Below are 139,876 nucleotides of genomic sequence, written 5' to 3' on the forward strand. Positions count from 1 at the left end.
CAGGAAACACACTTTGAAAAGTTGCGTGTCAAAACAAAACCGGGGACTGCTATCAATCCTCCTACAGTGTTTTTAAAAGGCTTCACTGGACGTGTAGGCTTCACTGGATGCCGAGGGGAAGTAAAAGTCTCTGAGCCATTAAGGAGTATGTGAAACCAGTCTTATGTGTATAATGTGTAAGCTTTTAACCGCGACAATTGGGATAAAAGGACAGACAGGCAGACATAAAGACTCATCAGGGTTATTATAACTGACATAGTTCACAGCAGTAAATAAATTGCTCTGTGTCAATGTTTCTGAAATGATGTTTTATACTAGCCACAGTTAAGTTTGAGGGCCTTTTGTGTCCCTCAGTCACTCAATTGGAGTCCAGAGGAGAACAAAATTGTTTAAAGGTACAATAGGTAAGAGAAAAAAAAATACAAGTTTTGTCCCCTATCAACATGTTGTGTAAGCTAACAAGGCCCTCTGAGAGTTGTTTAGCTTAACGGACAGTTCAGTGCTAGAGGTAGGTCAACTTCACATTTTTGGAGCGGCTCACTACTATTGGGCGGATTATGTTCCAACAATCCTGTTCCAGCCAATCGCCTTTGGGGAGGCAGGCTTTTCTCCTTGGCTTTGTTTGTGAAACATCTGTCAATCAAGCTCAAGCTGGAGGAAAAGCATGGAAGTTCAGACAATAATTGGGGGGCGCTGTTTCTCATGTTTGAATTCATTTGATAATTTGACCTCATGCAGCTTTAAGATGGGGATAGGTTATGCATGAATGCATGGATGGAAGGTGACACTTGACCGGTACCCATGGTGACGCCGACACCAAGGTCACAATAACAGAGAGAACATGGTAAGGACAAACACTCATACACACACATTAAGTCTGAAACCAGAGAGGTCAGGCAGGCTGTGTTTCAGTTTCCCTGAGAACGTCTCTCCGATCTCCTATCCATCAACATCACTCTTTGTTAGAGAGCGTGTTTTGAAGGGGCGTGTGTATGCGTATAAGCCTGTGCCTCTGTGTAACTGTGCGTCCGAGTCTTTCAATCATCATTTCTGAGAACAAATACATAAACACTTGAGCTTGCCTTTTAGGCTGATAAACAAAGCTTTTTTTCAGCTCAATGAAAACCTAGGGCTCTGACTGGTTATCTCGACTTACATGTGCTTTCAAAGAACGTCAGATAAAGCTCTGTGGTGGATGGGTGAAATCGTCAGAGAGATAGTGAGGAACCACCATAGACGCTGAGAAGAGCCCAGTAATAATTAAGCCCTTGCCATGGCAGGGAGAATGCTATCATACATTCCTTAAGAGTCAGACACCAAGTCATAAGACTGTCGCAAATAGTGAGTCTACCAAACAAATCAAGCTCAAATGTGAGCTGTGTACTATCTGAAGAAGGTGGACAGGATGTACACACGCACACACACACATACACATACACACACACGCGTATACAGCTCTGGGTAGAAAAAATAAGAGACCACTGCACCTTTTTCTTTCCTTTAAAAAAAAGTGAGGAACAAAAAGGTAAAATTAGCTGTGGCCTCTTAAATTTGACCTTTCTGTTCCTCCCTCAAAATTGTCCTTTTCAACTCTTTTAAAAAGGAAAGAAAAAGGTGCAGTGGTCTCTTATTTTTTTCCAGAGCTGAATACAGTAGATAGATATTTAGCCTAATCCCCCCACTACTCCTCCACCTTAACCACCACCACCAACCCATTCAAAGAAGAAAAAAAAGAAGAAAAAAATAAAAAGAAATTGGAAATGTCTCATCATTCAGTCGATCCAGATTCAATAAAGCAATGTCTATTGAAAATTTTCTGGCCCATTTGTGGAACAGGATTAAGTCAAACGTAACATATTTTGGCCAGTATTAGAACTACATGTTGCTTTAACGAATGAATGCAATAATACGTGGCCTGTGACACATCTTATCATCATTCTACAGCAACAACAATAATATATTCAATATATCAATATATATATTCTTACATTAAAATGGCATAGGCCAGACAGAAAAATCTAAAGGAGATTAAGATCCCGTGTAAACATAAAAATAAATAGGTGTTTCACACCTAATTGGTGTTGACCAAGACTCCAGTATGTCAAGTACACACTGGTCCGTATGGTATATCCAAAAGCCCTTCTGATGGTCCAACTAGGAAAGATATTCTCCAGTCACTTATTGCAGCTTTGAAAAGGCTATTTTAAAATGGGCGGAGCACAGACAGATGGGAGGAGATTGGCAAATAAAAACAAGGCTGGATGACGAAGGACTCTAACGTCACTGATGCTGTTATCGGTCCACCCTACTGGACTAAATAGGAAAAAAGGAAAGGAACAGGAGAGAGAAAAATAGATTCTTTGACATAAATAAATATTTCAACCTCTGAACGCATCTCCTTTGGTATTTTATATAACATTGGCTGCATATTCTTAATGGTTTAGTTTTCATTTAAGCTATTTAAACAGCTAGATGTCGATGGAAAACCCTACTACTGTACAACGAAGGAGATAAGCCATGTTTACATTTGTGATGAATCCTGAAGCTATTTCTACATTTTTACACGACACATTGCATTGATACAGGGGAGCAAAAGGACAAGGAACACGTCCTTGTCAATAGCGGTCATGTTCAACATGAATTATCCTTCTAAGCTGCGAGTCCTTTTGACAGCGCCAACTACGGATATCTGAAGGGTCAACCAATGACAGATTGGCTCAACAGTAGTAGACCAAAGCGAAGGAACCCATTTGTTATACAACTGTAATTATGCTTAATACGACGTTGATAGGACAGAGATGAATGTGACCAAATTTGGCTTGAAACGCAGGAAAAGCGTAGTGGCATTTACACGCAGCATAGCCTTTGTTGCTGTCAACAGGATGTTTTTTTATATTTATAAATAGGCCAAGATTAACCGAAACCCATTCATTGGTACAGAACTAAATCATTTCATGACCTATAAACCGATGTCCAGGTGCTCTATCGACTATCTTTTGCAGAATGCATAGTTTACCGTAGCAGACACTAGTTTTGCAAACAATCATGTCTTAATATGAACTGATCAGTTTTTGATGGATTCGAAATATGAATCATCAATCTGATTAGCATTTTGTAATGCAGATCTGAGGTATGCACCACCGGCAAGGACTGTTGTCGTTTGATACCCACTGACATCACAATTTTAGGCTACTGAGAGTAAAACAATCAAATAATATGAAATATAACAGCTTACCTGCCTTTGCAAGATAATTCAAGTTGTAAACGAGCACACAGTAGAAACGACAACAATTCTTAAAGCACAGCTTTAGGTAGTCTTTAGTGAGGTAGTTAAAACACCATAATACAAAATAAAAGGCTTTCTTCTTAGAAGAAGGGCTTCGTGTAAAACCTGAATTTACACCGATGTCAAGATAATAACATCTGCAGATTTTTTTCCTACTCTTGGTCTATTTTTTCCCCTGCAGTTTTTTCCCTCTGTTATTGCTGCCTCCAGCTGATCCGCGGATCAGAATGTAGAACGTACAAAACAGCTGATTGTGAGATCACAACACTCCCAGTGACGCCCATTTCCCCGCCCACTCAAGCCAAGGGCCAATCAGAATATTACACAAGAGCCAAGCTGGACCTTCTTGGTAACAGGGTGGGGGTTGGGTGAACTGAGCTGTCATCCTGGATGTCTGCATGGAGACGTCGAGGTGCATAGAGTCTGGTCTGAGGTCAGTTCAGCGTTCGCCAGATGAACGGGTGTGGTAGGGGTTGCAACTGATCTTGAGTGCGTTCTTATCCAAAATGACTCAACCTGTATTTGAAAGGCAGAGAGCAATAAACCTTCATGACAGCTGCGTGATAAAACACTGTCAACCTCGTCACTAATTACTGATGAGTATTTTTCTGATAAAGAGACAATGTACCAAATGAAAATACCTCTTATATAACCAACCTTCCCCTGTACATAAAGTAAAAATCCCAATGGCATTTGACAATACTAATGAATCCAGTAAGATGTTTAAGCATCTAACGATGCATGCAATCAACAGTATTGTATGATGCTGGGAAGGTGATCTTATTCAGATGTTAACACATTTTTCAAAAAGCACTTTGACATCAGTGGTGATAGATTACATTTAGCCAATAAACACATTTGCAAACAGGATAAAGAATTTGGAGTTGGTTTACTGGTCAATTCAAAGCCCGAACAAGTTGCTTGTTCAGTACAGTGCTCCATTGATAGGAGGACTATCCCTTTAAATTTCATTTGTAGAAAATCTACTTCTACCCTCCCCCTCACCATTTCACTCTCGCTTCACTGGGAGGGGCTGCAAATGCCACTCGACATGAGCCAGCCTATCAGACGGGCCTTAGTGTGAATGCAGCATTTGAGCAGCCAATAGGCCGCAGTGGTTTAGAAAGCCTTTGGATGGACTAGGAGGACTTTCGACTCAGAGGTCCCAGCATTGGTGTCGCCCACAGCCCTCCCCTGTTCTAGCCCACTCCTCTTGGGTCATGCAAGCTGGCGACCATGGCCCGTGACTGAGTGTTTGTGATGTGTGACTGTGTGTGTGCGTGTGTGTGCATGTGTGTGTGCGTGTGTGATGTGTGCCTGTGTGCCTGTGTGTGTGTGTGTGTGCGTTTTGTATTTGATGTTATGTATCAGGAACTCTCTGTGACATCTTACATTATGAATAGATCAAAGGTCGTGAGACGTCCAGTTGACCTCCCAGTATCTCTTCCCAAACATTACTAGGGCACAATAACACAACAGACTGAGTACCCAGTCCAGTTGTACCTGAGCTGACATTAGCAATAAGGATGATGCTGGGTTATAAAAGAAAGGAACCTGTCTAGCTTTCCAGTCAAAGACAGTCCCAGACAGGACCTAGCAGTCATAAATTCCTCTAAAGAGTCCAGGTATGTTTGTGTGTGTAAGCCCAGACCACACCTAAACAGACAAGTTGTGTGTTGTTAGGTTGGAACCTGTACAAACAAATTATTAATCTGCCTCTGGCAGTCTTCGTTGATACCTCATCAGGGAGAGACGACAGGACAGTCCGGCCAAGTGACTACCCCTGCGCAATGTGAGCACCCAGGGCAAGATGATAAGGCTTTAGCCTATTCAGTTACTAGGTGCTAGGTAACACACTCTCTCTTTCTCTCTCTGTCTCTCTCTCTCTCTCTCTGTTTCTCTCTCTCTTTCTCTCTCTCTCTCTCTCTCTGTCTCTCTCTTTCCCTCTCTGACCCTCCTGTGACATCCTGATCCACACACAACCGTAGTAACGCAATCAATACAACAGTGCTGCTTGAGCACTCTTTAAAGTTTTTTTTTAGTGTTGTTTTTTTTAAAGCTACTTCTCATTTTAAATGACATAACTGTGACCATGTAACTAAAGTGTCTTTGTGTGGTTTGGGTTCATGAAGGTCCTCTGCTCTCTAGATTGATCTTTTCAGATCAGAGCTTTTGCAGATAGGGTACAGATTCCTACAGTTCTCCCAGCATGCATCTGGGACAAGTTAGAGAACTAGGTGAGAGGTCAGAGAGCTCTGTGTGTTCTATTGTGTGTGCGTGCGTGTGTGTGTAAAGAAGGCACAGCTGATCGTTGTGTCACGCCTGCACTTGCCCTGACTGACCTAAGGTACACGTGAGGACAGCTTGTATACAAAGTGTACAGAATGTGTGTGTGGGTGTGGTGTGTGTGTGTGTGTGTGTGTGTGTGGTGTGTCTGGTATTTGGAGTCATGACCTAGGTGTATTATTGGACAGATCTACTGAGACTTTTCTTGAAGTTCCACCGAAAAACCAAAACATCAACAAAGTAAAATAGACCAAAGAATACTCTGAGAGGAGATTTAAGTGTGTGGCTGGAAATGAACTCGGTCCAAAAACTCCTTCATATCCCAGACCACCATTCACGGGAATGCAGAAATACAGTTCCCTGAAGCGAATTTGTCCTTTCAGACTGAACCTATTTGGAGGTGTTTCAGCCTCATGTCTATTCAAGCCTGCTTCGATGTCAAAGGTAAACAAAACAAAGCCTTACACAGCTGTAGCTAAGACAGCTAGCTGGCTGAATCATCCTTGTAACAACAGACCCGAGCAGGGCTTATGAAACAGTCCCATCCTGTGGAGTGTGATGACAGTGTTAAGGAGTGGGAGGAGCATTCATGGGAGCATTGCACCATTTGTTACTGAGTTTGCATTGGTGAGCAGGACTGTCCTGTGAAGTACATACTGTAAGTGCATCTATATTTTAAAAAGGGTTATGGAGTGGAGTTCGCAGTTAATGCATGCCAGTGACTGTAATTTGATTGCACTTCTTAGTAAAATAAGAACATATTTTTTAATGGAATGATATGATTAACGTGTTAAAGTGTGTTTCAGCGTGTTTATGTTTTGGTCCTATTCCTGTTCCTGGTCCTGGTCCTGGTCCTGGTCCTGGTTGTGGTCTTGGTCTAGAACGGCAGACGCGTTCCGCTCCACATTCTCAGTCCAACAAGTAAACCAGCAGCATTCAAGGACCTGAGGGGCTGGTCTTGTATCAGGAAGCACTGCGAGGGTACACATGATGATGTAACTCACTTCAAGACCAGATGTTCCAGTGAGGAGAAGAGAGGTGGGAGGGAGAGGGGACACACACGAGGGAAGTCTCACCATCATTCCATCAGAGTCTTCAACGGCTGGCCAACATTTATATGAACTGTAACTTATGGTTAGCATAGTAGTCGTACAGAAAAGAACGCTTCCCATTTGTTACCCTTGGAAGTGGCTTTGCTTCTCAGCTTGAAGTGTGTTGGTCACTTAAGTCGTCCCAAATCCGGATGAGAAAGGCCAAAGTGGATCAGTGGTGGTCAGTCAGTTCACACTAACAGCTTGATCGGCATGGACTACAGGTCTAGTTTTAACCTAACTTGGTCCTAACCAGACTCTCGTACATTTCATGTCTATAGAGAGTCTGGGATCGCTTCATTGACAAACGTTAACTTCCTTGAAGGCGGGTACTCTGTTGAAGTTTAAAACTATTGGATCTGCCCAGAGCCACTCTGGATAACCAATCGCTAGCGTTCGCCTTAGCCAACTCCTTCACCACTGATGGAGCTAGCTGGAAAAATCTAACTGTCCCCGAACCCCGTGGGGAGGAGAGCCACAACATCATGGCCACCAACAAAACTCTGCAAATGTTGTTCTTGCTCCGGCTTTAACTTTTGGATATTCGGCAGCGTTGCCACAATGGAACAAATGGTTTCGTTCACATCTTTCTCCGCCGCCATTACTGAACTACAACTCAAACTAGCGCACGACATCAAGGTCATCGTTCTCAGCCACTCCGTCTGTTTGCTGGTTGAACCTACAAAAAGTTGATTTGAAAAATCTGACTAATATGCCGAAATCCCAGACCTACTACAGAAGCAAAATGATCATTGAGCGGAAGTAAGTATGAAGGCAGAACCAGGCTAGTTTTGACCATCATGTCCTCAGAACTTTAACTCTCCTTATGTTCCCACTACAGGCCCATTGAGCCTCTCACTTCCCCTCCCTGCTGTCTTTCTGTGTGTCTCCTCGCTCTTGTCCTTCCCTGACCTCTTGTCCTTTCCTCCTACCCTTTCTCCTCTTTTTCCTTCCTCTTCATCTCTCATCTCTCATCTCCTCCTCTTCCTCCTCCATCTTTCTTTCCCACTCTCCCCCCTCTCCTCCACACCCTCTAGACTTCTGTTCCCCCTTCTCCCTCTCACCCCTTCCTCACATACCCCATTTCGACCTCCTTCCTCGCTTTATCTCGCTGCGTCGCCCCTTTCGCTTTACCCCCTGTCGTCAGAATGTGCTAACCCATGATAAGGGCTCCAGCAGCCCTAGATAGGTCGGTCTGTAGGCCCTGGCTTTCAGTATCATCTCATCCCAGCCTGGCTTGACACATACGACGAGACGAATGACCTGCCTACTGCATCGCACTGGGGCCCAGTCAAAAGAAAAATGCACGCTCGCACATATTCAAGTCGGATGCAGTTCCTCATTTTATAAATAACTTTTCCTGGATTATCTCACTCGGGCTTTGTCCCGTATAAATTCAGCTGTTTCCTGTGTGTCCAGACAGCGCCGATGAGGCGGCGTGTCCCTGGCTTTCTAATGCACAGTCTGAATAAACGTTCTGTTGCAATCCATCTGCTCCGACCACTCAACAAATCCTCCGGCCCTGACTCAGCCGTGACATGTCAAAGGTTGCTTTGACATCTTCACTACAACAAGGCAGGTCTGTAAAGGCAGCCAGGCACAGGCCTAGGAGGAAGTCAAAATGACCATTTAGCAGCAGGTGGATTCCACTGGAGAGAGGGAGGGAGGGAGGGAGAGAGAGAGAGAGAGAGAGAGAGAGAGAGAGAGAGAGAGAGAGAGAGAGAGAGAGAGAGAGAGAGAGAGAGAGAGAGAGAGAGAGAGAGAGAGAGAGAGAGAGAGAGAGAGAGAGAGAGAGAGAGAGAGAGAGAGAGAGAGAGAGAGAGAGAGAGAGAGAGGATGGAAATGGAAGTAACACGGACACCAAAAGAGTCGGGGGGCAGCTCTCTCGTTCCCATTTCCCCTCCCCCCCCCCCTTCAACCTTTATAAAGTCTTTCCCTACAAGGCTAACACAAACAGAGCTGGACGTGGTGTCCTTGGCAGGGCCTGCCTGGAGAGCACGGCTGGGGGACGGACTGTGATAGCGAGGGCAACAAGCTGGAGACGTTCGTGATAAGAAAAGTTTGCCTCCCGCTCCCAGCGTGTCACTTTCACTATCCTTGGCCAGTGTGTTCATATGTGAACATATTCGTATGTGCTCCAGGACCTACTGTTCATTCCCATTCGAAATGGTGTTGTCCCTAACCCTAGCCTTAACCCCTAATGTCAATCCAAACCCAAACCCTCAACCTAAAAGTCCTCTGTAAATAGCAGTTGATGTTGCGAGGACCAGAAAATGGACCAACGTTTCCTGAGTTGACCACACTTTTGGGGTTTCGGTTGTCACAAGAGTAGCAAAACCTGTACACCAACACACGCAAACACACACACACCCACACTGTCTCTTTTCCTCTATTCCTTTAGCGTGTTTGTTTTGGACCCTCCCCTCTCTCTTTCTGTCCCGTGCTCCTCCCCCCCCCCCCCCCTCTCCATCCAGCCCCTCTCTGCTGTGTGGGAAGATGATCTCTCTCTCAGCTGTGACTCCTCACATTGACCCACGACACGGCCTTCCGCTTAAAATAGCCAGGATTATATCAAAGAGAAATTGAACCATGAATAACCTGGTGTTGTTCCACTGACCATGACGTCAGTAAAGTCCCTGTATGTTGAATGAACAGTATGTTTAACACATCGGATGAGCTGTAGTCAAACTGGACGTTTTCGTTCTGTTGAGCCGTAACGGTTACTGGGCTCCCCTTGGGAGTGCCATCTAAACTTTCTTCCAAATGATTGACTTTGTTCAAATCAAGGACACGGGGGACACAACATTCACAACGGTTTAACCGTTCTCACAAACTGACCAGATTTTGACAGGTCAGCCCCACTGTCACAGGTGTCATCATACTCTCTGTCACTCACATTCACACACACACACACACACACACTCACATGCGTACACACACAACACACACATTGCTTCCCCGCACACACACAACTACACGAACACGCATAAAGTTGAATAGGTCAGACCGTGCAGTACTAAACGTCCAATTACACAACACTCAGCTGGTACAGAAGGACCCTGTCCTATCTCTTTCAGGTACAGCAAGGACTCTTGTCACCGTGCCATGAAAAGACATTGTATCCTAGTCCAGTAAAAACCACATAGGGGACAGTGGGGGGTGTAGCTCAGTGGTAGAGCGCATGCTTTGCATGTATGAAGCCCTGGGTTCAATCCCTGGCATCTCCAGTGGTAAAAATATTTTTCAAGACACTCAACAAGATCATCTTGAAACTGTAGATGCATCGCGCCAGACACTTTAAAAATACAGAACTAGTACAGCCTCTCCCTGCGTGTGCCCTAGCAGCCACTTCTGTGTATCTTGGCCCTTTGCTCCATGACCTCCCCTGGCCCTAGAGGAGGCCACCCCAGACGGAAGGCTCCCTGGCTCCCATGTCCCTCTCTGTTCAGCCGGTCCACCTCAGCACACTCCCCGCACCATGGAAGTGGACCATCCTGGAATGTCACATGGACAGATACACATGAACACACACACACACACACACATATATAAATGCTGTGGGCCTGTTTGGGACTGTCTGACCCTTTTTTGCCCTCAAAATTTGAATCAAAATCAGAATTTGGCAGGGGTTGCAAATTAGCCTAATTGGCTAGAAACCTTTTATGCAACACATATTACTACACATATTGTTATGGCTTTGACGGTGAAAATTATGTTTGTAATAATGTGCGCTGCATTGTCCCTGACAAATAAACGAATAAATAAAATACATTTAAAAAATGTGTTCATTCTATGTGTACACCGACAAGGAATTTACTTTGGTGGGCAAGTGCATACAGTAAACATAATAAACAAATTGGTAAAATGTAGAAATATGAACAACAAAACACTGGCAGAGCTATACAAAATAAAATATAAAATAATATAAAATTTAAATATGTGTAATAAGGCTAATTGTGGAAGGAAAGAAACTGTTCTTATGGTGTAAAGTTTGGGTCCTGATGGACCTTCTGCTGGAGGGGAGTGGCTGAAAGAAAGAAAGAAAGAAAGAAAGAAAGAAAGAAAGAAAGAAAGAAAGAAAGAAAGAAAGAAAGAAAGAAAGAAAGAAAGAAAGAGAGAGAGAAACCCTGTCATCATCATCATCATCATCATCATCACCATCATCATCAAGGTCTCATAATATCCTCCCTCTGAAAATGAAAATTGTTGACCTCATACTGACCCTGAGTGAAACTCACTGGCTGACACTCAACTTCCACAGTGTCCAGGCCTCGAGGTTGTGTACACGTTGCCCTCTGACACCATCCAGTGGTTGCTTGATATACAGTCTCTGAGGACTCTCCTATCAGTTCCTCAAAGTGACACCAGGTGGCGATGTATCACAGCCCATCTTTTCTTCTTACATGCCACAGATGCTTCATTTTTTTAAACAGAGGATTTATGAATGCGAAGGCCTGGCGTGACAGGTAACATTATGGTGTATCCATACAATTAGAATCCTTGCATGTCTTGTACTATCCTGGATGGATGTGGCTCAGTGGTAGAGCATTTGAATGCAGACCAAGATGTCCCATATTCAAATCCCCCCATACTGCTAAATGAACACATAGGCACATCGAGAAAGACATTTGGTAAGTAAAACATCCAGGCCTGTTCCCAAAGGATTCAATAAATCGACAAATCACAGAAAACAAGATCATCAATTGCTCGTGAAAAGAACTTGCCAGAACCTTAGACCATCAACGTGACATGAACCAGTCCTCTTATGCGACTGTAAAACAAAAAACATTGCTTTGGCTGTCTGGTGAAGCGGCCCTGTCAGTGGTCTTCAAAGCATGCAGAGCTGGTGGTGCAGGGCTGCTAATCTCCCCGGGGATGGGACATCCAGGCCTCAGCTCTACAGGCCCCAGCAGGGCAGTGATTAGGGCCCCTCGGTTTTACGACGGTCCAATTCACTGAATGAGCTCGAGACACTAGCCAGTTGTGGAGCCCCCATCACCCCTCATCTCTGCCGAGGATCAGGCTCCTTGAAGTGGCCACGTTTCTAAATTGCCGCCCTGATAACGCCAACGCACAGATGGATATGGGGTGACCCTCTCTCTCTTGGAATCTGGCCTTTGGTCATTCCTGCTATCTGTGCTTCTTAGAGATGGACCATGACGGAGAGCAGGGAGAGGATCTTCCAGGGCTGTGCAACTTACCCATGCGAGACAAGGTATGTGTCTCTGTTTGTGTGTGTGTTGGGTATGTGTGTGTGTGTGTGTGTGTGTGTGTGTGTGTGTGTGAGAGAGAGAGAGAGAGAGAGAGAGAGAGAGAGAGAGAGAGAGAGAGAGAGAGAGAGTGCATGTTCAAAAAGGGACAGGCAAACAGACAACAAGGGCAGAGAGTGTTAGAGTGAGTGAAAGGGAGTGATGGAGACAGAGTGCGTGGGAGAGATAGGGAGAGAGAGAGAGAGAGAGAGAGAGAGAGAGAGAGAGAGAGAGAGAGAGAGAGAGAGAGAGAGAGAGAGAGAGAGAGAGAGAACTTGTACAATTCACGGAATTTTCCATGATCTCTCGAAAGTGAGAGATCACTTTCGAACACACACAGACAAGATTGATTTTGAGACAATGTGACAATATACACCCCTGTTCTAGGCTTGTTTTTATTATTGTGAAAGTTACTTTCCAACAAGTTTTTTCAACATTTACTGACTGATAATTCTACTCTAAAGGCAAGATTACAAAATACAAAACCACATTTAAAGCCAGAACTGAACCAGTTAATGTACCTTTAGAATGAACCCTATGCTTAGACAGTGATAGATGCAGTGTAAATAAAAAACGACAAAAAATAATAGATGCAGGGGTATACACACACATCTACAAAGACAAAAGTATTTTAAATAACAGACAAAAAGAGAGAAAAAGATTGACAGAGACAAAAGAGAGAGTGAGAAAAAGAAAGAGAGTGATAGAAGTGACAGAGACCTGGATGGTGGAAAGTCTCCCTGTCTGAGAGAGACAGCAAGACAGAGCGAAGGCAGGCGAGAGAGCGCGAGAGAGAATGAATGCATTTTCAATTAGAGAGGACGAAAGAGAGAGAAAGAAAGAGAAGTAACTCCTGTTCAACAATCATCCTCTCACACCTCTTACACTTCTTTTGACTCGAAGGACACGGTCATTTTCAATTCAAGTCATCAACAGTTAGACCTTGTGATACCTTTGGTCACCGTAGCAACATTAATGAGTTGTTTTGGATCATCTGAATCTGCCTGGTGTTGAGGGACTGGGTGCCAGCAATGGTCCCTGTCTGGAGACCATGGTGATGCTACTCTCAGGCCGCTCAGAGCTCAGAGCCACGTGCAGTTCAGAGGTCAACCCATGTCCGGCCCCCCTCTGACAGCGCCCCGGGTGACCCGGAGTTGCCCTCAAGGTGGGGGTCCGACACGTACCGCTAACCCCCCCTGGAGGTGCCCCCCTGACTCCCCTGCCCCGCCTGCGCCCCAGGAACAACTCCCGAACCTTCAGCCAGAAGCGGCGGTCACGGGCGCTGTAGATCAGGACGTTCCAGGCGCTGCTGCAGGTCAGGATCCAGAAGGCACACAGGGAGAACCAGCACCAGTCCACTCCCCCTGCCACGCTCCCCACCACCAGCACCGCCACGGGGGCCACGGAGACGGACAGGAAGGCCGACAGGATGAGGATGGTCTTGGCCGCCTGCAGGTCAGAGAAGGCCGGGCCCCTGTGCGTGCCTTGAGCCTTGGTGAGAATGTTCTTCCGGGCACGACAAAACCTCCGCACGGCACAGAAGGTGATCAGGTTGACGAGGTAGGTCGCCCCCAGGAGAGAGAAGTCGAAGGCGGGGAAAAGGAGCATGACGCTCCACCCTCCTCCACCGGTGCTCTGGAGCGGATGAAGATGTGAGAGAGTTAGTGTCAAACTATTAACACCCACAATTACTCGATCGATGGTTGATCAGTAATCCTGGAAGGGAAATTTATTGTTTACCTGGTATAAACATGCAGTTTGTGTTTAATCAATAAGCTATGTACAATTTGCAAATGTCCAAACGCCAATGTTTGATGTGTGAATAACCATGTTTACTGTAATTAGGTCAACAGGAACTATGGTAGTACATCTTAGCTCTAAGGCAGGCTGTAATCATTTAAAACCAAAGGGACTGAACGTCGACTCAAGTCCCCTCTCTTACAGAAGACTTACAATCACTGACTTCATAAACAGACATCTATATGATAGTTCACTTCTCCCCTTTGCTGCAACAGTTATTAGTACATTGGTCTTCAACATGGATTGGCATACACTGTACTAGAATGTACTGGAAGAGAGATACAATATGGTGGGTCCGTTGATGACAGAGAGACAAAGAGACAGAGACACAGAGAGACAAACAGACAGAGAGACAGAGAAACAGAGAGACAGAGAGAGACACAGAAACAGAGACACAGAGAGACAGAGACAAAGAGAGACAGAGAGACAGAGAGACAGAGAGACAGAGAGACAGAGAGACAGAGAGACAGAGAGACAGAGACACAGAGACACAGAGACACAGAGACTGAGAGAGAATGAGATGTCATTGGCTGACCTGGTCGGGGGGGTGTTGTGGTGGCCCAGTGGAGGAGAGGGCATAGTTGCACATCTTGCTGCAGGCACTGTACTCCAGGATGATGTCTGCACTCAGCAGCAAGGGAGACACGGCCAGGGCGAAGCAGAAGAGCCAGGACACCCCGATGACAACCAGGGTGCGGTCTTTGGTCACCACCACGTTCTTGTGCAACGGCCTGAGAACCGTGATGCTTCGTTCCACCGAGAGCAGGAATATGGTAAAGACTGAGACAAAGGTGCACCCAGCGAAGACAGGCCCTATGAGGTAGCAGGGTCTGAAACCCCCTGGTCCTGGGTCCCGGGGGGGCGGCGGCGGCCCAGCGACGGGGCCTCCTCCACCCACCAGGAGCTTCTTTATCTCGGTGTGGACCGAGTAAGGGATGACCAGGACCCCCACGGCGAGGTCGGCTGTGGCCAGGGAGGCCTTGAGGTAACCCTGAGGGCTGCGGTAACGCCTGGAGCCCAGGAACACCGTCAGGCTGATGACGTTGCCCAACGTTATGGCAACAGACAGGACTAACATGAGAGAGATGTGGAGGACCTCAGCTTTCTCAGCAGGGAGCCATGAACAACTTTGGTTGTCGGTTGTCATGGTTTCCATATTATTAATGTTCAAATGTGATATACCGTATAGCTAAATGAATTAAATGGTGTTTGAGTGCAAATATCTGGCAGCTATGGTGTTCTTGACTTTGGATTTCCACCACCTGTCAAGGAAATAAATGCAATACAAAATAAATGCAAGTAGTTGCTATCATTAATTTACCTTTTGATTGCTGTTGAATAAGATGAATATGATTACAGAATAGAATGTAAAGCATACTTAGCCAATTAAATACTTAAAAAGTCCCTTTTATGCTTTAAACAATCTTGCAAATTTTGAACTCCTGAGCAAGCATCCATAAATGTCTACTTCTTAGAACAGCTTAATTTGGCTAAAACGATAAAGACAATGTTTATGGCAGAATTGCATTTATGATATAAAGAGAGATTAAAAAGTCTTAACCAGCCTACCCCATCATTTGAAATCAGCTGCTTCTGTTTCTTTTCTGTGCGGCTCCTTCGAAAGAACGTGTTTCTTGCCATGGAAAAGAACTGTCGCGTGAGCGCGCAATCATCAATGCTTTTCTCCGTCCTTGGCTCGACTCCGTGCCCGCGCTTACAGTTCCCGTTTTGTGCGAACCCATAATAGCATGAAGGGTTTTTCATTCCACTCTCGATATCAACCCACACATTGCACTCACTTGCTATTTGCCTATTCTGTAAGCTTTCCTTACAGAATTCAAAGCCAGCTTTTTAGAACGATACAATAACGTTTAGCTGCTTCCCCATTTGCCATTAAAACATTTTTGTGGGTGGCTTAAGACAGTAATATTATATAATGCACTTCCTGTCAAATAAGATGCAGATCCACTGGAAAACAAGTAGTGCAAAGAGTGCAAAATGTCCTGCAAGTGCGTCATACACACTCCCTCTCTCTTGAAGCCCTTCACCCAGCTGTGAACACTCAGGGCCAGCCCTGGGCCTCTGCCCTCCACCTGTGTAGGTTCAAAGACTTCTGCGACACAAGTGGAGGACGGTTTGATCCTGAAAGGGACGCCGCGCCAAGACTCCCCTTGTGTACCCAATGACACGCGAGCATTAACAAACGCATGACCAGCCTTGTAGTCTTGTAACACACACCTGAACAACGCACACCATCCCTTTTCAGGAATCGTAGGAAAAACGGGACAGCTTTCTGCATGGCACCTGCTCGTCTGACCTTTGAGTCTGCTTTGTAGTTCAGTTGAAATGGCTTGCAGTCCGCTGGCCACAAACATTGTTTTCACACTACTGTGGTCCAGTCCTACAAGCATCAGTACTCAAACACTTTGATGATAACATTTGAAACCGTTGAAACATCTTGAGTGTGCAATGCAGGTCTGTTACTGATCACTAAAGATGAACGACACGCTTTCATTCGGCAGATGCTTTTGTCTAAAGTGGTGTAGAAATGGTGCATCACAACTGCAACAGATTATCAAGACTAGAAGTGCACAGTTCTAACAGTACTTCAGTGGTCACTGACAAGGATTGGTCCGTTTTACAAGACACAGTGCAGCAATATCCCCCCAAACTTCTTGACTGACATGTTCATCTGAATGGCCTCTATTGGGGATTTCCTCTCCAAAAAGACTACATTTACAATCCCTCTTTGCTATAGGTTGATCTCCCAGCAGCTGTAGTCAGTGAGGATCTTCGGAGGAGCAGGGAGACGCAGCAGTTTGCAGTTGATGACATGTGAGTCAGGACAGGATATGAGGCGACAAGGGAGCTGTGAGACATCAGGGCTCCTGCTGTAGCCTCGGCCTTTCAAATGCAGATCTCCTCTCCTCATGCTAATACGCCTGGAGGATGGCTATTGTGTGTTTTGGCGACGCCTTCATACCAGGTATATCGGGACATCCATCTTTTGTTTGGAAAGAACACGAAAGACAAACAGGCACATGATTGCCAGATGCTGTGTACGCATCAGATGGAATCCCCCTTTAGGTTGCCATTGTTTTAATACCACAAGATGGTGAGGGTCTTCCAGAAAAAGAAAAAAATAATAATATGGCATGTGTTCAGAAACAGCACATTCACTTGGAATATTGCCATTGCTAGTATCTTACAATTCAGATTGTCCTCCATTTGTTCCAAACATTAATTTGAGTTTTTGCCATGTGTGTTATTAATCCTGACTTGATGGGTGTTGAGGTTCCTATGGTGTGAATGGTTAAAGGGTCTTGGTCATAACAGACAGAATGGCTGGAGGAAGCAACAAGACCACAGCACCTGACCTAAGCTCAGGTCACAAAAACAATGATAATAGGATGATGAATCAGGGCTGTTGTCAGAAGTGCATTTTTGCATGTGTGTTTCTGTGTGTGTGTGTGTGTGTGTGTGTGTGGGGGGGGGGGGGGGTCTCCATATGTTTTGTCTTGCATTCCTCAGGGACTCCTAATCTAACTCCCGCAGGTCTTCAGTGCCCCTCACCTCTCCCCTGTCTCTCTTTCTCTCTCTCTCTCTCTCTCTCTCTCTCTCTCTCTCTCTCTCTCTCTCTCTCTCTCTCTCTCTCTCTCTCTCTCTCTCTCTCTCTCTCTCTCTCTCTCTCTCTCTCTCTCTCTCTCTCTCTCTCTCTCTCTCTCTCTCAACAGTGGGAGGTCAGTCACAGCCATGATCAACACTCCATCGATCAACGGAAAACGCTGAAACGTGTCTCCAATTCTCCATCTGTAGACAAAACAACAAAAGCCTCGACACTTGCAAATTTCGCTTCGGGAGGTTCAATTCCAACTCCACAGACAGAGCATACCCCTCTAAGGAAGCAGGTGAAATGGTTCTCCGTCAGAGACAATACAGTGCGATGGAGACAGACGTGGGAATGAATGACAGGCACCCTCGGCGCTCTTTACCATCTTGATTGGTCACTTAACGCCCCAAACGCACACCCCACCCCCCACTCCTAAAAGCACCAGAACAACACACTGTGGAAGAGAGCTCTTTCAGCCTGGCTGGTCGCGGATCAAAAGCCCAACCTGTGAAAAGTGACCGTGAACAACAGCAGTACAGACCTGCTGAATATCTGGCTGCACCTTCCCCAGGGACCACATCTGCTTGGATATTTGAATATTTCAACTACTCCACAGGGACTTTGCTAAAACATCACAGGAAATCCTTGTATAGAACAACACTCACGTTTTTGGAAGGCTATGTTTGTTCAAAGGAGATGGACTCAGTGCTTGTAGTGAATGCTAACGCGTAATTGACACCTTTCTTTAACAGACACCTTTATCCACAACAACATACAGCGTGCGGGGCGAGGGGGTGAGGGGGGTGATCGAACCTGCGACCTCTCTCTGATCTGCGGTGTTCTATCCACTGAGCTACACCCTCCCCTTAGTACATCACACTCATTCAGTGTTTCTGTTCGTCTTCATCCATACTCCATGTATTCCTGCTCCGCTGCACTTGACACCAGGGTGAGGGCTGGTTTAGGAAAGTCTCCCTAATGGCCTTCCATGACCAGAGGGGGAAGAGTTGGTCCCTTAGGCAATGCGTGGAGAACATCTGTTCTGAATTGAGAATCACTCTCCTTTTCTTGTTGTGTGTCAGAAGGTCAACTCTGGGCCCGGTCAGTATGCCTGTGGTTACATACCAGCCATGCCACTCTCTTCTTCTCTGGGACTCTTGCAACTTGTGCAGAGGGAGAGGAAACTTTTGTATTGTGCATGTTATCGGCAGATTTCTACCTTTCATATTTTTTTCATGTGTACATGAAAGTATGAAAGGTATGTGTGTTTTGGATGTGTTTTGGGTTCAGACAGGTATTGGGATAGAAGTTTTTAAGCTCAATTAATTTTTACTTGCCAGCAACACTTCCGTACATTCTGTGAACAACATCAACGTGGTACAGAAAGGCCACATTTCTACGTCTGTTTTATGCGTGATGGTTCGTACCAGTCGCATATGTCTTTTCTATTTGCTTATTGTTTTTACAGCGGCCTTGCCTCGCTTGACCCCCAGTCTGCCCGGCGTCGGCGTCAACGAGCGCTCTAACGACGTGTGAACTTTCGGGCATGCCGTGACATTCCAACATGCCAGAACAATGGCGTCTTTAGACAGGTGCACACCCCTCATTCCCTCAACCGGTCACATAAGGGCATTTGACCCTTTTTCGCAATGCTAAATAGGGACACTTAAGGCCGTTACATTCCAGAGTAATGAGTGGTGGGCACCCAATGAACTGTCATCAAAACAACTTGCATGCTAATGGCGGTGGCATTGGTTTAAATTAAATTACTACTGGCAGACTTAATTAAAGTATCGAACTTAACCCTGCCTACAATGTTTTATCCTACCTACTCTTGACACCATTAAAAAGGCCACACTAGAGTCACTATGTGAACCTCAGGGGGGTCGACTCGGTTCGATGCATTTCACAGCACCTTGGGCACTTCGTTTTAGGACGTGGGGTTTACATCATCATATTGTTCCTGTCAGCTCCGTTACTTTCCCCGCTGCGGCCATATGCGGGAGAACAGCGCCCCTTTTCATCGGGACCGACTGGGTCCCCGCTGGGTCTCACCGTGGAGGGCATGAATAGAGAGCATGCTCCTTTGTACGTCAGGAGGGAAGAGAACGGTGCGCTTGTGCTCGGTACATTAATAAAACCTCCATCTCCTGCGGGTGTGTAAAATGCTGCTTTGTGCGTGTAAAACGCAACGCTAGTTGAGTCATTTAATAACAAAGTTCTACGTGCATACAGAGGCTCATTGTATGCCAACATCTCATCGTTCATGTCACGAATATACAGAACATTCATTGTCTTGTTATCGCCAATGAACTATTGGTTGTCTGGATGGGCCTCACTGACCTAGTTAATTACGTGTCTGCATTATGATTAATAATCCCGTATCAAAATCGAATTTAACCAGAACCCCGACAGAGGGCGCTATGGATTAATTTTAAAGTAGGCTTTGTCATGGCTGATTGGTTATAGGCTGGCTATTTCAAACACATGCTAATTAAAGTTAGTACATTTTTTGAAATTCTTCAGGTACCTGTCTAGAATTATTATCAATCCAACTTATATAATGAAAATAATATGAAAAGAGTATTTAGGTCACTTTGAAGCCTTGGCGGGTGGATTTAAACACATAGATAAATTATGGTCGACAATGTAAAGATGTGCAAAGAGGTGTCTTAGAATACACGCACAAGCTGCTTTGGAATGTGCTCTGACTGCCAGCCATCAACATGACTTGTATTCCTCTACTAATTAGGCCTACAGCATTTTTTGGCCTTGTTGCGACTGTTTCTAGTTGTGGGCGTCCTGCAGTGGGGTGTGTCCTGGGTGGAGATATCCCCGCCCACCCTGGCTCACTCGCGCTCCATCAGCCGCTATATGAGGAGTCAACTAGCCCATATTCCTAAATCGATGAAGCAAAAGGTGGAGAAGAACACCAGTTATCTGTGTCACGGGAGATAAACGTTAACTGTGGTCCTTGGAGTCCTGGACAACTGGATTCGTGGGTGTGCTGAAGTCTGACTACCCAAATTCCGTCTGTGCCCATCCCATACTTCGGCTCGATTTGGGATTCCACCCTGCCAGAGAGTCTACAGTATTCGTCATCTCTTAAACTATCACAGGATTTTCAACATGCCTCGTTCATTTCTTGTCAAAAAATATTTCACGAACAAGAAGCCAAATTACAGCGAACTGGAGAGTCAAGCTGGTAAGTTCACACCCGCAATTCCGAAGTTTATAACATCTGTACGCCACACATGTAAAGTTTTGAAGTCATGCAGCGGGACACGAATACATTTAGAATGTCTTTCAAAAGAATGCAGTGTTTGCGATAGAGGTTTGGCACAAATCCACGTAAAGCAGTTTAACTTTCATAGTCATGCCACACAAATGCAAGTTTATGCCAATGAGCAGCAATTAGGCGCTGTAGTCGGTTAACTTGTAGATAATGTGAGGGGATATAAATGTCCACCGGACAGTAAACCGCGGTAGGCTACATATCTGTATAAACATTTTCTCAGCGCCGTTTTGACCATGGGTCGACTGTTGGTCCCTCGGTGAAAAGAGTGTTTCCTTGGTAAATTGGAAAATGTGCTAATGGAATCAGCTGGCTGGGTCAGGGCCATGCTGAATGGGAAGCAACACATACTGACTGTAACTGGACACTGAGAATGAAAACAAGTTAACTGTGTAATTTGGTTATTCGACCATGGAAGGGAAAAAACACCTGACTATCTCCCTCTCTCTTTCCCTCTTAGCAGTGATTCCGGAGCGCTATCCCATTGCTGAACTTCCAACCAGGGACGACTGCTCTGCCATGACCTGCTTCTCCAATGGAATGGTCTTCAACATGGACGCCCTACCTTCACCCGTCTCCCCCATCAGCCCTGTCTCCCCCACCCTGTCCTCCTCGCCCCTGGGGCCCCTGGAGCTCAGCAGCTCCCCCAGCAGCAGCAGCAGCAGCAGCGGGGAGGAGGAGGACGAGGGGGGCCGCACCTCCGACCCCCCCAGCCCCGAAGCCCCTCATCAGATCCACCACTGCCCGCACTGCAGCAAGAGCTTCAACAACGCGCCGGCCCTGTCCAGACACCAGCTGTCCCACCGCCCCCGCGCCGGCCGGCTCCAGACTCTCTCTGCCGCCCTCCCCGGCCCCGACTCCCCTCGACCGGCCTTCCACTGCAAACACTGCCCCAAGGAGTACACCAGCCTGGGAGCCCTGAAGATGCACATCCGCTCCCACACCCTGCCCTGTGTGTGCACCACGTGTGGGAAGGCCTTCTCCAGGCCCTGGCTGCTCCGAGGACACATACGCACACACACTGGTGAGTGTCCTTAAACTACCTCTAGGTTCAGGTGCACTGGAGTTCTTGCTTAACATGAATAGCCACTTTAAATACACATAAAAGATCAAATGTGTATCTTCGCCTGGGTTTGTTTGCAATGCCCTAGTACCACAGTAAGACATTTTTCAACCCTCCTCCATCTATTGGAATGGACTATATGCTAATAACTCATTGTTTTTGTTGTTGAAGCTAGCAGATAGCCAGTGGTAACAGACGTAACTTCGTGCAATAGGCAGAGGGCAGTGATTGGGGTCATCATTGATATTCATGGGTGTCTCCTGAGGTGTAAACAAATGTTGTTGCTCTGCAGGGAGCCCATCTTATCTCTGGTCCTCTGTTTATGTGTGAAAAGGCCCATCATTAGAATCTGAATCAGCAGATCTCACAGTCACCTGTTTAGAAGGGGGGGGGGATAAGGGATAGATGAGATATTGTGACTGGAAGGCCTTTTCAAGTCCTGTGAGTTAGAATTCTTCCCTGCATATTGCTAACGGTCTCTCTCTCTCACCAGGCGAGCGTCCGTTCTCCTGCCACCACTGCGACCGGGCGTTCGCCGACCGCTCCAACCTCCGCGCCCACCTGCAGACCCACTCGGAGGTGAAGAAGTACCAGTGTGGCTCCTGCTCTCGGACCTTCAGCCGCATGTCTCTGCTGCACAAGCACAACGCCTCCGGATGCTGCCCTGCCTCGTAGCGCCGGCCCTGAGCTCGCCGGGGCTAGGACCCTGGGGTTGGGGGGTGGGGGGTCCAGGTACCTCTGTTAGGGTCCAGCAGCCCATTTGGCAGCCCCCCCCCCCCCAAAGAGGCCCTGGGTTGAATGTCTATGCATACGTTTCTGTAATGTGCACAGGGACTTGATGACAATGGCCCACCCAAAAGTTGTTAGTAGGGGCCTGCTCTTGACGCAGTCGAGCTCTGCAGCTTTGCTGACTGCACTGTTACAAACAGGAATGGACAGAGAAGATGTGGCTTCTGATCGAATTCTTATCCACTCCCTGAAGTGCCTTCCATTTTTTTTATTATACTGTTTTCATGCAAAACCCATTGCCATGTTTCTTATGTTTCATCCTCCATATTTCTGTGTGTAAGTGTAACCCAGGGGGTGTGTGGTGTAGGGTGTGTGTGGGGCAGCTGGACAGGGAGTTAATTCCCAGGAAACCCCTTGGTGCCGGCTGGTCCGGGACTGTGGCCGTGTTGCAGCTGCTGGTGTGTGTGTGTGTGTGTCGTGGATGTCGTCTCTCACCATACTCTAAATACACTGCATGCATGCATTGGAACAGCCTTGTGAGTGTTGGGACAGCTGCCTGCATGGTGCACTGTGGAGGCATGGTGTTGAGAGATGTTAGCTCTGACCACGACAGGTGACCCGGTCCTCCTCACCCTCCCCTGCTCGCCACTCCCCTCCTTGCCCCTCCCCTCCTCACCCCTCAACGCTTCACCCTCCTCACCCTTTAGCTCCTCACCTCTCGACCCCCTCATTTCTTCACCCTCTCACCAAAGTGCTTTCTCTCCAACTGCAAACACATCGGTCCTAAACCTGACACTACACCCGGGAATTCAGTGGAAAACAGATCATTTTGGACCAAAGACCCTTTCCCAAGTGAACATATGTTGAAAAAAAAGGGATTGGTTCTTTCATGTCCTACATTTCAAGATATTTTTTTATAGAAAAGACACATGACATTTGAACCAATTATTTTTTATAGTAGAGTTTAAGTGTATCTTCTAGCAAATGGCCCAAAAATGAGTGTATGTTTTTATATGAACCCCAAAAGCCAAAGATGTGCCTTTTGAACTGTATTACTATGTGTAAATAAAAGCTTTGTCTTAGAATGCAGTTCTTGTGTCTGTCGCTGACTGACAAGTATTATGGTCTGTCATAGTCCTCTATCAATGCATAATTACAGGTAACCATGAGCTACAAACTGCTCTCATTTGACCCCACAGCTGACTCAGAAAGCCTTGCACCGCTATTGTTCCAGACACAATAAGCCTTTGACGAGCTCATATACAGAGCGTGTGCCTCGTTGATGGCACATTTGTCTGAGCGAGCACAAAAGGGAAAAAACGCCATGACAGTTTCCCAAAGGCTACAGAAAGGTGCGCGCGCGCCGTGTCTGGACGTGCAGACAGGTCTGTGTTTCCTCTGTGCTGAGCGACGCGCGGAACACCTGCGCGCACCTGCCCCCCGCCCGTCCTCACCACCACGGCCTGTGCGGAGACTGTGTGTGTGCTGCCAACCGCACATGGGCAGCACATGTTGTTGAGTGTTGACAGCAGGGCTGAGGCAGAGATAGAGGCGGGAGAGACCCAGCTCTCCAGGAGGTTCCGGTTCTCAGTGTGGGGATCCCACTAGCCTAGACCACGGGGGTGGGATGTGGTGTCTGCAACCTGCCATGTGTGTGAGAGAGAGAGAGAGAGAGAGAGCGAGAGAGAGAGAGAGAGCAAAAATCTCAGGTTGGAGCCCTTGTAAACGACAAAGTGACTCGGGTTAGCTATCCTCAAGTCAAATCTGAAGCCTAGACGCTTATTGAATCAAAACAAATGTCAAGTCCTGCCTGAAGGCCCCTGAAAAGCCGGACTCGACTCTACCGTCAGAAACTAGAGCTCTGCTCTGTCTAAACCGAGCTGGCACACATATGGCTGCAATGTATCTGCTTCCTACCCTGCTACCCTGCTGCCCTTCTGACCCCAACACGCTGACGCCGGGCTGTCTTGCTGCTGTGGTAACGATGCGTTTCCTGTCAGAGCTGAAGGCTGATGTTGAGAGGGGTGTATGTGAGTGTGTGTGACTGTGTGTGTGTGTATGTGTGTGAGATATAGGGGTGTACTTAGCGCCAAAGCGAAGACTCCTGGTTGTCTTGGTTAGCGTGGGTAACTTAAACAGCACCCAGTCACAGGCACACACACACACAGACAGACACGCACACACAAGTTCCAGTTCTCCGTCAGACGACTGTGTATCTGGGAGTGAGAGAGAGAGATGTGGAGGGAGATGTGGAGGGCCTTCACAGAGGGTGAGTCAGAAACAGAAAAGGCCAGGGGGGACTGAACTCTGCTTGATCCCCCGACGGTGTCAGGTTTGGTGGGCACAGAGAGAGGGGAGAGTGGGTGGACGGATGGATGGAAAGGAATCGTAACATGCGCAAGACTTTAGGTGTGAGGCAAGTTGACAGCTCTTCACTTGACTGTTTCGCTTTGCTCGGCACAAGTTGAACTCTGCACATATGGTACATTGCAAAGTCAGGGACAAATTATCAGGGGAAATTCTGCTTCTTGAGAATCAAAGTTTCTCCACAAATGAAATTTAAGCCATGCCATCTAGCCAGGGGGGCATATTTGGGGTTTCGTCTGTGTAGGAGGTAGTCTATCACGGTGTAGCTCTGAGGCAATGAGATCACCAGTCACGGCGTTGTGTTTTTAAGAGTGTGTCTGTGTGTGTGAGTGGAAGATCATATTGGTCGTGTCAATGTGTGTTTTATGTCCATGTCACACATGCAGCCCCCCTGACTAATGTGACATTCCAAAGCCATTAGTGTCAGACACACAATACTGTCCTCCGACATGCTCTGTGTGCGTGCGTGTGCGCGTGTGTGAGAGCGTGCGTCGAGCGTAGGATATTTGTAGTCCTCTGGCAAAAGTCTTTAGTGAGATTGTTCTGGAATCCAGGGCTGGGATCACTGTTCTGCTGACCTAGATAACTAAGAGTGGAGTGGCTTTTTACTACCACCAGAACTCTCTCTTTCAAGTCTCCCTTTCTCCACCCCCCCCCCCCCCCTCCCTCTCTCGCTCTCTCTCTCTCTTTTCTTTCTTTCTTAATCTCTCTGTTTGGGACACAGGAAGTAGCCTGTCAGGCTCGTCTAAACAACAGCCATCCTACGGCACTGATAAAAAGCATCTGGGTGGGGTCACACCCGCTGTGTAAGTGCACTGTGGTGTGTGTGTGCACTGTGTGTGTGTGCGTGCGATGTGTGTGTGTGCGTGCGTGCACTGTGCGTGCACTGTGTGTGTGTGTGTGTCAGCGGGCATTTGACACTTTCACCTCTTCAGAAGGCTTTGCCACAGCGCCCAGGAGCAGAGGACTGAGAGGCCGGGCTGGAGAGCTGACTCAGAGGGGATCGGGTTCGAGCCAGGAGGGTTGTGTCACCGGGTTTCTGGTTACCCACCCTCTGACTGGGCCACAATGGGCCTCACACAATGGTGCTGTGGTGCCAGCCACACTCGGTGTCCCACCAGCCCCGAATGATCTTCAACGGGCCCCGCGCGTCACCAGAGGTCCTCTTCGACTAGGGCAGATCCTGTGTGATCCTGTGCACATCCAGAGTGTTTAGACCGGCAGCGTTGACCACGAGTCGTCACGGTTGGCTGCAGCGTGGAGTGTGTGGTGGGTAGCATCTGTGTGTCACCTGTGCAGTCTCCGGGGCAGGAGCAGGTGAGATGTCACAGTGCGCCGGCTGTGGTGAAGACCCCTGCCAGGGGGAACGGCGACCATCGCCTGGAAACGGAAGCGTGTGCCGTGTTTCTGTAGCTTGGCGACCTGCTGAGAGAGGGGGCAGGTACTACGTTGTGTCCTGCAATCACCTTCCATAGTGTGTGTGTGTGCGTCGGTGTGAACATTGGTGTGTGTGTGTGTACATGTGTGTGTCACCCCAAAAATACATGTTGCTGTCAGGAACACCATTAGTGACTGACAGCTCACACCTGAATGGTGCCAAACACAACACAGCACATTGGCTAAATGAACACATATTCAAAGCGGGGGTTGTGGAGAGCTGGAAGGAAGCGTGTTCAAAGCTGTGCAAAAGGGTCACTGACACCAAAACCATGCAACCATGCAAACCATGCAAACATGCACAAACACACGCATCCAGATATACGCAGGGCAGCAAGTCATGACATGAGAGTGGCTGCCAGTGAGAGAACACAAACAAGGGGAAAAGAAGCAATTAGACAGAGGATAGTGGAGGGAGGGGGGAGGGGGGAGGGGGCTACACATGCTGAAAGAGGTGTGAGGAGGAAACGGTGAGAGGGCAGGGAAAGCAGGGAAGGTGAGAGGGAGTCAGAGAGTGTTGTTTTGCCAAATGGACCAAAAGGAGTAAGATGAGTAGCTGTGGTTTCTGTGCTGCACCTGGCAGAAGGAGAGGATCACCTGTGCTCTCTCTCTCTCTCTCTCTCTCTCTCTCTCTCTCTCTCTCTCTCTCTCTCTCTCTCTCTCTCTCTCTCTCTCTCTCTCTCTCTCTCTGTCTCTCTCACTCTCACTCTCACTCCAACATCGCTCTCTCCTCCTTCTCTCTCCCTGGCCTCTTTGACTCCCCATATTCCACCCATCCATCTCCCTCCCTCCATACATCTCTCTCTCTCTCCGTCACTGTCTCTCTATCTGCCACAGGTATTCAGGTATTTCCCCTGGGGGGGGGCGTCAGTGTGGCTACTGAGAGGTGCAAGGTGCACTGTTGTCCTCCTGTCAGGGCCTGCATGGGCCTGGGGGGCCGAAGGGAGGGGCCAGGGGACCCATCTATTGTTCCGGTGCATTCCAGTCACTGAGGGACAGGGTCGGGGCCAGGGCTGAGGGGAGGCTGGCTACAAGACGGACGGATAGGGGGAAGGGGGTGGGGGGGCACCTTGCGAGTTGGATGGCGGCCCAGAATGTCTTTTGTCCTGTGCGCGCGCGTGCGTGTAAACGTTCGTGTGTGCGCGCGCGACCGCTGTGCCGGTGTGATATCAGGTGTCCTCTGCGCTCCGAGTGTCTTCATGTGTGTACGAGCTGAGTAAGAGCACAGATTGCCTGCCCCCCCCCCCCTCTCCTTTTTCCTTGCCTTGGGGGGCCGAGGGGCACACGAATGCACCTGCCTGAAATCCACACCCCCTGGGGCCAGATGCTCGTCTCCCCTCCTCCGAGGTTTTACAGCGTCGCCGCGGGCGCCGATGTGTGCCCACGTGTGCCCCCTCTCTGAGTCCTCAACGTGGTGGAGTGTTGGAACAGACGCAGGAGCAACACTGGCGAAGGGAGTCGCCGCGGCAAGCGAGTTGTCCGGATGGGTTCAGAACGCTACGTGTGTTTGTGGTGTGTTTATGGGTTCAGCATTTGTTCATAAATCATCAAGGAGTGCGTACAGAGTCTCTGCGCAGTGAATGGTTTTTCCGGTCACTTCCGTACTGGGTTCCCTTCACTCTCTCGCGTTCCTCAGCTGTTTGTCAACAAGCGAGAGGTGACTCTTTGCCTTGTTGAACGTAGCTCTAGAATTAAGAACCCAGGACAGACACACATATAGACACATTGACAGAACAAGAGAAGATCTAACACAATTTCAGTCATCACACCATAACCATTGAACAGGTAGCTTTTATTGAAGCAAGGCTGGTAGCAGAGCCGAGCCCGATGGTAGCAGAGCCAGGCCTGGGGTCATGGGAGGATGAGAGTGTGATTAGGGGATGTGGAGAATGCTGATGGAGGTGATGTGGATGGTGCACATATGGTTACCCGCGTCTGGACTCGGGGGGTGGCGGAGAGTCCTCATGGGTCACGGCCGAGCAGCAGCTTGATCGGATCCCCCGAGGAGTTTGGATAGATGACAGGGAGAAGCCAGAGAAGGCAGAGAAGAAAGGGAAGGGCGGGAGGGCGACAACAGTATGCTAGCACAAGGACCAGAGCAACGGAAAACCTCGTAATTGAAACGGGGCGTTTGGAGCGCATTCTTCCGTGCTTTCGCTAGGCTTATGCGAGTTAGTTGATTAGAGTGGAGGAGGAGTCTTTAGTTAGAACTTTAGTTAGTTCATCTAACTCCCATCATGGCATCTTCACCTGTCATCTTAATTGTGGGTTGTTGGAGGGTGCGTGTTTTCCATTGCAAAAGGTTTCTAGAGATAATTGTCATTGTTGAGGGGTTGAGTGACCGACAGGGAGCTGGTCCCATTGCATGTGTGAGCGGAGAGAGAGAGAGAGAGAGATAGTGTAACTGGAGTCTGTTGTGCAAGTAGGGACAGGTGTGTCACCACCTGACCACACCCCCAGGGCACATAGCACCTCCTGTCCCTAACACCTGTCCCCTCTGTCTGTGTGAGGACCCGTGTCTCTCTCTCTCTCTCTCTCTCTCTCTCTCTCTCTCTCTCTCTCTCTTTCTGTCTCTCTCTGTCTTTCTGTCTCTCTCTCTCTCTCTCTCTCTCTCTCTCTCTCTGTCTCTCTCTCCCCACCGGTGTGGCGGGCTGTGACAAAGCGAGGGTGACCTGTCTGTCGAGGCTCTGGCCCCCCTAAAGTGTCCCTCACAGCTGTCCTCCTGAAACCAGAACTCTCTTCCCCTCTCCACCCCCACCCTCCCAAAAACCTTTCCCTTCACTACCTCCCCCCCCCCCCCCCCCCCCCCCCCATGAGCCATATCTGTATCCAATCAACTTATGCCAGTCCACCTCTGCGCTTCTGGAGAGGACTGAACCTAATCCTGTGTCCATGTGTCTCTCTCAGGTATCCTTACGTTATGTTGCACCCCCACACCTCTTCCCCCAAACTGTCTGTCCATAACTCAGACACACAGACTTCCATCCAGACTAGACAGATGGGACTGTCTGAAGCTAGACAAGGACCCGTGTCTCTCTCTCTCTCTCTCTCTCTCTCTCTCTCTCTCTCTCTCTCTCTCTCTCTCTCTATAGAGACAATAGAGATAAAATGGTAAGGTAAATATGTGTGTGTGTGTATATATATATATATATATATATATATATATATATACACACACATATTTACCTTACCATTGTATCTCTATTGTTCAATCCTAACAACAACAACTACTTCTATACTGGGGATGTGTGTGTGTGTGTGTGTGTGAGAGAGAGTGAGACAGTTGGAAAAGTGAGAGTGTGCATGTGTTTGTGTGTGAGCAGAGTGTGTGCATGTGTGAAGCGTGTGTGTTTGAAGACTTTCTTGGACTTGTCCCCAGCTCAACCAAATACATTCTTTTGTACTTTTCTAATCTCAGTGCTCAGATTACCAGCTACAGGGCCCAGCCACACACACACACTGAAGGTGGTTGAATCTCACGACACAACGCACAGCACAACACACACACTAGTATGTAGTGTAATGCCAGCTGCCTGATGTAACTATTTTCTCCAATTTGCTTTCTGTACCAAACTGTCTCTCGCTCTCTTTCACACGCACACACACACACACACACACAAACACACACACACAAACACACACACTCACTCACTCACTCACTCACACACTGAAGTCATTACTTGACAGCTTGTTTTCTTGAACCCAAAAGAAAACAGCCCCCGTCAGTGCTAAGAAGATTCCCACACGACTGCATAGACAGCATGGTGCCACCAACTCTTCCACACACACACACACACACACACACACACACACACACACACACACACACACACACACAAAGGCCCCGTGTCTCCACATAAAGCCATTCCAGATGTAACAACATCCTTTCCAGTGCTGGGATGCCACCTAGAACCCATATGTTCAGATAATCTCCCTCCTCACCCCTCCACACCACAACAACTGAGGTTTACCCACCCAGTATTATTCATGTTTATTTATCCATGACAGACTTCCCCATACTAAACCTTCAGCACACATAATTACCATGTTGTCTGATTGCCTTTTTGACGCCAAAAAAATAGAAAATGTTCTCTTGTTTTTTGCTTGCTCTGTGGAAGCATCATGTTGCTGGTTTGATTGAACAGGAGAAGAGACCAGGGCCCTGGTACATGTGACAGCCTGTCAATAACATGGCATGAGAATCACTATCACCATGACGTTGTTACGTTTCATTAGGAAAATCAAAGGATAAGCTGAGCCATGCAAAAACGGTGCGAGAGAAGACACCAGATCATCAACTCGTTTTCTCCCTTCATCCTCCTCTCTCTCTCTCTTTCTCTCACTCTCTCTCTCTCTGTCTGTGCGAGGACCCGTGTCTCCTCTCCCCCCCCCCCCCTCTCTCTCTCTCTCTCTCTCTCTCCACCGCAGGTAGAGTGCTGTTCCTCCCAGGGACATCACATACACGGATCCCAAACAGCTGGGTAAATCTTGGTCCGCGTCATGATGACGGCAGGGAGGGGACTGAGAGCTTCCAGAAGACCGAATAAGGCTCTTCCTTCTGGAGGGCTGAACCCACCCCTGGCCCCCCGGGCCCTGGAGGTCTGGATTGTCACACACAGCATGGCTAGATTGCAAAGGCTGTGGAGGATCTTTTCACCTCACTGAGGATATTTAGAGGGAATCCCAATGGAGACTGTACTTTAAACATTTACTGTATATAACTTGTGTGTCCTATCATGTCGTGTTTCTGCATATTCTATGCCAAGCTTCCGGGAGTGGATACAGCTTCAGCGTATTGGGCTCCACCGCCCAGTCGCCAATTTATTCGGCACGTGTCTCTGACACAGAGGTGCTCTGAGTGTTTCACAACAACTCTCTAACAGACTCGGCCAAACGTTTCTCCCCGGGAACACGCGCTCACTCAGCCGCCTAGCCTCTTCCTAACCCTCTCTCCCTCCACCTCCCCCCTCCTCGCGCCCCTAGTGCAGTAGTGCTAAATGAGCAACAAACAGCTAATCAGCCCGGCTCTGACATCTAACATCAAAGAGGGAGGTGTGTGTGTGGGGGGGGGGGGATAAGGGGAGGAGAGGGGGTGGAGGTAAAGAGTGTACTAAGAAAGCAATTACTGCCCTGCACCCCAACCTTACCACCCCCCTGCCCCTCAGCAAAAGCCCTTCACACTTTAACAGGTGTGGAGAGAGATGTGAGGGAAAGGGGGGGTTCTTTTCAAAACAAGTTGAACTGAAAGACAGAGTACAAGAGACGGAAGGAGAGCACCTGCCTTGGAGGGGCCGTGCTTCTCTGCGCTGGGCCTGGGCTTGCAGCACCCCTCCCCTGACAACAAGGAACTACCGACTCACCATCCATCTCTGTCCACAGACTCGGTGAGCCAGGGTTAAATGACCCATTCTGTAACTCAAGGAGGGACCAATTCAGGGCATTTAAATCTGTGACTGAGTGAGAGCATGTGTGGTTTTGTGTGTGTGTGTGTTTATGTGTGTGTATGTGTGTGTGTGAGAGAGAGAAAGAAACAGGAGGGGTTAGGGGACCCAAATACTTGTCCTTAGTTCGTACTAACTCTCCTTTCCTTTCAAGCACAGCTTGAAAAGCAACAACTCTGAAGTAATATTTAGCAGTTGACAGTTTCCTTTAACTGGTAATACAGAAAGAGGGGATTTGACGACATGAATGCCTTGCTCTGTCTTCTGGTCTCACATACACACACCTCCCTGATGATCACCCAGGGCCCTCATTAACCTCCCGGTGGGGGGTACAGGGTTTGGAGGGCATCAAAGTGGCCGGATCACCACAGACTCACCAAGAAATCCTGCCATGGGGGTCTGGAGCCGCAACGTCTAACCCCCTAATGAGAGGCCATGACACACACACACACACACCCACACACACACACACACACACACACACACACAGTCATTCTGCCCCCTGAGGACCAGCTGGAAAAGAGAGTGAGGCATGCCTCTCCCAAACACTCGTCCTGCATTCCATCCACCGGGCCGGGCAGGAGAGCTGGTCGTCACCACTGGCCCACTGGTGTCAGGGCCCGAAGGGTTCCCCCCCACCCCCCCTCATCACCGGGATGGGAACGGACTGAGAGAAAGACAGGAGAGTGAGATCGAACCAGAAAAAGGAGGCGGGTGAGATGAAGCGTCACTCGATACTTGCCAGTAAAATGATGTTATGTCCACTGTACTGTCCTGTCTGCAGTGTTGAATGTATCTGTTTCAAGCTCTTGGTGCAGAACAAATTCCCCTCGGGGCAAGAAAGGTTTTCATTTATTCATTAATGCCCACGGAAAAAGGTGGACAAATGTGTGTGCGATTGTTTGAGAGTTGTGAAAGGAGCAAGCTGGATTCAAAAAATAAAATAAGATGATGGTCCTCTGTCAATCAGCGCGTGGACAGAGACTCACATGCGGCGAGGAGGGGGGAGAAAGGAGGGAGGGGGGCTTGCAAATACCAGTGGGACAGAAAGGCAAGTGCAGCAGGAGGGGGAGGAGCGAGGAGGGTGCAGGGTCGAGGCACGGCACCTTGCAACAGCTGGTCTCAATTATCCATGGAGGGGCTGGGGAGTGCACTGGGCTGCTGGGGCATGTGTGTGTGTGTGTGTGTGCGTGTAACAGGGGGCTGAGACCACTGGCGCCAAGAGAGAGCAACAGGTCAGGGAGGATGAAGATTATAAAAATACTAGCAGGCAGTTGGCCTTGGTGCTGCTGGTACAAAGCATGTTTATGTGGAGGGGGTCTTCCAGGGGCAGAGAAGATGCGGGCAGCATGGCCATTTTGTGTGTCATGTCAGATAGGGAGCAACTGTGGCATCTTGGAAAAATCTTCCTGTACAAAGAATTTGAAATCCTTTCTTTGTTTGTTTTCCTTCAATCAGGGAAACGATACAAATTGATACAAACGATGCTCATTTAAAAAAAGGCAATAGGAAAGGATCTGGTGAGCTTGTCGTCCATTCTGTAAACATTGAGGCTGCTGTGGACTAAACGCTTCTCTCAGAGATTAGACTTGGAGCGGTAGACTTTACGTACGCGTTGTGTTCTGCATAGCACGGCACCAGCAGTCACGTTAGATCAGTGGGACTGGACGGCGGAAGGCCAGAGACAACAGAGAACCTGACAGACTGGGACAGGAGCGATCCCCTCAGACTTGTCACCCTCTAGTGGTGATAGGTGCATACTGCAAGCCACTCCAATAAAGCAGCAGTAAATAAGAGACATTTTCTTGTTGGGTGTCGGTGATTTCAGATGAGGAGCTAAGAGTGCAACCAACAGGAGGGTTTAAGAAAAGGGAGAGAAGGTCTATTCAACATTTCTATATACAATCTTATTGTTGGAAAAAAGATGCATGTTTTATCAGGAATAAACACTCTGCTCAAGGTGCGCTTGGTGACGGGGAATTATATTTTGGCTCAATTATGAATCATGGATAATAATTTGGCATAATTATGATTAAACACATCTTTCCAAAAGGGAAGGAGGTGGTCACTAAAGTTGAGATGGGCCTGTCTAACTTCAGGTTACCTCCCATTGGAGGCCACTAGCTTGTTTATGCATGCCATGATTTAAATCTATGAAACATAAAACATTGTAAACATTGGCAACACTTCATATCAAATACCATGTAACTACACAGCAACGTCCTTTCTCAAAAAGGTCTCAAGAAGTAGAATGTCCACAATTGTTGTAGTTGAAAACCAGAAATGAATTTTTGATATTTTATTTCAGTTTTCATGTTCCAGATTAAAAGACAGGTACAAAATAATGAACAAATGTGGAAATAAATCAAGATCCCAAGAACGAATCAGCATTTTTGCACTCAGGAAGCCACACCTGGGCCTATTGGACATTATCTTATTATGTATCTTATATTGCACTACAATACACAATTTTTATATTTAGTACCATTTGTATTTTATATTTAATGTATGCACCTTCCTCCCAAAGCAAATTGCTTGTCTGTGCAAATTTTCATGGTGATTAAAACCCATTCTGATTCTGATCTCGTCCTGTAGAGGGAGACAAACTTAAACTAAACAGTAAAATGACACGCAGGGTAAGCAGTCATTGGAATAACATATTGAAAGGCTCAGCCCACTACCACATCCATTAAATATTTGAATAGTCAATGATAAATATGTAGGCTACGATTATGATGCCAACTCGGTTTCCAATCCCAGACAGAATCAACATGTCTTCAACACCCAAAAAACACCCAAATAAAGAAACATTTTTTATGTTTGCATTCCAATTCATTTGCATCTAACAATAACCCATTCTTAAATATCGAGGTTTTCCTTACATAAAATCATCTTAACTATATTAAAGAGACGACATCTCAGTAATTGGAGAAAAGGCAGAAAGTGAATAAAGTGTTTGACCAGGGCTGACTGCTGACAGGGTGACATTTCATTTTTTGCTTCTTAATAACTTTGTCATCATCTCCATTAAAACAAAACCAATCAGTTTTGTCACTCAGCCATGTACACAAGTGCACCAGTGGGTGAAAGTCTTGGGTGCAGTTCCAAGAAGCATAGCAGTTTAACAATAAGACAAGTTACACATCTGTTACACAACACAAAGCACAGTAAACACCTACTAAATATCACTGTGCTTCATCATTTGAGAAGAGGGCTCTCTGTGGAGAACGCTCAGACTTTCTTTATTTCTTGGTTCTCATAATCTTCTGTTCTGGCCCTCACTCATTATTGGGTTCCACCTAGGTCTGAAAAGTGGGTCATGTTAATGAATATGAAACCATGGTACCAAGCATTCTAGCTAGCCACAGAACATACCTAACAATGTCATTGTTTGGTTGTGTTACTGACTTCATACATTTGGCCAATATCTGCCAACATTTCTACAGTGTTCTTAGGTCCAAGGACCACTGCTACCACAGCTTGAGAACCACCGGCCTACAGGAAAGTCTCTCCACTTGAGTAAAGGGTATTGTAAAAATGCTGTGTATTAGTCTGCAAGAAAACATACAGTGTATCTTGTGTTTACTTCACTGTAAAATCTTGCCATTTCCGTGCCATATGTATAAACATTCTAAACTTGGTGTGCCTCTTTTCACATGTCCTTTATAATTTGTATTATAAAGGACAAGGAAAATACAAGGAAAATGTGATTTGTATGTATGTGTTCAAATTGAGTTGAGATAAAATACTGAATGTAACTTGTCATTAACCACCAGGTTAATTCGTTTTTAATCAGCACACCAGGAGAATACATGTCTGGGTGTTCACAAATAACAGATACTGTATATTCCAAATTAGCGGAGATATTTGCTTTTAACTGAAATAACAAGTTGGGGACATTTTTGTTGTGTGTCACATTAACCTTCACATTCAGGACTTGATATTTGAAACACCTACAAAATAACACTGCCATGTACCACCATGTTAAGTTAACTAATTTGGATTGCTATGAAAATAAAAGAAGAGCAATAAGTAACAGACTTGTATAGAAATATGTGAAGTATGAAATGAAGTATGTTCGTTTGACTAATTGTCACTTACTTTGGGGAATCTTCTGCGCAAGTCATCCTGAATGTCATCCATAGTCGCTTCACTCTTCGTCCCCTTACAGTAGATCCTGATCTGATGCTGTGAAAAGCTCTTGGGCATGAGGAAGTACACCTGGTAGAGGTTACAGTTGGTTTGAACATGTCTTTCAGTAGTGCCACAAGGTCCAGTTCATTCAATACTGTACATCTAACCATAGAAGTGAGTGGTAGGAGGTTCTATTGACGTCAGTATGGGTCTGACCTGGTCATCTGAGATTTTGAAAGCTTTGGTAGGGTCCTTCTTACTGTAGAAGCGCATTTGGTCAATGGGGTCGTCCTCCTTCATCCCATAGTCGATTGTGATGACCTGAGGCAGTTTTACACAGGTAAAATCAAAGGCTGAGTGATAAAAGACCCAGGTACTCAGACCTAGAATACTTGAACATATATTCTTCCCATCTCAAGGTAATAAATGACACCAAAGTTATGTTAAGGAACTACATAACTTTGCAAAGAGCATACATTCTACCAATAAAGACATATAGAGCAGTATAAATCATCAAATGTTTTCAAAATGGGCCAAAGTCTGGACACTTACGCTGCATATAAGGTCATTTGGCTGCAGTGTCATGCGTCTTTCCTCTGTACGTGCCCAGTTGTCGACCTCGCCCTGGAAATGAGACATTGCTACTCCCATGGCTTAAATGACCAATGATGACCAAACTGAACCCATTACCTTTATACCCCAAACACACCTGTGTGTGCAAGACCTTGGTCTGAGCGTCGGCAACAAACTTGTAGTGACGTCGGTGGGTGATGTTCTCTAGAATCTCTCTTGCCTCAGCCAGCTTAGGAGAGGAGGAGTAGAGGATCCGCTCAAACACATGGTCTACATGAGGAGAGAGAGAGGAGGAAAAAGAGAGACAGGTTTTGGTCTACCTTTTTTGTTATCCCCGGCACGTTTGAGGAAATACAACGAGTGTATGAGGCTAATCTGAACCTGTGAGTTTAGAGTAGGCCTCCATGTCATCTATGGCCTCTGACATTCTGAACATTTTCCCCCCAGATCCTTCAATCTCGATGTGTTCATTTGCTTTGACAAGGGCGTCTGCAATCCTGGAGAGCCAAAGCAAATTGATGGTGACAAGAAAACATCTGAGTCACAATGTAGCAATTACATCTAAGAGTGAACTTTTATTTGACCTCTTGTACAGCACTTTGTTCAACCATGGATGTATTCAAACATTCTCTATAAATATTGATTGATTGATTGAACGGTGGTCTCCACCATCTCTCTATTTATACATTTGACTTCCCACATGAAGCTGTGTGTGAGCCCCTGCTGTACAATACTCACATGAGCTGAATGGCTTCAACCACTCTGTGCTGGTAGGCTCGTCTGTGGAGGCTGAATCTGGTGTGGAACATGTCATACAGGTTGTCCACTTCCTGTTGAGAGAGAGACATCAGTACAGTGAACCTTAGAAGTCATACTCTATATATTTGAAGATAAAGGGTTTGCCTGGCTACAAGTAGCACCTTGTCTCTGGCACAGATCTGAGACTTCCCATCCACCTCACAGACTCGGGCAAATTTGATAAAGCGGTCATGGTCAAAGTTAGTCTGAAGACCTAGGTAGTAGGAGTCCCTGTGGGTTTGACAGAAGACAATTGATAAGAACATGTTTAGGAATGCCATTTCAAAGACCTATGAACAACTTTGACAAACAAGTGGTTGAAAGCATGATATACCTGGCAAAGTAGTCCCATTTATCAACATCAACACCGTTTCTCTTGTTGGCTATGATTTCATACAGGAAGGACTTCTCCACTGGTCTGCCTTTGTAAGGCCACTAGAAACAGCAGAAAACAATGCTCATTGACCTCTGTGGGATGTCTTAAGGCTGATTATGGGCAAATTAGGCTGACAGTGTGTCTAGCAAAATAGCCAGCTGATAGCCTACACTTGTTTAATCTCCCTTAAATATTTTGCCTCTTCAGATGTTGTGTTTCACTCTACTTTGAATGAAGTGAGCAATAGATGTGTTCATAGTTCTATTTAAAGGTTACTCATTTATGAAAGTTAGGTATACATCATAGAACATAGCTAGGCATTAGGTTGATTTAATTGACACGGTGATATGGAGGGCAAACAAAATCTAAAATTCTGAAAGTTGACCTGTCATACTGTCATAGACCGCTACAATCAAACAAAGCTACAGAATGTAAGAGTAAGAGACCATTATTTTTCTATACATGAGCCATTTTCTTTCGAGTGTGGAAGATAATTTGTGAGTGTTAAGTGGTTGGGTGATAAATGGTTGGGTGATAAAATTATAATAATAGTCCTAAATGTGTTGCGTCTCCTTGTCATGTGGTTGCCTTGGTTTCCCCACTCACTATTGGAGGACTGAGTAAGAATACCCAATTAGATTTCAGAATACCCAGAATCATCCAAAACTGATGTTATTAAAATGTTTATATTTCCTGTTTTATACAGCTAAAACAGCTTGGGGTTAAAATTACCATGTGTCAAGGACATTGAAAAGATATCATCATGTTAATATTGTATTCACCCAGTTACCCATTAAATCAAGAAAAGCCATTAAATAAGAAGTCAAAATAAGTTATATCAATCATGCATTAAGAGGCGTTAAACATTTAACGGATCAAACTGATCCAATTCAATTAAGGGCAATTCAACCCTGTTTTGGTTCATATTAACTTGTATAATTAACAAGCCTTTGTATTCCTGGATAGGAACCTTGTGGTCGAGAGGGGAAGATTGGAGTAGTTGACTACATTTATTGTAACAAAACTGACTGCTGTCACTGATACCTTCCCAGGAGTTTTGTCAATCGGTCCAGCAATTTGTTCCCTGATGAAGTCCAGGTCTTTAGCCAGGACCAGACCATGCTGCTTCATAACATTCTTCAATTCATTTTGGTCGACAAGGTGGTCAAACATGGCCACGGACGCATCCTCGTGCTGAAGAAAAGAGGATTCTGGTGAACAAAATGGAATCATATGCACATACACATGTCTTCCCAACATACATTTGTAAAGACACATTTATTTTTTTCTGGTTGTCTTTCACCATGACAACCAAAATACAGAGAAACCAAATCAGAATGGTTTCCTGCACCTTTACAGTTTAACATTATGGGACTGGATCCCTGTCCTAACTTGAAATGAGTCACATTTTGTTGTTGTGAATGCAAATATATCTGACCTAAAATAATCATGCAGAAGTAATCGAACCCATTTGTATATAAGACCAGATATTTGCAATTGCTTCAGTCATTATGAAACATTTGTGAATCACTCACTTTAAAACCTATTCAGTTGACACACAAATAAAGCCAGTGCATTCCCATAAATGTTTACCTGTGTTTTATAACAAATATTGAATTGGGGGGTTTTGATGGAGAAAGGGAGACCTTTACCTTCCATGTACTTCCAACAATGACTTTGGGGATAAACATCCCATCAAACAAATGGGAGAATGGGCCATGTCCTGGTAAAAAAATATATATGTTGGAGGTAGAGAAAGAGAGATTGTTAACTCAATGAGTCAATGAGTTAACTCACATGAGTGTATTTGTGTGTGAAACAAAGGGGAATAGATATATCTTGAGAAACAACATGAGCTTCCTTGAGCCCAAAACACAATCAAGTCAGAAAGAGTCTTGTATGACCCAGTGGGAAAGAGAGAGAGTGAAAACAACATTTAATCTTCACCACTTTCTGCCACACCTTGAAATGGAACTCTGCAGTTCAGTTCATAGTGAGTACCAGTACACAAGGTTGAGTGTGTGTGTTTTCCTCACCCAGGTCGTGGCAGAGGCCAGCAATCTGCACACAGAGGAAGTCTCTGCAAGTGATTTGAAGTTCTGGCTGCCGATCAATCAGCTCCTTGACCAGTCTCCCTGCCAGGTGACTCACTCTAGACCAACACACACACACACACACACACACACACACACACACACACGCACACACACACACACACACACACACACACAACCAGTTAGCAGTAAGCACAAAACAAGACCTAAATAATCCAGTATCATCACCGAATCATTTGAATGTCCTACCCTATGGAGTGTTCAAAGCGGGTGTGGGACGCCCCAGGATAGACGTAGCAGGCCCCTCCAAGCTGCTTGATGTAGCGAAGTCTCTGGAACTGGGGTGTGTCAATGATGCGGACCAGCAAAGGGTGCACTGGCACAATCCCATGTATGGGATCGTTGAACACCTGAAAGAGTTGAAACAAAAGAAGGAATAATTATCATCCGACACTTTTATTCATCCCACGTCAATTGTGGTGGTGCCGTGGTGGAATAATAATAGACGTTTGAACAACTCTCTAAACAACACTGTGCTGGGAACCCCTCTCATTCGTTCTTCAAATGTCCCTCTATGATTGGCTTGTCAAACCTCAAACGTCACAGCGTGCATGTCCTTGTCCAATCAGTTGTCTGTCCGTCTCCCTTTCAGGCTTCACCTGTCTTCCGTTCGTAAGTCGACTCATGCCGTGTTTTGTTCTTTTCTACCGTCGGCTGTTCTGCGTGAACGGAAACTTTCGTTTTTGTTTTGGTGTTTTCTCAGTGCTTCTGTTCCTATATTTACATGTATCTTTGTTGCTGTTTTAATCGGCTTTACTCGGTATAGTGATTTTTGTTTCGTTTGGTTCATCACCCAGTGACGAGAGTATAGGTAAGCTGCCCATGGTTGCCATGACGTTAACATCTCTGTTACACTTCAGGTTAGGAACGAGTGCTAGGTGTATTTTAGTTTAGGGCTATTTTTGGTTGCGTGGTTAGGGCTTCTTTTGATTGATTGGTCCTACTTTTCTTCGGCACCATTCGTATTTCCATTGTTCTCTGGAGTGTTGTCGTAAAATAAATATACGTAGCCTATTATTTTAAATTCGGCGTTTGCTGTTTACGTTATGGCTCCCTACACCCAGTCGTAAACGAGCTCTACCCGGGGTCTTAACACCTGAGTGTAGCATGAGCCAAATCGTGTGCTGGCTGTATAGGGTGTAGTGTTCAATGTAAACACCATGCATTTTACGTTGTGTACAAATTCAAATCTAAATTTGAATTACATTTATTCAACATTATTTTAAAAGTTATTTTGACAGGGGGGTCATACTGAGACCAAGGGTTTACTTTTATGTTGAAAGACAATGGCTGTGGGTTCATATAAACTATTTTATATTGGGGTCAAAAGGACTCTGGTTGGTTTCACCATAAATATACCTAACACAAATAATATTTACTTGAAATTACTGAAAACTAAATGATACCAGAATCAAATAATGATAGGTAAGCTTTTAAGTGTCGAATTGGACTGTACTTATATAAAAGCAACAATTTGTATTAAAGAAAATTAGGCTATAGATTTTCGTTTAAAACATCACTGTGACTTTCCTAAAATGACATAATAATCAGTCATTCTTTTTTCAGATTACGTTAATTACATATCTAGGTAATGCTTAAAGAAAAAAAAGTTAGAATTTTGCTCTATTATTATTATGGTCTGTACAAGGTAGGCATCGAATGTTAAATATGCTGGTAGGATGAGGGTTAAGCATTTATGCTGAGGACAAAATCCAGTGGCATTTGGAATCGGCAACCCGCAATGACTTGTATTTTAAAAGATTTCAATAGAGCTGAACATTTTTCCCACCAAAACCTGGGAGTGATATACTCAATGTTGATGAGAAATGGTCCATGGTCAGGTTGGTTGTACAGGTGATGGTCTCAGTATTAAACATGGTCAGGTTGGTTGTACAGGTGATGGTCTCGGTATAAAAGTGGACCAGTGTTCTCTAGCTGCTACTTCTCTTTGCTCTCTTCTTTATTCTGTTTCTTTCTCCCTCCACTTTAAATTTATCTAGGCAAAGTAACATTTAAAACCTTTTAACATGTTTGCCTTCAATACAAATCATTTGCAATGTTATTAAATGTAAATTTCCTTGACCATTCTTGCTCTGATTTAACCAATGGAGTCAAATACCTGCAAATTCAGCACATTTGGTGATATTCTCTCCAGTTTAGCTCTCTTCCATCAGATCAAGGGGTAGGGGCGTCGTTAGACCCTTTTTACTGGAGCATGTGCTCCAGTATAAATCTGCTGTGCCCCAGTCAAATTTAAAGTTTGAGCTTTAACAATTGACCTATTAGTCAATAATTTAGATTGATAATCCCGGAAAAAAATACATGCAGTATCCCAATCAACCCTTGTAAATAAACACAAACCGATGCACGTAGAATTCCATGTCAGCGCGCTCTTCTGAGCTTGCAAATAGCCACTGCAGCATGCACACAGAAGTACAGTGTGCGTGCTGTACACAAGTTAGAATTGAGGTAGGCTAAGAAAACATTACAAAACTAAAGATAGTTTCTTAATGATAAGCCTAGCAATCATCTTATTTTGACTAAAACATAAAAACAATGTTACATGAAGCTCAAAAAAACAGTATTTACGCTCAAATTAATGCAAATAAATGTGCGTGCTCGCATTAACTGTTGATTTCCCTGCCAAACCTGATATCAAACTTGCGTGCCTGAGCTGTATGGGTTAGGCAAGGGGAGTTTAAATAGCCTAGTTGTGCATTGTGCGCAGCAAGCTTGAAGCATTTTTTTTAAATGTCTAACAACGCCTCTGTCAAGGGGCTTCGTTTTTGGTTGTTTGGACAATATAAAAACTTCTACAATATATCAATTAAAATCATTTGTAGCCTCCTGTGTGCCACCATTTGCCCACCTGCGGATTCTGACTTTAAAGACGAAGATTGTGGTTTTCCTTTATTCAATCTTATTCTTTGTCTCTTTTATTTCCATCACCACCCTGTCATTTCAAAATCACATCCAAAAAGCCTCTAATTCATCTTTCTGTTGCTATTGAAACAAACTTCACGTAGGCCTATGGGGGTTTTCACATACAATTTTCCACAGCATCTTTTATCTATTCATTAAAAAAAATATACTAAAACATGATCCTTGCATAAAACTCCTTTCAACACGTTATTGGATTGTCTTCTTTACACTAAAACTGTCAAGATCCTTCTCAAGAAAGGAGGCTATAATTACCTTTCCCTGCACATTGAACTGGCAGTCAATCGTCTTCTGCTTGTCCAGAGCCTGGTCAGCCAGAGTTGAGCATTTGGAGCAACTCATTTTGAGGAATGAAATAAACAAAAGTACAGTAGTGGACTGATGTGGTGAGGTAACTTAATGTTCAAGACTAATGCCAGGTAGTGATGTAAGTGTGCTTTTATGCAGTAATGAAGAGGTCACTCCCATCTGTGGACGATCATTAGCCAACACCTCTGAATGTTTTTGAATACCATTTCAATAATCCATAAATATTAAATTGTTACCTGTTCTTTGATACATGCTACAAACATATAATTCATTTATTTCAAGATTGGTTACAATGTATTGCAATGTTATTAATAGTAGGCCATGGATTAAAGAAACATTATTTTCCATTGGCCTAAACAAAAGATTGGACGGGGCAGGACGGGCGCAGGAGACGGTGGAGAGGTCGTGCACAACCCAGGAGGCGGCAGCCAGGACTCCTTTTGGACAGGGCGGCACTGTGGCGCCTAGGAGCGCAGACGAGGGGGCGCTTGGGACTGCGGACACAGGGGCGGGGGAAGGTGGCGGCCAGAAGTCTCGGCAGGGACAGCCTCAGTCGTCTGCTTACTGGGCAGCGGCAGGGGAACAGGACAGGAGAGAGGCAGGGGCAAAGGACAGGACCAGGTCGGGGCACAGGACGGGACAGGGTCTGGGTACTGGCAGCAGGCAGCCGAGACTCCCCGGCAGGAACAGCCTCGATGGTCTGGGTTCTGGGCGGGACAACCTCAAGACGAGGCAGGCGCACAGGGCAGGACTAAGCCAGGGCCACAGGGCAGGACTAAGCCAGGGGCGCAGGGCAGGACCGAGGCTGGAGTTGGGGTTCGGGCTGGGTCTGGAGCCGGGGTATGAGCCAGGTCTTGGGGTGGACCTTCCACTGCAGACTTCGGAGTCCACCGAAGGCAAGACGGGTCCATATGAAAGGATTGCCGGAACTCTCCGCTGGGTCAAAGCTTGGTCTTGTCCTTTGTTACGTGGTGTGGTGGGGTAATACCCAAACACAGGAGAGTAGCCAGACATTACGTCAAAACAAGGTTTATTCATCAAAACGGGAAAACTGACAAGATACTCGCTGTAACATGGGATAAGGACAAGACAAAGGCTGTTTATCAGTCCACGTTTTTTTCCGTTCTTGTGTAATTTTTTTGTTCTTGTGTTTGTTTTGACGTCATCTTTCATTGCCCAAGTACGGTTCCATTCCAAAGAACACAAGTCACCAAGAATGCCAAAAATACCCAGAAATGTTCTTGATCGGCCCCTTTTATTGAGGATGCATCGGATGGTGACTTGGTCAGCGAGAACACATCTGATTTCCCAGAAGTCATTGCAAGAACGTCGTTCTCCGTCCTCACGGTCTTGCAAGACCATTCTCGCCTGTAGCTTGGCAAGAACGTTCTCCTCAAGAACGAAAGTACGTTTTTAGCGATCCAAGTGACGATCCAAGTCTAAGCAGGGAAGTGATGCTCATCATACAGCCCCTCCTAAAACCAAGTTATACAACAAACAGAAAGAACTAGAACCTACCATGTATAATTTATTTATGCGATGGAAACTGAGTGTGCATTGTAGGTGTTTGTGTGTAGGCCTGCATAACCATCCAATTAAATTCTGACATTTCTACCGTTGTCGACGGTGACGTCTGTGTTTTTGTTTCGGAGTCGGGGTGGGGGCCAGATCAGCCATACATTTAAAATGTACTTTAAGTTACTTAGTTTCATAAAAAGTAAAACGGGGCGGAGGGATCTCCCATGTAGTGAAAAAAGGACAATGGGTCATAAATCCAAAACTATTTAGTTTTTAAAGAAAAATCTATAACAATGTATACAAATCTATACAAATGCAATAATAACATATGATGTGTAAGACCCTTATAAATGTATAATGTGCAACTTTAGTACAGAATATCCCATAAAACGTTTTCAAACAATCAATTGAAAGTGAAAGTACCATACATTGTTAGTTCTGTGAGGCCACCATTCTTTTCTTCACAAACAGTCATTTCAGGGAGTTGGCTTCTCCCCCCCTGTCTGCCTACTCTCCCATGTTTGGGTCCTACCACTCTGTGTGACATGTACTGGATGAATCAATGTGAAATTACCTTGGTTAGTTGAAGGTTGTGTTACAAGATCGACGTTATCACCCACTTACCCCTGGTTATCACCAGGTGTGCCATTTTCAACTGTTTCCTGTTGGTAGCTGACCAAAGGGTTTCCTGCTGTCATACATAATGTTTGGACGTGCCATGTCACTGCTGGGGCTCAAGAAGTTTGTTAATCTTCTTTCTTTTGCTTTTGTTTTTGTTTAACTTCATGTTCTAGTTCTGGTTTTTCGATGTCTACTATAGTTCATATGTCCCGTGTAATTTGGTTGTATTGATTTCACCTGTTAATTGTTCACGTGTTTATTTAAGTCAGGCCCTTCCTTTGTTTCATCGTGAGGGATTGTTTGTATTAGCGACGTACTGAGCAAGTATATGCGGATTGATTTATGTAGTGTTTTAGACCTTTGCCCTGTTTCTTTGACCTTGCATTGTGCCTAGCTTGTTGGATTATTTCTGCCTTGTGGTTTACCGACCTGTTTCTGTTTGAATACAATTTTGCCTGTCCTATGTGTGGAATGAAACAGACTGTTTACTCTGAATCTGGGTCCTCCACAATGTCTACGGCTTATGTCATGCCTCCCCTGTGATGAAGACTGCATCCATTGTGGCAGCCACATCAAACGTACCCATGGTGCAGTCAAATTCAGATCAAATTCAGCATCATGGTGATAAAATGCAAAATAAATGGAAAATGATCCAAGTCTAAACATGGAAGTGATGCTCATCATACAGCCTCTCTTAAAACCAAGTTATACAACAAACAGAAAGAACTACAACCTACCATGTATAATTTATTTATGCGATGGAAACTGAGTGTGCATTGTAGGTGTTTGTGTGTAGGCCTGCATAACCATCCAATTAAATGCTGACATTTCTACCGTTGTCGACGGTGACGTCTGTGTTTTTGTTTCGGAGTCGGGGTGGGGGCCAGATCAGCCATACATTTAAAATGTACTTTAAGTTACTTAGTTCCATAAAAAGTAAAACGGGGCGGGGGGATCTCCCATGTAGTGAAAAAAGGACAATGGGTCATAAATCCAAAACTATTTAGTTTTTAAAGAAAAATCTATAACAATGTATACAAATCTATACAAATGCAATAATAACATATGATGTGTAAGACCCTTATAAATGTATAATGTGCAACTTTAGTACAGAATATCCCATAAAACGTTTTCAAACAATCAATTGAAAGTGAAAGTACCATACATTGTTAGTTCTGTGAGGCCACCATTCTTTTCTTCACAAACAGTCATTTCAGGGAGTTGGCTTCTCCCCCCCTGTCTGCCTACTCTCCCATGTTTGGGTCCTACCACTCTGTGTGACATGTACTGGATGAATCAATGTGAAATTACCTTGGTTAGTTGAAGGTTGTGTTACAAGATCGACGTTATCACCCACTTACCCCTGGTTATCACCAGGTGTGCCATTTTCAACTGTTTCCTGTTGGTAGCTGACCAAAGGGTTTCCTGCTGTCATACATAATGTTTGGACGTGCCATGTCACTGCTGGGGCTCAAGAAGTTTGTTAATCTTCTTTCTTTTGCTTTTGTTTTTGTTTAACTTCATGTTCTAGTTCTGGTTTTTCGATGTCTACTATAGTTCATATGTCCCGTGTAATTTGGTTGTATTGATTTCACCTGTTAATTGTTCACGTGTTTATTTAAGTCAGGCCCTTCCTTTGTTTCATCGTGAGGGATTGTTTGTATTAGCGACGTACTGAGCAAGTATATGCGGATTGATTTATGTAGTGTTTTAGACCTTTGCCCTGTTTCTTTGACCTTGCATTGTGCCTAGCTTGTTGGATTATTTCTGCCTTGTGGTTTACCGACCTGTTTCTGTTTGAATACAATTTTGCCTGTCCTATGTGTGGAATGAAACAGACTGTTTACTCTGAATCTGGGTCCTCCACAATGTCTACGGCTTATGTCATGCCTCCCCTGTGATGAAGACTGCATCCATTGTGGCAGCCACATCAAACGTACCCATGGTGCAGTCAAATTCAGATCAAATTCAGCATCATGGTGATAAAATGCAAAATAAATGGAAAATGATCCAAGTCTAAACATGGAAGTGATGCTCATCATACAGCCTCTCTTAAAACCAAGTTATACAACAAACAGAAAGAACTACAACCTACCATGTATAATTTATTTATGCGATGGAAACTGAGTGTGCATTGTAGGTGTTTGTGTGTAGGCCTGCATAACCATCCAATTAAATGCTGACATTTCTACCGTTGTCGACGGTGACGTCTGTGTTTTTGTTTCGGAGTCGGGGTGGGGGCCAGATCAGCCATACATTTAAAATGTACTTTAAGTTACTTAGTTCCATAAAAAGTAAAACGGGGCGGGGGGATCTCCCATGTAGTGAAAAAAGGACAATGGGTCATAAATCCAAAACTATTTAGTTTTTAAAGAAAAATCTATAACAATGTATACAAATCTATACAAATGCAATAATAACATATGATGTGTAAGACCCTTATAAATGTATAATGTGCAACTTTAGTACAGAATATCCCATAAAACGTTTTCAAACAATCAATTGAAAGTGAAAGTACCATACATTGTTAGTTCTGTGAGGCCACCATTCTTTTCTTCACAAACAGTCATTTCAGGGAGTTGGCTTCTCCCCCCCTGTCTGCCTACTCTCCCATGTTTGGGTCCTACCACTCTGTGTGACATGTACTGGATGAATCAATGTGAAATTACCTTGGTTAGTTGAAGGTTGCGTTACAAGATCGACGTTATCACCCACTTACCCCTGGTTATCACCAGGTGTGCCATTTTCAACTGTTTCCTGTTGGTAGCTGACCAAAGGGTTTCCTGCTGTCATACATAATGTTTGGACGTGCCATGTCACTGCTGGGGCTCAAGAAGTTTGTTAATCTTCTTTCTTTTGCTTTTGTTTTTGTTTAACTTCATGTTCTAGTTCTGGTTTTTCGATGTCTACTATAGTTCATATGTCCCGTGTAATTTGGTTGTATTGATTTCACCTGTTAATTGTTCACGTGTTTATTTAAGTCAGGCCCTTCCTTTGTTTCATCGTGAGGGATTGTTTGTATTAGCGACGTACTGAGCAAGTATATGCGGATTGATTTATGTAGTGTTTTAGACCTTTGCCCTGTTTCTTTGACCTTGCATTGTGCCTAGCTTGTTGGATTATTTCTGCCTTGTGGTTTACCGACCTGTTTCTGTTTGAATACAATTTTGCCTGTCCTATGTGTGGAATGAAACAGACTGTTTACTCTGAATCTGGGTCCTCCACAATGTCTACGGCTTATGTCATGCCTCCCCTGTGATGAAGACTGCATCCATTGTGGCAGCCACATCAAACGTACCCATGGTGCAGTCAAATTCAGATCAAATTCAGCATCATGGTGATAAAATGCAAAATAAATGGAAAATGATCCAAGTCTAAACATGGAAGTGATGCTCATCATACAGCCTCTCTTAAAACCAAGTTATACAACAAACAGAAAGAACTACAACCTACCATGTATAATTTATTTATGCGATGGAAACTGAGTGTGCATTGTAGGTGTTTGTGTGTAGGCCTGCATAACCATCCAATTAAATGCTGACATTTCTACCGTTGTCGACGGTGACGTCTGTGTTTTTGTTTCGGAGTCGGGGTGGGGGCCAGATCAGCCATACATTTAAAATGTACTTTAAGTTACTTAGTTCCATAAAAAGTAAAACGGGGCGGGGGGATCTCCCATGTAGTGAAAAAAGGACAATGGGTCATAAATCCAAAACTATTTAGTTTTTAAAGAAAAATCTATAACAATGTATACAAATCTATACAAATGCAATAATAACATATGATGTGTAAGACCCTTATAAATGTATAATGTGCAACTTTAGTACAGAATATCCCATAAAACGTTTTCAAACAATCAATTGAAAGTGAAAGTACCATACATTGTTAGTTCTGTGAGGCCACCATTCTTTTCTTCACAAACAGTCATTTCAGGGAGTTGGCTTCTCCCCCCTGTCTGCCTACTCTCCCATGTTTGGGTCCTACCACTCTGTGTGACATGTACTGGATGAATCAATGTGAAATTACCTTGGTTAGTTGAAGGTTGTGTTACAAGATCGACGTTATCACCCACTTACCCCTGGTTATCACCAGGTGTGCCATTTTCAACTGTTTCCTGTTGGTAGCTGACCAAAGGGTTTCCTGCTGTCATACATAATGTTTGGACGTGCCATGTCACTGCTGGGGCTCAAGAAGTGGAATGTCCACAATTGTTGTTGTTGAAATAAAAAATGTATTTTTTATGTAATGTATGTTATTCAGTTGTGTTCCAGATTAAAATACAGGTACAGAAAAAACTAACAAATGTGGAAAGAAATCAGGATCCCAAGAACTAATCGACAAGAAAAGCTTTTAGCACTCAGTAAGCCACATTTGGGGCGATTGACCAACCTGTAGAGGGAGACAAACTTAAACACTAAAATAACACTCGGGGTAAACTGTCATTGGAATAACAGACAGGCTCAGCCCACTACCATATCCATTAAAATATTAGAATAGTCAATGTTAAATATGTAGGCTACAATCATGATAACGTGGTTTAAAATCCCAGAGAGAATCAACATGTCTTCTACCCCCCCCAAAAAAACACAAATAAAAACTTCTGATGCTTGCGTTCCAATTCATTTCCATCTAACAATAAACCATTCTTAAATCTTGAGTTGTTTTTTTTTTTTTTTTACATAAAAATCATCTTAACTACATGAAAGAGATGACAACTCAATGTTGGAGAAAAGGCAGAAAGTGAATAAAGTTTGAACAGGGCTGACCTTTTTACTTCATCATTTTATCATCTCCATTAAAACAAATCAAATCCGTTTTGTCACTCAACCATGTACACAAGTGCACCAGTGGGTGAAAGTCTTGGGTGCAGTTCCAAGACACAGCAGTTTAACAATGACACAAGTTACACATCGACATGCTATTTTATAAGTCCACCACTTTTTCACCCGTAATATTAAGACAGTGTAGTTCCATGTATACATACATTTAGTCATTTAGAAGACGATCATATCCAGAGCGACTTACAGTAAGTACAGGGACATTCTCCCCAAGGCAAGTAGGGTGAAGTGCCTTGTCCAAGGACACGTATGCATTGACTCGGCCAGCAATTGTTTCCCACACTAGGAGGTGTGGAGGTCTAGGAGGTCTAGGAGGTCTAGGAGGACAATGTTTTTTGTCTTCAGGTTCCATGGTGGATCCTAGTATCAGAGTTCCATTGATGTTGGCTTTTAATAGTTCTCATACCCACGCTTAACTCTGAGTGGACTTACTCAGAGTTGATTTACCTAATTAAAATCAACTTTTCTGGAAGTTTCCCTTATTAGGGTAAATCAACTCCAAGTTCAGGGTTAGGTTCACAGTTTGTTAAACCCACGTTCTGGAATGACCCCCAGATCTTCTGTTCTGGTCAGCACTCATTCTGGGGTTCATCCTGGGGTTAAAAAGTGGGTTATGAAACCATGATACAAAACATTCTAGCTAGCTACAGTACCTACCAAACAATCTCTTTGTTTGTGACTACATACATTTGGCCAATATCTGCAAACATTTCTACAGCGTTCTTAGGTCCAAGTACCACTGCTACCACAGCTTGAGAACCACCGGCCTACAGGAAAGTCTCTCCACTTGAGTAAAGGGTATTGTAAAAAATGCTTTCTATTAGTCTGCAAGAAAACATAGTGTATCTTGTGTTTACTTCACTGTAAAGTCTTGCCATTTCCACGTCATGTATCCAAACATTCTGAAACTTGATATGCCTGTTTTCACATTAGAAACAAAAAGTAGAACCTATTATGTCCACTATAATAGATTTATATGTGGAGTTGAAATTTTGGATAAACTACTAAATGTAACTTGTCATTAACCACCAGGTTAATTTGTTGTTAATCAGCACACCAGTGGAATTAATATCTTGCTATAGGGTGTTCACCAATAACAGATACTGTATATTCAAAAGTAACAGAGATATTTGCATTTAACTGAAATTACCAGTTGTAGACATCTTTTGTGTGTGCACGATGCAATGTCACATTCACCTTCACATTCAGGACACCTACAAAGGACACTGCCATGTACCACCATGTTAAGTTCAATCATGTGGATTGCCATGACAATAAAGGAAAAGCAATAAGTAAAAGATAAATAGACCACACCCCTGAGAAGGGTTGTAGGGCTTTTTTGATTTGGTCTTTTGGCAAAACCCAGACTGGGAACTTTTTTCTGTTTTGGTTGGGTCATTGAAGCATGCACAAAAAATCTGCTTCTGGTTTGCTAGGCTTTGTTTCATAAACTATTCTGAAACTTCATACACAGTTTTGTGTTATTATGAGGGACTTCATGTATTGAAATATGTGCAGTATGAAATATGTGCAGTATGAAATAAAGTATGTTTGTTTGACTAATTTACAGATTCACTTACCTGTGGTTTGGGAAAGTTGCTGCTCCAGTCATCCTTAATGGCCTTCATAGTCTCTTCATCAGTCTCCTTCTTATAGTAGATCCTGATCTGATGCTGTGAAAAGCTCTTGGGCTTGAGGAAGAACACCTAGTAGAGGTAACAGTTGGTTTGAACATGTCTTTCAGTAGTGCCACACTCGTGTTCCAGTTCATTCAATACTGTACATCTAACCATAGAAGTGAGTGGTAGGAGGTTCTATTGACATCAGTATGGGTCTGACCTGGTCTTTGGAGATTTTGAAAGCTTTGGTAGGGTCCTTCTTACTGTAGAAGCGCATTTGGTCAATGGGGTCGTCCTCCTTCATTCCATAGTCCATTCTGATGACCTGAGGCAATTTTACACAGGTAGAATCATAGGCTGAGTGATAAAAGACCCAGGTCCTCAGTTTTCCCACCTCAAGGTAACAAATGACATCCAACATTGTTTTAATGAACTCTTTGCAAAGAGACTAAATTCCACCAATAAAGACATTTGGAGCAATGCAGTATACGTCTTCAAATGTTTTTTTTTAAAGGGCCAAAGTGTGGACACTTACGCTGCGTACAAAGTCATTTGCATCCAGGTTCATGCGTCTTGCCACTTCACGTGCCCAGTCCTCAAACTGGACCTGGAAATAAGACATTGCTACTCCTTTGGCTTCAAATAAATGATGACCAACTTGAACCCATTACCTTGATACCCCACACACACCTGCGAGACCTCCCTTCGAGAGTCGGCAACAAACTTGTAGAGATGTCGGTGGGTGATGTTCTCTAGAATATCTCTTGCCTCTGCCAGCTCAGGAGAGGAGGAGTGGAGGATCTGCTCAAACACATGGTCTACATGAGGAGAGAGAGAGGAGGAAAAAGAGAGACAGGTTTTGGTCTACCTTTTTTGTTATCCCCGGCACGTTTGAGAAAATGCAACGAGTGTATGAGGCTCATCTGAACCTGTGAGTTTAGAGTAGGCCTCCATGTCATCTATGGCCTCTGACATTCTGAACATTTCCCCCCCAGATCCTTCAATCTTGATGTGTTCATTTGCTTTGACAAGGGCGTCTGCAATCCTGGAGAGCCAAAGCAAATTGATGGTGACAAGAAAACATCTGAGTCACAATGTAGCAATTACATCTAAGAGTGAACTTTTATTTGACCTCTTGTACAGCACTTTGTTCAACCATGGATGTATTCAAACATTCTCTATAAATATTGATTGATTGATTGAACGGTGGTCTCCACCATCTATTTATACATTTGACTTCCCACATGAAGCTGTGTGTGAGCCCCTGCTGTACAATATTCACATGAGTTCAATGAGATTGACCACTCTGTGCTGGTAGGCTCGTCTGTGTAGGCTGAATCTGGTGTGGAACATGTCATACAGGTTGTCCACTTCCTGTTGAGAGAGAGACATCAGTACAGTGAACCTTAGAAGTCATACTCTATATATTTGAAGATAAAGGGTTTGCCTGGCTACAAGTAGCACCTTGTCTCTGGCACAGATCTGAGACTCCCCATCCGCCTCGCAGACTCGGGCAAATTTTATATAGCGGTCATGGTCAAAGTTACTCTGAAGACCTAGGTAGTAGGAGTCCCTGTGTGTTTGACAGAAGACAATTGATAAGAATATGTTTAGGAATGCCATTTCAGAGACCTATGAACGACTTTGACAAACAAGTGGTTGAAAGCATGACATACCTGGCAAAGTAGTCCCATTTATCAACATCAACACCGTTTCTCTTGTTGGCTATGATTTCATACAGGAAGGACTTCTCCACTGGTCTGCCTTTGTAAGGCCACTGGAAACAGCAGAAAACAATGCTCACTGACCTCTGTGGGGTGTCTTAAGACTGATTATGGGCAAATTAGGCTGACAGTGTGTCTAGCAAAATAGCCAGCTGATAGCCTACACTTGTTTAATTTCCCTTAAATATTTTGCCTCTTCAGATGTTGTGTTTCACTCTGCTTTGGATAAAGTGAGCAATAGATGTGTTTATAGATCTATTTAAAGGTCACTTGTTTATGAAAGTTGTGTCTACATAATAGAACATAGCTAACTAGGTATTAGGTTGATTTAATTGACACAGTGATATGGAGGGCAAACAAAATCAAAAATTCTGAAAGTGACCTGTCATACTGTCATAGAGAGCTACAATCAAACAGAGCTACAGGATGTGAGAGTAAGACACTATTCATTTTCTATACATGTGCCGTTTTCTTTGTGTCTCTCGTGTAGGATAATTTGTTTGAATTAGTTTGGAGTGTTAAGTGGTTGGGTGATAAATTACAAAATAATAATGATGAGTCCAAATGTTTTGCGTCTCCTTGTCTTGTGGTTGCCTTTGGTTTTCTCCCTCACTATTGGAGGACTGAGTAGAATACCCAATTCCACTTCAGAATACCCTAACAGCTTGAAGAGAGAGCCCACAAACCAGCAAGAGAAATGGTTTAGAAAGTTTTATGTTTGCTCCTCCCATGTTGGGTGAACTATCAATGTCCTCACGAGAATGACGTTTTCCCCTCTTCCATGTCCTGGAAACTATCAGTGGGTCTCGCAATACTACAGGTATGGTTATGTTAAGTTAGGGCTCTAAAACAGAGGGACGTTTTTTGAAGATTGAAACCTCAATATTATCCCCAAATATTATCCTGTTTTATAAAGCTAAAACAACCTGGGGTCAAAATTACCATGTGTTCTTGACCAATGTGTCAAGGACATTGAAAACATTTCATGTTAATATTGTTTTCACCCAGTTACCCATTAAATCAAGAAAAACCATTAAATAATCAATGGTCAATATATAAATCATGTATAAAGAGGTGTTAAACATTTAATGGGATCAAACTGATCCCATTCAATAAAGGGCCATTCAACCATGTTTTGGCACGTTAAATTGTATAATTAACAAGCCTTTGTATTCCTGGATAGGAACCTTGTGGTCGAGAGGGGAAGATTGGAGTAGTTGACTACATTTATTGTAACAAAACTGACTGCTGTCACTGATACCTTCCCAGGAGTTTTGTCAATCGGTCCAGCAATTTGTTCCCTGATGAAGTCCAGGTCTTCAGGCAGGACCAGACCATGCTGCTCCATAACATTCTTCAATTCATTTTGGTCGACAAGGTAGTCAAACATGGCCACGGACGCATCCTCGTGCTGAAGAAAAGAGGATTCTGGTGAACAAAATGGAATCATATGCACATACACATGTCTTCCCAACATACATTTGTAAAGACACATTTATTTTTTTCTGGTTGTCTTTCACCATGACAACCAAAATACAGAGAAACCAAATCAGAATGGTTTCCTGCACCTTTACAGTTTAACATTATGGGACTGGATCCCTGTCCTAACTTGAAATGAGTCACATTTTGTTGTTGTGAATGCAAATATATCTGACCTAAAATAATAGTGCAGAGGCAATTTAACCAATTTTCAAAGAAGACCAGATATTTGCAATTGCTCCATTCATTATGAAACATCTGGGAATCACTGGCTTTAAAAAACTATTCAGTTGACAACAACAGGACACACACAAATAAAGCCAGTGCATTCCCCTATATGTTTGCCTGTGTATTATAATGAATATTAATTTGGGGTTTTGAGAAAGAGAGACAGAACTGTTTTTACCTTCCATTTCCTTCCTCTAGAGACTTTGGGGATAAACATCTTATCAAACAAATGGGAGAAAGGGCCATGTCCTGGTAAAACATGTTGGAGGTACAGAAAGAGAGATTGTAAAGTCAGTATTTCTGTGTGAGAGAAAGGGGAATAGATACATCTTGAGAAACAACATGAGCTTCCTCACAGGTGAGCCCAAAACACAATCAAGTCAGAAAGAGTCTTGTATGACCCAGTGGGAAAGAGAGAGAGTGAAAACAACATTTAATCTTCACCACTTTCTGCCACACCTTGAAATGGAACTCTGCAGTTCAGTTCATAGTGAGTACCAGTACACAAGGTTGAGTGTGTGTGTTTTCCTCACCCAGGTCGTGGCAGAGGCCAGCAATCTGCACACAGAGCATGTCTCTGCAAGTGATTTGAAGTTCTGGCTGCCGATCAATCAGCTCCTTGACCAGTTTTTCTGCCAGGTGACTCACTCTAGACCGACACACACACAACCAGTTAAAACAAAACAAGACCTAAATCGTCCAGTATCATCGCTAAATCATTTGAATGTGCTACCCTATGGAGTGTTCAAAGCGGGTGTGGGACGCCCCAGGATAGACGTAGCAGACCCCCCCAAGCTGCTTAATGTAGCGAAGTCTCTGGAACTGGGGTGTGTCAATGATGCGGACCAGCAAAGGGTGCATTGGCACAAGCCCATGTATTGGGTCGTTGAACACCTGAAAGAGTTGAAAAAAAAGAGGAATAATTCGAATTTTTCGCTTTTAATTATAACTTTCTTTATCTAACATCAATTGTGGTGATGGAATAAAAACAGACCTTTGAACAACTCTCTAAACGACACTGTGTGCTGGGAAACACCATGACCCCCAACTCGCAATTGCGAGCGTTTCAACCACAGGAACTTTTCATCTATATGTAGGAATTTACAGCGCCGAACCTTTAGGATTGGTTGAGTAGGCTACTGGCAGAAGCGTTTCCAGTGCATCACAACCGATATGTCAGACGCAATATTTGTAATTCTTCGGCAAACACACATCAAAACACTTCAAAACATGCAGAACAGATCGGAAGTACAACACGATGGGAAATAGCAGAGAAAGAATATCGGTGTCACCGCTCCCTGAACATGTGCGTGTTTAATCGCATTACGAATAAAGATCACTTCTTCTTTCTTCTTTTCAATATGGAGAACAGAAGAACATACGGATGTACCAACGACAAAGTGAAGGCGTCATTAGGAACATGGTGGATGCTGATGCCGTCATCATCTGGATGGGAACTTCCCAGATTAGAAATTTGCAGAACATGGCTGACGTCGCCTAATCTACCTAAAACAGCTGGGGCATGCCTTCGTCATGCCACATAAGAAGAGATCGGATAGCCCACTGCCATGCTCCAAGTCCCGATCTACTAGAAAAAGATGTAGCCTCTTCTCAGAAACAAAAACAGGAGGACAGCAATTGTTTTGCTCCTCCTGTTCTTAAAGTGTCCCTTTGTGATTGGCTTGTCAAACCCCAATCATTGTCAGAACGCGAATGTACTCGTCCACTCAGATGTCTGTCCGTCTCCCATTCAGGCTTCACCTGTCTTCCGCTCGTTTGTCGACTTGTTACCCATACCGTGTTTGTTCTGTGCTACCATTGGCTGTTCCGCGTGAATGGAAACTTTCGTATTTGTCCAGTTTCCCAGTAGGCTACGATCTGTCCTTGTGTGTGTTTTGTTGCTTTTTTAGTCGTCTTTACTCGGTAGGTATAGTGATTTTTGTTTCGTTTGGTTCCTCACCCAGTGACAAAGGGAAAAGGTAAGCTGCCCATGATAGGCTACATTGCAATCACGAAGCGATTTATCTCTGGAAACACTTTATGTCAGGAACAAACGCTCGATAGGATATTTGAGTTAGGGCTGTTTTTGGTTAGGCTACGTGGTTAGGTATTCTGTTGAGGTTCAAATCAGGAGTACAAGAATACCAGGTTAAATGCCAGACCAAGTTCTTTGTAGTTTATTGATAAGAAATTATGCAATCAAACAACGAACACAACACACCATGGTGTCTAAATGTAGATCGGCGATACCAGTCAATGTTACCAATGTCTCGCTTCATAGAGTAAAATAGACAAAGGCCGTTGTGAGAAAAGTCTTGCTTAAGGGAGCAGACCATCCCAAGGTCCTGATGATCAGAGAGAAAGGGGAAGGTGGGGGTTGAGTCTCCAAGGGAACGGGGCATCCAAGGGTTGGCTGTACATCCACAGGTGGGACAGACTATGGTCTGGACTTTCAAGAGCAGAGTGTTGCATCCTCCACAGCCCAAAGCATCAACTTATTTCTCATGTCGACACTCCTATGAGCTGAGAGGCTCCCTTGTGCTCACACCCGTCTCTGGGCTCCACCATTTAGCCTCCCTAGTCAGTGTGCTGACCTTCACCATTTAGCCTCCCTAGTCAGCGTGCTGACCTTCACCATTTAGCCTCCCTAGTCAGCGTGCTGACCTTCACCATTTAGCCTCCCTAGTCAGCGTGCTGACCTTCACCATTTAGCCTCCCTAGTCAGCGTGCTGACCTTCACCATTTAGCCTCCCTAGTCAGCGTGCTGACCTTCACCATTTAGCCTCCCTAGTCAGTGTGCTGACCTTCACCATTTAGCCTCCCTAGTCAGCGTGCTGACCTTCACCATTTAGCCTCCCTAGTCAGCGTGCTGACCTTCACCATTTAGCCTCCCTAGTCAGTGTGCTGACCTTCACCATTTAGCCTCCCCAGTCAGCGTGCTGACCTTCACCATTTAGCCTCCCTAGTCAGCGTGCTGACCTTCACCATTCCTTCTCACACCAAACGTTGCATTCAACATGACATGGGTTACTCTCCACAGACTTAATTAAAGCAATTGATCACATTTGGATCTATGTTTTAGTGTTAAGCATTACACATTTTATATACTTGAGATATTGATTGTTGTAGCGGCATTAATTAGCAGTAGAGATGTCATTCCTTTACACTTCTTTGTTAACACTTTACAAAAATGGTGCATTGTGAGCTTCCAGGTATCTGCAACTGGACTGAGCCACTGTAGGAGTGCGAGATGAATCGGGAACTACGGGGTTTAAGCAGAACATGGAGAACTAGTGAAAAGATACCGCCATTTAAGATTTTGGTGCTCTCATATTTGCTTACAGCACTACTTGAATTAGCCCTCCTTCAGCAACTATATCTGACCTATTAGTAACTGTGCAACTGTTCCACGGAACCATCGTAGTGTGGATGGTCTGTGGTCTGTCCAGCACCAATACTAAACAATCATGACCTCATAGAGACGATACTTCATCCTTTGTTAATAATAATGAGCCTCACCAGGTAAAGTCATGACATAATGATACATTCACTAATCATTTACTAATCATTCACCAAAACAAATAGCCTTATCATTTTTTCAGAGAGACAACATTTAATAAACACTCTTAGGCCTATGAGTTATCCTGCATTACAGTAAAAATAACGTTTTTGACGAATTGTTGACTACCATGCCGTTTGCAAAACTTTTTATTTTATTCGATCAACACATGCAAGGCCCCCTTTCTAAGACTATCAGATCTTCTGAAGAACATGCCTGGCTGCAACACATCCTGGAGTCTGGACCAGTTCATGATGGTGAACTTCTGTCTTTGAATGTTAACTGTCCACCCTCCCCCTAAGCTCAGGATCAACTTTAAAAGGGTGAAAGCTCACAGAGCAGAATTTAGCCGTTGAAGGGTAAAGGAAAACTACGTAGAGCTGAGTGCCCTCCTCAACTCATACAAACTTAACAATGTTTTCAGCCCCATTATAGTTACAGCTTGGTTTCATACAGTACAAGAAAAACAAAACAAAATTGTGTCAATCTATGATAAAGTAGATTGTCCTCTTTTCAACAATTTTTTTTGCTGAGATTCTGATTAGAATCTAGAGAGGTAATGTTTCATGTTTCTCATAAGCCAAACTATAGTGTTATCGTGTTACAGTATAAATACAAACTAGTGTTATCGTGTTACAGTATAAATAAATAACATCCATTGTGAAACATGAAGACTCTTGACATTGCGTCCAGTGTGAGTTTTTTTGTTTTTAAAAATATGTACTTGACATTCAAACATTTGTCCAACTACTGAAGCCAAATAAACTCAAAAAGGCTCAAGAAGTGGAATGTCCACAATTGTTGTAGTTGAAAACCCAAAATTTATTTTTAACATTTTAGTCAGTTTTCATGTTCCAGATTAAAAGACTGTTACAAATAAATGAACAAATGTGGAAAGAAATCAAGATCCCAAGAACAAATCTGAAGAAAAGCTTTTTGCACTCAGGAAGCCACACCTGGGCCTATTGGCCATTATCTCATCCTGTAGAGGGAGACAAACTTAAACTAAACACTCAAATGACACCGGTAAACAGTCATTGGAATAACCTATTGAAAGACTCAGCCCACTACCACATCCATAAAAATATTTGAATAGTCGATGTTAAATATGTAGGTTAAAATTATGCTGCTAACTTGGTTTCAAATCCCAGACTGAATCAACATATCTTCTACCCCCAAAAAACAACAATAAATAAACATTTCCAATTCATTTTCATCTAACAATAAACCATTCTTAAATCTCAAGGTTTTTCAAGTACAATTAAAATCATCTTAACTACATGAAAGAGACGACAACTCAGTGATTGGAGAAAGGCAGAAAGTGAATAAAGTGTTTGAACAAGGCTGACTCAGTGACATTTCTTATTTCGCTTCTTTTATCATTTCGTCATCATCTCCATTAAAACAAATCTAATCAGTTTTGTCACACAACCATGTACACAAGTGCACCAGTGGGTGAAAGTCTTGGGTGCAGTTCCAAGAAGCATAGCAGTTTGACAAGTTACACATCTGTTCCACAACACAATGCACAGTAGACACCTACTAAATATCACTGTGCTTCATCATTTGAGAAGAGGTCTCTCTGGGGAGAACGCTCAGACTTTCTTTATTCCTTGGTTCTCCTGATCTTCTGTTCTGGCCCTCATTGGTTCTGGGGTTCATCCTGGGGTTAAAAAGTGGGTCATGTTAATGAATAGTGTGACATATGGTTCCAAGTCACCATGGAGGGATGCTCTGTGGCCAGCAGGTGGAGGAATAGCCCAGACCCACCGAGCTCCAGTCTTCCTAATTGAATTTGGATAGGACTAATGAGACACACCTGAAGCAGGATGGGGGCGATTAACTGAGACCCATATCATGTTTGAGGATTCTGGTTGGGACAGAGTATATGACGGGAAGAGGCGTGAAAGTAAAGATATACGTTAAATTGGAGGGAGTGCTGGACTATTGTCCTTTGTCCATCCACCCCAATGTTGGTTCCCTTACGAGGGGGTAAGGGTACATTTTTGTTCTGTTTTGCCTCGGGAGGGGCAAAAGGACTGTTCTGTCATCTGCTCCAGGAAATAAACATACCAACCCTGATATTCTGCCTGGACAGTGGATTTGTACCTGTTACACAATGAAACCATGGTACCAAGCATTCTAGCTAGCTACAGTATCTACCTAACAATCTCATTGTGTCTGTTGTTGTTCTGAAACTCCATACACAGCTGTGTTGTGTTATTATGAGGGACTTAATGTATTGAAATATGTGCAGTATGAAATAAAGTACTTTCGTTAATTTACAGATTCACTTACCTGTGATTTGGGGAAGTTGCTGCTCCAGTCATCCTTAATGGCCTTCATAGTCTCTTCATCAGTCTCCTTCTTATAGTAGATCCTGATTTGATGCTGTGAAAAGCTCTCGGGCCTGAGGTATAACACCTGGTAGAGGTTACAGTTGGTTTGAACGTGTCTTTCAGTAGTTCTGCACTCAAGTGTTCCAGTTTATCTAATATTATACATTTAACCATAGAAGTGAGTGGTAGGCGGTTCTATTGACATCAGCATTGGTCTGACCTGGTCTTTGGAGATTTTGAAAGCTTTGGTAGGGTCCTTCTTACTGTAGAAGCGTATTTGGTCAATGGGGTCATCGTCCTTCTTCCCATAATCAATTTTGATGACCTGAGACAATTTTACACAGGTAAAATCATAGAGTGAGTGATAAAAGATCCAGGTCCTCAGACCTAGAATACTTGAACATATATTCTTCCCATCTCAAGGTAATAGATTACTATCAAAGTTATGATAAGGAACTATGTAACTTTGCAAAGAGCACACATTCCACCAGTAAAGACATGTAGAGCAGTGGGTTAGTTTACGTCTTCAAATGTTTTTACAAAGGGCCAATCACTGGACACTTACACGCAGTTCAAAGTCATTCGCATCCAAATTCCTTTTACTCGCCACGTCACTTTGCCATTTCTTGACCTTGTCCTCCAAGTTGCCCTTGACCTTGTCCTGGAAATGAGACATTGATACTCCTCTGATGATGATGACTGACTAAATGACCAAACTTCTTACCTTTATACCCCCACACACCTGTAAGATCTGGCCCACACACTTGTACAGATGTCGGTGGGTGATTCTCTCTAGAATCTTTCTTGCCTTATCCAGGTCAGAAGAGGGGGAGTGGAGGATCTGCTCAAACACATGATCTACATGAGAAGAGAGAGAGGAGGAAGGAAGAGAGAGAGACAGGTTTTGGTCTACCTCTTTTGTTATCCCCGGTACGTTTGAGAAAATTCCACAAGAGCATGAGGCTCATCTGAACCTGTGAGTTTAGTGTAGGCCTCCATGTGATGTGTGATCTTCTTCTTGTCATTTTGGGGTATGGCCTCTGACATTTTGAACTTTTTCTTATCAGAGCCTTCAATCAAGATGAAAGGATTTGCTTCGACAAGGGCATCTCTGATCCTGGAAAGCCAAATCAAATTGAAGGTGACAAGAAAACATTTGCATTACAATGTAGCAATTACATTTAAGAGTGAACTTTTATTTTACTTCTTGTACAGCTCTTTGTTCAACCATGGTTGTATTTAAACATACTCTATAAATATTGATTGATTGAACGGTGGTCTCCACCCTCTCTCTATTTATACATTTGACTTCCCACATGAAGCTGTGTGTGAGCCCCTGCTGTACAATACTCACATGAGCTGAATGGCTTCAACCACTCTGTGCTGGCAGGCTCGTCTGTGGAGGCTGAATCTGGTGTGGAACATGTCATACAGGTTGTCCACTTCCTGTTGAGAGAGAGACATCAGTACAGTGAACCTTAGAAGTCATACTCTATATATTTGAAGATAAAGGGTTTGCCTGGCTACAAGTAGAACCTTGTCTCTGGTACAGATCTGAGACTCCCCATCCACGTCACAGACTCGGGCAAATTTGATAAAGCGGTCGTGGTCAAAGTTACTCTGAAGACCAAGGTAGTAGGAGTCCCTGTGTGTTTGACAGAAGAAAATTGATAAGAACATGTTTAGGAATGCCATTTCAAAGACCTATGAACAACTTTGACCAACAAGTGGTTGAAAGCATGACATACCTGGCAAAGTAGTCCCATTTATCAACATCAACACCGTTTCTCTTGTTGGCTATGATTTCATACAGGAAGGACTTCTCCTTTGGTCTGCCTATGTAAGGCGACTGGAAACAGCAGAAAACAATGCTCACTGACCTCTGTGGGATGTCTTAAGGCTGATTATGGGCAAATTAGGCTGACAGTGTGTCTAGCAAAATAGCCAGCTGATAGCCTACACTTGTTTAATCTCCCTTAAATATTTTGCCTCTTCAGATGTTGTGTTTCACTCTACTTTGAATTAAGTGAGCAATACATGTGTTCATAGTTCTATTTAAAGGTTACTCATTTATGAAAGTTAGGTATACATCATAGAACATAGCTAGGCATTAGGTTGATTTAATTGACACAGTGATATGGAGGGCAAACAAAATCTAAAATTCTGAAAGTTGACCTGCTATACTGTCATAGACCGCTACAATCAAACAAAGCTACAGAATGTAAGAGTAAGAGACCATTATTTTTCTATACATGAGCCATTTTCTTTCGAGTGTGGAAGATAATTTGTGAGTGTTAAGTGGTTGGGTGATAAATGGTTGGGTGATAAAATTATAATAATAGTCCTAAATGTGTTGCGTCTCCTTGTCATGTGGTTGCCTTGGTTTCCCCACTCACTATTGGAGGACTGAGTAAGAATACCCAATTAGATTTCAGAATACCCAGAATCATCCAAAACTGATGTTAGTAAAATGTTTATATTTCCTGTTTTATACAGCTAAAACAGCTTGGGGTTAAAATTACCATGTGTCAAGGACATTGAAACGATATCATCATGTTAATATTGTATTCACCCAGTTACCCATTAAATCAAGAAAAGCCATTAAATAAGAAGTCAAAATAAGTTATATCAATCATGCATTAAGAGGCGTTAAACATTTAACGGATCAAACTGATCCAATTCAATTAAGGGCAATTCAACCCTGTTTTGGTTCATATTAACTTGTATAATTAACAAGCCTTTGTATTCCTGGATAGGAACCTTGTGGTCGAGAGGGGAAGATTGGAGTAGTTGACTACATTTATTGTAACAAAACTGACTGCTGTCACTGATACCTTCCCAGGAGTTTTGTCAATCGGTCCAGCAATTTGTTCCCTGATGAAGTCCAGGTCTTCAGCCAGGACCAGACCATGCTGCTTCATAACATTCTTCAATTCATTTTTGTCGACAAGGTGGTCAAACATGGCCACGGACGCATCCTCGTGCTGAAGAAAAGAGGATTCTGGTGAACAAAATGGAATCATATGCACATACGCATGTCTTCCCAACATACATTTGTAAAGACACATTTATTTTTTTCTGGTTGTCTTTCACCATGACAACCAAAATACAGAGAAACCAAATCAGAATGGTTTCCTGCACCTTTACAGTTTAACATTATGGGACTGGATCCCTGTCCTAACTTGAAATGAGTCACATTTTGTTGTTGTGAATGCAAATATATCTGACCTAAAATAATCATGCAGAAGTAATCGAACCCATTTGTATATAAGACCAGATATTTGCAATTGCTTCAGTCATTATGAAACATTTGTGAATCACTCACTTTAAAACCTATTCAGTTGACACACAAATAAAGCCAGTGCATTCCCATAAATGTTTGCCTGTGTTTTATAACAAATATTGAATTGGGGGGTTTTGATGGAGAAAGGGAGACCTTTACCTTCCATGTACTTCCAACAATGACTTTGGGGATAAACATCCCATCAAACAAATGGGAGAATGGGCCATGTCCTGGTAAAAAAATATATATGTTGGAGGTAGAGAAAGAGAGATTGTTAACTCAATGAGTCAATGAGTTAACTCACATGAGTGTATTTGTGTGTGAAACAAAGGGGAATAGATATATCTTGAGAAACAACATGAGCTTCCTTGAGCCCAAAACACAATCAAGTCAGAAAGAGTCTTGTATGACCCAGTGGGAAAGAGAGAGAGTGAAAACAACATTTAATCTTCACCACTTTCTGCCACACCTTGAAATGGAACTCTGCAGTTCAGTTCATAGTGAGTACCAGTACACAAGGTTGAGTGTGTGTGTTTTCCTCACCCAGGTCGTGGCAGAGGCCAGCAATCTGCACACAGAGCATGTCTCTGCAAGTGATTTGAAGTTCTGGCTGCCGATCAATCAGCTCCTTGACCAGTCTCCCTGCCAGGTGACTCACTCTAGACCAACACACACACACACACACACACACACACACACAACCAGTTAGCAGTAAGCACAAAACAAGACCTAAATAATCCAGTATCATCACCGAATCATTTGAATGTCCTACCCTATGGAGTGTTCAAAGCGGGTGTGGGACGCCCCAGGATAGACGTAGCAGGCCCCTCCAAGCTGCTTGATGTAGCGAAGTCTCTGGAACTGGGGTGTGTCAATGATGCGGACCAGCAAAGGGTGCACTGGCACAATCCCATGTATGGGATCGTTGAACACCTGAAAGAGTTGAAACAAAAGAAGGAATAATTATCATCCGACACTTTTATTCATCCAACGTCATTGTGGTGGTGGAATAATAACAGACGTTTGAACAACTGTCTAAACAACACTGTGCTGGGAAACAGAAACTCAAAAGCTCTGAACCTTGGATTAGTCGAGAAGTGGCATAAGCGTTTGAGAGCTCCAACCAATATCTGCGGCAGCAAACACACGTCAAAACACATAAAAAACTATCAAAACAGACCGTTTTCCTACTACTCCAAAGATCGGTTTGAAAATCTACTCGAAAAGATGTAGCCTTTTCTCCGAAACAATTAAAGACAGGAAGGTAGCAAATGTTTTGCTCCTCCTGTTATGCCATGCCCTGATGTTACAGACAAATTTGTATATCTGTACTTGTATCCGGTGTCCTTATTGTTGTGTGAGTTGTGATTTTGTCTCCCTCTTGTTTCTCCCTCTCTCAAGTATCCCTCTGTGATTGGCTTGTCAAACCCCAATCATTGTCACAGCGCGCATGTCGTCGTCCAATCAGATGTTTGTCCGTCTCCCTTACGGACTTACTTGTCTTCCGTTCGTAAATTGACTCGCTACCCACCCATACCCTGTTTGTTCTGTGCTACCGTCGGCTGTTCTGCGCGAACGGAAACTTTCGTTTTTGTTTTCGTGTTTTCACAGTACTTTTGTTCTTACATGTATAGCTTACTTTGTTGCTGTTTTACGCGCTTTTACTCGGTATTGTGATTTTGTTTCGTTTGGTTCAGTACCCAGTGACGAGGGTATAGGTAAGCTGCCCATGGTACAGTGCCATAACGTTGTAACTTATATATGTTACACATCAGGTTAGGAACGAGAGCTACGTGTATTTTAGTTTAGGGGTGTCTCTGGTTAGGTGGTTAGGGCTTCTTTTTATAAATCAGTCCTACTTTTCTTTGGCACCGTTTGTATTTATCTTGTTCTCTGGAGTGTTAATAAACATAAACAAATAAACATATTTAGCCTATTCTTTTAGTGTTTGTTTAGCCTCTGAAATTCCTGCCAGCCCCTGTTTGACCCAAGCCTGTGACCCGACTATCCTTTGGATTTGCCTGCCTTGCTGTTTGCCTGTCGATGACTGCTTGACTAGTCTATACTACCATTAAAAGCCCACACTTGGATCGCTACTACCAGTACTTCTCCTGAGTCCGATCATTACAGTAATTTTCCTAACATAATAGTCATGCATTATTTTTTCAGATTATTTTAATTAAATTAAATATGTAGGTAATGTTTTAAGTTAATTTATAATTTAGCTTTGATGGTTGTTTAATACAGTAGTTTATTCTGGTCTGTATTCAATTCAACATACAAGATATGTTTAACTTCAATGTTATGCTGGTAGGATGTGGGTTAAGCATTTATGCTGAGGACAAAATCCAGTGGCATTTGGAATCGGCAACCCCTCAATAACTTGTATTCTTGTAAAATCTTGTAATAGAGCTGAACATTTTTCCCACCAAAACCTGTTAGTGATAAACTCAATGTTGATGAGAAAGGGCCCGTGGTCAGGTTGGTTGTACAGATGATGGTCTCAGTATAAAACATGGTCAGGTTGGTTGTACACGTGATGTTCTCAGTATAAAAGTGGACCAGTGTTCTCTAGCTGCTACTTCTCTTTGCTCTATTCTTCATTCTATATCTTTCTCCCTCCACTTTACAATTATCTAGGCAAAGTAAGTAACTTTTATTTTTAACATGTTTGCCTCAAATACAAATCATTTGCAATGTTATTAATTTTCCTTGACCATTCTTGCTCTGATTCAGCCCATGGAGTCAAATAACTAAATTCAGCATATTTGGTTATATACTCTCCAGTTTTAGCTCTCTTCCATCAGATCAAGGGGCTTTTTGGTTGTTCGGCCAATATGAAAATGTCTACAATATATCAATGAAAATCGTTTCTCCTGTGTGCGCCACCGTTCGCCTACCTGCGGATTTTGACTTTAAAGATGAAGATTGTGGTATTTCTCTTTGTTTCTCTTCTTTTCCAACCCCACTTCCTCATTTCAACACCACACCCAGGCAGCCTCCTATTCATCTTTCGGTTGCCATTGAAACTTAACGTATAGGCCTATGGGGTTTTCCACATATCATTTTGCACAGCATCTTTACCAATTCAAAGAATACTAAAACATGATCATTGCATAAGACTCCTCTCAACACATTATTGGATTGTCTTCTTTACACTAAAACTGTCAAGATCCTTCTTAAGAAAGAAGGCCATATTTACCTTTCCCTCCGCATTGAACTGGCAGTCAATCGTCTTCTGCTTGTCCAAAGCCTGGTCAGTGGGAGTTGAGCATTTGGAGCAAATCATTTTGAGGAATGAAATAAACGGAACTAGTGAACTGATGTGGTGAGGTAACTGATTTTTCTGACTAATGCCAGGTAGAGATGTAAGTGTGCTTTTATGCAGTAATGAGGACACTCCCATCTGTGGACGATCATTAGCCAACACCTCCGAATGTCTTTGAATACCATTTTAAGTAATCCATAAATATTAAATTGTTTGCTGTTCTTTGATACATGCTACAAACATAACATAATTAATTTATTTCAAGAATGGTTACAATCCAAAGCAATGTCATTATAGTAGGCCATGGATTAAAGAAACGTCATTTTGTATAGGCCTAAAAAAAAGATTGGAAAGCCGTAAAATAGGATAGTAGATTGTATCCCAAACAAATGAATTTGCAACTCCATTCTATTTATCATTTTACAACAAGGACACTAGTTTAGACTACAAATAACCATGATGTTGTAGACACCACATGTCAATTTTTTTACAAGATGAGATAAAACTGTATTACTCCCGTTGGAATATCTTGTGCGATTGCTCAAGAATATTTAAAGAACATGAATAAACTGTGGGGAAAAATTGCTACAACTTGATATGTCGTTGAGTCTCATTAAATCAAGCAATAGGGAGAAACCCTAAAGGTCTTGTTATGACAGACCTTTAGTCTATTAATGTTAATTATGCACACTGTCACATTGCTTATATTCATTTTATGTTTCAGCGCATAATAACCTGTGGCCAGATGAGCAGTGACAACAGTGGTGGCACAAAAGACAGTTTCAGATTTGATATCCGTGTCGATATTCAAATCAATGGTCATTATCAGGCTTCAACAGAGCTTGATAACAACCCATTCATTTGAATCAGGTGTGCTGGATCAGGGAAACATCTAGAACATGCAGGACAGCGGACCCCGAGGACCAGGATCGAACACCCCTTGTCTATAGCAATCCTTTCTGTTTGTCCCATTTTCATCTCAGGGGATTTTGCATTAATTTGGCAAACAATGCTTACTGCTTACTCTGAACCTTGAATCGGGTTGAATAACAAGAGAACTATAGATATTTTGATGAATGAAAATTCTTAAAAAATCATGTGAGATCAAAATGCATGGGGTGTGCATTTTACAAGGCTAGTCAGTGGATACACTGATAGTAGTTGGGGGTTGGTCACATGACCAAGGAGCTATTGAAATTCAAATGTTGGTGAAATTAATGTAAAATCTCCAGAGATGAAAATGGGACAGGTGTCATCTCAGGTGAGTGTCACCTCAGTTGTTTCAGCGAGGATGTTACATTCTGGATAACAAAAATACATTTCTCATACAGTACAAGAAAAACTAAACACAATGTCTGCGTCAATCTATGATTGTCCTCTTTTCAACAAAAAGGTAAATGTTGCTGAGATATTAGAATATGGAGAGGTAATGTTTCTCATGAGCCAAACTATAGTGTTATTGTATAAAAACAATCTATAGTGTTACAGTATAAATACATTGTATCCATTGTGGAATATGAAGACTCTTGATATTGCATCCTGTGTGAGTTTTTCCTTTTACTTTCTTAAAAATATGTACCAGACATATCATCATCTCTACCTCATGGTATTAGAAAGGGTTTTGTTGTTGCATCATGGGACAAAGTGCTGCGATGGCCTCTGCACTTGATCAGTCAGTGACCCCAATCCTCTGGTCCCCCTGAATTACAATGATGTGCTTTCCAGTAAGAACATTACTCTCTATACCACTGTGGAGAGATCTTTTCAAGTTGCTGTTGGGAGATATGAACTACAAGTAACACTAATAAAATAACAATCAAATGAGAGAAAGATATATTTTATATGCAAGGGTCAGCTACATCAGATTCATTTTCCAAACGACGAGACAAAACATACTGTTTCCAACATCAATGGCCACTACAAATGGACACAGCATGACAGAACAGTCTTTCAGGGTTTGGCTTGAGGAAAGATATTGCTTTGGTAAAGTAGGTACACAGCCATTAGGCTTTCTAAATTGTACTCCAAACTTCAGTTATGAACAGTACTTCATAACTGGTAATAATAGATATGGTCAAGTTAAAGTGTAAATATAGTAGAAAACTTAGCACAGCAAACACAGAAACCAAGTAAAAGGTAATACATGTCAATAACATTTGGTAAATGTAACCCACATGCAGTCAAAAACTTGTCAACAATGAAAACCTTAAATAGCACTTTACTTCTGTGCATCATCTAGAACTACACAGAATCCCCATAGTAACATCTTTAAAACATAACTATAGGTTCACTATGTAGTTGCACAAATGTATACACTAAAGATAACAAGTCTTAATTTCAAATCCTAATCACAAACAGCATGCATTTGACCCATTTGTAACTAAGTTGCTTAAACCCATAATTCTATTTGCAAGGGAGAAAGTGCAGTGTGGTGGGGGGGGACTGATAACTTAGATGACAACAATAACAGCATTAGAAATGTTGTTAACAAAATATTGACAGTGCCCTGCAGAAAGATGTTCTGCATACATTTATGTACACCATTTACTGCAAACCTTCCAAAATAAATATACATTCAGCTTTTAGAAAACAATACAGACAGTATATTTAACATTATTGTCCAAAAGGATTTTAAGTGTCACTTTCACCTTGATGGATCAGATCTTAACCTTGGATGTCATATAAAAGATGGAGGATCTCTTGTGCACCAACACATTAACATTAGAAAAGCTAGAATATGTTTGGTGACACGAAAGCTCAGAGCTCACCTGAGGTATATTTTTATATTGATTCCATGATCATTCTGAATAAAGTCATTAAATAACACATAATGATACATTGACATTGAAAACATGCCAACTGAAAAATATCTGAAAGTAAAATGATAAAATGGAAATAAAAGATTATAGAAGTGCTTTATCTTTTACAGAAAAGCAACTGTAACAAACAAGTTAGACTTAAAAGAGTCGAGACCTAAATTTCTCCTGTTGTTCGTTCATGCTAGTCCAGGTATTTCCTCCCCGGCTGTGACCTTCATCACCTTCATCATCATCATCATCTTCGCCATAATGGTTGGCCCAGCTTGCTTTCAAAGGGGTTAGTTCAGGCGCTATCACATCTCCGTCCTGCACAATAGTAAGAGACAGAATTTCAGTTCCAAGCTGGCTTTGGAGTGGTTATCGGAGGATTTGTAAAGATCCCAACAAGTAGTACATGTAGAGGGTTAGGGTTGAATACAATGGAATTGTCTGGACTGTCTAACCCACCTGTGGTTTGGAGAAGTTCATGTCCATGCACCATTGGACAAAGTGCTTCTTTGCAGCCTCAACGCTCCTCTCATCAGTCTTCTTACAGTAGACCCGGATGAGTTGCTCTGCAAACCTCTCAGGCAGGAGCTTGGACACCTGGGCAGAGAGGACGTTCTACTGACTCGCTGTTCGAACTATATTTTTTTATAATTTTATAACTAAAGCATGTAAACTGGATGTGTACTGGATGTGTACTGGATGAATCAATGTGAAATGATGGTTAGTTTAAAGACAGGGAGGGGTTGTCATTTTCCAGGCTGGGGAAGCCGAAAATCCAACATTTCAATACCATTGACTCTGCTTATGTGCATACGACAAATTAACCTGAACAATATTCAGCCAAGATAACACTTGGGAGTTGACAAGACAAGTGTTGCAAACCGTCTTGGAGTACATTCATTTATTTCATTTTATGCCACTGTGCTTGAGACACTGGCACACCCATAATGGGCTGCACCTACTCTATGTGGACGCTATGAAAAATGCACCCGAGGTGGCATGAAAATGATCAAAATGACAGGAGAATACGTTTGTTGATGACTGGGGAATAAAGATTGCTATATAGCGCGCTTTGAAAATATTAAATAGTGGTGGGAATACACAGCTTGCCGAGTTATGAGGATTAGAAAGGCGTTTTATTCATTCTATAATAGGAATGGAAATATGTCATATTTCAGGTTTGCAGTTTTTGGCCAGGAGGAAGTTCATCAAATGGAGTGGTTTGAGAAATGGCAATAGGATTCGTACCTGATTCTTGCGGATTTGAATGGCTTTGGTGGGGTCGTTCTTGCAGTAGAAGCGCACATTATTGATTGGGTTCTTCTCCTTCATCCCGTAGTCCATGTTGATGACCTGACACAGAAGAAGGGCGTTATATAATGGAATGGACTTTTGTCTGTGGATTGATTTTATTGGACATGGTTCTTCAGAGTGTATGATTCAGAAATAACAGACCGTAGAAAACCATAATCGATCAGAATTGAGCATTCAACAAAAGCTGTGTAATAAGCTTGCATAAAATCTGCCCAAGCACATTACTTCCACCAATCAAAATGCAAACTGGGTACCTGTGTTGAATACATGGCTGTGAAGCAGATAGATAAGTCTGCTTTAAAGACTTGACACGCAAAGACTGGACACTCACATTAACTACAAAGTCCTCTGGTTGCAGACCAGCAGCTGGGTCCATCTGAGGCCTGGATCTTGCCACCTGGTCAGCCCACTTCAGGAGGACTTCCTGCCAGACAGAAGTGTGTGACTTTCGTGGGCAAAAACATTTGCTGAATGGTCTCATAATATACATAATTGCAGGGTTTATCCTGGTCAAAATGGGTCTTCGGTGCTCAAAAAAAAATAATAATAACAAAAAATATATATCTATTATAATCAATGTATTTATTCCCAAGTGTTTTGCAATTTCCTTTTATTTTCTTCGTGCCTACACTATATGTTATCATTCCAGGTTAAGAATACCAATGGAGGCTGCTGCAAATCGTTAATCAAACTTTTGTCAGCATTTTCAGTGGAAATGTCATTGGCATTCGTACAGGTGTATTTGTGCACGTCGGGCTGGCCCTCGCTGCAGAACGACAGTTTACTGGCCGCTCTGTCCATCCACGCACCTCACAGTTGCGTTTTGGTCAGACAAGAAGACACGCTTATCAACTCGATTACTATTGACCAAAGCAGAACGAGGGTTCGGCTGTAGCCTACTTGAAACATACTATTGAGAACACGCTGACATGCATTGCACGCGTGATGAAAACAGGTTTCATGTATTTTTGTCTTTCATCGCAGGCTTTTTTTTTTTTTTGCCTTAGGTTCTCGGGATTTGTCACAGGCGGTCAGGAAAACGGCACTCAGGGATTCCAAACATCTGTGCAACTAGCTATACAGGCAAACACACACACACACACCTGTGAGATCTCCAGTTGTTTCTCAGCCTGAGTCTGGCCCACACACTTGTAGAGACGTCGGCAGGTGATGTTCTCTAGAATCTCTCTTGCCTCAGTCAGCTCAGGAGAGGAGGAGTGGAGGATCTGCTCAAACACATGGTCTACATGAAGACAGACAGACAGACAGACAGGGCAAAAAAGAAAGCCAGCGTAAAACAGGCGGAGGGGAATATGACATCCTAATCAAAATACTGACCATGCAGTTATCCTTAAACTGTGGGTTTCCTTGATAAAAACATTTGGAAAAAAAACTCACTCTGAGCCTACCTGTAAGTTTAGAGTAGGCCTCCATATCGTCTATGGCCGTGGATATGGTGAATAGCTGTCCTCCAGAGCCTTTAACCTGGATGTGAGGGTCTGCTTTGATGAAGGCCTCCGTGATCCTGAACACACACACACCCGCACACGCGCACACACACACACACAAAAGCTGGTTTTATGGTATCATGGAGAGCCTTTCCTTAGGCAGGACAAGTGGTTGAAGGGATTGTGGAGGAAGCAGACCATATTTGGACTGAGTCGCCCCTGTCTTTGGGGGAGAACACATCATACACTGCTGTGGCTCAAAGGCCAGTGCATTCCATCATAGAAGAAGATGAGGCTGACTACTAGAAGAGAAAGATGGTCTTTAAGTCTCCACGCATGTGGGACATGTACCACCTCAGGGGACATATCGGGAATATAGGGAAGCTATCCGTGCAAATGATTATATTCTTTTCAAATGCGCTTTATTTGTACATAGACATGTTTACACACATCTTCCCTTTTATCCTGGTAGGCATTTACAGATCCAGTACTCACATAGTCTCAATGATGTTGCCCACTTTGTGCTGGTAGGCCCGTCTGTGCAGGCAGTTCCTGGTGTGGAACATGTCATAGAGGTTACCTACTTCCTGTTGAAGGGGAAACATCAAAGGTGCCAGTTGACACACTTTAAATGGGATGTCATAAGCAGTTTGAAGGTTGAGGGCTAGCCAGGCTACAGTTAGCACCTTATCTCTGGTACAGATGTGCTTCTTCCCGTCCACCTCACACACTCGGGCAAACTTCAGAAAGCGGTGGTAGTCAAAGTTATTTTGAATGCCCAGGTGGTAGCAGTCCCTGTGTGTATGTGTGTCAGAAATAGAAAGAGAGGAAAATGTGTTACAGCACGGTTAATTATGCTGAAGAACATATTTGGTTTGCGGTTGAACTTACCGGGCAAAGTAGTCCCATTTGTCAACATCAATGCCGTTTCTCTTGTTGGCTACAATCTCATAAAGAAAGGATTTCTCTTCTTGTCTACCTTTGTAAGGCCACTGGGAATGGAAGTTGAAATGGATAAGGAGCTTCCATAACAACGAGCATAAAAACGCGTTGTTAATCAGCTTTTAAGTCAACCTTGGATGTTTTCATTGGATCTCACCGATGCTCCGGTGGTTTTGTCTGTCGGTCCAGCGATTTGTTCCTTGATGAAGTCCAGGTCTTCAGGCAGAACCAGACCATGCTGCTCCATCACTTCAGCCAGTTCATTCTTGTGCACCAGGTGGTCGAACATGGCCAGGGAAGCCATCTCATGCTGCAGAGCACAACAACAATGTTATGAAAAAGCACAGGTACACTGCCCCACCCTCAAACGTACATAAAAAGGCAATCATTCTTTTCTCAAGTGCCCAAAAACAATCTTTATTTATTTAATAATGTGAGTCACATATGTCGTACATGTGATTGTAACTCATGTTAATCTATCTCTTATCACCAAGGGCTGTAATAATGACTCCATATTTCCAAGAGTTATTGTTGCTGTTCTGCACCTGTACATATTTGCAGACTATAACATTATGAGTCATAGTCCCAGTCTAACTTGGTGGACTGGGAATATACTCACATTATGGAAATACATTTACATTTACATTTATTCATTTAGCAGACGCTTTTATCCAAAGCGACTTCCAAGAGAGAGCTTTACAAAAGAGCATAGGTCACTGAACATAACAACGAGATAGTCCCAAACATTGCAAGCAGCCAAAACATGAAGCATACATTGTGAAAAAGCTAAACAAGTGCCAAAAGGGAAGACCCATAAGAGCATGTAGTTATACAAGTTACAAATAAAACAACATGAACCACAAAAGTGCAGGACTGTACCTGTAAAAGAACAATCAACAGTAAAATATTACACAGCAAGTACAAGACTTAACTTTGTTATATCTAACCTACAATAGCAACAAGTCACTCAATAAGAGTCGTAGTGATCCTGGAGGAAACTAACAAATCCAGCCAAGCATTCTTAAGTGCCGTTGTACTCCCGGAACAAGTGCGTCTTGAGCCTTTTCTTGAAGGTGGGGAAATAAAAATATAAAATGTTGTTCCTTTATATAGTATATTCCCACCATCGTTAGACTGGGACAATGGCTCATAATGTTATAGTATATCATATATATATATATATAATATAATGTATGTATGTATGTATGTATGTATGCATCATATATTATGTTGGAAAAAGTGGACTTTGAAAGCTATATAGTTTACAAAGCATGTTTGTACAAAGGCCAGGACACAATGTAATAATGGGTGTTGAGGAATGCTTGCCCTCAATTGTTTGTATTTGTCTGTGTGTATGTACTTTCTGAATGAAAGTATTGTGGGGGGAAAAAACACAGCGAATGTTGCTTCTCAGATTCTTAACGGACAAAATCCCTTTACCTTCCATTTGGTTTCTGGACGGACTTTGGGGATGAACATCCCGTCGAACATGTGGGAGAATGGGCCATGTCCTGTATATGCATAAAATAAAAAGATTAGGCTGGGATGTCAAAACAAAGAAAAGGGGGGGGGGGGGGGGGGCGGCGTAATTCAGTTCCAATTGAGTTTTTGTTTGAAATGTTTGTTTTGTATTCTGTCTTTTTTCATTTGACAAAAAACGATCAGGTAAGTGCTGACGATTAGCTTACATTTAGAGTATTCCCTCCTGTATCAGCTGAACCACATGGCAATTCAAGCACCTTTTACACACATTCTTGTAAATATGACCCATATTCCAGGCTATTTGTTGAATTGAGAATGTCAATTAGGCTGCAGGTGTATTCATTTGCATTGTTAAGGCTTACAGTATACCCTGTGTCTAGTCCTGATTCAAGGCTTTGTTTTGCCATGGTGGAATGAAGTGATAGGACAACATGGAAACACAGCATGATGATACTAACTACTTACTAACCGAGAGTGAGGTCATGCCAAGAAATATCAAACTGAGGCTGGGACTTGTCGACCGAGCGATAGCGAGGTTGATACGGCAAAGCCGAGGAGGGAAATACGCGTCTGGCATGACTACCCATTAGCCAATCAGAAAGCTTGTACCGTCGTTGCCATATAATAAAAATTCATAATACTCAAATTAAAGCTATAAAAGTCCAGATTAAACCCATTTCAACAGGTTCAGTAAAACAAACACCGGTAAGCTCAATTATGGAAAACAATCCAACTGTACACAAACTTTGGAATCCTAACATGGGGCACATGTTATAATTAACAGTTAATCCAAAACAGTCTGAACTTGAACCATATGGTAATTATATTCTTTTGACCTCAAATACAGAGTACAGGACCAAGATAAGCATTCAATCCTATGCTATCACTTTCTGAATGAGCACTAGCAGAAATGTATCCTGTCCATCTCTCACCACAGCACTGCTTGTGGTGGAAGTGGTAGTCAGCCCTTTCCTACCACGGACAGGGTTCCGTTCCATTCGACGCACCCAATTCCGAACTGTTCTGACCAGGGGCGGTTTTAGGCACGGGCAGACCGGGCATTTTTTCATGTCACGTGGGGGGCGCACAAGCATAAAAAAATAAATAAAAAATCTGTGCGGTTTTCTCTTATCGATCATTTCAGTTAGTGGGGAATTGGCATATTGGCCGTGCAGCAGTTTCGTTTTCGTTTGTCGCAGCCAGGTTGTAGCGGTGCTCGTTCTGGGGGCGCTGTCGGGGGCGGCCGACGGGGTAAGGGGCAGCACACGGGGTAGGGGGCGGCACGCGATTTCTTCCTCCCGGGGGGGGGGGGGGATATCCGCTTTTCCTTGACCTGAAGTACAAACTGTGATTACATCAGAGGGTGTATCATATAGGAACAAGAGAATGGAAACTGCAACATTGGAGAAGTCAAGTGAAGGGGAAGAAAGAGCCTGTAGCGGTCTGCTAAGGAGCCCCAATGCTTGGAGACATGTTAGTCATCTCTCCTAAAGACCAGGAGCCACTAGGAAGCATCAAGGGTGAGCTGCGTGCCACATTAGTCGAAGGGTTGGCCAAATTGGGTTCACTCAAACACAAAAACAAATGCCAAACAAATGGCAAGCAAAACAAATGGTCCACACACCATCGATGACGCATCCTTGATTACAATGGTTCAGCTCGAAACCGGTGGAAAAGTGGGTCGGGCTCACTAAGCACCAGGAATCCTGAACGGAACCACTTATGGAACCAGAGCAAACTTGTTTTGGGGGGTTCGCGTGCAGTCATTACAGTTCATGGAGAGTGAACAAGGTTGAGTGTGTGTGTTTTCCTCACCCAGGTCGTGGCAGAGGCCAGCGATCTGCACACAGAGGATGTCTCTGCGAGAGATGAGAAGTTCTGGCTGCCGATCATTCAGCTCCTGGACCAGTCGCCCTGCCAGGTGGCCCACTCTAGACCGACACAAACAAATACAACCAGTTAACAGTAAGCACACAGTAACCATTAAACTAAATCAAATACCCATTTCAAAACAAAGGAACTCCTTCCTACCCTATGGAGTGCTCAAAGCGGTTGTGGGTCGCCCCGGGAAAGACAAAGTAGGTCCCCCCAAGCTGCTTGATGAAGCGAAGTCTCTGGAACTGGGGTGTGTCAATGATGCGGACCAGCAGAGGGTGCATCTCCACATGCCCATGTATGGGATCATTGAACACCTGAAGGTTGAAATGGGTCGGGAATAAGAAATCACTACTACTGCAACCAGTAAGGTTGGGCAATTCATCAAATTCATGATCGAAGCTAACAACTTTGAAATCCCAGAAAACTACGATTTTAGCTTTGCTTTAGTTCATAAAATAAATGTATTGAATTCTCAAACGGAATCAGTGACTAATGGATTACACCTGTGCATGACGTCTCTCTGAGATACTTTTAATAGTGGGCCTTCAGGATTGACCTGTTACAAATCAGCATGGGTACAGGTAACAGGAGGTGAAATACCTGATAGGGCTGAGCAATTATTACAGCCTCGCCCAGCATGTGAGATGACTCAAATCAGCTGCCAGCAGTGAACACTCACCTGGTTGCTTAACTGGAAAATTGGCTTTTTGTTGTCTAATTTGACTTTCTTGATTCTTGGTGCTTAGTGAGCCCGACCCACTTTTCCACCAGTTTCGAGCTGAACCATTGTAATCAAGGATGCGTCATCGATGGTACTTTGAACATTCTTGCTCTGATTTAACCCATAGTCAAATAACTGTACTTTGTCTGCTATTAGCATCATTTGGTTCATGTTAATACTTTTCAGTTTCCCATCATCCTTTAAACCATAGAGGAATTAGATTTGGTTGTTTGGCCAATACCTTTTGAAGCACAGTCAATCATCATATTTACAGTGCTTCAGTAGTCCTGCACCTATAAAAGGTACAGGGAGCTGGAAAAAATGTTGTTCGTAGTCATGCCCATTATTGTTGCTTGAGACATCAACAGCTCCAGGGCATGACTAAACAATAGACAGAGACAACAGAGAAACCACACACGTCATGATGAGCTTCTTTCCTGTTTGTGCACATGTTTGACCTTGGTGATTCACCCTCAAAACTAAACACAACACCCTTTTTATTGTTCCTACCACCAACTGAGCCACCCTCATGTAGACTGACCAGTCTTGCATCTTTGTGTGTATTCGAACTCCCTTGCCTCCCCCCCTCCCTCCCCGTCCTCCCTCCCTCCCCCGTCCTCCCTCCCTCCCTCCCCCGTCCTCCCTCCCCCTATTGCTGGCCTTGAAAGAGGAATGAAAAGAAAAGTGAAATGAAAGTGTGTGGTGTTACCTTGATCGTCTCAGCTGCTATCTGCCAGAGCTTCCGCAGGCTGTGCAGGACCTGCAGTCTGGTGCCAAGGGGTCTAAGGGAGGCAATGCCACACAAGAGATATGAGAAGTAGACCTAAACACAGAGAAACTAGGCTAAAACATCCTTGACATACAGGTAAAGACTAGGCCCGGTCTGACTGTTCAGCAAGTGTTGCTGCTGTCTTGATATAAATTAGGCCTAGTAGTGAAAGTGCTAATGAGAGGAATTGCAAGCCGAACAAAAACACACACTTACTCTATCCCCATCTTCTCCAGTCGTGTTTCAGTAATATAGCGTAGCCCTACTCCTGTGATCTTCTCCTCTATGGGAACAAACGAAGAAAATGTAAGGATACCACTTTTAGAGATTGGACCTGCGTTGTGTTTCACCTTCCATAATAGGCAATCGTTTAAGTGATCAAATGAGCGTAGAACAGGTTAGAGGAAGTTATGAAAGGGGTTTTGAATGACATATTGAAATAGGGGTCTCCCTCCTGCCCATTTAGATTAGACAGTCACACTCGTTTTAGATTTGCCAGGTGAAAACTGAACAAATTTGTAAGCCTACAAAGTAGGCTACAAAGTATTAAATGTCATGGACGTACACGAGACACTTTTAGCGAGGTTAAGCTTGCTATGCTAGAATTAGTTGGGATGACAACCAACCGTTCATTCTACAGCACAAAACATTGTGCATGACCAAATAGTTGGTATAAGCAGACTCCGCTAGGCAGGCTGAGTGTGCTAGCTAGCCACCGAGCCACTGTCAAAATGTAGGTTATAGCCACATGTGAAAAGCGTGTAAGCTAATAGATATGCTGGCTAGTTAGAATGAGAAACCAACCTCTGAACCTCTCCTCCAATGACCCGAGTCCTTCCTGACACATGTATCGGCAAGTGTCTTCAACATCCCACTGCATGAAGTCCCTGTTTCGCCAAACAACCGACACTCGCTTCTCTGGTGTTTTAAAATGAATAGCCACCGGCAAATCCTCTCTTGGACGTTTCCGACTATCCATTTTGATTGTCTACTCTACTCGATTATCTATGGTGAGAGTAATCTGATAGTAATGTTGAAGATGACTTCTAGATTTCGCGCCAAATGGTTTGACCGTACAGTACTGCTTGCAGTGAATTTCAAAAAAAAAAAAAAGTGCTGACGTCAAGCCGGCATTTATAGCCTGGGTTCTGACGTAGGCCTATGGGTAGCCTGGATGGGCGGGCTGTAGTAGCCGAAGACAATTCATTCTGGTCCATGCATGCTATTGTTTTTGTAAATATGCAATATTATGTAAAGGTGTCAGGTCACGAAAGTAGTTTTTATGTTTGCATTACATTATTTTATTTTTTTAACTTATAGTGGAGTTATTCAGCAGGTCAAGTGCTATGGCCTTCCCATAATAATAATAGTAATAATAATAACAATAACAATAATAATAGTAATAAACATAATCGTAGTCATAATCATGGTAAAATGGCCTATCAATAATAATAATGAGTCATTTTGTTTTAGAAATTGTGCATTTATTCGGTAGGCCATAGCAAGTGCTTGTTTAGTGTAATTGAAAAGGGTGTTTATGCATATTTGTTAATGCTTTAGAAAAATACAATTAAGGCCTTTTCCTGTTGTTCTTTTACTGACCAACCCGGTCCTGAACTGATGTGGATATGCTTGTCCTTTTAATAACTGGCCTGGATTTGACCTACTGTAACAAGTTTTGACATCCCATGTGTCCAGTGTCTGTGTAGCAGCGTCTTGACCGGATTCCCTTTGAAAGGGAAGTCCCTCTGGTCCTCTGCCATGCAGCTGCCTGGGCTCCAGTGTAGACACTCACACTACAATTACAACCTGGAAAAATTAGAAATGGGAACTGAGAGAAAGGTTCTTTACCCATCTTTGTTTAAGGCTGTTTGTATCCACTTGAAAGACTGACAATAAACCCAAGAAAGACTCTCTTTTTTGGGGCTCTTTATTGGTTGATACATATATTGTAGAATTTAAGATGCAAATTACTGAACATATTAAGGTTAAAACTCAATCAATGGAATAGATTGTTCTGGGTTAGCTACAGCTTTACTAATCCATTATACACTGGATGGATGAAATATGTACAGAATTTAGGTGAAAACCAGGTTCATTATCATGGTGCACATGGTGTGGTGTACAAACTTTTTATTATGTTAGATTATGACTGAACCCCAGATCACACCCTTCATGAACCAACTGGTATGTGTTTGTTGAGCCACTACTGTAGCATTTAAGTCAACATGACAAGACATAATTACTGCTATATGCACTTTTATGGTGTGACACAATAATTCCTGTGAGAAAGTCAACACAACCGAAACAGGACACTGAAACAGAACTGCATGTGACTTCACACTAGGCCTTATCAACATCATTTACTGTCATAAAGGTATCTGTGAGTTGCATCTTAAGCACTCTGTACAGTCGCCATGACTCTCTGGAGGAGCCCTTTTAGGCTCTCACAGGCCAGTGCGTGAATGGCTGAAGTGTGCCCAAATTAATTTGGCCACACTCCATGTTCCTATATCCCACATTGGGGGAAACTTTGAATTCTCCTGTGTGGAGGGTATATAAGAAAGTCATTCAGGTCAATGAAGGTAAACCAGTTGCCTGGTTCATAATGTAACAGGGGCTGAGTGCATCAACATTCAGAATTGATCAATCATCAGTCAAGTGACTGTTTAGGGTGTGTAGGGTGTGTAGGTCCAAGATAAGACACATCCCTCCCCCCTTTTTTTAGGCACCCCAACATATAAAAGTATAAAAACTGCAACAGCTTTCCTCAGAAGGGATAATCTGAAAAACACCCTTTAGTTTTCCATCCATCCATCATCTTCCGCGGGTCGGGTCGCGAGTGCAGCAACCTAAGCAGGGAGGCCCAAACTTACTTCCCTTTCCCTGGCCACTTCCACCAGCTCTTCCTGGGGGACCCCGAGGCTTTCTCAGGCCCTTTTGTTTTAGATAGGCTATTTTCTCCTAAAGGACTCGAGCAGAATCTCCCTGAGCCGAATATTGTATTACCCCTTTTATCCACCGAGGAGGATAAATCGCAAATGGAGTTTGTAACTCTTGTTTATCGCTCTCATCACCCAATGTGACACTGTACCAGATCTCTTTTCCAGAAACTTTTAAGCAGGCGCTTTGGTGCCCTCTGCCGGGGAATGTCAGAAGGCACCCTACACCAAAAAGTTTGCACTGATACAGTGCTCATGTGGCCTAATGCCACAGCAGAGGCTGAAGCTCTCTTTGGTGACATTGTGAGTGTGTAGCGTGATCGTCTTCAGGTTGTACATGGCAAGGACGGATAAGTCACCTGAGATGGTTTGGCTGGTGTGTCAGACATTTTCAGCCATGTAACAGTGAGGTCACATATTCTGACGACAGCTATCAAATAATGTGACCTTTTGTGCCCTGGTCGAGCTGTTAAGCAAGCAGAGATCATACCTGATGGGTATCATTGCTCTAAATGTTATTGCCACAAAAAACAAACCTTTGCTCGAGTTGCTCCTGCCTATAGAATAGTAGCTAGGAGTAGCTAGTTTTTCTACAGGTGGAGTATTGGGGCTAGTTAGCAAAAAAGTCATCTTGAGTAGTGAGAGCACTATCCTTTCTCAAAAACCTCTGTTTTTGGTGATGTCTGTGGTGAAGAAAGGAGGGTGTGCAAAAGAGAAACAAGAAGACTTAACGTCCGGCAGACAAGTGGATTGCTCAAACTGTGTAAAAGGAGGGAGTGCAGTATATTTCTCCTGAAAATATCATTTTAAGCAGTGTCAACAAACAATATTCACCACCGCTTAAAAACCTACTGACCAGTTTTGCCAGTGTTTTGGGGGTGTACTACTAGCACTGAGATGTAATACTAGCAATGCTTTGCCATCCAGCTGGTCCTAATACAAGAGGAGAAGGGTGACTACAGGAGTGGTTTTGACACTTTTCCTCATTAAATAATATTTGGTTCAGGTGATCACCTAATCAATGGAATAGAAGGAGGAGTGATGAAACTTGTGCCTGTGTACATATGCTGATTAAAGAAAAGCTGTAGATGGGATGTTTATTCCAGGAGAGGGAGCCATTATCCTTTCCATGTATTTGTCATGCCGGGATTATGAAAAAAGAAAATTGACAAGCTACAACTCAAGGTTTCACCTTAGTTAAAACAAATTCAGTGTATCTTTGACACTACGGACATACTTTGAAACAACACACAATACAGAAGTCACTGGTGTGTGTGCAGGTCACACATCCTTGATCCTGCACTTGTGTCCGATATATGTATTTATCAAATCCAACATCAGAGTCCTGCAAAGTTAAAGAGGATTCATATTGGAACAATTAATGAATGTCCCAAAAGTGGGTGCAATGGTCACTGGGCAAGTAGCTAAGACTTTAACGGGCCACACACACAGGACCAAATGTTATGGCTCAGAACTGGTGATTTATCAGGGATTTCACAGCCCTAATACTTCTGTTCCCAAACCCCTGAGAGTTGGTAAGTACCCTTGAGACCTGCAAAGAGGCTGTGTGCTTTTTGCTCATTCTACAGGACCTTTTGAGCACACGTGAAGGACCAAGGAGAAAAGCCTCTTGGCTTTAGGATTATGAGTTAAACTGGTCCTCTGGTATGAATCAGCAATGCCAGACCATTGGCATATTTCAGCATCTTTAGTATCCTTCTATACCATTAAATACTACTTAAAGGAATCAGGAAACAGACCATGACACATTTTTGAATGACAAGAGGCCCCTGTAGCATTAAGACTACGTTCTTCTTTGACTTTTTTTGTTGCTCTTTGTTAATGATGTACATGCTTGTTTGAGCTACTTAGCTAAACACTCATGTTATTGAAACCATAAACAACTGATAGGTCTATGCCGCTAAATAATGTATACCTTTGGTTCTATTTGAGATATTTGGTTGAAGTGACATAGTGTGGTGGAGGTACCAACTAAAGTTCAAATCAAATTTATTTGTATAACCTTTTTTACACGGTTGTGGACTGTGCTTATAGTATAAGTTCTGACACACACAACTCGGGCCTTGCACAATTAGCCAGAAGAAAAACAATGGTCTGCCCAAACAATTGGCATTTGTCTGTTGGCATTTTCCAATTAGGACTTACATTATCACCTGTTGTTGCTATCATCTCACAGGCCCTGGTGTGAATATGGCTGACATTGACCTGGGATTTTCTATAAAAGTTTTTTTTTTCCTAATACACAAATTAAATCATTTTATTCTTTGGAAGAAAAGATATGTGGAAATGTTGGTGTTTCATCTATTTTCCTTACATCTGCTTCAGGTGAATTGAAATATAAGTTTGGAGGCACGTAGTTCCACTGGTCCCTCTTTGCTCCTTGTATATGTAATACACATTAACTTCCATTAACTTCCAAGACAGTGGTTATGTAACTTAGTGGCCATGTCCCTACGTGCTCTGGACACTATCTGCCCTAAACACATTTAATGTTTATTGCCTCAGTTGATCGAGTAGTCATCTATTTCTTTTGTAGATTTTAGAGGACCAAAGAGGCTTCAGGAGTTTTCTCACCGTCATTTTACCATCAATAGTCTGATGTCATTTTCGATGATGTCAATGGACCAAAAAATAGGACCAAGTAAATATGCACCTATGTTGCAAGATAATAGTATTGGATCTGCAGATTTTCAAGACTCGCATATCAAAAACCCACTCTGCATCTTTGATAATCACCTACACTATGAACAAAATGAAGGACACATACAGGAAAGTGACCTCTGCTATTCAGAAAGTAGAGCTAGTAGGGGTACAAATGAGAGTAAATAACATATTTAGAATTTGAACTTGAACCTAAAAGAAGCACAGGGTCAGGGTTAAGTGCATATGACTAGTCAGAAATGGAAGGTGAAAGTGAAACATCAGATATATTCCTTTAGCGGGAAGAAAAGAAGGTCCTTCTGCCTGTCATACTGTGTTCCAGGTGGACAGTATATGTACTCACCTGTGTACTCACCTGTGTACTCATGGCCATATGGTGAACCATTATTCAAATGTATCCAAGATGGCCACCTAACTGCCAGCACTTTCTCCACACTTAGACCCAGCTGTTACTGGTTAAACTCTTCTTATGACAGATATTCCTCCTGGAACTTTTCTGGGTTATTACAGATGTACCTCAAAATCAAAACACAGATGTGCACCACATATGTACACAGGCCATAAACATAACTGTCCTGATCCCAATCTTGCACTTATCGTGACAATGTCTCTGAACTACACAAATTGATCTGTATTTGTTTTCACTCTCCGTGAATTTCTTTATTTTCATTGAAATATGGACTTGTTATCAGTGCTATAAAGGAACAGAGCTTAAAGACATGTGTCTTCTCCCCAGGGACTGCCCCCAGAACCTATACATATTTAGAAAAAGTGAAACGTGTTAATGTAAAGGCTGAATGAACAAACTTTGATTAGGGTAGTTACAATACAGCAGTTGATAATATAATAAAGTTAATTTTGGCGTCAGGTAGTACATTCTAATTACAATATCAGCACCAGGGAAAACTGAGTGTGTTGATAGTATAATGTACTGTATAAAACCTGAATTAAATACCATCCAAGTAACAGCATGTAGGCCGTCCACTGGAGTACTTTCAGGGTACAACTTGCCAGACTTCAAACATTCTGCAAACACAAGTTTCCAGGAACAAATCTTTGAAGCTCATTTGGAGTAAAAAGCTTTTCATATCCCAGACTAAATAAATAGTAACCCAGACTATGCAAGAACTTTGTACGGTTTGAGCACAGTCTTTTTAACAATTATATTTTTTGTTTCTCATTCATTAATGACAGCATCTGCAAGACATTATTACATTGTATAATAAAATGATTTCTTTGGGCATTAAAGTCACATTCAATGTTAACATGACTCCCATGACAAATGGCCTTTTGACAAACTATACAAAACATGAACCTACATTGCAGTTGGATACTATTATGCATTTAAAAGCTTCAATTGATGTAACTGAAACTTTCATTTAGAACATGTGAATTAGAACACCCACTCTAGGAAACCCAGGCAACTAAACCAGTTTCACCACAACCTACACTTGTATATTTCCTGTCAACTCCTGACTTCATGTACAAACGCAAACACAGGCTTGCGTAGATGTTTAGATCTTAGATCTTTCGTATTCTATCGAATCCATATTCTCAAAATGATAGAAATAATGTGTATTTCAGTTGATTGAACATCTTTATTCTTTCATAAAGATAAGATTTATTTTCACTCATTCATGATCACCGTTTCTTGGCAACAGTCTCTTCTATCAAAGGCCATATTTCAAGACATTTCATCAGAGTGTTCATCATCAGTTAAGAGTCCAGTGGTCGTCAGTCAAATGTGCATCACTCTTAGTGACTGTATTTTCTAAAAAGTCTTCACTGTTCACCACAAGCATCTTGCCTTAACCGTCCTCGCCCTGGCCCTCTCCTCTTCCTACCTCTGAGCAGAGGGTGTGGAGGTCCTCCTCAGAGCTACAGGTACTTCGTCGGACACTTCGGCAGAAGAGTCTGCAACGCGATTGGGCGCTGAGGTCTAAGAGGTCGAACGAATCGGAGGAGAGGATACTGTCCTCGCTCACCACGCTAGGGGGCCGACTCAACCTTTCCTGAGGGTTGCCGTTGCCCCCGGTGTCCTGGAGAAGCTGCTGCAAGGACTGGGGGAACCGCAGAGGAGCGGAAGAGGAGGAGGATGACAATGAACAGTGGTCGTCGGGCAAGTCGAGACTGCGTGAGAACTTGCCGTTGCGTTTCAGAATCCCCTTTCTTCTCCTCAAGGCTTCGGTGCGCATGGTGAGACTGCCGTCGGAGCTGGGGGTGCGGAGGTGGAGATCAGAAGAGTCTGTCGGGGCCTCCGGACCACCACCCCCTCTCCTCCCCACACCTTCCCCCGCCCCGGAGCCCCTTCTCTCTGGGGAGGAGCAGTAGCCTGACTCCACTTCATATAGGTTCTTTAGTATCCCCTTCTTAGGCATCTTGGAGGATGGTTGGCTGAATGTGGAGGGGGTAGGCATGCTGGTGGACAGGACTTCCACGTGCGTGTGTGAGTGTGCTCGGTGAAATGGGGACGGTGCGTTGCACGCCTGGGAGGAAGAGGACTCCGCTCTCCCAGTGTGATGGGGTAGAAAAGCCGAGTCGAAACTTCTCTGGGGTTTCAGGATCCCCTTTGGTTTCTTCCTCTCCCCGGAGCCTGTGGAGGCGGAACAAGGAGAGGCGGTGGCAGCGGCGGTGGGAGTTGTAGTGCAAACGGAACTACAAGCCCCCGTTTCATTCTGGGGGATGGTGTTCTCCTTGCGCGACTTCCTCACGCTAGACGCTCCGCCGCGTACCTTCCCCCCCCCTCCCCGGTCGCCCTTGAGGGGATAACTGAAGTAGAATGGGTGAGGAGAGGGGTGAGACAGGTGAGGGAGGGAGGGGTCAGAGGACGGGCAGATGGGGTCGATGGACAGATTGTTTGTAGCAGCCATCTGGTTCTGCAAGTCAATGTAGCGGGCAAGAAGGGGGGAGGGGCAGTCCTGGTGGGATGTCATGGGGCAGTTGCACACGCTCTCCTCATGGCCCCAGTTGACCCACCAGTGGTTGGCAACGTCCTCAACGGTGGCCCTCTCATCCACGCGTACCTTCAGCAGCCAGTCGATCAGAGCACATGCATCTGTTTGGAAGACACAGACAAACACACACAGATTCAGCGTCATCACATGATCCCACGGTTGATCATACGTTTATCAGAAGCCTTAAGCAAATCCGCCGTCGGACGGTGTAGGAGTCTGTGCGTGATCTACAGGGTTGCCAGGTTCACCTGCGGGAGGGTTGGGTCTGCGGTAGCGTCCTTGACGGATCTGCTCTGTCAGGGTGGAGTAGCTCGCTCCGTCGAACGGCATACTGCCATATACCAAGGCGTACAACAGCACTCCCAATGCCCAGCAATCCACCTAACACACACACATTGTTTCTTTAACATACATGACCAACTCAATGTCCCAGGTTTGACATTCAAGGGAGAGACATCAGGAAGTGAAGACGTGTGTGCTGCCCTCACCTCAGGGCCCACATAGGGCAGTCCTTTGACTATCTCAGGCGAGGCGTAGAGTGGGCTTCCACAGTATGTCTGCAGCAAGCTGTTCTTTTGGAAATGGTTGGACAGACCAAAATCAGCCAGCTGCGATGTAAGAGAGAGGGAGAAAATAAATAAATACTTGAACTTGAAGGGACCAATTCATCAATCGTATTTTTCTAAGTGAACCAGTATTGTGCTGTATAAGGGAAATCCCACACCCACAGGCATACAACACACATAATAATAACATTTTAGTTTGTTGTCCACCATGACCAAACACATTAAAAGCAGCGATTAGCGATGGCCAAAAATAGAAGTGTGGTCATGTTTGGCCAATGCAAGCGCCGGCGAAGAGAGCATGGCCCGACTAAACAGTCACGTAACGGAACAAGCACTCATGGCAGGAAGGCTCACAGATAGCCAGCCCGAGGCTCCTCGCTATCTGAAATGAATTCGAACACATACTGTACACACTTGTACGTACACACGCACACGTACTCTCTCTCTACTCTTTCTGAGGCGCTCCATCTCTGCTGTGAAATGAAATGTAAACGGTGGACGGACTGCCGACAGAGGAGCAGAAGAGAATATAATTCAATGGTTGTATCATGCTAATCCAACTATTTATAATCTGTACAGAGTGATGCTTGTCTATGACCCCAAAAATGTACGTACTAATCTGGTGACCCCACAGGACATGAACGTTGCATAGGCTTGTTAAGCTAGACATCATTTGACAGTTAAGTGTGTGCTGGTCATTTTGATAGTGTGTGTGTGTACATTGTTTTGGGCACTAATTCCAATCAAGCACAGTAGTCTGGTGGTTTAGCTCTGTTTATGTTCATGGATTCTTGGAAGAGGCAAATCTTCACTGTGAACCAGCCTACAGTAGCCATCTATTTATACACATATACAGTACAGACACACATTCTGCTTCTCTCCTAATCATATCTCTCGGAACGTGCCGTGGGATTAGCTGAACTAATATTAGAGACCTCTGCCTAATGTCCACCTCCATTCCCTCCCTCCTCACACATCCTAATCCCTCAATCCCCTGACTGACATCCCCCCCCACATCTAAATTTGCTTTAGTCTAGTATGTTCTAGTATGTGTGAGAACTTACCTCAGCATTAATAGTTCAATCCATTCTAAGTGTCCAAATCTAAGTGTATAAACAGTTTACAGCATGCAAATATACAACTACTCTAAATACATGGGTGTTGTTCGATAATGCGTTGGAAGTTTTGGTTCGAAATTGGATGCTAGCCTGCAGTGTGTGACTGTCTCTAAAGAATGCTTGAGCGTAAAAAGCACAGTGGTGCCCTCATCACGCACAACAGCCATGAGTCTGTAGGCAAACAATGAACGCCTCCATCCCTCCTATGGGAGCACACAGTGCAGACGTACAGTACCCTGTGCATTCCACTGCACTGAGGTCTGGAATGAAACTCCCAAGAGGTGCACAGTCTGTTTTCTTTTTGATGGACAGACAAAGCCGACTGGCAATAAAACTCTACGATTGGTCCAATTGCCTGTGGATTCCATGCATTCCACTGGGCTGTGCACAGCGCCCATATATGGAGAAGAATGCCCATATTAGGCAAGGAATGACCCAAGGGTTTTGTTATAAGAACTGGCACAGTGTTTATATACCGGTTCTAAGTACATGCCTTGGCAACACATTAAATGGTTGTGGTCTGAGTGTTTTTTTTAATGTCTTGAATGTGTGTGATTGCCTCTAGTTTCTATGGTATAAATGCCAAAATTCGTCATTTTTTGGATTGTAAAACTATACGAGTCCACATTCTCGTTAAAAACTGGCATGTGGGTACAGATATTGGGGCTAAAACATTGTGTTTGTGTATTGCTCTCACTTTGACATTCATGTCTTGATCCAACAGGATATTCTCCAGTTTAAGGTCACGGTGGACAACACCATTCTGAAAGAGAGAAGGGAACATAAGACAAAGTGTCGTATAAGCTCTACTTTAGAAATGACACCGATATTTGTCTGGGGGGTAAAAGCTCAATCGTGGGCTTAACCACAGCGTGCGTTTGCAAGTCTATTGTTTGTCACAGCCTTTATGTTTTGACCGTATACCGTAGCTATGTTCCGTTAGTCCTCCATCCTTCATTCATGGCCATTGGTATGGCTTGAAGTACTGATGAGGATCAGGAGTTTGATATCATGGAAAACATTCCACTAATGCAATGTGTTTACTGGAGTTGTCTGTGAATATGGTTGTGGGTTTATTTAGCTGAGACACGTGTGATTATTGTGTTTTTGTTCCCATGTGGACCATATAAAAAAACAGACACAAAATAAGGCAAGAAAGATAATGTTTGATTATTTCAAAAGGTATTATTGGCGGTTTATTTCCTAACAAATAAACTTAGAGAGGGTAGAATGTTCAGGGTAGTGTAGAGAGTCATGGTAGAATAGTCCTTCCTCTTCTTCCCTGTTGAGGCGTGAAGACTTGGCTCGTGTAACAACATCCCTCGTAACCTTCTGAATATTTCATACACCCCGGAACTTTCATGTCTATTTTAAAACTGTGACGTCAGGAACAACTGCAGTCCCACTGTTACACAGAACTCCCCACTCCATCCAGCTGTGAAGCCACAGGGGCCAAATCATTTTTTCCCCCATTCAATTATACCAATTTATGTTAAGGCAAATGTTTTGTGTTAGTGTGTGACTGTGAAAGGTAATCTAAAGAGGCCTGAAAATTGAAGTCAAGTTGTTCTGCGGCATTAGGATTAAGATTGACCAGGTTTAGCCATACCGTGTTTGCCTCTCACACTATTGTGTACAAAGCAACTGCAGCACAAGCAAGTCTAAGGTTCCTCAAATTCATTGACAAACACACTCTCCGCAATTTAGGGTCTGATGGAGTGGATTTCTGACGGCTTCTGGTTACTGATATCATTGTGAATGTGAAACCTTCTCTTAGTATCAAATGTCACAGGAGTGTTGTCATTAATAAACAGCCAGCCCCTGAAATACTGGATATTTGCCCTGAGTACAATTGTATCTAGTGTTTCATCATATGTAAGCATTTATAAATGCATATAAATAGGTATTTTCACTCTACTTCCCAGCACATAAGAAGAACTGGATTCAGACCGGATTGGACTGCATTCTGCTGTGTGTGTGCGGGCGTGATTCATGCTTTGGTGTCCTGGGTGGGCATATTTGTTTACCTTGTGGCAATAGTGCACGGCTGAAGTGATCTGTCTGAAGACATCTCTGGCCTCTGTCTCGGGCAGCCTCCTCCGCTCGTGGACGTAGTCGTACAGCTCTCCTCGACTGGCGTACTCCATCACTATCACTATCTTATCACGACTCTCAAACACTGCAGGGAGAGGACAGACAGCAGCTGTGGGGCTACGTGTGTGGGGCCGCGCGTGTCATTCGAGCGAGCGGATGTGGGCATTTGTCGTGTCCTACTGGATGTGTGTGTGCGCGTATGCGCGCGTGCTGGCGTGTGCGGCTGGCGGTACTTGGCGGTGTGGAGCGCGTGTGGAGCGCGTGTGGAGCGCGTGTGGAGCGCGTGTGGAGCGCGTGTGGAGCGCGTGTGGAGCGCGTGTGGAGCGCGTGTGGAGCGCGTGTGGAGCGCGTGTGGAGCGCGTGTGCGCTCTCACCTTCATGGATACGAATGATGTTGGGATGTTTCAGGGAGGAGGTGATTTCTATCTCTCTCTGGATGTGCACTTTGTCCAGGTCATCAGTGATTCGTTCCTTACGGATGGATTTAATGGCCACCTGGGAAAACACAGGGCACGTATGTCAGTACAGTGAGACGGCTGTGAGAAAGGCCCTCCACCCAAACCCTGACTTCCCCAACAGCAGGAGGGTGTCCAACTGTAGAGAATGCTGGCCCTGTTCTGTAAGACAATATATAAAGAACTAGTGATTGTGGTGAACTGAATAATAGACAATGCAGACACACTGTTTAAAGACAGAGAGAGAGAGAGAGAGAGAGAGAGAGAGAGAGAGAGAGAGAGAGAGAGAGAGAGAGAGAGAGAGAGAGGAATGAGGAAAATACTTTGGCTGATTTGAAATTCACAACCACAGTCCATCACGGTCAGCCGTAGCCATGGTGATGCTTTGTTTGCCCCTGTTGTTGTTTGTTCGTGTCGCTTCAGTCAGCTAGGATTCGCTTCCAGCAACAACAGACTCCTCAATCCTTAAATCCTCAACAGCCGCGAACAATCACCGCTTAACCCAATCTACCCTTATCTCTCTCGCACTAATGCGCCTCATTTACTAATCGCAACACCATTTCTAATCACAAGCACAAAGCCCAATACACACTGGTACTGCTGCCCCCCCCCACACCCCACCCACACACACACAAAAATAATAAAGACAAAACTGATGATTTGTACACTGAGAACAACACAGCCACGCTTATTTACACAGTCACCACAAACAAATCCACACTTGGTGTTCGTGGACTTACTGGTGGTTTTAGGAGTTTAGGGAGCTGAATGGGGACAGAGAGGCTCTCCTGTGATCTGCCTTCAGCCAGAGGCAGAGGGCTGACAGCTGATCTGTTCACACCCTGTTCACTTAATCTCACGCACTGTACCCACCAAAGCCCCCCAGAATCCACCACAAGCCCATGCCCACGCGAACCTGAATGAGCCCCAAGCCCCTCCAGAGATCCCGTTACCCAACAGACAATCTGAGAGAGACGTTTCTCTCTCTCTCTCTTTCGTATACTGTATATGAACTGTGAGTTCTACGGTACAGATTGACTATTAAACAAAAAAAGATACGATGAAAAGGAGAATGTTCTTTCAGAATACTAAGGAACAAACTCCATGCTCATCTAAACATCACCCAACCATAAACGGAGGGATAGCTGCTGTGTGGGGTCGAAGCCCTGGCCCTGTGGTTCTGAGCAGCTATGGAGTCTTAATGGAAACCACTATCAGTCTCTCAGGGCCAGGGGTCCTTTCCATCCGGTCGTAGTTCTAGAATTTTCTGCCGCTTGAAAGACGTCTGGGACATCAGAGAAAAAGATTCACATGCTCCCTGGGACGTCATGGTTACACAACAAAACTGCATAAACACACAGACTCCAAGGGCTCTTCATTCTGTTGGGAATTAGATGAGATTGTCTGGGTCTCTGTGAGTTAGCGGAATTATGTTCCGTCACAAAGAGCAAAGGAATGGAATCTCTGATGCTCCTGCTGTATACAGCCTGTGTAGGGTTGGCCACACTCCCAGTGTGCAGATCACTCTTATTGTTGAAGCTGTACCTAGCCATGTGACTACAAGCTTCTATTAGAAATACTTGCCATTACAGTTAGTCTCGAAGGGTTAGACAACTTTTGTAAACAGACATGGCCAGCTACGCCAGCTAAACGTAGCCATGTTTGACAAAATATTTCAACTAGAAAGGCCACCAGAAACATCATCTTTCATTAGAAATGTCACTGGCAAATATGAAATGTTCGTACATTCGCAAACAAAACATTGGACTATTCTCACAGAGACTGCAATTACAGACATTCCGGTTCAGCCATTTTGCTCTTTGTCTTCGCCCACAGTTCTACACAACCAAATGTTGGTCGGCCATGTCGTAACACCCACCAACCTGGGAGGCCTCCAGACACCACAGGTGACAGACACTCTGGTCTTGTGTTATGGTGACCTACATACCAACTGGTCGAGGGAGGCAGGGGATGGGAGGAAGAGAGGAGGGCAAAGAAAAGGCAAAAGTACAGTGTGGGGAGGTGGGATTGCATCGATATCTCCCTCACTTGCCCAGTCCAGGGTTCAGTCTCGGATCCTCTGACACACATGCAATGATCACCTTTCATAAACACTGCTTTGACCAGCGACACCACAGAAATGTTGGCAAAGACCTATCTGATGAATGGTACTTAAGGGCCATGAGGCAGAGTCAGACTTGCAGGAAGGAATGTTTATTACATTTTATCTTCTGGTTTATTTAACACAAACAGTGCACATTGATAAACATTGCTATAAATGTGCCACAGTTAGCCAAGAGGCTATTTTCCTCTGTAGTCTCTGTTTAGTGAATGGTGTCACTGTGTGCCACTTTGGGCTGTCAGGGCATACCGTTGGCATTCCACGGGTACTTCCTGGGTCGCTCAGACCCGACTAGCCGAGCACAGAGAAAGGCACTCTGGGTATTGTTTTCCCCTAATGGCATGAGAGCATTCTTTAGAGGTCACGCGCATGCTACATAAAGTCTGTGTGTGTGTGAAAGTATGTGTGTGTGTGTGGACTTCCGGCTCTCGGAATCTACATGAGCTCTGAAAGATGTAGTTCACAAGATTCCTTGCTGGGTGGAATAATCGGATGCCCGCCATGAGGGGACTGAATGCATAGACAATGAAGGTGATGAACAAACTTAAGTAGTGTGTTCTTTCAAAAGTGTGTGAGTGTGTGAGCAATCTTGTGTGGTGGAAAAACAAGCCTACTTTAGATACAGATTCCTACATTGCAGAGCACCCCCCCCCCCCCAATCACACACAACTGTAAACACACACACACACACATTTCAAGCCACCCTCTACACAAGGGGAGAGTCCCTTAACGAAAACTGTCGGCCCCTGCTTAATTGTGGTTCCATAATTGTGGTCTATTAAACAGCAGAATTACACAGACTCTTAGACAGTCTTTGGTTCCCTGCCTGGTAAGCCACACACACACACACACCAGCTCTGCTTTCTCTGGGGGTTAACCAAGTCACCACCCATTTCCTCCCCTACTCAAAGGTTTTCCTCCCACTAAGACAGCCCTTGCCACTGTTTCCAAAAATAAACGTCTGTTTTGTTTCAAAGAATCCTCAGTATGCAGGTCGCTGGCATCGGGAATACGACTTCCCTCTCTCACCACCTCTCTGGCCCACCACTCCACTCTGACTCTCCCCCTCCCCCCCCCCTCCCCCCCCCCCCCCCTCTCTCTCTCTCTCTCTCTCTCTCTCTCGTAGATACTCTTTCCTGCTTTTTCTCCTTTAAATATGGGAATGCAGGTCTCTGTGTTAAGTGGTCATCAGTGAGCGGATTCGGCTACAGTCCCTCTCCGTGCTAATCTGGTTGCCCCGTTAGATTATCCCCCATAATACTGGGTTTGTTTACTAAAACACAGAGAGGAGTTAATGGCTCACATGGCTGCTACAGCACACTGTTATCTTCATATTCTGTGTACTTAACCCTGACCTACAAATATAGACATATTAACGAAATAAATACAAATTTGGGGGGGGCACAAAATGTTGTGGGTATATTACTGTATTACAACAAAATGAATAGTAGTAAACAATATCTGTAGTGTATGATTTTCAGATGTGTATGCGTGTGTGCTGATGGACACAGTGCCTTTTATGCACTTCCATCAGGTGGACGTCAGGCTGAAGGTATCGGGAACCTGGCAACTCAGGCTGATCAGGCCACTTACTGGACAAAACACACACACACACACTCAGAGTAACAATGTCCAGTTAACAATGTCCAGTTCGCTTTGATCACCCAGAAGCCAAGGAGAAGGGGAGCTCAGACAAATTAAAATGTTTTCATGTGTTGTCATTTGTTTTTTTATAGCAAGATTGAGAATTCTGATTCTGATCTGAGAAGTGGAATTTCTCAAGACAGGAGATAGAACACAATCAGTGGATTGTATAAAAGCACAGAAAAAAAAAATACAAATTCTCAGAATGCCCACGCTAGTAAAACCATATAACGACAGAATAGAAAATAACAGATTTGAAAATATTATAAATATTATGTGAACAACCAACAGGGAAAGCACAACTCACCGTCTTTAAGCTTGCTCTCTCCATTGCCCTCTTCACTTTACCATATGTGCCCTTTCCCAGTGTCTCCATCACTTCGAACCGGTGTTTGAGGTTGTGTTTGTGTTGATGCGTTTTCACCGCCACCGGGGAACTCTGGGTCTGGCTCTGGTTCTGTATCGGGCCCAAAACATTCTCGTCGGTGTGGCGGCGGCGTTTGTCCCTACCCCGAAAACAACGGCTCTCATAGCTCGGCAACTCATCACCGGTGTCGTTGCCTGAAGCAGCGGTATCCTGCAGACTGTCCAGCCCAGACCTCTCGTCGGTGTTCATGACGCTCCTGCTGTCGCCTTGGGCTTCCCTTCTACCCATACTCCCTGCGCACCGCGCTAACTACTGCGAATACTCTAAGGTTATCGACAAAATTATACACAAAGAATTCCGCAAAAGACAACTGTTTTGCTCTGATTAGCAACTAGACTTGCCCGGTCTTGTGGACAAGATCAGTCGTTAAGTAGAGCGCTGTCAGACCTTTACAATTAAAATAGCCTACTCGCGCTTGTCTTTGTCAGTCGCACGTGTCTTTCGCGTCCGATATCATAATTGTGCTTCTGCCAATGGTTCACTGTCTAAGCTCTCCCCTCCCTTCCTCTAAGAACACTGAGGACCACATGGTCCCAAGCGATGGGGTGGGCCACCGGCGCCGCCCCATAGTCTAGCGATGTAACTGGAATAGCAACAGGCAAAGGCGTCACACTATTTGGATGTAGCCTACTCAGACATTTCCGTCAGTCTGTTTTCACTGCGCTAGACAGCAGAACCAAGGAATGTACAGACACTTATACATCAAGTCAGACATTCATCCAGATGGAATCAATTCTGATTTCTTTGTTGATGAATGACATAGTTGGATGGAGTATAATCCTGTAGTGCTGTATTCGTTTATATTTGTTTATTATGAACTAATTAAAAACATTCATTAAATGACAGCAATATCAATCCAAAAGGCCAGACTATACATAAAAAATGACAAGAATACAGAGAGGTTTCTGACTGTATCTGTTCCTTTGGAGGAATACAGTGGATACCCCCTTTCACGCCATGAAAATAAAGATAATCCTTTGATGTGAATGGGTCATTCATTCCCAAGGTTTTGGATAAAACCTGTGTCAGACAGGGGCTATTGAACATAAATTCCAACTGCACATTAGCATGTGGCATTTGAATATGTTCTCATTTGCCCCCATATTATTGTTCCACCATGTGAACAGACAGAAAATGAGAATGGACAATAGGAAAAATCACAGAGTTAAGAGGTCACGGGGATTGAGGTTGGCCACCAGACAGACATCGTAGCTGTCATGCATGGCTGCTCGTCGCTCCACCACGGACCACACATTGTCTTTAGGATCCAACACCAGGATTTCTTTGGTAATGATCTCATGGCGACCTGTCAAAGACAGCCAAAGCAAATGTCCTTTACCCAAAATTCTAATGCTTTTTTTGCTGTTACAAACAGTAACTTGTGTATGTTCATGACATCACACACACACACACACATTTTACCACACGTCTTAATGACCCCCAAAAATGACAGGCAGTCACCTCATAACTTTTTAACAGATAAACAAGCATACGCAGATGGCGTTCAAGGTTACCTGCCCCCTTGTAGTATCCACAGAGGAATAGTTTGCCGTCCACCACTCCGATGTTAGAGGCGTTGCTTCGGAGGGAGAGGAAGGACATGGGTAAGGTTGGCCCTGCTCTCCAGGTATTTGTGTTAGGATTATAGATCTCCACTGAGCTCAGACAGCGCCGAGACTGACCACGATCCTGACCCTCGCACCCGATACCCCCTGAAGATCACACACACAGAAACACACACACACACACACACACAGAGAAACACACACACACAAGGAGGCATTCAGGCAAAAAACCTGTTACAAGTGAAACATGTTTACACCAGAACACAGAACGGTCTATTCTGTGTAGCTAGAGATGTACAGCGTGGTCTAACCTAGTATGTAGATCTCTCCGTTGAGTGTGGCGACGCCACAGCGGTACCTGGAGTACCTCATGTTGGCACACTCCGTCCATGTGTCCTTGCCCGGGTCGAGCTGAAACACTCGGCTATTCAGCCTGTCCGGCTCCTCATCTGGTCGTTCTGACTGGAGGACGGGGGTGGTCGAGGGGTGAGGGAGGATGGAGGAGGAGAAAGGTGGAGAATCAGGGTGGAGAACTGAAGAGGGACAATAAAACAGCAGCTGGACTGAAACCAGTTGGAAGAAAATGAGGTACATTGTAACAATTGTATAAATGGTGATCCATGAGGGGGGGTAAATGACTAAAATAGCCTGTTTACCTGTGGAGTCCAGCCCCCTAGCACATAGAGGCAGTCCTTCAGGCCAACAGCACAGTGACAGGCCAATGGGAGTGGCAGAGGAGCGAAGCTAAGCCAGGAACCGCCTCTTTTGAGGGACCACCTTTCAACACTGTCAGTGATGATGTAATGGTTCCTCACCTTCATCTGCCCTCCAATCAGGTACAGAGCATCACCTAGCAACCCCAAGGCATACATATCCCTGTACCCTGTGCAGCAGAGCTTCTCCCAACTGCCTTCCACTGAGCGGTCATACCTGACAGGGACACGTCATTCGGTCATTCATGTCAAGGACAACAAAAAGATGGGCATGGCTTTTTGTCATTGAGGGATCAAAAATCAAAGATACAAGTACTGAGTCTGGATCGGCACCTCCACAAAGTGACACACACACACACAGAGAGAAAGAGAGAGAGTGAGAGAGAGAGAGAGAGAGAGAGAGAGAGAGAGAGAGAGAGAGAGAGAGAGAGAGAGAGAGAGAGAGAGAGAGAGAGAGAGAGAGAGAGAGAGAGAAAGACACAGAGAGAGAGTGAGACAGAGAGAGTGAGACAGAGAGAGACAGACACAGAGAGAGAGAGACACACACACAGAGAGAGAAACACAGACAAACAGAGAGAGAGACACAGAGAGACACAGAGACACAGACACAGACACAGACACAGAGAAAGAGACAGAGACAGAGACAGAGACAGAGACCCAAAACACACCGGTACATCTCCACCCTCTTGGTCCTGTGTTCGTCCTCTTTCTCTATGGACACCACTATGTCGTTGCCCTGCGTCACCCCTCCAGCCGTGATCAACCCAGCACCCCCAGTAGCCCTTAGAGGAGAGGGGAGGAAATACACCCGTCTGGACTGGGGGGCATAACAGAAGCTGAGGTCAGCTTGACCTCCCCGCCGGGCTGGGACCCCCTCCTCATCAATCCCCCCCAAGCACAGGAGCAGGTCGGTGGTCTCCATCCCATAACGGAGAGCTGGCCGAGGGGGGGCCGTCGTCACCGAGAGACCTGAGGTTTGGAGGGCTGCGTCGATCATCCCAAAGCACTCTGCATCTCTGAGTAATACCTAGTGTGAGGAGGACACAGATTAGATTTAACATTCTGTTACAAGGTTCTCTCCTTCTTTCTCCTAAATCTCTCTTTTATTCTGTATGTCGTTTCACTCTATCAGTTTTCCTTCCTTCCTTCCTTCCTTCCTTCCTTCCTTCCTTCCTTCCTTCCTTCCTTCTCTCTCTCTCTCTCTCTCTCTCTCTCTCTCTCTCTCTCTCTCTCTCTCTCTCTCCCTCACCCACCGGGTTTCTTCTCCTGGCTCTCCTGAGGAAGCCAGGTTCCACCAGCTCCAAACGGACCCGCCTGAGGAGCTCCACAGCCTGGGCTTCGCTCTGGGAGTTTCCCCTGCGCCTCTCCACCCAGCGGAGCACCAGCTCCAGCACTCTCTCCTCCTGGGACACGTTGAGGTCATCTGAGCCCAGCAGAGCCCCCAGACTCTGAACATCCAGGTCCAGGACCTCTTCCTCTTCACACACCTGGGTGATGGTGTTACATGAAAAGTGAGTACATTGTCTCCTATAAAATAAGCAAGATAGTTTTTACACCCCCCAAAAAAGCTCAACAGTAAATGTATCAACTGGGTGGTCCCACCAGAGAAAAATTACGGCATAGGTATCTCCAGGCACTGTCAGCAAGATCAGAGGCCCCCAGGTCTCTGGCCCAGTGGTACAGTCCAACACAGTTGGAAGGGTCCATACTGGCTTCCATGTGACTCTGGCACAGCCTGATACAGTTACAGGGATACAAAATATGACTCATTTCCACATGCAGTTCATGATTTCAGTGATTTCAAAACATTGATTAAATTGATAGCAGATGAGCTAAAGATAATATTTATGATACTTTTGGATGGTTAAACAGGTACTGGGTCAATTTGACCCGGGAACATTGCTGTTCCTTAAGGTTGAACATAACAGGAGAGTTAGAAGACTCATGCCCCTGCTACCAGACCACTACCTTTGCCCACCTGAAAGCCCCCTCTATGTGTAGCAGGAAGGCGGCGGCTGCCACACCCTGGATGTTGTGGTTGGTGAGAGGCAGCTCAGAGCGATACATGTAGCCCAGGAGCAGGTCCAGACTCTGGGCAGAGGTGTCCCTGAGAGGCACCTCTCCTTCACGGGTCTCCCTCAGGCCACATGTGAACATGGCCTGGGAGAGGAGGAGGGGGGTGGAAACAATATGGAATCATGTTGAATAATACTGAAGGGCATGTTTTCAAATGTATATTTAAAATAAGAAGACATGACCACGCTTAAGTACTTGTTTTATTACAGTTCTGTACTGTCAAAAATGCTTTCAGAGCAATGTGAGACCTTTTTTATTGTCTGTCCTTATGAACCTGTGATGCTGTAGCCACTTTGAGATGTGATAACATCCTTTTTGGGATTTTTACTCATTGTCAAAGACTTACCTGGAAGTAGGGACTAAAAGCAGACAGCACCACCCGGTGGCAAGAAAAAGGAATACCCTCAGCCAGGAGAACCACGTCTGTGAGCTCCCCAACCGCCCTCATCCTCTCCAGTTGCCCCAGCAAAGCTAGGCCATGTCTGGCCTGATACGTGTCCGGCACCAGGGTGTCCATCCACCAGCCTGGAGGGTCAAATCTGCTCTGTGTTTTGTGCCGCAACAAGACTTTCCACTTACTGGGAGTACAGATGGAGGTTGTCGATCTTATCTGACTGTGATCCGGGGCACTTCAGAGATCTCTCAACAGCGTCATCCAGCTCCACCAAAAGTCAACCCTAAAAAAATGTGTTGAATACACAATTTAAAGGGATATTTAACTTTGTTATGTTAAGGCTGATGGCTAACATTCCTTTACCACGGTTCAGCCAAGGCACCCACGTATTCCTTTAATCATTTGTTGCAATGGAAAGCTCCCTGCCTTCGAACAGCCAGCTTGGTTATCAGTGATGATATGTATGGCTACGCACTCAGTTTGATTTCCTGTCCACTGGATAATGTAAATGCTGCACCCTGCCTTGTTATTGTACTGTGGTATGCTATCCCTTAAGAAAAGAAAGGAAAGGACAAACTTCAGAGAAAAATGAAAGAACCTCAAGAGGAGCAGGTCACTGAGGGATCTCCTCAAGAGATGGCTAATGATGCAGACAATAGCTGGACACGCTTTTCCAATAGATTCAATAAATACATTTCACAAATTATAGCTGCAAGCAGCAATAAAGGGGGCCAAGCAGCACAAAAGATGGAAATTCAGTAGCTGAAGCAGCAAAGCAAAAATTATTATTTTTTAATGCTTTTTAAAAATTGCATTATACTTTTTGGCAACACGGTGGCGCTACCCCGAACTGTTCAGAAGTTATGATGCAAGAAATCCGATGCGCTGGCTAGATGTAGCAGCGTTATATCTACAAAGCACAATAAATTGGACTCTTCTTGAGTATAAAAATCCTGAGAATCAAACATTATTGTTAGCATTTTGATTATACTGCTAGACAGCTACTGTGGCATACCAGGCTTCACTAAACACATGAACCAGTATCATGACTTGCTTGATGACTGTGGCTGGATTTGAACCTATGACCTTGCACTTCAAAGGAGCCCGTTGAAGTGGAAGAATATGTACTACGTTTTTGATCAATTTTTAAACGTTTGAAATGATGTAAATGCTTTTGTAAGTTCCCTTGTCTTGTGAAATATTTCAAGTCTTGAAGTGAAGGAAAAATACAAGTCCTGACGAGTGAAAAATAACGTCTCAAAATTTAAGAATGATTCTAAGTGTTGTGTAGGGCTAGATCCGAAATCCAAACAGACGCACTGGAACTCAAAGTTTGATGCAAAAGTTTATTGGACAGAGTATCCAACATGTGAGTGGGCTCCCGGGAGCAGACTGAAATATTTCTCCGGACATTCCTCTTATATATCAAAATCTTATCACTTCTGTAACTTTGCTATTGGTACAATATTGTTTGTCACAGATGCATTATGCATTTCCCACACCATTGGTCTCTTACTCTAGTGGCTTCAGATTACAGTTGCATAAAAAACTCTTTTTAGGCCTGCTCCGACCTTGAAGCCCAGCTGCACTAGGTTCCTGGGCATAGGGCCGTAAATTTGCGTCATGATAGCTGGGCCCTATGGAAGAAGCATATACAAACAGTCTTCTCTCGCCCTCAGCCCCTAACTATCCAGATTTGCACTTTGGGCTCAATATCTTCTACATATTAGTGGCAATACTAATCAGTCAACAGCTTTGTATCTGGTTTTCAGTAATATATAATTTAAAAGTTAAAAAGGTGATTAAGAGCTTCATTTTCAATCATATAAATCCACAATCATTACTCATCCTCATAATCACAACAGTGTGATGTTTTTTCCACAACATCGTCTTATTCCATTGAGCTATTCTCAGTGCTGGGAATTGCTGTGTTCAGATACTGTATAAAAGAAGTAAGCCGTTTCTCCTGTGTCAAGCATTGTCAAATTTGACCCAAGTATAAACAGCTATAATTCAGTCATATTTTGATATATCAAGGTGATCGTGGTCTGAAGATGCCTAGGAAGAGTTAGAAAAAGTAGGTTTTTCAGAAAATACGAAATGACGAAAAAACCTTCATGATGACAATGGCGTCATAGGGTCCAGTTGAATCGCCTACATCTAAGGAATCCAGTGATACCTCACTTGACCTCCAAAAATTGTCTTACGGTTCAAAAGTTTCAACTTTGACCCCTTGGTGGCACTGTAGTGCCTGACTGGTCGACATAAAACTTGGTGAAATTGATCAGTAGACTGTCTCCAATCAGTGTGCCAAATTTCCAAACTTTTTACCAAACGGTTCTATGGGCTGCCATAGACTTAGCCTGACGTTGTCATACTCATAATTTTAGTCAGAATATGAGTCTGAAAACTCTCCGTTGGGCTGTGACTATGGGGCGTGTTTCAACCGAACTTGTAAAACAAATGCCCCTTCGCTCAATTGGATAGACCTACAACCAATCAGAGCAACGTCATATGTTGTTTGTTGAAAACAAATTCAACCCAAGCGCTCTTTGGTGACGTTGTGGATTACGTTACTGTTGATCATCTGTCCATCATTGTATAAAGCCCGCCCTGACAACTTAATTGGTCCGAACAGCTCCTGTTCAGATATCGTTTTTCCGCAATCGAGCCCCTCCAGACCCAACTTCCAGACCAAATTTTTTTGTGGGCGGGGATAAGTTGGGCTGGCAGCCAGGCTACCATAGACTCCTAGTACAATAATAAAACTAACGAAAACAATAGGTGCCCTAGCAGCTTCGCTGCAATGCCCCCAAGAAACAGTCGATGAAGTCACACCCAGCGTCTGCCTTGCAAAGCATTAAGAATGTCCAGTAGGAATAATACTAGAAAGATAGCACGAAGGAGCTGAGGATGGAGGAGGATGACACTAACTGGACATGTTGCAGGTGCATGAAGTGTAAGCACGTGTGCCCAGGTCTGTGAATGCGTGTGGTATTTACGTTGCCTACAGGGAAAGCTATAAGGTAAAAGGTTTAATCAACACACCTGCAGTTGATAGCGTAAACCTGACATCAGCTCATTCCGTGAATTTCAGCCTGAGTGCCATGTGTCTGAGCTAGCTTTTCCCCATCACATCACATCCAATTGTTTGTCGGTGGCGCTTCACAGTCACTTCCTATTGGGGTTATTTTACATACTGTGGGGGTAAGGCGTGCCTCTCTCCCTCAGCGCTGATGTTTCATGTGCTGTGGCTGGAGCTGAGCATGTGACATTGTAACAAACCCATTGGCCGGAGTGAGGGACATTCCAGAGGGGGGGGGGGGGATGGTCTCATGGGGAAGACTCGCCCGGGTTCACCATGAGGAGAGAGGCGCTCCTTGTTGGACTCTGCTCTTCACTCAAGTTACACAATCAAGGTAACTTTAGTTTGTCACAACATTTCCTCAGACCTTTACTGACCCCCCGTCCCCCGTCCCTCCCCCCCGTCCCCCGTCCCTCCCCCCCGTCCCTCCCCCCCGTCCTCCGTCCCTCCCCCCCGTCCCCCGTCCATCCAACTGCGCCTCACAACATTTATGACGTTGAAAATACAGCGTATTTCTGAATGTAAGCCAGTGCCTGTATTGACACAGAAGTCACAAGCGCAACACCAATGACAAAAACAATTGGAAACAGACACAAGCTAACAACTGCGCGTGGGTGTGAAAAAAAAGTGTGTCAGAGAACAGAAAGGGGTGTCTTTGTGTTCTAAAGTTAAAACTGTATCATTACACCAGGCAGACATGCACACACAGAGCTTGGTATAAGAGCATGCTGGGTCATAAAGCATGGCATTAGCACACTCAGAGAGAACTGCTATACTGTACCAGTGCTCAGAGACAACTGCTATACTGTACCAGTGCCAGAAGCTTCCCAGGTTCCTGAGGCTCTTCCCCCGTGGGATCACACCGGCAGAACCTTCTCAATCTCTATCATGTCACTTCCTGTGCAATGTGAACTTTCAAAAACACTCCAACATAGTTGCAGTTGTTTCTGAGCTGTCCTCCATGCTGTGAGATCAGGTGGCAAACACACACACACACACACAGTGCAAACAGGTTTTAAATAGATCAGTAGGATGGATAGGTATCAGTTGCTCTCCCGGCGCTGAATCGGGCTCTACATGGATTTGGCTTCAATAGTGAGATAATAAATGACATCAAGTGATGTGGCAGTGTGGCCATTCACCATCAACTCTATTCCTGTGGAGTAATTCCACCCACACAATGTAACTTAATTGTAATCATGCTCACCACCATGCTCACCACCATGCTCACCACCATGCTCACCACCATGCTCACCACCATGTGAACCACCATGTGAACCACCATGTGAACCACCATGTGAACCACCATATTAACCACCATGTGAACCACCATGTGAACCACCATGTTAACCACCATGTTAACCACTCAGCCCTGGTCTGCTGGTCTGTGTTTTACTTTGGAGAGATGGACCAAGAAGTTGGAAAAAGTACATTTCTGCTCAACAATAAAATGCATGCCTTGCTGAGAGTTTACAATTCTTAAGTCTATGCCCATTCAAAAATATTCACCTGGCAACCATCCAGACCGTAGTCAAAAAAATAAATAAAACTGTGTTCACATTATTATACACAAGACATTTCAGGAAAAATCCATGTGGAACTGGATCCTGGACACCACAGTGTTCACACCACAGTTACAGTTCATACTGATGTAACTTTGTCAGCAGGTTTACCTTCAGGTATATTGGGATTGGTCTTTACAAACTTTCTACTCCTAGATTTGACAGTTCACTCTAACCCCTGAACTTGTCGAGTTTGTTCTTTAAATACAGTGTTTTCTGTTCAAATGCCTAGAGAATTTGAAGAGGCAGCAAACTTTATTAAACAGGTGTCGACTGGAACACTTCAGGACAGTCATCACTTTATGCTTTACACATTTTTAACAAGCATTGTTCATCTGTCAGTAGGTGGTTGATCAGCAGAAACTGTTTCTCCATCACCAGCCAAAGCACTGTGGTCTATACCTGTATTCTTGTTTCCATTTTCAACATGCCTCAACACTTCGCCATAAACCTTTGCCCAGAGACCATCTGCCAAATCCATAAACAATCATTTCCAACTTTCATAACTAGTTTTTATGAGCTTCCCTCTCACTGGGTTTTAGTGTACCTGAAAAGTTCACAAATAAGCACGTCAAATCCTTCAGTCTCACAATGCACACATGCTTACATACACGTGTTTACGTGTACATCTAAGGTGTGCGCACACACACACACACACATCCACACAAATTGAGGATGCATCATTTATTACTGTAGTACGCTGTAGTGCTCTGTTACTATCTAATTTACTTAACTTGGATTCTCATTCAGGAAAACAAACATGTTTTTCCATTTGACTGTATGAAAAAGAAAATTAAACTCCAGTCAACGTTACTACAAGTTATTGGTTAGTGATCAGTGGGACACAACACAATAAGAGTAGGCTGGACCTCATTGACTTACAGTTTTTTACAATCACTTTGACACAAATTTCAGAACCTTGATTTCCTTTTTCAAAACTCTAGATACAAAACTCGAAACAGTCATTACTTGTAACACACACTGTCACATGTTCAAAGCACAGCATTGTATGTTCATATCTTTAAAGACACCTTGCGCATGCAGAATCATTTGTTCAAAAAACTAATTTGTCATGAAATACCATAGGAACATTCACTTAGATCATCCAAACATCTGAAATGTATTGATGAAGTACAACATTTCTTATTTTTTTTGTATCAAAGCAAACATAATTAGCTACAAAAGAAAACTATGCCACAGTGCGTGAACATGTACTGCAGTGTTCCTCACCTGGCTCAAAAAACAAACCAACAAAGCAAAATAAAAGATTGACTACTCTCCTACATTTCCATCGCCCCTGTCTTGTGGATTTGGCCACAAGTATTCATTCACATCGCAATAGATGTTTTCATTTGACAAACATCTCTGAAAGAATCTCCAGGCATAGTGAATCCAGGCCTGACACTGGTCTGCCGGGATGTAATTGTATCCTTCATCCATGGCCTGGAGAAGAGTAACTTGTTCATGAGGGTGCCTATCGTACACCTCCATGTGAAGAACAATTCCTCAATAGGGTTGAGGAAGGGAGAGTATGGGGTCAAGTACAAGGCTATAAATTGACAAAGCAATTTCAGTACAAGGCCCGCATACCTACAGGTGGTGCTGGTTTTCAAATCTGAAAACATTATGGTTTAGTCCAATTTGTTCGTGTTTCATAGTAATTGGTAGCCTGGCTGTTCGGACCAATCAAATTGTCAGTGCAGGCTTTATACGATGATGGACAGAGGATCAACAGCAACGTAATCAACCACGTCACCAAAGAGCGCTTGGGTTGAATTTGTTTTCAACAAACAACATCCTGCGTTGCTCTGATTGGTTGTAAGTCTATCCAATTGAGCCAAGAGGCATTTTTTTTACGAGTTCTTTTGAAACACGCCCCATACTCACAGCCCAACGGAGCGGTTTCAGACTCATATGCTGACTAGAATTATGAGTATGACAACGTCAGGCTAAGTAACTGGTGTCAATGGATCTCGTTATACTGAAACTTGGAATATTGCTTGTCAGTTCCTATAAAACTATGCATTAAGAGTAAAGCAACAGTTCCTTATCATTTTGAGCAGTAGTATCAATTGACCGTTAGATCATTGTAATGTAAGAAAATGACAGACGTTTCAGATGTTATGTTGAATTTGCACATTGAAATGGCGATACTTTGATGTTTAGTCGTGTCATTTTGAACAGATGATTATAGTTCAATGATCAAATGATCTAAGGTGAATGTAAATTGTATCCAAGCAATTGAAAATTCAGTTAGCGTTTTGAAAAATGTGCATTTTGATCATCAGTTCCGAGTTTTGTGTCTAGAGTTTTGTAAAAGGACATCAAGGTTCTGAAATATATGTCAAAGTGATAAAACTGTAAAATCACAACACTAATGTTAATTCAAAATGTGCTTTTCTGTTCTTCACCACTTATGTATGTCTTCATTTAATGTACATTTTTGTATTTTGTGGTTTGCTAATATGTGGCTTTGGATAAAAGTGTCTGCTAAATTAACAAATATACATTTTAAATATATACAATAGAATTCACAAGGCCGATTGCATGCTGTGGGAAACTTTAATCACAACTGACCTTACTGTACTAATAAGTGACTGAATTAGACAGGATTATCTAACTGTACTGTTCTATTTTGAGCCTTTAGTTTCAGTCCAGTGACCTTCTCTGGATGTTTAGTTGTAGTTGGTTCTGTTCTGTTTAACAAAAGCCTGTTATGCTAATTCTCTGCAAAACATACCTTGACATGAATCAGTTACTAGTAAGAGCAAGGGTGCATTTAGAGCCTATCATATTGTAATGCAAGTAAATGGTTGTGTGCGTGAGTGTGTGTGTGTGTGTGTGTGTGTGTGTGTGTGTGTGTGTGTGTGTGTGTGTGTGAGAGAGAGAGAGAGAGAGAGAGAGAGAGAGAGAGTGAGAGACAGAGAGAGAGAGAGAGAGAGAGAGAGAGAGAGAGAGAGAGAGCATTATGTGTACGTGTGTGGACTCACGTGTACCTATGAGTTTAAATTGTTCTATGATGTAATTGATGGGGACGTGTGCATTCTGAATCCTAAATCCTTTGTAACACATTACCTTTAAAATACCTTGTTTATTGTTTGACAAACTAAAACAAAACAACAACAAAGTAACAAAAAGACTGGGTACTTTTTAAGTCAGGAAACTAAACTTGTATTCACATACGTTTACATGCACCTAATTGCAGACACTCACAAGGACAAGGCAAACAAAATATCAAACTCAGTGCTGCCTCTAAGTGAATTTTGAGGATCAAACAAACAGCAGTGCATATGATTTATGATTTATTAATATAATAAATTATATGCTCTGCTGTTATTTCCTAATTACAAAAGTATTGCAGACGCTCCAATGGAACTCACAATGATAAGTACCTGAAGTGAAGTTTGTGACCAAGTGCAATTCCTTTTTTATAAACTAATCAGTTTTAGTGTAGACCCACGACCCGGCCAACAAAATCCTACAAAGAGGCAAGTGAAGAAGAAGCTTATTGTCTTTTGAGTACTTATACATGGAGAAAAGGCATTGGGAATCATTTCAGCCTTCCTGTCCTTCAGTTACAAAGGACAATGCATGTTTAGCAACCAAATCTTGAAAGTAACCCCATGACAGCAGCATCAAGTCTAAAAAAAGAGTTGGGAATTGTGTCTACAGAATGCATTTACATGCTTTCAGGGTATTTTGTGTCTAACAGTATTACAACAAATCAAAATTAGTCTTCATTATCAAAAATAGTATTTTTCAAGACGCTGGCTTTTATCTGATTTCATGTTGGTATATGTTTGTGAAAAAACAACCAAGTCAATTATTTCCAAACAACTAATACTACTGGGATTTGGAATGTATGAGTTCAATGTGCATTTGGTTGATAAATGTGCATATCATGGAGGCTGAGGCCTTACTACGTAAAGTGACCCGGGTTTGAATCCGGCCCTGGTCCTTTGCTGCATGTGTTCCTCTCTTTTCCCGCTCTCTTCCTGCTTTTCCTTTCACACTTTGCTGAAATACTATGGACTAGTAAGTATGTTGCAATACTAAGTATGAAAGTATGAAAAATATCCAAAAATATATCTTCAGAAAAAGTACATTTGGTTATGTTCAATAAATCTTCCTTTCACAAGTTGTGGATTGTGTTGTGGTTGTACTGTTGCATGTGTATTACATACTTATATGTGTTCTATTCTATTCACAAGTTCAATTCATAAAAGTACTCTGACATTACTGTCTGACCCCTGTACGGCTTTGGGACCTGAGTGTTCTCATTGTGTTGTCTGTGTGTCTGTGTTCTCACTGTGTGTGAGAGAAGGATGTTAATGTGTGCAAGTGGGAGGGAGGGTTGACATCCTGTACGTGCATCCCAAGCCAGTCATCTATTACATTTGGAAGAGGAAGCACCCCTTTCAACCAGGAACACAGCTGATCTACAAGCAGATCTACAAGCTCTGAGGCCATCAGCAGGGGTGTGTTTACGCAGAGAAGGGGCTGGGGAACTAGGAAACAAACACAACATGAGAATTGGCTTATGAAAAAAAAAGCTTTGAGATTTACAATGTTAATAATATGAATCAAACTGCAGGAAGACATGACCTTGGTCCTTTGTTTTGAAAGGGGTCAGGAATTTGGCTAATAACTTGATGGCTCTTAGAGGTGTGAATTGTCCCTTAAGAAACACTAGTTACATAGCTTCTATTCATGCCTAAGACTCCAGCTAGCTCATACATTCCTCTGTGCACCCAATTAAGGAAGTATCACCTCTCATTACCACCACACTGTGCATTTCACTCCTGAATGGGAAAAGACATTATGAGTGAAGGGGTGTTCTGTCTATTTGTCTTACCTTGTCATATTTGTTCTACCATTGCAGAAAAGCATAAGACTAACCTTAACCATAACCTTGCTTTGCGCATGTGCAGGGAAGCCCTGGCAGAACAATCTGATAGGATCAAATGTTAGGACAAATAATATCAAATTGTTTATTGGCTCGCAATTTTTTGCTGGGATAGCCTTATAAGTTGGGCACGCTTTAACAAATGTGGGAGGTTCACTCAAACCTTGAAACAGTTGTAACCTAATGAATAATTTTTACATTTGTTGTTATAATAGTTGCCAAGTAGTGAGTTTTGAAAGGTACAAAACGTACAAACAAACAAAGTACTCACAACACAAACTCCTTGTTCTGTCGATTTGTCTTACCTTACCTGCAGAGACCCCAGACTCTGTCTTGTAATTTGCTAACAACTAGTTTGGTTTTGCAAGACTTCTGTTGAAGGGTTAAACAATTATCTAGAAGGTCTGGAATATGTGCATCAACATTTGGTGTCAAACTTAAAACACAGCTCTGGTATCACACATCTTTGTTGCCTCTGAACTTTGGATCAGTTTTGATGAGGTAGTTTATGGATGTCTAACCATCATGATACCTAAACCTGCCCTGAACAGTCTGTCCAGTTGAGCATTGTTTCATACTATAAAAACTATTGATAATTAACACTTACATTTCATCATTATACTGTGTATTGTGAAATCGCCATATGTTTAGGGTATTTTCAAGGTACCAAATCAAATCAAAATGTATTTGTATAGCCCTTTTTACATGAAATGTCACAGAGGACTTCACATATGCCCATAGAACTGCCCCTCAACCAACTTAAACCCTCAAGGAAGACAAAGAAAAACTCTTGGAAGAACTCACTAGAGGAGAACAAATAAAAGAAACCTTGGGAGGAGCAATTCAGTGAGGGGTCCCCTCCTCCAGAGACAGTTAGGGAAAGGTACCTTACTACAATTCTCATATACTTTAATTATGTTTATACATAATTTCATGTTTTTCTTATGGGTTTATCACTAATGACAGCCAGTGAGTAATTATGTAATTGTTCTGTGTATACAGTGCATCTATGTAAAACTATATAAACAAAAATAAAAAAAATTACACACTGAATGTTCTGAATGTCGGAAAAAAAAGAAAAGTCTCAAGAATTTTACTTGTTGAAATGAAATGAAAAGTTTTTGAAGAATGTCTAGTGTTTGTGCATGGTGTAATTAACTTGAAAAAAGAATTGTATTGGGTACGTATACGTATGTGTATAGGTTTCCAGCTGTGCAGTGGGATAGTTTTCCCAAGGTCCAACCATCAATAGATTACAAACACAAAAATAGGCAAAGAGTTTCCTAGGTGAGTGAATGGGAAGGCAGGGTGCGTGTGCGCGTGTGTGTGAGTGTGTATGTCTCCCCTCATAAGGACAGGAGAGCGACTGTCACACCCACAGTCACAGCCAGTCTTCAACATCCCACCCACTGTTCCCAGAGACAACCAACTGTAAAACAGAGAAGGTTCTTATCATATCTATTCTTTTACATTGTAGAATATTTCTTGTAGTTAGAGAGACATAAAGTCAAGGAGAACCAGGACAGATTGACCATGGTGGTGCAGGGGACTAAAGAGTTTTACGTGGAGAGAGACGTTCTGGATGAACCTTGTCTGGACGAGAGAGCCCGGAAGAGGACACACTCTAACAGACCCCCCCTGGGACAACGGTTAAAAGATTCCATGAGGTAAGAGAGGGATGGGATATGAGAGGGAGAGAGGGAGGGAGTTTTCTTATTTGCAAGAAGCAGAGGTGTTCAGTCGCTTTCCCAAATTTGAATGATAAAACTACAGACAGGCTACTATAAGAATTGGTTTTGTTAAACTTGTTGCAAGTTTCATTATTGTAATAAATAGCCTAGTACTATCATAGACTAATGATCAACATTATTGTGGCTTATGCTATTTTGTTTTTGTTTTAATTAATGTATCAATCTTTAAACTGCTTGTTCTGTTTGGACATATAGCCCGTTATTAGCCTATAACGTTGTCATGTTTTGCATCATTTGAAGCTGATTGACCCAAGCCAGAACTTGCAGATGGAAAAACATGTAATTAGGCAAGTCAGTATAACAATCAACAAAGCATATCAAACGTCATGTCAGCATAACAACCATAATTCTTCCAGCGGAAGAACTGCTAGCACTGTGTGGCTTATTTTGTTTGCTTCAACTATTCGAGACCCACATCAAAAGACGATGTCGAGACTAAGTATCAACAATGAAATGAATCTGAGTAGCTTGTTAACATCTTAAATGATTTTAATGTCTGTAGACATTTCATTTTCAGTCACTTTTTCATATCCAACTAGGGCACTTTTGGACATTAAAACTGTCATGCTGTGTAACACATGGTAGAAATGAACTGGGCAATATTGGTTGTTATAGCCTACTGTTGCCTATCTAGGCTATACTTAAAATAATAACATTTTAGGGAGGCATAGACTGCAGTCCCACTACTTGCATACAGGCATGCTATCAGCATAACCAGCTGCTCCTTTGCATACTGCTTGACCTGTAGCCTACGGATGATTGGCTGGTGGAACATACTAGGTACCCTATGTAGGCCTTGTTCCATTTTCTACCAAAATTAAATTATTTGCCAGGCTGAGCTAACAGTTGGGATACATTTCAATTGATGTTGAAGTGTACTTATGAATTAATGTGAAAATGTATATTATCATGCTATTCAGATACATTGATAGGGATGGGATTAGAGAGGAAGGAAGCTGAGAGGAAGTGACATTATGATTGAGAGAGGGAAATGTCCAGTTTCATCTAGGTTGTTTGTTCAAGTCAGGCGTATAGTCCTCTGGATCAGAGCCAGCGCAGCACTCTTGTGACAGAAACATCGTCCACCACTTCAGATAGTGTTCATGGTGATATGACGTGGGGAGCTACCAAACAGAAACCAGTGTGTAACATTTCCTGACAAAAAAGATACTGTATCAAAAACTGAAGAGAAAATCATATTTAATAAAAAAAAGAATAATCTATAAAAAAATTCGACACACTATCAGATAAATAAAAATGACTTCATTAATTAAAAAAAATACTTTAAAAGTGTCTAACAAAATAAAGGTAGTTGTTTACATTACTTGATAACTTGATTTTGTCCTGTAATCTGTTTTACACTCATCTGCTGCCAAAGTCTCTTGCCATGAATATAAAGTACAGTATGCTAAATTCCCTTATTTGTCATATCTGATCATATCTGTGTCATGGTTACACTGTCACCTTCCCGGTTGTGGATCTGGAGCTTGTTATTGTAGGGTTTCAACACAGCCCACAGGGTTGCCAGCAGATAAAGGTCATGCTGCAGCTGGTCTATCACTCAAACTACAGATGGACATTCTCACACACACACTCTCTCTCTCTCTCTCTCTCTCTCTCTCTCTCTCTCTCTCTCTCTCTCTCTCTCTCTCTCTCTCTCTCTCGCTCTCTCTTTCTCTCTCACTCTTTCTGCTTTAATGGGACGCTGGCTACCTACACGAATCAGGACAGTACTGCCTTGCATCACAGCCTAGCACAGACATACTTGATTCGATCTTCTGATAACCTGACAATGATGTTAGGACAGGATTAGTGTACTTGAATTAAATTAGCTGTGCGGGGACTATAGAAACGCATTGATTAACTCTCATTCTCTCATTCTCTTCCTCACCCTCTCCACCATCCACCACCCCTTACCACCTGGTGTCAGATGTTCTGGGCCCAGGTTGAAGCGCACTGTGCTGGGCTGTATACCCGTCCTGTCCTGGCTACCCCAGTACCCCATCAGGGAGAATCTCATGGGAGACATCATCTCGGGCATCAGTGTGGGCATCATGCACCTGCCTCAGGGTCCGTCTGTACACACACACACACACACACACAGGGACACAAACGGACACATACACACACACAGCTTTGTGAAAAGTGAAATTAGGGTCTTTAGGTACTCTACTAACCCAAGAGCAAACATCTACAATTGTATTTTAAGGTGGGGTATATTAAGAGACAGTCAAATGAATTAGGTAAGGCTTCTCATGTCCAGTTAAACGTCCCACATCATATTGACATGCCTTTCTCCTCAAGGTATGGCCTATGCACTTCTGGCATCAGTTCCTCCTGTGTTTGGCCTCTACACCTCCTTCTACCCAGTTCTGGTTTACTTTTTCTTTGGCACGTCCAGACACATATCCATAGGTAAGAGAAAGAGTTGGAAGAAGGAAGAGAAAGAGTGAGAGCGAGCAGCACGGGACTGATGAAAAACCTAGTATTAGAATATGTGTGTTTGTCCCCAAGGTACATTTGCTGTGATCAGTGTTATGGTTGGCAGTGTGACAGAAAGGATGGCACCAGACAGTAAATTCATGAATTACAATGGGACCAATGGAACTGGGGTGTTAGATACAGTGATGCAGGATGCCTACAGAGTACAGGTGGCATCCTCTCTCAGTCTGCTGGTGGGAATCTTCCAGGTGTGTTTTCATCAAAGCTCATTTTGTATCTATTTGCTGTCCCAGACAAAATATCGAACACTATATTTAAATGAGCCATTTTTCTTTGTCTTCCTCCCAATACCACGCCCCTTTCTCCTGTCCAATCACACATACACACACAGATCCTTCTGGGCTTGGTGAGGTTTGGCTTCTTAGCAACATATCTCTCTGAGCCTCTGGTTCGTGGCTACACAACCGCTGCAGCCATCCAAGTGGTTCTTTCACAGCTCAAATACATATTTGGAGTTGAACAACCTAAGTTTAATGGCCCGCTCTCTCAAATTTATGTGAGTATGCATACACATTCATGCACATTTGACGGAAAACACAAACACGAAACTTGAACGTGTTTATTACTGGGACAATTAACCTATTCAATTAGTTGTGTCAACATTTTTGGTTTTAGATGTTGTTAGTGTGTGCTTGTCTGGTGTGTGGTGCTGACCGAAATCTCTCTCCTGAAGTGTCTCCCTCCATCTCCTTCCCTTCGTCCCCAGAGCTTGGTGAATATCTGTTCACTGCTTCCTCAGACCAACATCGGGACCCTTGTGGTCAGTCTGGTAGCTCTGCCCATCCTCATTCTGGTCAAAGAACTAAACTCCTGCTACAGGAAAAAGTTGCCAATGCCCATCCCCATAGAACTCATAGCAGTAAGTCCATAACTTTTCCATTTGTCTATAACTTCTCTTCCCTTCCTCCCTGCAATGATCTGTGATTGAGTGACCACTAAAGGGCCACGGTCGGTCTGCTGCTGCATATCCATTGCAAAGGAACGTCATGTGGATTCTGTTAACCTCTGGGAGGCTTGGTTGCTCATTAATCTACGGGTTTGGGGGGAAATGATGACCTCTAGGAAATGATTCTCCCTAATTTACGCTTGAATTCCTGTTATCTTGCTCTACACGTTTCAAGCATCTTGTGTTGGAAGTTGAGATTCATGAAACAGACCCAAAAGGACACACACGCGCTTATATGTGCTCATACTTGTGCACTTAGCTGCACGCCAACTCTCTCACACGTGAAGACCATCTTGCCTTTTGCCTCTCCAACAGGTTATTGCAGCAACAGTCATATCATACTACACCAAACTGAAGGATCAATATCATATTAGTGTTGTAGGAGAAATACCCAGCGGGTAAGTGTGTGTGTGTTTGTGTCTTTGTATTCATGTGTTCAGTGGGTCCAAAGTGATTGATACAGTATCAGGTTCTGGCCTTATCCTGCTTACTGTGCTGCACACACAGGCCTGAGTCAGGATGATCTCTAAGGAACTAGACAGTAGGAGGGCACAGGGACTCTTTATTCTGGAGAAAGATAGAAACAGATCAGACTAGGAAGAGGTGTACTGTGTGTGTGTGTGTGTGTGTGTGTGTGTGTGTGTGTGTGTGTGTGTTCTAGTGTGTGTCAGTATACTGTAGGTCTTTCGACCACTAAAGCCACCACCTGGTGTAAAACAACAGATGAAAAGGAACTAGAAGACGCCTGTCAGTGCATGCATACTTGTTCTGTATCATTGTTATCATGATATCATTTAACAGCACGTTGCTGTGATGTGTATATGTGTAAACACAAGGAGTCGAGAAGTGACAATGATGAGGTCATAGTCATGACCATCCTGATCTACCTTTCACCCACGTAACATATATTCTCCTGGACCACTCCACCCTGCCCATCTCTCCTGTCTCCCAACCCCCTTCTCCCATCCTTGTTCTCCTTTCTCTTTTCCCCCACCAGGATGAATGCCCCTGGGGTCCCTGACTTGAGTCTCTTCCCAGACTTAATAGGCGATGCGTTTGCCATAGCTGTCGTTGGCTATGCCATTAGCATTTCATTGGGCAAAACCTTTGGCCTCAAACATGGCTACAAGGTAGACAGTAACCAGGTGAGCCTTCAACACAAACACAGACACACACACAGGTACATGCACAGGGTTGCAGAGGGGTGGAAACTCCGTGGGGAATTCCACATTTATATTTAGTCATTTAGCAGACGCTCTTATCCAGAGCGACTTACAGTAAGTACAGGGACATTCCCCCCGAGGCAAGTAGGGTGAAGTGCCTTGCCTAAGGACACAACATCATTTGGCACGGCAACATTATGATTACTAACCCGACTCCCTCACCGCTCAGCCATCTGACACCATCAGACACACACACACAGGTGTATGCACAGGGTTGCAGAGGGATGGAAACTGGGGATCTCCATTTCAATCTTTCATTTGAAAATGTTCTTGTTTTCTATTATATTCATTGGACAATCATTCAGTAAACAATGCAGATTATCACAGACATCTTTATGTGTAGTCAAATACACATAAAAAGACAATTTGAGTGCTAGTGAAAATAGCCCCATCTAATGGGAATTCAGTGAAATGGAAATTCCTGCACTGTGCATGCACCCTCCACATAAACTAGGTGTCAGGTGTAGTTTATATACATCTGGATCAAACTTGCAATACACATAACTTCATCATTGGTAATAGCAAAACTATGTATTCGTGAAACTTTAACAGGACATCTAAAACTAAAACAAATTCAAAATGTGGATATAATTTTTGTTTAGCCTAAGGTTTTGCCACAGAACCTTTTCCTTGAACACTTGCACATACATACATACATACATACATACATACATACATACATACATACATACATACATACATACATACATACATACATACATACATACATACATACATACATACATACATACATACATACATACATACATGCATACATACATGACTAAGCATTGCATGACTCATGGCCATGTCACTGTGGTGGCACCCTACCACTCCTGGACATACTGTGTTGACACATACAGACTGAGTCTCACACAAACTTCACAAGCCCGTGCAACATACACTTCTGCCTCTCTCTCTAATTGATCTCTTTACCCTCATTACCCACTGGAACTTTCTCTCTCTGCCTCTCTCTTAGAACCATGTATTGGGTTATGGTTTGAAGTTTAGGGTTTCATACCATTTTTCAAAAACTCCCCTAAAACTCCCCCATCCTCCATTCCCCATAGGAATTGGTGGCTTTGGGTGTCAGTAACTCAGTCGGGGGGTTCTTCCAATGCTACGCTGTGACCTCCTCCATGTCCCGCAGTCTGGTCCAGGAGAGCACAGGGGGAAAGACACAGGTAAGACACACACACAGACACATACACTCTTACAAAAACACCCATTAACACATAGACACACACACACACACACACAGGTTATGGTTCACGTGTTGCTTGTGTTTCATCAGGTGGCTGGTGTGTTCTCTTCAGTCCTAATCCTGGTGATTATTTTGAAACTGGGCTCACTGTTTGAGGAACTGCCCAAGGTAACTCCTCCCCCTGCCAGTGCACACACGCACACTTGTACCTTCTGTTAGTGTTGACTAACAAACATACACACACTAACACACTATTGACTGTCTGTGTGTCCTCTGTCCTATAGGCTGTCCTGTCCGTCATTGTGTTTGTAAACCTAAAGGGCATGTTCATGCAGTTCGGAGACATTCCAGTTCTGTGGAAAAAGAACAAGGTCGATCTGGTAAGATGCAGTCATTGCAGGCTACTTGCACCTGTAGAAGGTCTGCATTGAAGGACTAGATGGAAATATTATACACCAGGACACTGTTAAACAACACAAGATCACACCAAGTAGCCTATGAATAATGACACATTATAAATGTCCTAATGGACTCTCTGTGCTTCTCCCGTAGATGGTGTGGGTGGTAACTCTGGTGTGCACCATTCTATTAAACCTGGATTTGGGCCTACTCGCCTCCATCGTCTTTGCCCTGCTCACTGTCATCTTCAGGAGCCAACTGTGAGTCAACACCAGCCACCCTCTGTGTGTCAACACAGTGCTGTTGTGTCTGCTCAAGTCCTCAGTGTTTGCTCCTTCTTTCTGCTCTCCCAGGCCGAGGTACTCTGTCCTGGGACACGTCCCTGGGACAGAGCTGTACCTGGACATGGACACCTATGAGGAAGTGAGAGACACACACAGAAAACCTTTGTTTGCCGACTGTTTGGTTCACACAGTATTTTTGAAGACTCATAGCTGTGCCCTTATTTATCCCTGTAGGCTAGAAAGATACCAGGCATCACCATTTTCCAGTGCTCCACCACAGTCTACTATGCGAATGCTGAACTCTACAATGAGGCCCTGGAAGAGAAGGTGTGTGTGTGCGCAAAGGGATTTGTGACTTATCTTTCTCTGGTCTAGTACAAGTAGAAATTGCAATTGTATTTCACTCTCATTTTCATATAGTGCGGGATTGACACTGAAAAGCTGTTGACCATGAAGAAGCAGCAAGAAACAAAGATTAGGCGTAAGAATGAGAAGGAGGAAAGAAAAAAACAAAAGATGGCCAAGAAACTGGTGGGAGACACACCCAAATACACACCCAATCACAAAAAGGCAAACGTCACAGAATAACTCACTCCTTATCTCTCTGGTCTGTAGAATGGCTTGAATGGCATAAATGGCTACCAATCCAGTAAAACAGACCAGCCTCATGACATTCAAGCTGAGAAGAACCGCTGGAAGGGCATGAACGAAGGCAAGGCCTCCCCAGGGACCTCACACCCTGGCCAGGGGAATGGAATGAGCCTGTCCCCAATTGAGATCAACGGGCAGGTCAACTGGGCCTACAACAGGGATGGCATTGGCTCAGACTCTGACTCAGGAACTGACGATCATGGCGACGCGGAGACCAACGAGACTTCCAGCACTGGGTGGAGGGAGGAAGACGATGGAGGGGAGTGGCGGAGCCGGGACACACACACCATCATACTGGACTTATCCACATCCAGTTTTGCAGACACTGTCACAGTGAAAACACTGAAAAACGTATGTGGGGTGGTTGTGTGTGTGTGGTTGGTTGAGAAGCATTAACTACAAGTTACATTCTTTAGAAGGGAGGTGAATGTGTCATCTGTAAGTCTTTGGAAAGAACAGGTGACAAATAGAATACAAAGAGATAGGGAAAGATAGATAAGTAATAGTATTAAGAGAAAGGGCAGGCCAGGAGAATTCCCTACTGCCAACTTTTCCCTACCTCCCAACTTTGTCCCTATCTAACATTGTGTTATCACATTCATGAATGGCCTTGCACGAAAGCAAACAAAGCTTCTGTGAGCTTGGAATAGACTGGAGGTTAAAAAATTCAATTACAATTATATTCTATTTTACCCCCGTTTCAAGCATTTTCGTTTCCCCTCTTCCACTTGTTCTTCCTCTACAGATTTTCAGAGATTTGGGGGAAATTGGTGTGGACATATATGTATCAGGATGCCAAGGTGAGACTTACACATATCTTCATCCACTAATACAAGAGAATAACTCATTCTTAAAGGTAGAGCCATGGGATCACTAACAAAAACTGGGTCAAGGTCATGTCTCTCCTGGCCTCTATTGCACCATTTTGCACACTAAGACCATCAACCCATAATAATCTAAACACATAAATATATATACCCTTTATACTTTAAATTATGTTTTTCTATTTCCTCCCCTGCCCAATATGGTCTTTCATCGATGTGTGTGTATGAGCTAACCTTGTTTCCTAATGTTGTCAGTTTGCGTAGTGGAGCAGTTGGAAACTGCAGGCTTGTTTTCCGAGTCCATCCCCAAGAGTCTCCTCTTCCCCACCATTCACGACGCTGTGTTACACAGCCTCAGACTGAGGGGGGGGACAGCCTTGCACAACTACGAGAACCATGAGTGTCCACTGGTGGGTATTCATACACAGTAATTGTTTATAAAAATGGGCAATTGACAGTTGAATAAATAACCACAACCAACTAACACCAACATTCCTGCTGTACTTTTCTATTTTTTTTAGGACATGAACTGTGTGACCAAGATGTGACCAATAGGGGGCAGCTTTCCTCCACCTTCCTCATGTTGCTGGTTTCCTGCTTCCCATTGGTTGGCTTCTCTGCCCCCCCTCTTGTGAGGAGTATGCACCACTATGACACTGTGGTCAGTTGCTATAGAGGGAAACAGAGCCATTGCTTTAGAAACTGTCTTTTTATGATGAGGTAATAATGAGGTATCGCACAACAAGTCTCTGCAGTCCTCCTGTGTATGTGTGAAATACAGAGAGAGAGGGAGGGGAAGCACAAGAGAGAATGTAGCACTAGACAGCTATAAATCTGTATTTATAGCAAGGGAGGAAGTGTAGAGAAGGAGTGAGAGGTTGACTGTGAGGAAAAAACTGGGACTGTTTATGGAAGGCATTTGCGAACTATGTTTTTCATTGTCATTTAGGCCAAGTGATACCTTTGTGTGTGACGATCTTTTGGCAGAAACATTTTACCTTTAACGCAATGGATAAATGATCAGTCTCACCATGAAGATGGTTTGCTCTTCTCTTGATCTGTTTGAATATCTGTCACTATAAAGAACTAAAGACGTACATACTGTACAGCATCACAATATCAAGATACATGCATCGGTTGCTGTTATTTACATTTATTCATTTATCTTTTTTACAAACACAAAAAAGATGATCAACTTTCAATACAGCTGTAAATATATCTTAGGAAGTTATATTGATGGGGTTTGTGTAAATAAATATACTTGATTGGTGGCAAAGCAGCGAAGCTGCGAAGCCACCTAAGTGTTTCTACCTTTTCTTATTATTATTTATTATCGTCTTCCCCCATTGGAGTCTATGGTATCCCCTAGAACCGTATGGAAAAAAGTTGTGAAATTTGGCCAAGTTTCATGTCTCCCATTGGAGCCCTCTAGTGCCACCAATGGGTCAAAGTTGAAGGTGTGATTACACACTACTTTTGAACCATATACCTCATTTTCCAAAATTAGGTGTCGTTGGATTCCCTGGATCAAGTGTTACGCACTCAATGATGTTATACCCAGTTATATAGATTTTCCTCCATTTTAAATTGTAAGGAAAAGTTTTTTTTGCTACTCCTACAATTTTTTTCAAATCTTCTTCAACATTGCCAGAGATGATTTTCAGACCAAGCCTCACAAATGTTATCTGATGGATGTTTGATTTTCGCAACCGTTTGTCAATTACAGCCAATTTCAGCAACTGAGCCGGCAAAAGGGAAGTGATGTCATATTTTATCTTTGATGGATTGACTCCTAACTTGGTATATTATGGACTCAGGACCCTGTTATTACGTAAGATGTCTGAAACAGGTAGTTTCATTTTACCTCTAGGGGGCTCTACAATTGGCATAATTGTGTTTGAAAAATTACTGTTGATTTGTTGATCTTATTTAAGTTATTCCTTTGCCTCGTGATATCTTGGGAGATCCCGTGTCTGACACATGTTAATTAGTGATACCAGCCAAATTGATGCGTCTGCCATTTTGATAGAATGAATGAAATGTTTTTTCCATACTCCTCCTACAAAATGTATCCAATATTCACCAAACTTGGCACAGATTATCTTTGGACCACATCACCTTAACATGTCAAAAGAGGACTGAATTACAGCTGTTTAAACGTGTGCCAAATCTGACAACCGCAGTAATTTCCAGCACTGAGAATAGCTCACTAGGATGAGTTGGTATCCTGGCAAGGGCAACGTAAGAGTTTCGAATCCAGCCAAAGCCAACGCGCCTGTCATGTCACTGATTATCTGTTTAGCGACACTGTGAGTCACAAAGCCAGGTATAGCCTACCTCAGTCGCTAGCTACCTGTCTCGCTGTATATGGTCAAAGCAATCCTCACACAAACTATCAAAATTATTTTAGATTTTCAAAACCGTTCAGTACAGCCAATCAAAATCAGCAGCAGTTTGCTGCAATTATATTATAAATTGGGGGACACACATCACCCCCTCAATATTCAAATCTGGTTAAAATATCCCCCCCAATATATTGATATAAAAAATATAAAAAATATACAAATGTGCTACGCTACAACAGGCACGCTGTCCCAAATTATCAATAAAAAAGTAATCATATTCATAACTAAATGTAAAAAGTTGTCAGCGGGACCCTCAGATGCCCCAGGAGATTTAGTCCCCCCAATGTTGACTCCATGGCAACGGCCTTGGGGCAGAGATGCACCTGGGATGAATGATTTCTGATGACGTAACAGGATATGTGAACTTTAGGTCCCTAAAATGGCTACTGTGCTGGATACACGGCATGGATTTTAAGTATTAGATCTCGGGGGACTTGATGCTGAGCCTTTCTGGAGTTTCCATATTAGGAGGAGCATCAAAACTATCCCTTAATGATCGTCTTTACCCTGATCTAACCCAAATTTACAGGGGGCTTAAAAAAAAAAACATCTTAAAATACTGGGTGGCAGCTCAATTAGCCAGTATAGTTATCATTCGGTGATATATTACTGGTAGTGACAGTAACATAATTTATAGACAAACTGTGTATGTAAGAAGGTACAGAATAACTGCCAAGTAATCATGAGTTATGATGCTGGAGGTAGTTCAATATACACAGGTAGAACAAGGAATGAGGGAGGTGCTTGCCGAGGGTTAGTGGATGGGATTATTGATCTTGGTTTGTTTACACAGCCTTCATTCGCCTTTTTATTCTTTACTGTTGCATAGCTTACTCATGTTAAAAAGTATGTAGACCAAACAATTCTGTGTATTGTGAACACTGTCTCCTTGTAAAGCCAATTCTAAGTATTGGAGATTGTACCTGACAGGGCTCCAGACTAACTTTTTTTACTAGGAGCACAGTAGATCCTGACTGAAAATGTTAGGAGCACAAGTAGAAAATTTAGGGGCACACCTTATATCAACCTGCAATGCAATTATTAATGTAATTAGAGAGGGTACCATTTTTGGGGAAAATGTCTCTCTCCCTTCTGGAGAAATTGTGGGGTCTGCTTGAGTCGGTTGCAGATGAGTCCGTTTTTTACTGACATTTTTACAACTGTTATACAGCGAAGCAGCACACAAGCTTGACTTTACAGACATTCCAAGTCTCCAGGAAGGTCCGGGAGTCTCCCGCATTTCAATAGCGGCTCCCTGACGCCCGCAAATTATCGAACGCCGATTATGCCGAAACGTCTAAACTCTCATTCGTGTGACGTCGTGTGACGTCTGTACACGTCCGTTTTTTACGTCTATACACGAACGAGAGTTTAGACGTTTTGGCACAATCGAGCGTTCGATAAAGTACTTACGCCTACTAAGTACGTCTGAGATAAGTACGTCGTCGCTAAACCGTCGTCGCCAAACAACACACCTACTAAGTAGCTACGTCGCCGCCGTCACTGACTTGTTTTTTCAAACCTTATTGAGTGAAATCGTAGCAAGGCTACATGTTTAATATGTCAACACTTCTTTATTGAGAGCTATAGTGTAAGAGTAGCCAATTGTGCACAGTCTAAAGCATAGAGGATTTTACAACAGGTGCAAGGGGTACGTTTGCACCCCCTACAGCTGAGATGAAAAAATTACATTTTCAAACTAATGTACACAAACGAATAAAGGTTTTTAGAACATGTTAAAGTGATGTCAGAGTTGAATGTTCTATCATGGTTTGTTGTACTCTAATGATTAATTATACATTTTAAGATCCAGTATTCATTTTGAGCATGTTTTAAAACCTAGAATTGCCTCTAGCCCGTAGTATGCTAATTGTTTGTAGGCTATTCACATTTTGAACATTTTGACATTTAATAATTCTACATTGATATGTGGATATAATCCTTCAAACCTTTCAAAATGCCAATACACACATCTGTATAAGCCCGGCATGAGGTGTGTCGCCAACTAGTGCTTGTTAAAAGCTGTCATAACCGGGTTCATATATGAAGGAAGAATAGATAGATACGTAGGCACTCCAGGCAGTGACAAGGCACAGAAAATAAGGATAACAGTGTATTTATTCAATAAAAAGGGCGTACAAAGAAACGGTTGGATGTGAGGGTCATGTAAATTCGTAGTGTAGGGAGTGGATGTGGGATCAGTGCAAGTGTAGAGTGTGTAGAGAATCATTACAAACTAAAAAGCAAACAGTGATGATGTTCCTGCTAGTAATAGAGAGACCCAGCATACTAGGGCACAACTTATTAAGAACCGAGGCACAGATCACAGGCGTACCCTTGCAGCAATCACAGCTCCTCTACCTGCCTGTCATCCTGCAACAGAAACAAAGACACAGAAACAGACAGGGAGAAGAGAACCAAACAATGCCCAGAGCCAACAATCTAACATGGTTTATGCCATCATCAGAACAGGCATAACCTCCCGATCACTACAAGTCATTCAGGTAATTGTGATGTCCTATTGACATCTGTGAACATATGCTTTCTCAAGAAGTATTTAACAATTATAGCCAACTGAAGAAGCTGTGCTTTCACTGAACTACAACCTAGAATAGTCTAGGTGACCACAAGACAGTGTATTTGGTGCTTGTTGAGTTTGCATTCATTACATTTGTTATATTGCTTGTATTTGGTTATTTCCCAACATGTGGCAACAGTGTAGTCTAGTTGTATTGAGTTTGTTTGATGTGTTTGCTAACTTGGTGGTTCTAATAAGTTACTAATGAATGTAGCCTATTGCTAATGGAGTTTTAATTGATAATTTTGCCTTCTGACTACACTTTTCTGCTTAGCTCAAGACAGCAAATTAAACATATTCAGACCATCAGTGAAGGTTTTCATTTTTTGTGTGGACGCTACACTAACAGAACCTAGCACACTGTTATAACATGATACCAAAGTTTATTTGTCACTAGCCTATTGATAATGCTTTAAACATGATTCTATACTATTAAATTCACAACTTACAGGGTTAATACTGAAGATGTATTAGATAGTACCCAATTGCTGTGAAAGTACCAAGTCAATGAAGTGAATCACCAAGTACAAGTTCAAGATAAATTCAACGTATTTATTATAGATCTATAAAGTGCAGGTGTCTGATACAAGGTTGAGCAACTCAGAAGATTGGACTACACTATATAGGCCATACCAAACTGATGTAACCAGTCAGTATGCTCACTATAGTGCATCTGTAAAAGTTAGTGAGGATGACTGAGTCAATGCCACACTTCTTAAGTCTCCTCAGGAAGAAGAGGCGTTTTTTTCGTATGGTTATTTAAGGATAAACATCCTCTATTAATGAGATTTCACACAGCAATTCTTTAAACAATTTTCTCTGTCCACCATACTTCATTTTTATAATATATCCGATATTCTGGGAGTGCAGGGTTCTAGTCGGGTAATAAAGTACTATGAGTTTGTAGGGTGTTTAATATTTGCCAAACTGCAAAAACTATTCCCCCATGGTTAAATAGAAGAGGGGAAACTAAATAGTGTATTAACATTAACCAAATGATGTCAATACCCACAATACAATAAATTGTAGTTATTTGACTATGGGTTATATCTGAGCAAGAATGGTAAAAGTAAGGTGAAATTAAATATGCATTTAATAACATTGCAAATTAATTAAATCAATTACAAGGTAAACATGATACAAAGCAACGGTTTTAAATCTTACCTACGCTACCATGATTGGAGACCCAGAGAGTTGGAGGAACGAGGAGGACAAGCCAGAGCTGAGGAGAAAGCCTCAGGAGATGAAGAATCCACAGAATATTGCTTCATAATTCCTTTTATACACAAGAACAACCACACCACATCTTGACCATTACTTATCAACACATGACTACTAATGTGACAGTAAGTAACAACGTAACACAGTGAGGTGTGAGTCCCATCAAGCAGAGACTCTGTCTCCATATTTTAAAATGAGAGGTGGGGACAGGGTGACACACAGCCTTACAAGCTCTATAAATTATGATGATGTCCAACCATCAATGTGCTTTGTAGGTGAGATGAAGGATTTTTAATTAGATTCTGTATTCACAGGGAGGCAGTTGAGAGAAGCTATTAATGGAAGAAATATGATCTCTCTTCCTAGTTAGATTGACATGTTTAGCAAAATATTAGCCTAATCGTTTATACTGGTCTATCTTATTATAAGGCCTAGGCTATAAATCAGTTATTCTACTTAGTCCATAGATGTAAAGTGAAGAAAACTTAAGGCCAACTCTAAATGATCTGGAAGGCTAGTTAGAAGGCCTATCTAGTAATAGATAGAATAGGCTGCTACTTTCATATGGTCTTTTCCCGCCATCCCAGTGTTTCTAGTAATAGCACCAGTATATTATCCACTGCCTGTCTTGTCCTTCTGAAGGTGTTAAATTAAATAGGCTGAACATCAACATGTAACATCAACAATAGCCTCGACATTCCAAACGAATTAGCTTTCAAATACGTATGCCTAGGCTACTTGGACCGTGTCCTGGCGATAAATATAGAACATTATGTTACATGTTTTGCCAGGATAACTGGGCTAGACAATTGAATGTTCATGTTGTTCCGGTGTGTTTATTACTTTGACTGGGTACAACAACGCGACCAGTCAACCGACTATAAAATGTTCGGGCTACTACTAAAGTGATCTTCTGACAATGCCTTTGCTTCGTGTTAAAAGCTTCAAAATGACGAACTGGCAAAAACTTTATAACTATAAATGTACTCTAAAATGTACTTAAAAGTATGGCGACAATATACCCCGAAACGCTGTCATGACGCGCGACATGCACCTATCTCTAACAAATGACCATTTCACAGTCTCTCGCTCGCTTGAAATACAAAATCCCCGATTTCCGGGAGATTGTATAGCATTTGCTATCGAACGCCGATTGTGCCAAAACGTCTAAACTCTCATTTGTGTACAGACGTCAAAAACGGACGTGTACAGACGTCAAAAATTGATGTCTGTACACAAACGAGATTTTACACGTTTTGGCACAGTTGGCGTTCGATACTTACATGCCGTTGCCGCCACATCGCCGCCAGTCTCTCGTTTGCAGTCCCATTCACTTCCATTCAAAAAATCCACATGGTCTGGCGGCGACGTATGGTTAGGCTGCTCCTTCTCCTGGTAAGCCTAGGAATGTCCTTTTCCGCTCGCCATAGTCCTCCTGGTCAGAGAACACTGCTTCACCGTCGATGAAAACACTTTTGGTTTACTCAGACTAATGTAGACAAAACAAATGTCCTGCACGTACAACTCTTAACTGCCGTACAATATTTGGGCCAACTACAAGTTAAAGTCTCCAAACATGACTAATTCTTTGACGAGCAGCAAAACTGAGCTCCCTCGTCTAACCCATTCTTAAGGATTTCTGGGATACCTCCTCCAACTGGAAAACTAGTATTGTTATAACAAATGTTTATTTTAACTTCTTCCAAACGTGTGTGTATTGTGAACACTGTCTCCTTGTAACGCTAATTCTAAGTATTGGAGATGGTATCGGGGGCCTTTGGCGTTGCATTAATACACAGTCCATGTTAGGACAGAGTAAAGTGTAATTTAGTGATTCCCTAGGGCTAAATAAAACAGGTAATTCCTGAAACCCTGAAAGCTAGTTACTCAGAGACTAGGAGAGATGTCTGGAGGGTCCAAACTAAGGCCAATGAACTCTTTATATGCTTCTAAACCAGGTAACCAGTCTTTGCTAATTCTATATTTGACTCAACCGTAACACGAACATTTCCTTTATCATTATTCTGAGAAGCTTTAGTAGCTTCAGTGGTTAGGGGAAAGGGATAGATACCGGAAAACTCACAGTTTCACAGTTGTCTACAGACCATGACCTTGAACTGATGATCAAGTCAATTTGTATTATATTTATATATCTACCTTTCCATATAAAAAATAAGTTTGTGATGTAGCATACAAGAGGCAATACAAATGAATTGCCTAAGTTTAAATAAAGTAAATATTGCTATTTATTTTATCTTGTGTTGTATTTACTGTTACAAAGAACAATGTTCTGATGAACTAACCCAGAACAAATTCCCATTTAAAATGTCTCAGTTCTTTACATTACATATACAGTATATGCACTACACCTTGTAACATTTAAAATAACAATTACAAACTTAGGGATACCTATCCAATAGTGTCAATTTTATTTCTTTCACTTGTCAAAGTCTGGCTGAATAGGAGAAATGTACACATTTACATGTGTATATTTCACATTACACATTTGTGTGACTAACCTCAGAGTACTAGGTAAACCTGTCAACTATAACACCATATATCATTGTGATTGATGTGTGATTGGCTGCAGCAATTCCTGGGTTCTTGCTGCTGCTGCTGCTGTAAAACCTCTAAATGAATCCTTGTTTTGCATGTTAGAATTTTTTTGTTGTAATCTTACATCTGAATGGGGTCTCCATCTTGAAAAAATTATTAAATCGAATTATGTAACTCAAGCCAATATTAAGTAAGGGAGGGAGAAATCCCAGAATACAAAATGGTGGATTACTTTATCATCCCCATATTGTTTCCAACAAACTTCATTACAGAAGTGACAAGAAACGGGTAATCATTTTCTAACAAAATCCTCCCTTGGTGGTCTTCTAATCTATGGAATTGGCATGCACTGTATTTTCCCACTCCTCCTTGACAGACCTTGGTCGCTCTCTTTTTAAAATACAGAAACCAAAGTCAATACAATACCATATAACATTGGAAGACCCTGATGGTGAAAGACATATCCACAAACATCTGAAACATAAATAAAACTACACTTTAACCTAAAACGTAATCTGTCAAATTAACCATAGGATGTGGGCCATTTAGTTCAGTTGTTTCAACTGGGAAGATTAATGTCATGTCAAAAAGATGCATGTCTAACCAGTAACATCCTTATTGTCACATTTCCAACTTTCAATGCTTTACAATGATCTTGCACATCTTTGATTACAACAAATAGTACTGCCTTGTTTAGACTTCATAAACAAACCATGCTCCATTTTATTCAATTGAAAGGATATACAGTACACTATGTGCTGAGATCCCTTCCATCCCTGTTGACTGAAAATGAAACTTTTCTAAGTATTTAATTCTACAGCAAAACCCTCGAAGCAACATCTAAACCAACAACAAACGCTAAAACATTTCTAAGTATTTAAATCTAAAGCAAACATCTCAAAGCAACTTCTAAACTAATAACCCACAGACCACTGAAAGTACTTCATTCTAAACCGGAACAAAATGTTCTGTACACCAAATATTTTACCTCAGTAAACGATACATCTCTCAAAGATATGTAGGTAGGTATTTAGATTGTGATCAATGGATGTGTAATTGAGAGGTTAAACATATTGTCTTGAAGGTTTGGAGAAGGTGCATCAACAATTGGTGTCTGTGTTTTTGGAAGTACATAAAAAACTAGAGTAAAAACGCAACGGTTTTCATCACAAGTCTTTGTTGTCTCTGAACTTTGGATCAGTTTTGCTGAGGTAGTTTACGTATGTCTAAACTTGCCCTGAGCTGTCTGTCCAATTCAGCAGTTCCATATTATAATGTTCCATATTGCATGACAATTACTTTCAGCAATTGCTGGAGGACAAATAAGTTATTTTCAAGGTGCCATACAGGTAATTCAAGAAAGAAAAGTATTACTGTACTGTTCTCTGTCCACAGTTTTTCCTTTGTTTGTTCCGTTTGTTTCTACTTGTGTCTTAATTTTGACCTCACTTTTTTCAATTATTTCATTATTATTATTATTATTATTATTCATACATATGTAATTATTAATTTCATTTTTACATGTAAGTATATGTGTATGTAGGCACCAATGTATAAATGTGTGTGTGCTGAGTCATGCTGGAGTTTTCCCAAGGTCAATAATCAAGTTATCACACAAAAACATATACTCACAATTGTATGGGGAGGCGGGGTGTATAAATGTGTGTGTGTCTTCCCTCATAAGAACAGGGGAGGGACCGTCACACCTGTTCATTCACTGTTCTCAGACAACCAACCTGGACAAACACCTGTGAAAGAGAGAAGCTTCTTAACAGATCTGTTCATTTTCATTGCAGCAATCTTTCTTGTAGTTATAGATAGATAAAGTCAAGGAGAACCAGGACAGATTGACCATGGTGGCGCAGGGGACTAAAGAGTTTTACGTGGAGAGAGACGTTCTGGATGAACCTTGTCTGGACGAGAGAGCCCGGAAGAGGACACACTCCAACAAACCCCCCCTGCGCCAACAATTGAAAGATTCTTTGAGGTAAGAGAGGGACTTTTCTTACGAGCGGAAGTAGAGGTGCTGAATGTGTAATGTCTCCCACATCAGAGCGTGAGGTCTAGACAATGCAACATCACAAAAATGATATTATTATCTCATTCAATTTGAATGTCTACATAGGTTTAGGCTACCTCCAACAAGGAACATTTTGTAAGTTAAATTGAATGAGTAGCGAGACTGAGTTGACATAAAGGACACATTTCAATTGATGTTGGATTGTGCTGTCTATTATATTATGCAATTCATCAAACGATAGGGATGGGACGAGAAAGGAAAGAAGATGAGAGAGGAAGTTAGGAAGTGAGATCATGAATGAGAGAAAGAAGGAGAGAAATGTCCAAACCGGGTATGGTTTAGTCGAGGCAGGGCCGGCCCTGAGTCGAGACCATGTTTTTAAGTTGGTATGTTTACAGTACCCTGGATCACAGCCTGTGAAGCCCTCTCTGGTTTAATGGGACCCTGGCAGCCTCTGTGGATCAGGAGAGTACTGGCTTGCATCCCAGCCTAGCGCAGACATTCGATTTTCTGATCACCTAACAATGATGCCAGGACAGGATGTGTGTACTTGAAATTAATTAAGTGTGGAGGGACTATAGAAATAAATGTTCACTTCTCAAAAAGAGGTGTTGTGCACCGCTTACATTACGACTAGTGTTTCTGTCACATCTCCACATCCTGCCCTTCTCTCCACTCCTCTCTTATTTTCTCCTCTCGCATTCTCTCCTCCCTCATTCTCTCCTCTCTCATTCTCTCCTCTCTCATTCTCTCCTCCCTCATTCTCTCCTCTCTCATTCTCTCCTCCCTCATTCTCTCCTCTCTCATTCTCTTCCTCACCCTCTTCTTCCTTCCACCACCCCTTACCACCTGGTGTCAGATGTTCAGTGCCCAGGTTGAAGAGCATTTTCCTGAGCTATATACCCATCCTGGCCTGGCTCCCCCAATACGCCATCAGGGAGAACCTCATGGGAGACATCATCTCGGGCATCAGTGTGGGCATCATGCACCTTCCTCAGGGTCCGTCTGTACACACACACACACACACACATACACACACACAAACAATTATTTACTGGACAACTTTATTACGTAAATGTCAACCCGCAAAACGCCACATGAATTGAAGCACACACATTCCTGCAGTTGCCAATGAAAGGATATAGTGAGAGTTGGGTGTGTTGCATTGGAGACAACTTTATGGCAGTTTCAGTTGCTATATGATGACTAGCTTCACCGAGAAAGTACAATCAGCAGTGGAAAACAAAGTATAGCTAATACAGTCAAGCTGAGCTGGTACCATGCAGTGGAAAAGCGCCATAAGAGATCGACTTAATCTGAATCAAATTACATATGAAATTCATTGGTACAGTCCTCTTACATCATTTAATTGAGTGATCTAGTTGTTAAAAATGTGTTAAACTGTCCATGGAGTAATACAATGTATTTCTCTTCAAGGTATGGCCTACGCGCTTCTGGCATCCCTTCCTCCTGTGACTGGCCTGTACTCGTCCTTCTACCCTGTTCTGGTTTACATTATATTTGGCACCTCCAGACATGTGTCCATAGGTAAGAGAGAACGAGTTGGAGGGTGGGGGAGAAAAAGTGAAGGGTGGGACATGGGGACTGAGGAAGGTTACACCACCCTCACTCAATAAATACCACCCACCGTGCCCCTGAATTGATCTTCTTTAACATTCTGGTCAGAGGACCCTGGACTTCACCCTGAAAAGGGCAAGTGATGGTTGAAGCCATGCTGACACTTAAAATGTATTGTATGCTAATGCACAAATGTATCCTTATGTGTGTGTTTATACCCAAGGTACATTTTCGGTGGTTAGTGTTATGGTTGGCAGTGTGACAGAAAGGTTGGCAGTAAACAGTAAGTTCATGACTTACAATGGGACCAATGGAACTGCAGTGGTAGATACAGCGATGCAGTTAGCCTACAGAGTACAGGTGGCATCCTCTCTCAGTCTGCTGGTGGGAATCTTCCAGGTGTGTTTTCATCAAAGCTCATTTTATATCTATTTACTGGCCCAAACAAAACACCGAATACTACATACAGCAAATTGGCCATTTCTCTTTCTCCCAATCCTCCCCCAGATTCTCCTAGCCTTGGTGAGGTTTGATTTTTTGGCAACATATCTCTCGGTGCCTCTGGTTGGTGGCTACACAACTGCTGCAGCCATCCAAGTGGTCCTTGCACAGCTCAAATACATATTTGGAGTTGAACAACCTAAGTTTAATGGACCGCTCTCTCAAGTTTATGTGAGTATGCATACACATACATGCACATTTGGTGGACACAAACTCACGCCACTAACATTTCACTTGTCTCTCTGTCATTTGAAGTAAGCTTGTACTTTGCAGTATGTACTCTTGGTAGGAAACAGTCAGGTGAACTTGTGTTTTGTCTTTGACCTGAAAGCTGATGCTCAAATGTTTTTTATCTGTCTTAGCTCAGCCTTCAATACGATTCAAGTGCATTTGAGTGTGTCAGTCCTGTCGTCGGTGATGCTGTTTCAAACGTCTCTTCTTCTCCGTCTTCCTCCCATTTTCCCCAGACCTTTGTGAATATCTGCTCACTGCTCCCCAAGACTAATATAGGAACTCTTGTGACCAGCCTGGTGACAGCGCCCATTCTCATTGTGGTCAAGGAACTCAATGACTACTATAGCAAAAAGTTGCCTCTTCCCATTCCTATAGAACTTATAGTGGTAAGTCCATAAGTACCTTTCCGTTTTTCCACACCATACACGCATTATTAAGTAGACCCAGCATCAAAGCTGGTTAAAGATGGCACGTTATCACTTTTATGTGACAAGTGCTTACTGACGCATTGATGCGTGCAAAACCGAGATGTGGTCAGCACTTTGCCGTTTGGATTGATTCATGTTTGCAAAAAAAAAAATTCTATGAATTTGACTGTGTTGCATCAGTGGATTTTTGAAGGGAGGGATGTTTTGCAATATTTGGGGTTGTATCATTTCAAACTCTAGCCAAAATTGTTAGTTTTACCAAACGTACCTACCCTTCCTTTAACACGGGTATACCCTAGTTATTTCTCGCAGATGTGAGACTGTATGAAGTTGAAATGTTCTGATGTGTGGTTTGCGTTGGCGAAAACTCAATAGGCCTATAAATGGCACAGCTTTTTATGACAAGTTGACTCAAAAGAATGCGGAAAAGTACAACAGGCCACCAGTCTCCACATCTCCGGAGTCAAAGAGCAAACGTGATTGGCCGAAGGGGCCGTACTTTACAGCCAACCGATTTGCGTTTGAAATAAGAAAACCAAGATCGGGAAATGAGTTGTTCTTGCCGCACGGCATAGTGGGCACCAAGAGGGGCGTCGTTACATGGGCCCCTCCAGCATGTTTCCCATCCGTGACTACTAAACGCCACCCCAGAACAATGTCAGTGAGGCAGTGAGGAAGCTGCCTCTGCCGTCTTGGGCCAGGGGCTTGTGTTCTTAGGGGAGACCCCCTTCTTTCGGGATGGTTGGTAGACCCAGACCTCCCCAGGTGAGACAGCGCAACCTCAACAGTGGTTGTCGTACCCCCGCTTCTGCCTGACCCCGGCCTCGGTCTGACACTGTCGAGCGTAGTGGTGGGCAGTGTCGGTCCGTGCAATAGGTGACATAGGCAGCCGCCTAGGGCGGCATGAAGAGGGGGATGGCAATTCCCTAAGGGCATCCAATTCAATCAACCTTCCCGCTGTCCTTGAGTTTCAAACGCGCTACCAGCAGAGAGCGCCAAACGCGGCACGTCATGAGTCGGTGTTGTGGTTGGCGCCCTCTGCTGGCCTAAAAAAAATGTGTGCACTGGGTAATATGGACTTTGGTAATTTTGGGCCGTTGACTTGGTGGAGGGGGGGGGGGGGGGGGGGGCGCCAGGGGTAAACCTTGCCTAGGGCACCAAATGTGCTAGGACCGGCACTGGTGGTGCGCCATGGCCAGGCGCAGCGTTCTTTGCGACGCTCGGTGATTGAGTACCCACTGGAGGGCGTTCTGTTCCCGTTGTCTGTCTGTTGCTGCACACGCAGAGCAAAGGATTCTCTTGGATCTACTGATTTGGGGAACAATAAGGAGCTTTAGGAAACACTTGGCCCAATTAATGTTTGACATCCCCTTATCTTGAGCAACATAGGTATTTGAAGCATATTGTGTAGAGATAGTGACACACAGACTTTCCTTTCCAACAGGTCATTGGAGCAACAATTATATCATATTACACCCATCTTAAGGAGAACTTTCATATTAGTGTTGTGGGACTGATACCCAGCGGGTAAGTTCAAGTGTGTTTGTGTCTTTGTAGTTATGTGTTCAGTGGATCCAAAGTGATTGATACAGTATCAGGTTCTGGCCTTATCCTGCTGTACTGTGCTGCACACACAGGCCTGAGTCAGGATGATCTCTAAGGAACTAGACAGTAGGAGGGCACAGGGATTCTTTATTCTGGAGAAAGATAGAAACAGATCAGACTAGGAAGAGGTGTACTGTGTGTGTGTGTGTGTGTGTTCTAGTGTGTGTGTGATCTAGTGTGTGTCAGTATACTGTAGGTCTTTCGACCACTAAAGCCACCACCTGGTGTAAAACAACAGATGAAAAGGAACTATAAGACGCCTGTCAGTGCATGCATACTTGTTCTGTATCAGTGGTATCATGATATCCTTTAACAGCACGTTGCTGTGATGTGTATATGTGTAAACACAAAGTGTCGAGAAGTGACAATGATGAGGTCATAGTCATGACCATCCTGATCTACCTTTCACCCACGTAACATATATTCTCCTGGACCACTCCACCCTGCCCATCTCTCCTGTCTCCCAACCCCCTTCTCCCATCCTTGTTCTCCTTTCTCTTTTCCCCCACCAGGATGAATGCCCCTGGGGTCCCTGACTTGAGTCTCTTCCCAGACTTAATAGGCGATGCGTTTGCCATAGCTGTCGTGGGCTACGCCGTTGTCATTTCCTTGGGCAAAACGTTTGGCGTCAAACATGGCTACAAGGTCGACAGTAACCAGGTGAGCCTTCAACGCAAACACAGTCACACAGGTGCATGCACACACTTTCGAGAGAGAGAAAGACAGGTGGAGAGAGAGAGAGAGAGAGGTAGAGAGAGAATGAGCCAGAGCAGAGTCCCTATTTCGGTCTACACACGCCTGCATGGACGTTTGCACTCACATACACAAAACACACAAATACTGTACATCTGCAGAGTTGTACAGTACCACGACTAAGTGTGATTGCTGCATTGTAACCTGGGTACAGGTCCAGCACAGCCAGACTCATCCAGCCTTTATGTCAGACCGTGTCTAGCATGTACCATCACACTTAGTCACACTGTCACTGTGGGGTGGCATCCTACCACTCCTGGATATGCGCTGACACATACAGACTGACTTGCTCTCTCTTCAGTAACACTCGCTCACTTCTAAACACACACACACAGACTCTCTCCCTGACAGAGTTGTGTTCGAATGGAAAGAAAAAGGGATGGAACAGTCTGTAGCTGTTGACATAGTTGGTAACTTGTCTGTGTTAATGTTTAGTCGCAACTTCATGTTTGACTGCTTCATGTAACATGTTCTGAATATGAACACGAGACTTGCTGTGTATTAGAACACGTTGCCATTTAGGGGAACGTTTTTTTTAAAATTCACATTCCTACTAAAATGATTACAAACCATGTTTGGGTGAACAAAATGTTTGAATGGGCCTTCCTCTCTGGCCATACCTCACGTGCTGTCGTGCGGTTCCACATGTGCAGTGTTCACCTCCCCTCTTCTCCCGCCCTCCGTAGGAGCTGCTGTCTCTGGGTCTCAGTAACTCAGTCGGGGGGTTCTTCCAGTGCTACCCCATCTCCTGCTCCATGGCCCGCAGTCTGGTCCAGGAGACCACCGGAGGAAAGACACAGGCAAGACACACACTTGGAGACGCAGCCACTTTTACAAACAATCCGTCGATGAGGGCTCACACAGATTCTCGGCTAACGTGTCGCTTGGGTTTTGACAGGTTGCTGGGATATTCTCGTGTGCTTTTTTGCTGATTATCATTTTGAAAATAGGCTCACTGTTTGAGAAACTGCCCAAGGTAACTCTCAAGCACCCCGACCCCCTGTAACCCCCCCCCCCCCCCCCGCAAACATTTTCTCTTCTCCTATTAGTGCCTACGACACACAAATGCTGTCTCACCTTTCACTATTAACTGTCTGTGTGTCCTCTGTCCAATAGGCTGTCCTGTCCGTCATTGTGTTTGTAAACCTAAAGCACATGTTTGAGCAGTTCGGAGACATACCACTTCTGTGGAGACGTAACAAGATTGATCTGGTAAGATGCAGTCATTGCAGGCTACTTGCACCTGTAGAAGGTCTACATTGAAGGAGTAGATAGAAATAGTATACACCAGGACACTGTTAAGTCACTGCTTAATAAACGCCTAATAGACTCTCTGTGCTTCTCCCGTAGATGGTGTGGGTGGTAACTCTGGTGTGCACCATTCTACTAAACCTGGATTTGGGGCTGATTGCCTCCATCGTCTTTGCCCTGCTCACTGTCATCTTCAGGAGCCAACTGTGAGTCTGGACCAGCCACCCTCTGTGTGTCAACACAGTGCTGTTGTGTCTGCTCAAGTCCTCAGTGTTTGCTCCTTCTTTCTGCTCTCCCAGGCCGAGGTACTCTGTCCTGGGACACGTCCCTGGGACAGAGCTGTACCTGGACATGGACACCTATGAGGAAGTGAGAGAGACACACACTCACAGACCCCTATGTTGTCACTGTCAAGTTTATACCATTACACCGGGAAAAGGAATCAATGTGTCAATACTTAGAATGACCCACAGCCGATTTCCCGTTTATTCTTGCAGGCTAAAAAGATACCTGGCATCACCATCTTTCAATCATCCACTGCCCTCTACTATGCTAATGAAGAATTCTACAAGACAGCCCTGGAAGAGAAGGTGTGTGCAAAGTGACTCCTTTCATTCTTGTACTCTCTCCGGTGTCCTCTGACAGCAGTGTTGTCTTGTTTTACAGAGCGGGATTGACGTCAAGAAGATGCTGACCATGAAGAGGCAGCAGGAAGCAGTGACGGAGCGTGAGAAAAAGAAAGAGGAAAAGAAACAAATGAAAATGGCCAAGAAACTGGTGAGGCCCACACACGACACTGAACACCGTTACAGAGGATCTGTGTCCGTGTAAAACCTCCCTTTGTTCTTTTAAAGGGCTTGAAGGACATGTCCAGTGGCAAAGAACAGCCTGACAACATGCAAACAGACCAGGGGAATGGAATACCCCTGTCCATTATCGAGGTACCCTTCAACGGGCAGGACAACTGGGCTTTCAGTAGAGACAGCACTGTCTCCGACACTGGGACCACCGTGGACATGAACCAGACGACCATCCCTGCAGTAGAGGGAGATGGAGAGGATTGGCGGAGACTGGACACACACACCATCATACTGGACTTCTCCACATCCAACTTTGCAGACACTGTCACAGTGAAGACACTGAAAAACGTATGTGGGGTGGTTGTGTGTGGTTGGTTGAGAGGCATTAAGTACGAGTCACATCCTTGAGAAGGGAGGTGCATATGTAATCTGATTGGCTTGACAAAGAGCATGTGACAAATATAAAATTAGATATAAAGGGAAAGAGCAAGTAAGAGAGAGGGTAGGCCCAACACCTATTTGAGACTATTTTGGTTGGTTTTTGTTCTTAGGTCACATTGTCTTGTCACATTCATAGATGTTGTTGCGCTGAAGGCATACAAAGATTCTGCATGCTTAGAATAGGCTTGATCATTTAGAATCGTGATGAAATCAAGTAAGGAAATTAGAAGAGAGAGGAAAAAGTAGCCAAGAGGCAAACATTATAAAATATTTTTTTCCCCCAACTCCTTTTTCTTCTTCCAATAGATATTAAAGGATTTTGGAGAGCTTGGCGTTGACATAAATATAGCAGGTTGCCAAGGTGAGACATCATCCCACAAAACCAGAAAGTATCTGACTCATTCTGAAAGGTAGAGCCAGAGTCACTAACTAAAGCTGTAAACTGGGTCAAGGTCATGTCTCTGCTGGCCTACGTAGATAGCACCATTTTGTACAGAGACCAGCGCTGGTCCAAACCTTTTTAAGCTACACACACGTATTTAACACTTAAGGCTTTAAAACATGTTACCTATATATATATTTAAGCAATAAGCCCCAAGAGGCCGTGGTTTACGCTGATTTTAGAACAGGTAAGGGGAGTTGTTAGGCACGACGCGAAGCGTCTATTTTTCAATTGTTTTTCTATTTCACACATACACAGGAGGAGGACTGCAGAGACTTGGTCTGTTATTGATGTGTGTATGAGCTAACCTCGTTTCCTAATATTTTCAGTTTGCGTAGTGGAGCAGTTGGAAACTGCAGGCTTGTTTTCCGAGTCCATCCCCAAGAGTCTCCTCTTCCCCACCATTCACGACGCTGTGTTACACAGCCTCAGACTGAGGGGGGGGACAGCCTTGCACAACTACGAGAACCACGAGTGTCCACTGGTGGGTATTCATACACAGTAATTGTTTATTATACATGTACATGTGGACTAATAATGGTTTTTCAAATTAGTGACACTTACAAGTTTCTAAATGATCCCCATTTGTCTAGGATATGATCAATGGAACCAAGATGTGACCAGTAGGAGTCAGCAGGTTGTGGAAACTCCACTTTCCTCATCTCATGTTGCTGGTTTCCTGCTTCCCATTGGTTGTCCTCTCAGCCACCCCTCTTGCCCCCCCCCCCCCCCTCTTGTAAGGAGCACTGTGACAGAGTGGTCAGTTGCCATAGAGATAAACAGAGCCATACTGCATAAGAAACAGTCTTTTTATGATGAGGTAATAATGAGGTATCACACAAGTCTCTGCAGTCCTCCTGTGTATGTGTGAAATACAGAGAGAGAGGGAGGGGAAGCACAAGAGAGAATGTAGCACTAGACGACTAGAAATCTATATTTATAGCAAGGGAGGAAGTGTAGAGAGGGAGTGAGAGGTTGACTGTGAGGACAAAACTGTGACTGTTTATGGAAGGCATTTGCAAAATGTTTTTCATTGTTATTCAGCCTATCGATGAAGATTTATTTTTGTGTGTAACAACCTTTTGACAGATGCATTTTAATCTTTATGTAAAGAACAAATTAAAAAACTTTCTATTTACTTACCAAAAATGATCTTGAGCATAGCAATCTTTTAAGTTATCTAATAGGGGTGGAAAACCCTTGGTACCTCACAATTCGATTCAAATCGATAATTGGGGT

The 139,876-nt window shown here is 43.4% G+C and overlaps 11 protein-coding genes, 1 long non-coding RNA gene and 1 other non-coding gene across 25 annotated transcripts in view; 4 read left to right on the forward strand and 9 right to left on the reverse strand.

The window, feature by feature from the left end:
* Positions 1–3,528, reverse strand: part of tp53inp2b (tumor protein p53 inducible nuclear protein 2b) — a 10,055-nt gene extending 6,527 nt beyond the window's left edge. For 3 of the 4 annotated variants that reach the window (XM_084680795.1, XM_084680794.1, XM_084680792.1), the window contains exon 1: positions 3,236–3,528. The gene's annotated coding sequence lies outside the window, so the exon portion shown is untranslated. The remainder of the gene's footprint in view (positions 1–3,235) is intronic. The other variant, XM_084680793.1, reaches the window with a different exon arrangement.
* Positions 3,529–9,818: 6,290 nt separating this feature from the next.
* Positions 9,819–9,890, forward strand: trnaa-ugc (transfer RNA alanine (anticodon UGC)). The gene has a single exon. It is a non-coding gene; the product is annotated as a tRNA-Ala (tRNA).
* Positions 9,891–12,902: 3,012 nt separating this feature from the next.
* On the reverse strand, positions 12,903–16,716 carry LOC146251607 (cannabinoid receptor 1-like). The gene is made up of 4 exons (XM_084681350.1): positions 16,696–16,716; positions 16,355–16,391; positions 14,261–14,813; positions 12,903–13,533 (listed from the first exon to the last, which is right to left on the reverse strand). The coding sequence occupies exons 1-4, from the start codon at positions 16,714–16,716 to the stop codon at positions 12,903–12,905; spliced, it is 1,242 nt and encodes a 413-aa protein (XP_084537476.1).
* A 3,488-nt stretch (positions 16,717–20,204) lies between these two features.
* On the forward strand, positions 20,205–23,498 carry snai1b (snail family zinc finger 1b). The gene is made up of 3 exons (XM_084680370.1): positions 20,205–20,527; positions 21,078–21,641; positions 22,174–23,498. The coding sequence occupies exons 1-3, from the start codon at positions 20,452–20,454 to the stop codon at positions 22,353–22,355; spliced, it is 822 nt and encodes a 273-aa protein (XP_084536496.1). The 5' UTR covers positions 20,205–20,451; the 3' UTR covers positions 22,356–23,498.
* Positions 23,499–33,940: 10,442 nt separating this feature from the next.
* Positions 33,941–43,269, reverse strand: LOC146251609 (deoxynucleoside triphosphate triphosphohydrolase SAMHD1-like). Its single transcript, XM_084679515.1, has 14 exons — positions 40,182–43,269; positions 39,839–39,999; positions 39,572–39,687; positions 39,188–39,258; positions 38,580–38,729; positions 37,494–37,594; positions 37,282–37,390; positions 37,100–37,191; positions 36,743–36,858; positions 36,498–36,631; positions 36,341–36,412; positions 36,005–36,109; positions 35,756–35,875; positions 33,941–34,959 (listed from the first exon to the last, which is right to left on the reverse strand). Exons 1-14 carry the CDS (start codon positions 40,200–40,202, stop codon positions 34,954–34,956), a joined length of 1,374 nt encoding a protein of 457 aa, XP_084535641.1. The 5' UTR covers positions 40,203–43,269; the 3' UTR covers positions 33,941–34,953.
* A 6,513-nt stretch (positions 43,270–49,782) lies between these two features.
* Positions 49,783–56,758, reverse strand: LOC146251610 (deoxynucleoside triphosphate triphosphohydrolase SAMHD1-like). 6 transcript variants are annotated; one of them, XM_084679508.1, is made up of 14 exons: positions 55,920–56,758; positions 55,659–55,819; positions 55,459–55,574; positions 55,104–55,174; positions 54,480–54,629; positions 53,171–53,271; positions 52,959–53,067; positions 52,777–52,868; positions 52,424–52,539; positions 52,185–52,312; positions 52,030–52,101; positions 51,715–51,819; positions 51,456–51,581; positions 49,783–50,793 (listed from the first exon to the last, which is right to left on the reverse strand). In XM_084679508.1, the coding sequence occupies exons 1-14, from the start codon at positions 55,962–55,964 to the stop codon at positions 50,761–50,763; spliced, it is 1,425 nt and encodes a 474-aa protein (XP_084535634.1). In that variant the 5' UTR covers positions 55,965–56,758; the 3' UTR covers positions 49,783–50,760. The 6 variants fall into 6 exon arrangements, with proteins under 6 accessions (XP_084535634.1, XP_084535636.1, XP_084535638.1 ...); XM_084679510.1 differs by having other exon boundaries at positions 49,783–51,101; positions 55,920–56,757; XM_084679512.1 differs by having other exon boundaries at positions 56,041–56,756.
* Positions 56,759–59,282: 2,524 nt separating this feature from the next.
* LOC146251611 (deoxynucleoside triphosphate triphosphohydrolase SAMHD1-like) lies at positions 59,283–67,444 on the reverse strand. The gene is made up of 14 exons (XM_084680807.1): positions 67,309–67,444; positions 64,879–65,039; positions 64,650–64,765; positions 64,266–64,336; positions 63,658–63,807; positions 62,572–62,672; positions 62,360–62,468; positions 62,178–62,269; positions 61,798–61,940; positions 61,566–61,681; positions 61,389–61,484; positions 61,044–61,148; positions 60,783–60,908; positions 59,283–60,147 (listed from the first exon to the last, which is right to left on the reverse strand). Exons 1-14 carry the CDS (start codon positions 67,393–67,395, stop codon positions 60,127–60,129), a joined length of 1,494 nt encoding a protein of 497 aa, XP_084536933.1. The 5' UTR covers positions 67,396–67,444; the 3' UTR covers positions 59,283–60,126.
* Positions 67,445–69,195: 1,751 nt separating this feature from the next.
* On the reverse strand, positions 69,196–79,825 carry LOC146251612 (deoxynucleoside triphosphate triphosphohydrolase SAMHD1-like). 2 transcript variants are annotated; one of them, XM_084680281.1, is made up of 16 exons: positions 79,540–79,825; positions 78,952–79,018; positions 78,676–78,748; positions 77,399–77,559; positions 77,183–77,298; positions 75,326–75,396; positions 74,043–74,195; positions 73,835–73,935; positions 73,630–73,738; positions 73,439–73,530; positions 72,905–73,020; positions 72,599–72,738; positions 71,827–71,919; positions 71,430–71,534; positions 70,641–70,778; positions 69,196–70,499 (listed from the first exon to the last, which is right to left on the reverse strand). In XM_084680281.1, exons 1-16 carry the CDS (start codon positions 79,712–79,714, stop codon positions 70,332–70,334), a joined length of 1,878 nt encoding a protein of 625 aa, XP_084536407.1. In that variant the 5' UTR covers positions 79,715–79,825; the 3' UTR covers positions 69,196–70,331. The 2 variants fall into 2 exon arrangements, with proteins under 2 accessions (XP_084536407.1, XP_084536408.1); XM_084680282.1 differs by lacking the exon at positions 79,540–79,825 and adding an exon at positions 77,925–78,347.
* A 6,112-nt stretch (positions 79,826–85,937) lies between these two features.
* Positions 85,938–96,320, reverse strand: LOC146251613 (NUAK family SNF1-like kinase 1). The gene is made up of 7 exons (XM_084681351.1): positions 95,620–96,320; positions 91,466–91,586; positions 91,025–91,176; positions 89,695–89,760; positions 87,802–87,921; positions 87,562–87,694; positions 85,938–87,414 (listed from the first exon to the last, which is right to left on the reverse strand). Exons 1-7 carry the CDS (start codon positions 95,965–95,967, stop codon positions 86,168–86,170), a joined length of 2,187 nt encoding a protein of 728 aa, XP_084537477.1. The 5' UTR covers positions 95,968–96,320; the 3' UTR covers positions 85,938–86,167.
* Positions 96,321–96,532: 212 nt separating this feature from the next.
* LOC146251614 (kelch repeat and BTB domain-containing protein 12-like) lies at positions 96,533–104,540 on the reverse strand. Of its 4 annotated transcripts, none has more exons than XM_084681095.1 (10): positions 104,384–104,540; positions 100,673–100,770; positions 99,996–100,177; positions 99,620–99,752; positions 99,271–99,504; positions 98,686–99,044; positions 97,961–98,234; positions 97,616–97,766; positions 97,254–97,451; positions 96,533–97,045 (listed from the first exon to the last, which is right to left on the reverse strand). In XM_084681095.1, exons 3-10 carry the CDS (start codon positions 100,172–100,174, stop codon positions 96,897–96,899), a joined length of 1,677 nt encoding a protein of 558 aa, XP_084537221.1. In that variant the 5' UTR covers positions 100,175–100,177; positions 100,673–100,770; positions 104,384–104,540; the 3' UTR covers positions 96,533–96,896. The 4 variants fall into 4 exon arrangements, with proteins under 4 accessions (XP_084537221.1, XP_084537219.1, XP_084537220.1 ...); XM_084681093.1 differs by having other exon boundaries at positions 100,440–100,770; XM_084681094.1 differs by lacking the exon at positions 104,384–104,540 and adding an exon at positions 100,963–103,735 and having other exon boundaries at positions 100,440–100,770.
* A 6,892-nt stretch (positions 104,541–111,432) lies between these two features.
* Positions 111,433–121,134, forward strand: LOC146251615 (solute carrier family 26 member 6-like). The gene is made up of 19 exons (XM_084680094.1): positions 111,433–111,707; positions 113,722–113,861; positions 114,096–114,206; positions 114,306–114,481; positions 114,625–114,789; positions 115,000–115,152; positions 115,555–115,637; positions 116,237–116,384; positions 117,533–117,646; positions 117,757–117,834; positions 117,951–118,046; positions 118,219–118,325; positions 118,419–118,488; positions 118,584–118,676; positions 118,770–118,880; positions 118,965–119,351; positions 119,746–119,800; positions 120,080–120,234; positions 120,346–121,134. The coding sequence occupies exons 1-19, from the start codon at positions 111,574–111,576 to the stop codon at positions 120,370–120,372; spliced, it is 2,403 nt and encodes an 800-aa protein (XP_084536220.1). The 5' UTR covers positions 111,433–111,573; the 3' UTR covers positions 120,373–121,134.
* On the reverse strand, positions 112,260–113,382 carry LOC146251616 (uncharacterized). Its single transcript, XR_014732053.1, has 2 exons — positions 113,117–113,382; positions 112,260–112,915 (listed from the first exon to the last, which is right to left on the reverse strand). It is a non-coding gene; the product is annotated as an uncharacterized LOC146251616 (long non-coding RNA).
* A 9,303-nt stretch (positions 121,135–130,437) lies between the features above and the next one.
* On the forward strand, positions 130,438–139,327 carry LOC146251617 (solute carrier family 26 member 6-like). Its single transcript, XM_084680358.1, has 19 exons — positions 130,438–130,571; positions 131,464–131,603; positions 132,042–132,152; positions 132,406–132,581; positions 132,690–132,854; positions 133,151–133,303; positions 134,790–134,872; positions 135,463–135,610; positions 136,390–136,503; positions 136,602–136,679; positions 136,820–136,915; positions 137,054–137,160; positions 137,254–137,323; positions 137,452–137,544; positions 137,621–137,731; positions 137,809–138,102; positions 138,502–138,556; positions 138,967–139,121; positions 139,231–139,327. Exons 1-19 carry the CDS (start codon positions 130,438–130,440, stop codon positions 139,255–139,257), a joined length of 2,310 nt encoding a protein of 769 aa, XP_084536484.1. The 3' UTR covers positions 139,258–139,327.
* Positions 139,328–139,876: the final 549 nt, after the last annotated feature.

The sequence above is a fragment of the Hypomesus nipponensis genome, chromosome 18 (genome assembly GCF_054491055.1).
Source record: "Hypomesus nipponensis isolate SF chromosome 18, ASM5449105v1, whole genome shotgun sequence".
NCBI lineage: Eukaryota > Metazoa > Chordata > Actinopteri > Osmeriformes > Osmeridae > Hypomesus > Hypomesus nipponensis.

Excerpts from the sequence above, each read along its gene's own strand:
- LOC146251615 (XM_084680094.1), top strand. The coding sequence starts at position 111,574 with ATGGTGGTGCAGGGGACTAAAGAGTTTTACGTGGAGAGAGACGTTCTG. Across the intron at positions 118,326-118,418 it reads GTCATCTTCAGGAGCCAACT|GCCGAGGTACTCTGTCCTGG; the intron begins GTGAGTCAACAC and ends CTGCTCTCCCAG. Across the intron at positions 120,235-120,345 it reads AGAACCATGAGTGTCCACTG|GACATGAACTGTGTGACCAA; the intron begins GTGGGTATTCAT and ends TATTTTTTTTAG.
- LOC146251613 (XM_084681351.1), bottom strand. The coding sequence starts at position 95,967 with ATGGGTAGAAGGGAAGCCCAAGGCGACAGCAGGAGCGTCATGAACACC. Across the intron at positions 91,177-91,465 it reads CATCATTCGTATCCATGAAG|TGTTTGAGAGTCGTGATAAG; the intron begins GTGAGAGCGCAC and ends CTCTCCCTGCAG. Across the intron at positions 87,922-89,694 it reads ATCAAGACATGAATGTCAAA|CTGGCTGATTTTGGTCTGTC; the intron begins GTGAGAGCAATA and ends CTTACATCGCAG.
- LOC146251612 (XM_084680281.1), bottom strand. The coding sequence starts at position 79,714 with ATGGATAGTCGGAAACGTCCAAGAGAGGATTTGCCGGTGGCTATTCAT. Across the intron at positions 75,397-77,182 it reads TGGCCTCTGCCACGACCTGG|GACATGGCCCATTCTCCCAC; the intron begins GTGAGGAAAACA and ends ATGCATATACAG. Across the intron at positions 72,739-72,904 it reads GGCCTACTCTAAACTTACAG|ACCATGTGTTTGAGCAGATC; the intron begins GTAGGCTCAGAG and ends GTCTTCATGTAG.
- LOC146251614 (XM_084681093.1), bottom strand. The coding sequence starts at position 100,610 with ATGGACACCCTGGTGCCGGACACGTATCAGGCCAGACATGGCCTAGCT. Across the intron at positions 99,045-99,270 it reads GAGCCAGGAGAAGAAACCCG|GTATTACTCAGAGATGCAGA; the intron begins GTGGGTGAGGGA and ends TCCTCACACTAG. Across the intron at positions 98,235-98,685 it reads AAGAGGGTGGAGATGTACCG|GTATGACCGCTCAGTGGAAG; the intron begins GTGTGTTTTGGG and ends TGTCCCTGTCAG.
- LOC146251617 (XM_084680358.1), top strand. The coding sequence starts at position 130,438 with ATGGTGGCGCAGGGGACTAAAGAGTTTTACGTGGAGAGAGACGTTCTG. Across the intron at positions 133,304-134,789 it reads TTCCTATAGAACTTATAGTG|GTCATTGGAGCAACAATTAT; the intron begins GTAAGTCCATAA and ends CCTTTCCAACAG. Across the intron at positions 137,324-137,451 it reads ACATGGACACCTATGAGGAA|GCTAAAAAGATACCTGGCAT; the intron begins GTGAGAGAGACA and ends TTATTCTTGCAG.
- LOC146251609 (XM_084679515.1), bottom strand. The coding sequence starts at position 40,202 with ATGCACGCTGTGACGTTTGAG. Across the intron at positions 40,000-40,181 it reads TGCACGCTGTGACGTTTGAG|GTGTTCAACGATCCCATACA; the intron begins GTTTGACAAGCC and ends CAACTCTTTCAG. Across the intron at positions 36,110-36,340 it reads CAAATGACCTTATATGCAGC|GTCATCACAATCGACTATGG; the intron begins GTAAGTGTCCAG and ends AAACTGCCTCAG.
- LOC146251607 (XM_084681350.1), bottom strand. The coding sequence starts at position 16,716 with ATGGATGTCCCGATATACCTG. Across the intron at positions 16,392-16,695 it reads TGGATGTCCCGATATACCTG|TCAAGAAGTTTGGGGGGATA; the intron begins GTATGAAGGCGT and ends TGAACATGTCAG. Across the intron at positions 14,814-16,354 it reads ATATTGCTGCACTGTGTCTT|CTGAGGTCCTCCACATCTCT; the intron begins GTAAAACGGACC and ends CTGCTGAGAAAG.
- snai1b (XM_084680370.1), top strand. The coding sequence starts at position 20,452 with ATGCCTCGTTCATTTCTTGTCAAAAAATATTTCACGAACAAGAAGCCA. Across the intron at positions 20,528-21,077 it reads CGAACTGGAGAGTCAAGCTG|CAGTGATTCCGGAGCGCTAT; the intron begins GTAAGTTCACAC and ends TTTCCCTCTTAG. Across the intron at positions 21,642-22,173 it reads ACACATACGCACACACACTG|GCGAGCGTCCGTTCTCCTGC; the intron begins GTGAGTGTCCTT and ends CTCTCTCACCAG.
- LOC146251610 (XM_084679508.1), bottom strand. The coding sequence starts at position 55,964 with ATGGTGTTTCCCAGCACACAGTGTCGTTTAGAGAGTTGTTCAAAG. Across the intron at positions 52,313-52,423 it reads GGCCTACTCTAAACTCACAG|ACCATGTGTTTGAGCAGATC; the intron begins GTTCAGATGAGC and ends CTCCTCATGTAG. Across the intron at positions 51,582-51,714 it reads TCAAAATCTCCAAAGACCAG|GTGTTCTTCCTCAAGCCCAA; the intron begins GTCAGACCCATA and ends TACCTCTACTAG.
- LOC146251611 (XM_084680807.1), bottom strand. The coding sequence starts at position 67,395 with ATGATTTGCTCCAAATGCTCAACTCCCACTGACCAGGCTTTGGACAAG. Across the intron at positions 64,766-64,878 it reads CGCTTTGAACACTCCATAGG|AGTGAGTCACCTGGCAGGGA; the intron begins GTAGGACATTCA and ends GTGTTGGTCTAG. Across the intron at positions 60,909-61,043 it reads TCAAAATCTCCAAAGACCAG|GTGTTATACCTCAGGCCCGA; the intron begins GTCAGACCAATG and ends AACCTCTACCAG.